The following is a 144,179-nucleotide window of genomic DNA, read 5'->3' on the forward strand; positions in this document are numbered from 1 at the left end:
GGATGGCTCTGGCTCAGTCCTTCCTAAAGCTGTAGTAAGATTTGGCCAAGGCTTGCCTGGGGCTGGAGGGCCACTCACTGTCTGGGCAGTTAATGCTGGTGTGGCTGCAGGGGTGACAGCTTCTCATCATGCGGCCTCTCCACCTCACAGGACAGCTGAAGTGTCCTTACAGCATGGCAGCTGGGGCCCCACAGCAAGTGATTCAAGAGAGCCAAGAGGAAATCCCAGTGCCTCCAAAGTCACCTGTGTCATTTCACTGGTTGGCCTCACTCAGACTGGGAGGGACGACCAGGACCATGACTGCCGCTGGGCAAGCTCACTGGGGCCAACATGAGGCTGCTGACCATACCTGTTACACTTGGGGAAGCACTAGCTTCTCCCCCAGCTCACACCCCCAATGCGTGGGGGGCTGCGCAGGTTTTTGAGATTCACTGTTGTTGGTGGCATGGGGTCTCCTTCAGGGCAATGGGCTGCTCTCATTGGCCAGTCCTGGAAAGGCCTTGTTCATCCCCTGCTGCAGAAGCCCATTGGATGAATGCACCACTACTCACAGACCCGCCAACATATGGGGCTATTTGAACAGCACGGTGGCCAGTGAATGCCACTGTCTTTCCAAGGAGTTGAGGCAACTTGCTCTCCCACCACCATCTCCATTCCTCTACATCCCATCAGTGCTAGGTTTTGTTCAATTGCTATTTTTTACCCCTTTGGTGGGTGTGAAATGGATCTCATTGTTTTCATGTGAATTTCCAAGGTTACTAATAAAACTTATTAGCCGTTTAGATTTCCTTTGTGTGAAGTGCCACTCTTCTACTACGCTGTTTCTTCCTTGATCATTGGTGAACTTTATATATTTTGGATATTAATCCTTTGCAGTAACATGTGTTACAAATAAAAAGAAATTCTAATGATGGGTAAAATTACCAGATGCTGGGGGGGGATGCAAATGGCTGATTAACTCTCCTCCTATGAGCATTCAAGCCCTAAATAATGATTACTTGACCTCACTCAGTAGCCACAGTCTTGAAGCAGACTTTTCTTTATGAAAAATTAGTATTGGAATGAGGTGCCACTTCTACTGTATAGCCAAGAACAGTCCCTTCGAGGATATTGCTTCATCGCAGAGAAGGATATAAAGACCCTCTAAGTCATGAAAATTTAAGGCAAACAGGAAATCCTTGCCAGTGAAAGTTTGTGTGTAGGTGTAGGTGTAGGTATGTAAAATGGGTATATGTTTATTGCTTAACAACGTTTGCCTTTCCCCTTTATGTGCAATGGGGAGATCCCTTGTTGGGATGTGCCAAGGTGATCCCATGCAGGCGGAGCGAACCAGGCTCCATGCGGAAGACTTATTCCAGGACCTGAGGAGACTGGGGCTGGGTTCTTCTCCAGGGTTGTCCACCTGGCACTGTGCTAAGCATTAGGGGGACAAGGCTGAGCATGTGAGTGTGATCTAAAAGAGAAGTGTCCTCAGAGCTCAGGGGGATGCTGCTGGAGTGATGGGAAGAAAAGAGCTGAATCAATAGTAGTATTGTAGTAAACATGAACAAATTTCCTGCCATCAGAATGTGCAGGACCACCTGTAACCTCACGTGGCAGAGACCCGAGCCATGGCATTAGTGGACTAGCCACGCTTCCTAGTTTTCTCTTTCTGGCTTCTTGCAGCAGGACCTATCTTCTTTGAACTAAGTCCCTAGTGTTCCTGCCAGAGTAGGGTGGTTGGGGGAGGCTTTGGGGAATAAGGGGACTTCCCATCACTGAGGGCAGTTGGGTGCTCATGTAATAAACTGAGTAAATAAAAGTGAGGTGATTGTGTTTGTACTCCAAGCTAGTAATGTGGATCATTCCAGATAAACTATTGACATGGATTTCTACCAAGTGAGTCATTTCCCTTATGGCTTTTCTCTAAATTTCATAAATGTATTCCCACAACACTTGCAATTAAGCCCAATGTTTCTGGGAATATAAGAAGCAAAGCACATAGTCTATCTGAGAAAAATGGATCCAGAGGGTAATAATGAGAGCTTTGAGAACAGGAAATCTGCAAAAAAAAAAAAAAGGAAAATTATGATTTCATAGATTCAGTCATTTCAACAGAAATCAGTAGTCAGTGGCTAAACAATTTTCAGAGTTAAATTAATGTTTTCTACCCTGAAGGATTATTCATAATAGTTATATGATTATGAATATATACTTATAAAGCATAAACATTGCTGAGAAAATTCTGACATTGGTAAGATCTGTCCTTTGTTTTAGTAAAATTACTTTATTTTCCTATTGCATCATTAATGTATTTCTTATATAGTTCTATCACCTTTATCATCTTTAGCCCCCACTGTTTCAGAAAAAAAATAAAACTTCATGTTTACAAATTGACATTTATTGATAAGAGATGAGTATTTGTTTAAAGTGTTCTGTAATTTGTTTTCTTATGTTGCTTCAATTTATAAAATGCACTGTTTTTAAATAACTTCAAGATACATGGAAAATAAAGCATCATTAAAGAATAGTATATTTGAATAATTATTTAATATTAAAGATACATTTGCTTGTTTTTTTTTTAACAGAGATTAAAGGCTCCTATATACTAAGTTTAAAAAACAAAAACAAAAAACAGTGTTTCCCTGGAGATTTGTTTTGAGACTTCACAGCTTTGCCGGTTTCCAAGCGTAGAGGATGTTATAAGTGATTCCCCAAAAAAGTGATTTAGTGAAGTTCTTACAACCCTCCCAAGTTGATCCTAACAAGCGTCCTCCTGCCCAGTGTAGCTTGCACCAATAGAACATGACCAAGCTCGATTCAGAAACTAAGGAAAGCTTTAATCTTTGATCGGAGAATGGAGAGGTGTGAGCTCAGACTAGAGTCCACGCTCTGCGAACAGGCTGTGAGCGGGATTGCGTTCTAGGGCTCCACAACGGGGAGGGAAGTGGGCGGAGTTCTCTCCAGGCAGGCACAGCTGTGCTGCTCAGGCTCCAGCTTGCAGTGCCTTGCAGGGCGCTTGCGCGGCGTCTCTGCGCACGGCTCGCTGCCGCCATCTTGAATTGAAGGTGTTAGAGCTGAGGTGTCGGGCACCGCGGTTTTGCAAACTCTGACGTGAAGTGCCAGTTGCAAGGCCTCTGCGAGCGTCACCTTACGAGCAAGCACAAAGAAAAAAAAAAGGTTAGACTTTATTTTATTACAGGTTCTATTTTTAGTTCCTAGAAATTGTTAATGGGCTTTCGCCCTGACAATGTCTAAAAGGGAGTGCTTCCCCAGTAGGGAAAGGGGTTGGATTACCGGAGGAGATGGTGTTAATAAAATTGGGTTTGGTCTGCAAAACTACCAAGCAACCCCTGTTCATCATGGTCTAGTTTTGAACAGAGGAACCACATTTTCTGGAGTAGAGGTTTTCATCCCCCACTGACCAAATGTTCTCGGTTGCCCATTTCATACACTCTGCCTTGTCTTGAACAAACATTAGTCAGGCTTTTCTCCTTTCTACAAGTTTCTGAATTTTAACTTCCCCCAAGTCTAAGCAAGAGCTGAAAGAGTGGTTCATGCCCCTTGTCAGCTCGTCCTGGGAACCAATAGGACCAATTATTTGTTCTGAGAAAATATCCAGGCTGATTTCCATACATGTTCGCCCATCCCTTATCTGTGATACATCCTTCCATGGGCCTAGAGAGCTGGGGCAGATGGAGAATTGCTTGGATTCCTCTCCATATTAGCACTGGAGTAAAAACTCATTTAACAGTGAAAACTTGTGGAAAAGCCTTAGCCAAAACTTATTTATTTTTATTGTGGTCTTCCCCATCATGGATAAAAAGATAAACAAGCTATCTCTTCCTATTTATCTTCATAAACAGAGGCATTGAAGATTAACAAAAACAACCACCATAACAAAATAGTTTGTATCAAGTCTGAATTTATTAACTTGCGAGGAAAGAGAGAGTCATATCACTCTGGAGAGAGTTCAGCGATTCACTCTGCAGCGTAGGTGCTTGATATAGGACCAAAACAAACTGGTACTTTAAAATATGATAGGCTTCTCACGACATTGTTTGATTGGTTACTAAAAAAAATCTAAACATTTCTCTTTTGACTGATCATTTTTCATCATGACATTATTTGGGTGGGTATTAAACTGGGGCTCAGCTGGGTGGGTATTCTTAACAAGTTCTGGAATGGTTTAAGAATCATGCAGGTATATAGACATGTGAAGATTTAAGTAGGGAATTCCTTTACAGAAGTCAATGATATGTTTCTGAGATATTAATCTCTAATATAGTAGGTGAAAAATGTAATGGTATCACATTTGTGTCAAATAATGGTAGAATGTATGTTAGGAAAGTGTTATATTGTTAAAGCCCAAGAATACCAGATTTCTCATTGTCAGCCTTCTGCATTCACATGAAATCTTAAAGGAAGTGTGTATTTAGCATAACATAGACCAATGAACAGAAGTCTAACAAACTGGGTTAATGTCTTAAAATGTTCCTAGGCCTTAAACTCAAACCATAGTTTTAACATTTAATTAGTTTGCTAAGGCTGCCATAACAAAGTACACTAACTGGGTGGCTTAAGTAACAGATATTTACTCTTTCAAGATGGTAGAAGCTAGAAGTACAAAATCAAGGTGTTGGCAATGTTGGTTCCTTCCGAGGGATGTGAAGTACTGGGGAAATATAATTAAAAACAAAATCCTCACCTATCCAAGAAAATAGCCCCATATAGGTAAGTAGACAAAGAAAATACTTTTATTATTGAATAAGCATTAAAGCAGAATGGGATGCTCTAACAGGCAATCCCCTAAGAGATTGCAAAGACAGAAAAAACTCTCATCCTTTTATATAATCAAGCAGATACAACCCATTACCTACATGTTCTCAAGATGAACAATAATAAGTCCTGAGGTAAGAGTACTTGACAGCACCATTTTTCACACATAGCTTATTCTAGACTCATCTGGTAAGTAGGGTGATCACCTTTGTTATCTAACTGGCTTTATGAAGAGAAAAAGCAAACTTCTCATCTTTTTTGTAACAGGAGACAGTTTTGCAATTCAGAAAAATTACCCATAGAGGTTAAGCTCCTACCATCCCACAAAAACTGGGAAGTTGGAGTGCTGTCATTTTAGATGATTAGATTTCAAAGAGATGGCTCCCAGCTCCTTAAAAAAGACATTCCTGGGTCATAGAGCTGACAAAAAGCTCATTTAGTTTCTAAAAATATTTACATACATTTCAAAGAGGCAGTGAAAGAACTTATACTTGCAAGTTTTCTAAAGTAAATGATCTGAGAAAAGGGAGGTGGAGGAAAAGTATCCTTATTTATGAGGCAGAATTAAAATCTTATTTTTAATTTTTATTTGTTCTTACAGAGGGAACAGTCTGTTCCAGGCCTCTCTCCCTGACTTGTAGATGACCATCTTCGTTCTGTTTCTTCACATCATCTTCCTTTATGCTTCTCTGTTTCTGTGTCCAAATTCCTGCTTTTTATAAGGACACCAGTCAGGTTGGATTAGGGCTCACCCTAATGAACTCATTTTAACTTGATTTCTTTTGTAAAGACCCCATCTTTATTTTTTTTCTTTTTTTGTAATTCTTTTTTTTTTTTACATCTTTATTGGAGTTTGACTGCTTTACAGTGGTGTGTTAGTTTCTGCTTTATAACAAAGTGAATCAGTTATACATATACATATGTTCCCATATCTCTTCCCTCTTGCGTCTCCCTCCCTCCCACCCTCCCTATCCCACCCCTCTAGGTGGTCACAAAGCACAGAGCTGATCTCCCTGTGCTATGCGGCTGCTTCCCACTAGCTATCTACCTTACGTTTGGTAGTGTATATATGTCCATGCGTCTCTTGCTTTGCCACAGCTTACCCTTCCCCCTCCCCATATCCTCAAGTCCATTCTCTAGTAGGTCTGTGCCTTTATTCCTGTCCTACCCTTAGGTTCTTCATGACATTTTTTTTCATAAATTCCATATATATGTGTTAGCATACGGTATTTGTCTTTATCTTTCTGACTTACTTCATCCTGTATGACAGACTCTGGGTATATCCACCTCATTACAAATAGCTCAATTTCGTTTGTTTTTATGGCTGAGTAATATTCCATTGTATATATGTGCCACATCTTCTTTATCCATTCATCTGATGATGGACACTTAGGTTGTTTCCATCTCCGGGCTATTGTAAATAGAGCTGCAATGAACATTTTGGTACATGACTCTTTTTGAATTATGGTTTTCTCAGGGTATATGCCCAGTAGTGGGATTGCTGGGTCATATGGTAGTTCTATTTGTAGTTTTTTAAGGAACCTCCATACTGTTCTCCATAGTTGCTGTACCAATTCACATTCCCACCAGCAGTGCAAGAGTGTTCCTTTTCTCCACACCCTCTCCAGCATTTATTGTTTCTAGATTTTTTGATGATGGCCATTCTGACTGGTGTGAGATGATATCTCATTGTAGTTTTGATTTGCATTTCTCTAATGATTAATGATGTTGAGCATCCTTTCATGTGTTTGTTGGCAGTCTGCATATCTTCTTTGGAGAAATGTCTATTTAGGTCTTCTGCCCATTTTTGGATTGGGTTGTTTGTTTTTTTGTTATTGAGCTGCATGAGCTGCTTATAAATTTTGGAGATTAATCCTTTGTCAGTTGCTTCATTTGCAAATATTTTCTCCCATTCTGAGGGTTGTCTTTTGGTTTTGTTTATGGTTTCCTTTGCTGTGCAAAAGCTTTGAAGTTTCATTAGGTCCCATTTGTTTATTTTTGTTTTTATTTCCATTACTCTAGGAGGTGGGTCAAAAAGGATCTTGCTGTGATTTATGTCATAGAGTGTTCTGCCTATGTTTTCCTCTAAGAGTTTGATAGTTTCTGGCCTTACATTTAGGTCTTTAATCCATTTTGAGCTTATTTTTGTGTATGGTGTTAGGGAGTGATCTCATCTCATACTGTTACATGTACCTGTCCAGTTTTCCCAGCACCACCCATCTTTAAGTAAGGCCACACTCTGAGTTTCTAAGGTTTAGGACTACGGTGGGGGGGGGGGTGGGGGGGGGATGGGGCAGAGTTCAACCCATAACAGCATCATACTACCACCTGCAAAGATAAGAGACTGAAGAAATAATCATTACAAAAAGAGACAGAAGACACAGATTGCTGGCTGGAAGTCTGATCCAGCAGGAAAAAGGTTAATTCTGTAGCCCACTTTCTCAGCCATAGGAGGTATAGAAAGGCAGAAAGAGTGAGAAGGAAACAATATCATTGTTCTTTACAAGGGAGTTGTCACTTTTCACACTCCTGCTGCATGAAAAGAGGAAGGAAAAAAGATGTTCTTGATCTTTTAGTTCATTATAATTTTATCAATTAGTAAAAGTATCTTAATTAGAGATAAAAATTCAGAATTTGCATCTAAAGCCTGAAAAGATCTGCAGTTCTTTCTGTGGATTGTCTCAAAATTGCAGGCAAACATTTAATTGGTGAAATGTAATTAAGAAGCAATGCCCTTCCCCCAGGGGCCTATGGAAACTCAGGGTTACTGCCCTGAGGCAGGTAACCACTTGTTAAGAACTAGTATATTGTAATCCTCTAAGAATAGGATTTTTACTCATTACAAGAGTATAAATCTTCTTGTTTGATAAAACAGATATAAGAAAATTTGTCTACTCTTTATCAGCCACAAACCAAGAGTTCTGTATTTTTGTACTGATATATTTGTAGAGAAACTTGAGAAACATTATTGAAATTTGCTATCCTATCTGCCAGTCTCTGGTGATGAAAAGAGCACCAGATGGAATATTTTAAATCTTCTAGAAGTGCAGTTATATCAACTGAATTTTGAGCTAAGCCACAAATCACAGACCATTTGTATTAGATGCAGGGAGTGAGAATGGAGAACAGCCAGGTCTCCAATTCTTATGGCCAGTTCTTACAAGAACCATGGCAAATTGTCACATCAGTTCCCTTCATGTGAAACCTAGGGTTTTCAATAGCTAGTGCCTTTATGTTTGTCCAAAACCTTGAACAGAGAAATTCCCACTCAAGACCTTAGAGGAATGTCAAAATCATGGATCAAGTAAAGTTATGAATGCAGGGGTAAGCCAAAGTAAACATAAGTCAGAACAAGGGTCAGGATGGATAATGCATAAATTAGATGAGACAGAAGGATATACAAGCACTAAGTACAAGTGATGAGCTATGAAAACCACAGATTAAGAGAAAAAATTAGCAGATCAAGAACAAACCAAAAAACATTCACAATAGTTCCTAAAAGGTAATTTCAATCTAAGTTCAAATGGAAAGAAATGCATGTACTTAAGGTGTGTATTTTTTATTAAAAAAAAATTCAATATTTCCCAGTTGTTACGTAGTATACGGCTGAATTAATTTAAAGAATCTGGAGTAGAACATTAAATAAAATATTTTATTTTAGATTAAATTAAATGCATTAAAAGTATATACTAATTTTATCATTGAAAAATACTTTTGAATCAAAATTAATTAACTGTGAGTTCTCAGATATCTCACATAAAGAAGAGAATTAACAATATCAATATACACAGTGTACAATTTGATATGTTATTGTATAAAATGTAAATATTATACTAAAGCAAACTGCTTGCTCTGTTTCAGATTCTTTATTCCAGTATATACCCCAGGTATAAAATGGTACAATATATGAGAAAAACACAAATTCAGAAAAAAGTAATTAACAGTCAAGGCAAGACAAAGTTCATTACATGATTAATTTTAACAAAATGGTGGATCAGCAGAACTCAACAATCTGATACATGTATTATACAAAAATATGTTGAGTAATATGTTACCTAATGTTAGTTGTTCCAAGCATGTAATTGAAAAAAAAAAACCTCCATATGAAGAATAATTAGCTGTTTAAAAGAGTAAGTTAGATCTTAATTTACTTGATGAGTATCTGTGATTCATTATTAGCTAGAAAAGCATGTCGGAGGGCAGTTTTATTAAACATAAATGTTCTGACTTTGTAATGTGTGTATGTAAATACATATATACATACATGTGTATGTACATACATATTATATAATACGTACATATAAGCATGCAATTTATTTCTGATTTGCTATATAAACTTAACTTTTCAAATTAAAAATTTATTTAACTTCTAAATAAATCTAATATGTAGAAAGATGAAATATGTTCTAGTTTTAAATTGATGAGATGGTGATTTTTGTTGGCCTTCACGTCCCTGCAGAGAATTTTTTTAATGGTCTCTGAGGAAGGATAATGATGCAGTATCCCTGAGTGAGTATCTCAAGAGAGCACAAGATTATAGTTTTTAAATGATAATGTGTTTGAATTAAAGTTTGGCCCAATAATGAGTTTACACCATTTCATTCTTTGTCCTTGCTTAAATCTCTTTTTTGAAAAGGAGGTATAAGACTGTTAACAGCTGATATTGTCAGAGCAAATAATGGTAATATAGACATCTTTTCTGAGGGATTTTGACAGAATGTGTACCATGGAAACAATCTCTCGGCAACAAAATCCAAATTGGGAAATAATCCCCAGGTCTACTTACCCTTTTTACTTTTACTTTTGTGATTTTCTTTAAGCTATTTTAATTTCCCCCATTAAAGAAACTCCAGGGATAAAAATCTATGACTACATTAATGCTGCATTCTATTTGAATGAGAAAATCAAACTGCAGAATCATGGCTTTGAATGTTCCCTTAGAAATAATCAAGAGTAGCACATTCATTTGAGTTATGAGGAAACAAGCTCCAGGATGCCAGTGTGCATTTCCCAAGGCCAAGTAGCTAACGACTGGCAGAGCCTCCAGGGAAATACAACTCTCCCTATTCCTTTTCAGGGACTATTGTACTTAAACTGTAACAAATACAGAATATAAATTGAAGGAATCATCCATATAATTAGGAATGAAGTATATTTTACACAACATATATTATTTTTTTAAAAAAGGCTTGAGTATAAAATACTTCCTTTATGAAATTTTCCCATTAATATTATGTTTAAAATTCATATTGATTAGAACTGATACTTAATAATTTTTAATGTATATTAAATTGAGTTTTAAATATTACACTATATATGTTATTTCTTGTAAAACACAGCAGAATAATTATGTATAAGAAAATCATTAGGTTGTCCTCAATTGTAAAAGAAACTTTTTTCAAATTAGACCAAGAAAATTTGAGTAATGATTTATGAACAGTCATTGGAAGAATAAGTGTTCCCTCTATAGATAGATATATCATTAACCTAAATATATTTTGTTATTTGATTTTAATTTGTGTTATTCATTTATTTTTTATATAGCATGTATTTTCTTACTTGAGCGCCTGCCATCTGTTCAAACAAACAAAAAGTTTGCAGAATCCTCTTTTAGCTTGTGCAATTCTTAACAATTAATTTCAGAATTGCTTCTGGCACCTTGCTTCTGTAAAGAAAAAGAAAAAAAAAGCATGTTTTTGTTAGTTTAAAACCAGAATGTTTCTAATAAGTCTATAATGGCTCTGTCTTTGGAAAGTTATATATTCTATGGAGCACTATTTCTCTACATAAGTGTGTCTGTGTATTTTTATTTAGCTGTCCTCTCAGCAATATTTAATAAGGACATTCTATGAGCTCATTTTGAAGTGGACATTAGTGAAGTAATTGTGAGCAAAGCACACAGGCTCTGCTGAACCTTGTGGAGTCTCTATTTAATGGGATAGACAGTAATCAAGCAAATAATCACAAAATATACAAATACATGTAAAATACCATAGCTCTGATGAAACAGTACATGTAACATTGAATAAATATAAAATAAATGAATAACTTTGAAATGGTGTAAGAGGAGGAGTTGATTGTTTCAGATAGACCAGAGAAATCTTCTCTGGAGATGTGATTTAAGTTAAATTGGAAGGAAGAGTACAATTTTGCAAAGTGGAATGATGTATGAGGCAAAGTTAACAGTGTCCCAAGCAATGGAGACAACAACTGAAAGTGTCTTTGAACAGAAGCATGTCACATTTGCAGAAATGTAAAAAAGGACAAAATAGCTGGTATTCAGAGAGAAGGGGGGGTGTATCTGAGGCAAAACTGGAGAGGCATATAGGAGCCAGACCTTCTGTGTCATGTTAAAGAGTTTGAGAGCAATGGGAATGCACTGATTTTTGTTTTTAGTTTTAATTATAAGGATACGGAGGGACATAAATAAGATTCAAGCGTTGTAAAACTGTTCCTGAGTACAGAATAAATAAAATGGTTTGAAAGAGGCCATGATACTTGGAGGCAAATTAAAAGGCTGTTGCTGAAATCTTGGAATGATCTGGCAGCATCTTGGAGAAACAAGGTAGTTTTGCATGTGGAAAGAAGTAGACACATTTAAACAGTGTATAGGAGAAGAAAAATTACCAGAAATGTGAGGATGGATTAGATAAGGAAGACTGCAGGAGAGTGTTATATTGTGGTTTCTGGCTTGTATTACTGGGTGGAATCAGTTGTCATTTACTAAGATAGGGAATGCTGGAAGATAATCATTTTTGAGCATAGAAAGATCATGACTTCATTTTGATCTTGTTGAGTTTAACTTGCCTTTGAGTCAGCCAGGGAGTGATTCAAGAAGGCATGTGGACTGTAGGTCTACAACTAAGAGTATTTTGTGATAAAGAGTTTTATATATGGAAGCAGACCTGGCTAGAAGTAATTTTTTTTTTGCGGTACGTGGGCCTCTCACTGTTGTGGCCTCTCCCGTTGCGGAGCACAGGCTCTGGACGTGCAGGCTCAGCAGCCACGGCTCACGGGCCTAGCCGCTCCGCGGCATGTGGGATCTTCCTGGACCAGGGCTCGAACCCGTGTCCCCTGCATCGGCAGGTGGACTCTCAACCACTGCACCACCAGGGAAGCTCTAGAAGTAATTTTTTTAAAGTAATTTTGGCAGACAATGTAGATCAGTTATTAAAATTGTGTTCATCCCAACCCAGTTAAATGCAATCATACCCTAAAATCCACTCTCAAATATGACTGTTACGCAAATGAGTAATATCTCCTCTATTTTTAAATTAGTGCTGATCTTTAAACTACTATTTAGGAACATATTTAAATTTCAAGTAAAAATTACAATCTAATAGACACAAAACAAATAGTGGTATCTGAATGGAATACTCCTATATACTTACAGATTCAAGTATAGCCCAAAATAAAGTCCCTCACCCAAGACAATGTCATTGGCTTGATTTGCTTTACTAGTGAAGATTTAGGCTTCAGAAGCACCAAAGACATTTTAAGTACTCCAAGTAGATTACTGAAGGCACTTATGCTGAAACCCTAGATTTCTGAGACTGTGTAAATAGTGCAATTTAGAATATTCCTTATTTTATTTTTTTAACATCTTTATTGGGGTATAATTGCTTTACAATGGTGTGTTAGTTTCTGCTTTATAACAAAGTGAATCAGTTATACATATACATGTGTTCCCATATCTCTTCCCTCTTGCGTCTCCCTCCCTCCCACCCTCCCCATCCCACCCCTCCAGGCGGTCACAAAACACCGAGCCAATACCCCTGTGCCATGCGGCTGCTTCCCACTACCTACCCACCTTACGTTTGTTAGTGTATATATGTCCATGACTCTCTCTCGCCCTGTCACAGCTCACCCTTCCCCCTCCCCATATCCTCAAGTCCGCTCTCCAGTAGGTCTGCGTCTTTATTCCTGTCTTACCCCTAGGTTCTTCATGACATTTTTTTTTTCTTAAATTCCATATATATGTGTTAGCATACGGTATTTGTCTTTTTCTTTCTGACTTACTTCACTCTGTATGACAGACTCTAGGTCTATCCACCTCATTACAAATAGCTCAATTTCGTTTGTTTTTATGGCTGAGTAATATTCCATTGTATATATGTGCCACATCTTCTTTATCCATTCATCTGTTGATAGACACTTAGGTTGTTTCCATCTCCGGGCTATTGTAAATAGAGCTGCAATGAACATTTTGGTACATGACTCTTTTTGAATTATGGTTTTCTCAGGGTATATGCCCAGTAGTGGGATTGCTGGGTCATATGGTAGTTCTATTTGTAGTTTTTTAAGGAACCTCCATACTGTTCTCCATAGTGGCTGAACCAATTCACATTCCCACCAGCAGTGCAAGAGTGTTCCCTTTTCTCCACACCCTCTCCAGCATTTATTGTTTCTAGATTTTTTGATGATGGCCATTCTGACTGGTGTGAGATGATATCTCATTGTAGTTTTGATTTGCATTTCTCTAATGATTAATGATGTTGAGCATCCTTTCATGTGTTTGTTGGCAGTCTGCATATCTTCTTTGGAGAAATGTCTATTTAGGTCTTCTGCCCATTTTTGGATTGGGTTGTTTGTTTTTTTGTTATTGAGCTGCATGAGCTGCTTATAAATTTTGGAGATTAATCCTTTGTCAGTTGCTTCATTTGCAAATATTTTCTCCCATTCTGAGGGTTGTCTTTTGGTTTTGTTTATGGTTTCCTTTGCTGTGCAAAAGCTTTGAAGTTTCATTAGGTCCCATTTGTTTATTTTTGTTTTTATTTCCATTACTCTAGGAGGTGGGTCAGAAAGGATCTTGCTGTGATTTATGTCATAGAGTGTTCTGCCTATGTTTTCCTCTAAGAGTTTGATAGTTTCTGGCCTTACATTTAGGTCTTTAATCCATTTTGAGCTTATTTTTGTGTATGGTGTTAGGGAGTGATCTCATCTCATACTGTTACATGTACCTGTCCAGTTTTCCCAGCACCACTTATTGAAGAGGCTGTCCTTTCTCCTCTGTACATTCCTGCCACCTTTATCAAAGATAAGGTGTCCATATGTGTGTGGGTTTATCTCTGGACTTTCTATCCTGTTCCATTGATCTGTCTTTCTTTTTTTGTGCCAGTACCATACTGTCTTGATTACTGTAGCTTTGTAGTATAGTCTGAAGTCAGGGAGCCTGATTCCTCCAGCTCCTTTTTTCGTTTTCAAGATTGCTTTGGCTATTCGGTGTCTTGTGTTTCCATACAAATTGCGAAATTTTTTGTTCTACTTCTGTGAAAAATGCCAGTGGTAGTTTGATAGGGATTGCATTGAATCTATAGATTGCTTTGGGTAGTAGAGTCATTTTCACAATGTTGATTCTTCCAATCCAAGAACATGGTATATCTCTCCATCTATTTGTATCATCTTTAATTTCTTTCATCAGTGTCTTATAATTTTCTGCATACAGGTCTTTTGTCTCCTTAGGTAGGTTTATTCCTAGATATTTTATTTTTTTTGTTGCAGTGGTAAATGGGAGTGTTTTCTTGATTTCACTTTCACATTTTTCATCATTAGTATATAGGAATGCCAGAGATTTCTGTGCATTAATTTTGTATCCTGCTACTTTACCAAATTCATTGATTAGCTCTAGTAGTTTACTGGTGGCATCTTTAGGATTCTCTATGTATAGTTTCATGTCATCTGCAAACAGTGACAGCTTTACTTCTTCTTTTCTGATTTGGATTCCTTTTATTTCCTTTTCTTCTCTGATTGCTGTGGCTAAAACTTCCAAAACTATGTTGAATAAGAGTGGTGAGAATGGGCAACCTTGTCTTGTTCCTGATTTTAGTGGAAATGCTTTCAGTTTTTCACCATTGAGGATGACGTTTGCTGTGGGCTTGTCATATATGGCCTTTATTATGTTGAGGAAAGTTCCCTCTATGCCTAGTTTCTGGAGGGTTTTTATCATAAATGGTGTTGAATTTTGTCAAAAGCTTTCTCTGCATCTATTGAGATGATCATATGGTTTTTCTCCTTCAATTTGTTAATATGGTTTATCACATTGATAGATTTGCGTATATTGAAGAATCCTGCATTCCTGGAAGAAACCTCACTTGATCATGGTGTATGATCCTTTTAATGTGCTGTTGGATTCTGTTTGCTAGTATTTTGTTGAGGATTTTTGCATCTATGTTCATCAGTGATATTGGCCTGTAGTTTTCTTTCTTTGTGACATCCTTGTCTGGTTTTGGTATCAAGGTGATGGTGGCCTCGTAGAAGGAATTTGGGAGTGTTCCTCCCTCTGCTATATTTTGGAAGAGTTTGAGAAGGATAGGTGTTAGCTCTTCTCTAAATGTTTGATAGAATTCACCTGTGAAGCCATCTGGTCCTGGGCTTTTGTTTGTTGGAAGATTTTTAATCACAGTTTCAATTTCAGTGCTTGTGATTGGTCTGTTCATATTTTCTATTTCTTCCTGATTCAGTCTTGGCAGGTTGTGCATTTCTAAGAATTTGTCCATTTCTTCCAGATTGTCCATTTTATTGGCATAGAGTTGCTTGTAGTAATGTCTTATGATCTTTTGTATTTCTGTAGTGTCAGTTGTTACTTCTCCTTTTTCATTTCTAATTCTATTGATTTGAGTCTTCTCCCTTTTTTTCTTGATGAGTCTGGCTAGTGGTTTATGTATTTTGTTTATTTTCTCAAAGAACCAGCTTTTAGTTTTATTGATCTTTGCTATTGTTTCCTTCATTTCTTTTTCATTTATTTCTGATCTGATTTTTATGATTTCTTTCCTTCTGCTAGCTTTGGGGTTTTTTTGTTCTTCTTCCTCTAATTGCTTGAGGTGCAAGGTTAGGTTGTTTATTCGAGATGTTTCCTGCTTCTTAAGGTGGGCTTGTATTGCTATAAACTTCCCCTTTAGAACTGCTTTTGCTGCATCCCATAGGATTTGGGTCGTTGTGTCTCCATTGTCATTTGTTTCTAGGTATTTTTTGATTTCCTCTTTGATTTCTTCAGTGATCACTTCGTTATTAAGTAGTGTATTGTTTAGTCTCCATGTGTTTGTATTTTTTACAGATCTTTTCCTATAATTGATATCTAGTCTCATGGCGTTGTGGTCAGAAAAGATACTTGATACAATTTCAATTTTCTTAAATTTACCAAGGCTTGATTTGTGACCCAAGATATGATCTATCCTGGAGAATGTTCCATGAGCACTTGAGAAAAATGTGTATTCTGTTGTTTTTGGATGGAGTGTCCTATAAATATCAATTAAGTCCATCTTGTTTAATGTATCATTTAAAGCTTGTGTTTCCTTATTTATTTTCATTTTGGATGATCTGTCCATGGGTGAAAGTGGGGTGTTTAAGTCCCCTACTATGAATGTGTTACTGTCGATTTCCCCTTTTATGGCTGTTAGTATTTGCCTTCTGTATTGAGGTGCTCCTATGTTGGGTGCATAAATATTTACAATTGTTATATCTTCTTCTTGGATCGATCCCTTGATCATTATGTAGTGTCTTTGTCTCTTTTAATAGTCCTTATTTTAAAGTCTATTTTGTCTGATATGAGAATTGCTACTCCAGCTTTCTTTTGGTTTCCATTTGCATGGAATATCTTTTTCCATCCCCTTACTTTCAGTCTGTATGTGTCTCTAGGTCTGAAGTGGGTCTCTTGTAGACAGCATATATAAGGGTCTTGTTTTTGTATCCATTCAGCCAATCTGTGTCTTTTGGTGGGAGCATTTAGTCCATTTACATTTAAGGTAATTATCGATATGTATGTTCCTATTCCCATTTTCTGAATTGTTTTGGGTTCGTTATTATAGGTCTTTTCCTTCTCTTGTGTTTCTTGCCTAGAGAAGATCCTTTAGCATTTGTTGTAAAGCTGGTTTGGTGGTGCTGAACTCTCTCAGCTTTTGCTTGTCTGTAAAGGTTTTAATTTCTCCATCAAATCTGAATGAGATCCTTGCTGGGTAGAGTAGTCTTGGTTGCAGGTTTTTCTCCTTCATCACTTTCAGTATGTCCTGCCACTCCCTTCTGGCTTGTAGGGTTTCTGCTGAGAGATCAGCTGTTAACCTTATGGGGATTCCCTTGTGTGTTATTTGTTGTTTTTCCCTTGCTGCTTTTAATATGCTTTCTTTATATTTAATTTTTGACAGTTTGATTAATATGTGTCTTGACGTATTTCTCCTTGGATTTATCCTGTATGGGACTCTCTGTGCTTCCTGAACTTGATTAACATTTCCTTTCCCATATTAGGGAAGTTTTCAACTATAATCTCTTCAAATATTTTCTCAGTCCCTTTCTTTTTCTCTTCTTCTTCTGGAACCCCTATAATTCGAATGTTGGTGCGTTTAATGTTGTCCCAGAGGTCTCTGAGACTGTCCTCAGTTCTTTTCATCCTTTTTTCTTTATTCTGCTCTGCAGTAGTTATTTCCACTATTTTATCTTCCAGGTCACTTATCTGTTCTTCTGCCTCAGTTATTCTGCTATTGATCCCATCTAGAGTACTTTTAATTTCATTTATTGTGTTGTTCATCGTTGCTTGTTTCATCTTTATTTCTTCTAGGTCCTTGTTAACTGTTTCTTGCATTTTGTCCATTCTATTTCCAAGATTTCGGATCATCCTTACTATAATTATTCTGAATTCTTTTTCAGGTAGACTGCCTATTTCCTCTTCATTTGTTAGGTCTGGTGCATTTTTATCTTGCTCCTTTATCTGCTTTGTGTTTTTCTGTCTTCTCATTTTGCTTATCTTGCTGTGTTTGGGGTCTCCTTTTTGCAGGCTGCAGGTTCGTAGTTCCCGCTGTTTTTGATGTCTGTCTCCAGTGGCTAAGGTTGGTTCAGTGGGTTGTGTAGCCTTCCTGGTGGAGGGGACTACTGCCTGTGTTCTGGTGGATGAGGCTGGATCTTGTGTTTCTGGTGGGCAGTTCCACGTCTGGTGGTGTGTTTTGGGGTGTCTGTGGCCTTATTATGATTTTAGGCAGCCTCTCTGCTAATGGGTGGGGTTGTGTTCCTGTTTTGCTAGTTGTTTGGCATAGGTTGTCCAGCACTGTAGCTTGCTGGTCGTTGAGTGAAGCTGGGTGCTGGTGTTAAGATGGAGGTCTCTGGGAGATTTTCGCCGTTTGATATTATGTGGAGCTGGGAGGTCTCTTGTTGACCAGTGTCCTGAAGTTGGCTCTCCTACCTCAGAGGCAGAGCCCTGACTCCTGGCTGAAGCACCAAGATCCTTTCATCCACATGGCTCAGAATAAAAGGGAGAGAATTAGTAGAAGTATGAGGAAAGAAAGAAGGAAAGGAGGGAAGGAAGGAATAAAGAAAGAAAGAAAGAAGCAAAGAAGGCAAGAAGGAAAGAAAGGAGGGAGGGAGGAAGGAAGGAAGGAGGGAAAGAAGGAAAAAAGACAGAAAGAAAGAAGATACAGTACAAATAAAAGTATAATAAAGTTATTGAATTAAAAAATACTTATTTAGGAAAAAAAAGGGACAGATAGAACCTTAGGACAAATGTTGGAAGCAAAGCTATACAGACAAAATCTTACACAGAAGCATACACATACACCCTCACAAAAAGAGGTAAAGGGGGAAAAATCATAAATCTTGTTCTCAGAGATCCCCTCCTCAATTTGGGATGATTCGTTGTCTAAAGGAGGGAAGGAAGGGAGGAAAGAAAGAAAGAAAGAAAGAACGAAGGTAAAGTATACTAAAGTTATTAAAATTAATTATTAAGAAAAAAAATTTTTAAAAAACCATGGACGGATAGAACCCTAGGACAAATGGTGGAAGCAAGACTATGCAGACAAGATCTCACACAGAAGCATACACATACACATTCACAAAAAGAGGAAAAGGGGAAAAAAAATCATAGATCTTGCTCCTAAAGTCCACCTCCTCAATTTGGGATCATTCCTTGTCTATTCAGGTATTCCACAGATGCAGGGTACATCAAGTTGATTGTGGAGCTTTAATCCGCTGCTTCTGACGCTGCTGGGAGAGATTTCCCTTTCTCTTCTTTGTTCTCACAGCTCACAGGGGCTCAGCTTTGGATTTGGCCCTGCCTCTGCGTGTAGGTCGCTGGAGGGCGTCTGTTTTTTGTTCAGACAGGACGGGGTTAAAGGAGCCGCTGATTCGGGGGGCTCTGGCGCACTCAGGCCGGGGGGCGGAGGGAGGGGCACGGAGTGCGGGGCGGGCCTGCGGCGGCAGAGGCCGGCGTGACTTTGCACCAGCCTGAGGCCCGCTGTGCGTTCTCCCGGGGAAGTTGTCCCTGGATCCCGGGAACCTGGCAGTGGCGGGCTGCACAGGCTCCACGGAAGAGGGGTGTGGAGAGTGACCTGTGCTCGCACACAGGCCCCTTGGTGGCGGCAGCAGCAGCCTTAGCGTCTCCCGCCCGTCTCTGGGGTCCGCGCTTTTAGCTGCGGCTCGCGCCCGTCTCTGGGATCCGCGCCTTTAGTCGCGGCTCGCGCCCGTCTCTGGGGTTCGCGCCCGTCTCTGGGGTTCGCGCTTTTAGCCGCGGCTCGCGCCCGTCTCTGGAGTTCCTTTAAGCAGCGCTCTTAAACCCCTCTCCTCGCGCACCAGGAGACAAAGAGGGAAGAAAAAGTCTCTTGCCTCTTCGGCAGGTGCAGACTTTTCCCCGGACTCCCTCCCGGCTAGACGTGGTGCACTAACCCCTTCAGGCTATGTTCAAGCCGCCAACCCCAGTCCTCTCCCTGCGCTCTGTCCAAAACGGAAACCCGAGCCTCAGCTCGCAGCCCCGCCCGCCCGGGCGGTGAGCAGACAAGCCTCTCGGGCTGGTGAGTGCCGGTCCGCACCGATCCTCTGTGCGGGAATCTCCCCGCTTTGCCCTCCGCACCCGTTGCTGTGCACTCCTCCGCGGCTTCGAAGCTCCCCCCTCCGCCACCCGCAGTCTCCGCCCGCGAAGGGGCTTCCTAGTGTGTGGAAACTTTTCCTCCTTCACAGCTCCCTCCCACTGGTGCAGGTGCCGTCCCTATTCTTTTGTCTCTGTTTTTTCTTTTTTTCTTTTGCCCTACCTAGGTACGTGGGGAGTTTCTTGCCTTTTGGGAGGTCTGAGGTCTTCTGCCAGCCTTCAGTAGGTGTTCTGTAGGAGTTGTTCCACGTGTAGATGTATTTCTGGTGTATCTGTGGGGAGGAAGGTGATCTCTGCGCCTTACTCTTCCGCCATCTTCCCAATTCTCCGGAATATTCCTTATTTATCATGCTGTGGGAATTGTCTGATATTTAAGCTTATGATGAGGGCTTCAAATTGTATCTCTTAATTAAGACTTCATTAGTGTATAAAGTATCATTTGTTCCTTTAATGAAACATATAGTAAGAGAATAGTATGTGAAAAGCACTGGGCATACTTTGAACTGTAAGATAAGAGTTCTTACCTTTGAGCCACTTAGTGTATCAGAGTGAGACCATGATAAAACTAAAACGCCAGAGAGTGTTACAGAAGGAGAACAAAACTCAGAGTCAAGTAGTAACCCAGAAGAAAGAGTAGTCAATTCTACCTGGGGTCATTTCTACTCTACTGGGGGTTAGAGTCTTAAAAGGGTAAAAGGGAGTAAGTGCTCTTATTCTGGATAGAATTAATTTAAGTACAATTGATAGCAGAGATGTACTCTCTTAGATACCTATGTCACACCTTCTCTCTCTCCTTTAAGAAGAAAGGAAAGGACTTCCTTTCCTTTCATTTAAGACTTCCTTTTCTTGCCTTGTTCTAAGATAAGTTTAGCTCTTTTCCACTGAGAAAATGGAAGAATTGAGAAGAAAATTTCTCCCTGTGTCTACCACCAAATCTATCAAATCTGTCTGAATCTGTTCTTTGTCTTCTTCCTATCACAGTGGATCACTGTTTTGATTCTTTCCTAAGGCAAAAATATCCACTTGTGCTTTTTATCCCTTCCCTTCTTTACCATCACTTCAGAAATTATCCCTGCTTTCTACTTCCTCTACCAGCATGTTTTCTTTCTGTTGAATCATTTTCATCAACATATACCTGGCTTTAATATCTCCCAACTTCAAGACTCTCCTTTGACTCTGAACTCCTTCCAATTAGCATAAACTTTGTTGGCTTGTCACTTAGAGGAAATTATTTAAATTTGAATTTTTAAATCCTCTGGTCTAGTCCTCCCTTTCTTCTTCAAAAACACTTCAGTCATGATTCATTTCCCATGACTCCATTGACATAGCTCTTCTTGGAATCACAAATAGACCCTGGATGCTAAATCCAGTGGACAGTTTGAAAACATCTTTCTCAACCATGAGCAGCATTTGACAAACTGATCTTTTTCTAGATAATCTTATTCAGTCTCTAAACTTTTAAAATGTTCTATACATTGATGAGTGCAAATTCATATCCCCAGCCCAGAGTCTACTCCTTAACTCCATATAAGTATGTCCTAAGTTCTTGTACTTAGATGCCTAAAAAGTACTTCAAACTTAATGTGTAAAAAATGAAACTCTTGGTAATTTCCCATTAAACCAACACCTTCTACAGTACTCCAATCTAATGAAAATAGACCCTTTTTCTTCTGCTTGCCCAGACTGAATGAATCTGGGGAATCATCCTTGAGTCTTCTCATCATATTTCATACCAACCCGTCAATAATACTGATTGTTCCACTGAAATGTGTACCTTGTCTGACCACTTCTCACCACCTCCACTGCAGCCATCCTTGACTATGACACCAAATTTGATCCTTTTAAAATATTTCACATCATATTGCTCAAAATTCTCCAGTGTTTCCCAATCCTACTCAGACTAAAATCTAAATTCCATATAATGGTCCTCTTCTAGGACCATTACCTGAGCCACTGCTATGCCTATAACATTATCTCTTACCTCTTTCCCTCTTTCTCAATTTCATTTTGACACATTGGATTTCTTGCTCCAGAGATCATGCCAAGCAAATTCCTGTCTTGATGACTTTGTGTTTTTTTCTCTCTGCCTGGGAAATATTCCTCTGGGATTTTCGAGCACTTTTTTCTCCCATTTTTGCCTAGTATCTATCTGCTCAAATATTACCACATCAGGAAACGTTTTACTAATACCCTTATATAAAATAATAAACACTAAAAAATACTCGTCTTGCTTAACCTACTTTATTTTCTTCATAGACTTAATCAGCTCTCTGTTATATTGTTTAATGTCTATATATTTGTTTCTGTCTATTCTTCACTAAAATAGAAGTTGCATCCACTAGAATATGACTACAGTGAACTTTTCTGTTTTTATTCACAGCTGTATTAATGATGCAGAAATCTGAGGGTAGCACATATTAATCCCACACTCTTTTCTAAATAAACAATTGATTGATTGAATAAACAAATGAATAAATGAAAGGAATAATGTGAATACATTTCAGAGGTTACAGAAAACCCAAGTGTGTCTAGAAATATGCAAACATTAAAATACGATTTCAGAATATAATTAGAATTTGTTTGTGTAGGAAAAAATTAACATAGCTGATCATTGTTTTTCCAGATAAACAATTAATAACTATTTTTCTATGTTCATTTATAAAACCTTAGAACTCAATTTTTTTCAGGGTTTCCTGATATGAATAGTTTTGAGTGTCTATCATGTGTTTGACATCACAGTACGTAACTGATATACAAAAATAAATGAAAACTAGATATCATTGACTAGGGAGAACAACCATCATACAGTTTCTACATAGGAAAATAAGTGCTATGATTGGAGAGAGTAGTTTTAAAGTATACTTAGCAGAGTCTTTTCACATGGTCTTTATTGTAGGCTTTGAAGATTTAGCCATTAGATAAACTGTTTACTTAAAGCACCAGCTGGGCAGGTACACCAGTTAAAAAAATAAACTTATTAAAGTTTTTGATGCCTATAAAGACCTCCAAGAAGTTTTAAGACTGCCTCAATTGTCTTGTTTCTTCAAGTGGCACAGATCGCAAGTCTTTAAACACATTTTTCTAAGGATAGGTCTACATCTTTAATTTTATCACCATACACTCAGTACAAGAGCCTTTTGCTTAATGCTTATGACCCATATTTACCTAACAACTGTGAAGAGCACCACTGAAGGCTGATGGATAGAGACATCTGCCAATGCAGATCTAAAATTTTGCTGGATCATTTCAATCTACACGTGGTGGACCATAAAAAGTTAAATGTGAAAGCACTCATTCTATTTCCTACTTTCCCTGACTCCAGTGTCTTCTTTGATTTTGCTCAGCAGCTAGAATTGGGACACTTTAGAGTGACCTAACCAGGAGTTTCATTTGCAAGTGAGTAATTTTGTTTCCTGAGGTTCTGATCATCCTTTTGGTATTTTGCCAAGGATCATGTTTTTTTAAATCCAAATATATTGAACGGATTCCTAAGAATACACAATGTTCCTACTGTGCAAAAATTGGTAAAGTAACCATCCTCCAAAATAAAGGGATCACACTACATAATGGAAAGCTATTTTGCATTGATATTATTATTACATGAAGTGAGATAGAATGACAAGAAGAGAGTCACAATAAGTGACAGAAGCAAAATCTTCAGAGAGAAAAAAGTGTGAAAAAGAAAGAACAAAGGACATAGAGAATTTATAAATTTTCTCAATAAGTAAAATGAAAGTTTAATGAAATTAATCCTTTTTACACATTGGATCATTTCAGAGAAATCTCTTGCTTACAGAGTACATTGAAACAGGTAAAAGTCAATAGAGGGCAAGAAGGCAATTTGAATGAAGATAGCTCAGAAAGAAGTAAGAAATTTCTAAAAATCCATCCCAAAGTAGAGAGTTTTACAAACTACCTAGTGAATACCTTGACACAAAATTGAATACACTTTTGCTATGATAGGTGTTTTTTTATTTATGTGAAATATATAGTATTTAATGTAATGACTTAATAAATTTAAATATACATTTAATCATAAACTAAGTTCTTTGTGCCACATTCTGTATTGGGTAAATAATACAGTATGTTTTGATTGACTTAAAATGAGGACATATGTCAGATGACGTAAGCTGAGTAAATAACTTTGTATTATTTTCCTTATTGTCCATAGTTGTCATGGAATAAACCCTTTATGATGAATAACAACTTAGTTTAGTTTTGTACAATTTTTCAGCCCTGGAATTGTTGATTAATTAAATTAATATGCTTTTTTCATATTTTTCTGTAATTGTAAGTATTTTTAAATAATTATTTTATGTTCACAGATTGTCAGGGAGCCATCTGGAAAGATCAAAGTGGAGTTTTATTGTAAGATTGATTCAAGTGTTTTATTGTAAACTTGATCCAAGATTACAGTGTTAGTTGATATATCATATAGTTCTACGAATTCAGAAGAAGAAAATAAGAATTTCAGATGATAATATTAAGAGAAATATTACAGGTTCCCACATTCACTTCTGAGGAGGGTAATTGCCTTAAATGATATTATGAAAAATGTTTATGGGCTTATGCAAAAAGGCTAATTTTACATGAGATTGGAAATGATTCTGCTGAGTTGACCTATGCAGTAACTTCTGCATGCTTTGAGGAAGACTTTTCTTTCAGCAGACTTGAAGAATTCTTTTGTCTTCTTAAATGAATACACTGGAACTTTTACTTCAATAAATAGCCATAAAAATCATGTGAACCTCAAAGAGTTATACTTTGGCCCTCATTCTTTCACTCTGAAATGTAATGGGCCAATCATTTGACCATTCTCTTCCATCCCAATTCTTTCCTATGTCTTCAACCTCTCCAGTTTTACTTACTTTTACTCTTGTTCTCTAAGTGTTTACTCTTCTCTAAGATGTTAAAGTGGAATTCTATCAGAGATACAGTGATATGATTAATGCTGTGATATCAGTCCCAAATACAAATTGACAAATGGTCAAAATTATTGCCCTAGACCCTGTAGCATGAGTCTGGAATCTCTTGGATGGAAACCTTACGCTAAACCTGAAGTAGTAAAATTACAAAGAAAAATTAATAGCAATGATTTTTCTGGAGACATATTTGGGGTGCTTTGTCTAGAGGGAAAAACTTCAGTGGGACCAGTAGAAGAGACTGAGAGGTATCGCTGAAGTTTGCAAGACACAGAAGTCTGGGGTTTGTTCAGAGAATAGCTATTATTTTGTCTACTGATTCACTAAAATAATTTATCTTTCTTCCTTTGACTATATATAGATGACGGTTGCCCACTTCCCTTACATGTGGCTGTATGTTTACATTCTGGGCAAAGGAGTTAGATACAATACTTCCAAGCCTTCCCCCAAAGACCCTCCTCTCTTTCTCTCTCTCTCTCTGTCTCTCTCTCTCTCTCTCTCTCTCCTGTCTGGCCAAATACAAAGGCTGATAGAATTGCAAAATGGAAGAGCCTAGTTTATTTCTTGAATGGCTGTATGGAAAATCACCCTCAGTATAACCACTTTGAACTAATGGATGAGCATAAAACAAACGTCACTCATATTAAGCCGTTGGGACATGAAGGCTGTTTCTTCCTTATTGGTTAATAGAAGTAATTTTTGCCTAAGAAATTTGGAGGGCTTAAGATTTATACCGATGAGATACTTTGAAAGAGCTGTATTGAGGAAGCACACTGCTACATCTGGAAAACAAATATTTGTAGACAAAGTTCCAAGTATATGTGCATGTTTGTTTAGAAGTACCAGATGTGGACCACACAGAGAAAGAACTGAGCTATCTTATAGCAGCCTTTTTACCTCCCCTTCTTAATTTTTTGTGATCCAAACCTGGAAAGGTCAGGAATATTAGCTACCCAGTGAGGAAGGAAATATCAAGAGATATGATGGAACTAAACTCCAAAACAAAGAATCCACAGAACATTCCAAAAACCTATAGACACCATGTTTTCAACATTTAATAACTGTTGGCAATTTTTTGTAAGCTAGAAATGTATCTCTTTATCTTATAAAAAGTCTGAGCTAGTATTTTGGCTCTGCTTCATCTATTTCTTTCACCACTATCCCTAGTAATTTACCTTTATACATATATTTCCAACTTTCCTGCATTAAAGGCAGTGGAAGAGGCAAAGAGCACCACTACAGTGGTTGAACACATGAATCCTGCTCACATTCAGTATCAGTGATATGGCCACACTTGCTGCAAGGGACACTGAGGTATGATATTTATTGTGCATGACCATTTGCTAATCAAAAAGTATTACCACTTTGGAGAAAGACAGTAATAGATATTAGATAAAACCCAGCAATTTCTACCGTATTTTACTAAATTAATTTTAAAGAAGCAATTGCATTTGTATTATATCCCATGGGGCACCTTTCTTTAATATACTAGTAACATGTACCAAAAAAAAAAAGAAAACCTGAAAAGAAACCAACTAACTAAATAAAATAAGACCCCTCTTTTATCAGTTCCCCAATTTTTAGATGGAATCTTCTGCCTTTGTCTTTTTTTCTTAATCTCTCATCCTTTAGTTCACAGTAACATGGTTCTGCTGACACTATTTTACTGATACCACACTCATAAAAACAAAGTAAAACAAAATCTCTTGTTTCCAGCTCTTGTTCCTTATAATCTTCCTGTGTTATAGCTGTCGTGTATAGCTGTCAAGGTGACAAAGATAAAATGAACATAAGCCAGCCACTTGTTGCCTGGTTGGTGTGTGTGTGTGTGTGCATGCATATGTGAGTATGTGACGAGTAGGATACTAACACTGGATTTCCAGATGGAATTTACTAAGTATGGGGCATTTCATATAAATGGCATGAGGATTCCAGTGCTGCTAAGGATAATATTTAGTAAATGTCTGAAAATCTAAAATGGCTCCTATTCTATATTTGGAGGACAGCAAATAGATAAGCTAAATTCAATTTTTCTTCCAAATACATGACTTATTTGGTACTGTTAATTACACCCTTTTCTAATGAGAAGACTTGAGTTAAATTATTTACTAATCATCTTTTTTTGGTCATGGTAAAGTTATGTTGTAACAGAGAGATACAACAATAATTTAGTTACTTAAAAAGGATAGAAATTTCTTTCTCTTTCGTGTTACAAATCAAGGTCAGTGTTACAGTCAGCTGATAGCTGTGCTCCACACAGGCATGGCTCTGTTCTCTATGATCTCCAGCTTACGAATTCAGGCTTATATTTGAGGCTTGTGTATCTTCCTATTATAAACTATAATATTTAACTTATTCAAGAACTTTTTCCATCTTTAGACTCATTATTTATCCTTAAGGGAGCAGATTTTTGGGTTGACTAAAATAAGCAGTTTAGAAGCTATGATAGCCCTCTGGTAAACTACTCCTGGATTATTATATAGTGGTTACATCTGCAGGATTTAGAGGCCGACTTACTGGGGAATATTTTCAACTTTGTTATTTATTAACTGTGAGAAGAACTTAAGCGAATTATCTAATCTGTGTCTATTTACTTATATCAGAAATGCGTGTTTGGGATTGACATATATACACTCATATGTATAAAATAGATAACTAATAAGAATTTGCTGTGTAAAAAAATAAAATTCAAAAAAAAAGAAATGCATGTAATAACAGTCCTACCTCAATAATGGATTGAATCAATTAATAGATTTAAAAAGCTGAGAATAGTAGCAAAGCCATAGTCAATATTCAATAAGTAATATTGAATACTGTCAACTAAAATAATAAGCACTTTTAAGTAGGGTAAGGAATAAGGTAAGGTGTTGTCTCTTTTGTTTACTATTTTATCTCCAGTGCCCAAAAAGCCTGGTATGGAGTAAGCACTAAAATGTTTCTTGGGTTAATAAATTTTAAGGTATTTCACTAAAATATCTTCCATCATTTATATTTGTTAACACAAAGAATTCAAAACTCAAAATATGGTTTAATGTAATTGATATATTCATCCCAGATATTTTCATTCATGTAACCAACAAATATATGTAAACTAATTCCAGAGTGTTGGCATGTGCTATGTGCCAAGGATAAGTGAATAAGTAGGATTTGATCTGTGTTATCCTGGAGCTGCCACACTGGCGCAGTAGACGGCCGTAGAAAAATAAAAGTAAGAAATGTAGCTAGTGCATTTAAAGCTTATATTAAAGGGATTTAATTTGTTAAATTTTTAAAAACAAAGGGAAATGTATACATCTCACCTGGGATATTAATTGGGTTAACTTTTGAACTTCATGAATGTCCCTTACTTTACTGTCAGTTACTATATTTTAAGACAGTCTATTATCAAGAAATAGGAATTATTTATTTTAGACATATAAGATCATTCACATATTTTCTGCTGAAATAGTGCTAAGATGAATAAAGTACAATAACCCACTAAATAATCAAAAAGAATATTTTCTGAGAATTTATTAACTTCAGACTGTAGGAATCCAGTAATCTTTACATTTTTGCAAGTATATTAATATCAAGAAGTTATTGCTTTAACACTAAGATCTAATACTTCCAAGTGATCTTTTTGATTTTGGTGTAGTATTTTTTTTGGAGTATGGAATAATTGCATAATCATAGTTTGACCTTTAGAGTGTTTTATAATAATAGACTTCTATACATGTAGGTTAACCAAAACTATGATTAGTTGGAATGTTATTACCGCTAATGTAGAAGTTTGTAATGCCATCCCAGACATATAGAATTGGATATAAATTAAATTGACAAATTTCTTATCAAAACTGAAATCATAGAATTAATATGGCTTGACTATTCTGGTAATATTGTCTTTCAAAAATAATTTGAAATCACTTGCTCTTCAGATTATCATTTGATTTATAACTGATATGACAGTTTCTTATAAAGTCTCTGAAGCAAATCACAGTCCCGTAATATCATGTTCAGGTTGATAGGAGATACTGTCTGCCTTGGGTTATAAGAATGCTCACCAGGGTTGGGGCCTTTGGAAAGAGTTGACACAGTTATTCAGCTTGTTCAGAATCCCCTTAGGAGATTCGTAGGAGACAGGTTTAGGCCAATTGACTGAGTGATCTGCTGACTGAACAGCTACTAGGTATGTATTAAACAAGTTTTAGTACAAAGCACTATGCTAGAGTGTTCTTCCAGGTGTTAGGGGAGAATTGTTATGGAATCCCCAGGGGTGGAATGAGTGTGACTGTCTCTTCTAATTGCACTGAGCATGTTTATAGGAGTAGCTCCTGGCTGAGTCTGCTCAATGTTTGTGGGAAATGATAGGGATATAGTGCTTATACCTCTAGATATTCGGGTTCCTTTTGAAAAACCTGTTTTAACTTCTGCTAATTAATTTCAGTTGTGCTTTTTAGCTCTAGGTTTCCAGGGCTGTCAACATTACTTATTTAGCCAGTGATGATACTATAAAATCTTTTGAAAGCAATGCAGGGAAGTGCACAAAACCATATATTCTGGAGCCAGAGTGTCTTTTGTTTGAATCCTCAGTCTTCTTCCTTTTAGCTATGTGATTCTGGTAAAATATCTCTCTGTGCTTTGGTTTCCACAAGTGAGGAATAGGGACAATAATAATACAAATCTTATAGTAATTTTGAGAGGAATAAGTGCATACAGAGACATAAAGCACTTAGCAAAATGCCTGGCACATAAGCTCATTCGGAAAGCATTAGTTTTATGTGTGTTAGATGGGACTTACACTAAGATCTCATAATAGACCTTTTTTATTGTCTCTCCAGATAAATTTTCCAAGCTTCTCTGATCTGCTGTGTTGACCTGCTCTGTGCTGCAGGATGCTAAAATCTAACAGTGTGTGACTACATCACTGGGCTTCCTGTCTTTTAGCTTCCTATAGCATTTAGCCAATGGAAAACACCAGAAGTAGCTAAGAAGAGAGAGATGTCAAAATATTGATGCCCCTCTCCCCTTGCTTTGAGTGTGGTATTAGACAGATTTCTCGATACAGATCCTGATTAGGAACCTTATTCCAAATTTTGTTCCTGTCACATTGCTTTAATCCATATTGTTTTTGGAATTGGGGGAAAGTCTTATTGTCATTGGTCACTGGGTGCTTCACTCTCTCTTGTTGGTTCTCTTAACTCTGTTCTCTCATATATAATCCCTTTCTTCAGTTAAACACATGGAACATGTTGGATGTGACATCTTTCTTTTTTGATAAATTAAATATAAGATGAGGACAAAAATATGTCATTAAATACTTCTCTGAAGCTCACTAAGAGATTCCTGAAATGTCTTTGCTCTCCAGTCACCAAGCACCTACTCTTCATCTAATTATATGTGCTTAACGTTACAGGGAAGCAGAGGGATAACATGAGACGTCAGATTTATGAAGGATCTTGTTCATGGAAAATTGACATTTTAACTTGCCTCCTCAATGTGCCGGGTAGGAAATGATTCTTCCTTAGTGCTTTCACTATTTTTTTCTGTATAATAAGCCACCCTAATACTTAGTGCTATAAAACAAAAGCACTTTCATTTAGGTCACCATTCAGTGGGTTGGCAGTTTGGACTAGGCTCAGGTGTGTGGTCCTTCTCATATTGGCCTGGATATTATTTTCTGGACTTGATCACGATTCTGGGGCATTTGCTGGAATAGCTAGATGCTCTCTTCATATGAGTGTGATCTCTTATCCTCCAGAAGGCTAGCCAGGCTTGTTCAAGTGAGGGAGGAATAGGTCTCAGGGAATGGGCAGAGCTGCAAGTCCTTCCTCTTGAGGTATAAGCTTGGAACTTGTACAAATCACTTCTCCCACATTCTATTAGATTAAAACAAGTTGAAATACCAGTCCAGATTCAAGGTATTGGGAAATAGATTACTATTGTGGTCTGAGGAGTTGTAAAGAGAATCTATGTCCATTTTTTCAGTCTACCATAGTCCTACCTCCCAAAGTCAGGTGAAGTGTTACTCCAAGAGAATCAAGCATAATTCACATAAGCAGATCAAGGATATCTGTTAAAAATAAAATCTGACTTTTTCTTCTTAATTAGATGCTTTCTAAGCTCCTGAATAGGTGATTTGCTCTAGTGGTGTCAAAGCAGAATAGAGAAAATGGACCAGAATACCTTTTAGGGAAAATCCAACATGTATCTCCTGATTTTGAATGGTGAGCAAAATTCTGGAGGCTCTTTCCACTACTGCTTATATTCTTAAAACTATTATACTGAAATAGCTCATGATGGTGGGGTGAGAACAAAGTAGGAATAACTGCCTGTGGAAAAGATGGAAGCTGTCTCTCAATTTCTCAATCCTGCCCCCTTCCCCACTTTCTCCATGACCCTTAAGAGTATCTTAGAACTTTTGAAATTCCATATGAAGGACTACAGAAAGCACAGAGAATTTTCCTGAAGTAAAATGACTAATGATCCCTAGAAAACAAGAAAATTTAAATCTGGGAGTGGGAAGACAGCTGGTCAAGTCAGTAAATAGTACTATACAGAATTGCCTAATGGCAAGGAGGTGACTTTTTTACAGATACTGTTAGAATTTGATGGTAAAAATTTTTATGTTGTCTTGAGTTTTTTAATTCCATTAGGTGTGCTATCAAAATTTTAATATTTAAAGTTGTGTTATTAGCACAAAAATTTGACCATCATTGTCCTAGTGGGAATATACTTTCGTATCAGACATTAAGCTACAGAGGTTCAAACCCTATTGTCATTTGTGCTCAATTAATTTCTAGCATAATGCCTGGGTCTAAAACACATGTACACAACAAAGCAATTAAATGTTGTGTCCATGCAAAAGTCTACAGCTTAGTATAGAACAGGTTTTAGTGTAATGACCTTAACAGTAATTTTTGTAATGTTTATGTTTGTAAGCATTTGTTTTTATTTTCCCTTGAAACTACCTATGAGATGCTAATCAGAATATAATAAAATGCATGTTCTGTGGTGTGTGTGTGTATATATATATATATATATTTGTATGTTTACACTTGATTCTTTTCCCGTTTGAAATTTTATACTTGCTCCAAGGAAGTAAATTTCTAAGAATTTTTATCCAGATTTTGATTCCAGAATTTATTTTGCCCCTTTGTACTTGACAGTCATAATATACTCATATGCATATTCCTATTCATTATAAACAGTTTCAGAGCTGAAGATTTCTCCTTTGGCAATGTATATTACTGAGTAAGCTAATGATGATGGACACTTGACAAATCCTAAAATGGAAATGGTAAAAAACATAATTTAAGATAAGCAAGATAAACCAGGGGAAGATTTATGGCCTTTCTTCTTATTTACTGTCTCCCTGGCCACTTATTTTTCTCCTGTCAATATGCATTGATAGGCTTGTATTAGTAAAGAACATTTGTCTAGAAAGTTGATGAATGCTATAAGAGAACATGAAAACTTTCATATGAGCATATTATTGCTTAAATCATTGTCATCTTGGTTCTCAGTAGATTAGAACTTAACTCATTTTTCTATGATTGATTTTATTTTATTTGGGATTTAATTTTAAGTTAAAATTTAATGAGGTAATTTCCTTTCCCTCATAATTGAAGAATAAGGATAAACTTTCTCCCCTTTTTCTCAGAACAGTATTCTCCTTTTGGAAAAATTCTGAAAATGCAACTACCTTTTGAGGTTTGAACATATTTTTTAGCTTGGGGCTTTTCTTTTTGTTCACTTATATTTCACTGCCTTTCCCTCATATGAATCTGTAAAAAGAGATTTTCCCTCAAAGATGAGTAGAATTTCCTCTTAATCTTAAATTCACATCCTTGATCCCAATTCACAAAGGTGTTTTTACCGCATATGCAGAAATTTATCAACAATAGATGCCCAAAATTGTTAAGTACACATTTGTTTTTCTTCTGAAATATTCCTTTATTCATAGGCTTCTGTTGCCTGGTGGCATGCATATTTATTCTTAAAAGGAAGGTGAATATAATATTTAGAGAATAAATAGAACATTTTTTGTTAAGCTGCTGAAAATAACAAATCATGCTAATTAATTAATTTGTCATATATGAACTAACAGCAAGCAGTTTAACTCTACTAGTTTCAACTGAATTAAAGTCAGTTTTTAAATAAAAATTTTTAGGAATTCAGATCACTCTTCCATTTAACATCGATTTGCATTTAAATATCTTTTAACATTGTTTCTAAATTATTTGTTATTCAGTGAGCAAAACTGATGGTTATTGCGTTAAAGTTTTAATGAATAAAGGTTGAGAATATTTAATATAATTTCATGATAATATGTATGAGAGTAGATTATTAATGAAAAATGCAGAAAATGATCTGTCATTATAGCTGGAAGGTTAAGGAATTAATTTTACAGACCATGAAATGGAAGTAACTTCCCCACTATTTTATTAACCAATGCTTAGGTAAGTATAATCAACTCCCCTGTTCAGAGCATGTCTCTTCTCTTATTTAGTGACACTAGATCGACATTTCCATCAGTTCATTAGGTTAATATAATTCAATAAATAATACCCAAGTAAGAACCAGATCACATTACATGATTATTTCTTGATAAGATGCCTTATTTCATTAAGCAAATACATCAACAATTATGAAAGTGCAACAAGTGTGAATCTGTTAACTCTATTTTTTATAAGTTATGTAGTTTATTAGCATGATGGCATCAATACAGGAAAACAAAGGGCTATTTAGAATAAGCTTCACAGATAGTTTTTCTCTATTGTTTGGCTAGTTGTAATTTAAGGTATGTGTTTTTCCTATAAATGTTAAAATCGAGTATAAAAACACACTCAGATAACATATGAACTATCCTCTACATTTTCAAAATATTTCATTATGTAGATGCCAACAATGACTAGGAGTCAGTAAATGAACCTGTTTAGCACAGTATTATTTTAGTTTTACCCTTGGCAGTGTTTCGAATTTTTCATCATTGAAAAGTTGTCTCAGCACTTCAGAAATATTTGGATTTAGACAAATTTAAAATCATGCTGGGGAATGGGTGTGTGGGGCAGAGGGGAGGGCCATCAAAATGCTACCTTGGCTTACCTGTGATTTGATTTAATTGAATACACATGGCAGAAAAATAAATAAATAAATACATATATTTTATTCAGTGACCAGAGAAAGAGGTAATGGGACTACTGTCACCATTGCCCATTTCCCTTCTTTCATCCTTGTTAGAGATGCCCAAGTTCCAGATTGTCCTCCTTACAATTAATATGGCTAATGACAGGTATAATGTACAATAACCCTTCTTGGAATTAGATTTAATTGCTACTAGGCCCCATCTTCATTGCTTGCTCCACAGACTAACTCAAAGAGGTCTTTCAAAAGTTTTAAAGTATCATGTGGAAATTCAGAATGTAAGGTCTCACTTCTGACCTCAAATCCCTGCTCTTTCATTGTGCTTTCTCTGCCCAATCCTGTGCAAGGAAACAGGGCAAGCTTCCCACTGTTACCCACCTTCAAGGTATGAATACCTATTGTTGTCAGTTTTAACGGAAGATTCAAAATAAACTCAACTCTATTTTAGCTTTTAAAGAAAAGTAGACATATTTAATTCTATACATATTTCCATATTACTTATTTTTCAAGGCAAAGTAATAATATACATAATTCTATGGGAATTTCTCCAGTCACAGGTAATTTTCCCACCTAAGGAAAAATAACCAACAGAAATATTGTTCATTTTGTTGCATCTTAGTTTTGCTGTCAGTGATATTATTTGGACACTATCCTAACATTTTATTATGTTTAAATAATAAAAAATATGTATTGACTCTGATTCTTTTCTATAATTTAGAGATTATTATATATGTTGTTATTTAACAGTAAGCATTTCAATGATGAAAGTTTCCATTGCTCTATCCAGCCTATGCTTGATGTTCATGCCATTAAAGAATGGTAATGAAGCACTCAGTCCTTGGCTCACTCCAAGAACACAATAAATCTTCGTTGTATGTGCTCCCCTGAACAGCTTGTTTTATACTATAGCAGAGTATACATTTTTAATACTTTGTTTTAATATATTGTAGTTCTGTTAGACTTTGCTATTTATTATTAGATGGCTTCAGTTTCAGATATTATTATTATCTAAAACTTCTGTAATCAGATGCCTCACTGTGTTGTGGGTAGAACTTTTCAAAACCTTTGAAAGACCACTTAGAATATATATGTATATATATAAATATATATATATATATGCACGCATACATATAATGGAATATTATTCAGCCATGAAAGGAATGAAATCTTGCCATTTGCAACAAATGGATGGACCTAGAGGGTATTAAGCTAAGTCCGCGGTCCCCAACCTTTTTGGCACCAGGGACCAGTTTTGTGGAAGAAAATTTTTCCACAGACCAGTGGTGGGGTCGGGGGCGGGGGGTGTTCTAATGCAAGTGATGGGGAGAGATAGGGAGCGGCAGACGAAGCTTCCCTCGCTCGCCTGCCACTCACCTCCTGCTCTGCAGCCAGATTCCTAACAGGCCGCAGACTGGTACCAGTCCACGGCCCGTGGGTTGGGGACCCACGGGCTAAGTGAAAGGTCAGACAGAGAAAGACAAATACTGTATAATTTCACTTTTATCTGGAATCTAAGAAAACAAACGAATAAATATAACTTAACAGAAACGGATCACAGATACAGAGAACAAAGAGGTCATTGCCGGAGGGGAGGGGTTTGGAGTGGGGAGGAAAGACATAGTTGAGGGAGATTGAGGTACAAATTTCCAGTTGCAAAATAAATGAGTCATGAGTATGAAATCTACAGTGTGGGGAGTATAGTCAATAGTTATGTAATATCTTTGTACGGGGATAGATGGTAACTAGACTTATCAAGGTGATCATTCTGAAATATTAATCACTATGTTGTGTTATAGGAACTAACATAGTGTTGCAGGTCAATTTATACTTCAAAACCAAATAAACAAATAAACTCATAGAAAAAGAGATCAGATTGTAGTTATCAGAGGTGGGAGGTAGGGGGATGGGGAATAGGATGAAGGTAGTCAAAAGGTGCACACTTCCAGTTATAAGATAAAAAAGTACTCGTGATGTACAACATAAATATAATGAACACTGCTGTACATTATTCATGAAAGTTAAGAGAGTAAATTTTGAGTCCTCATCACAAGGAAAAAAAATTTTCTATTTCTTTAATTCTGTATATGAGACGACAGATGTTCACTAAATTTATTCTGGTAATCATTTCATGATGTGTGTAAGTCACATCATTATTCTATACATGTTAAACTCATATAGTGCTATATATCAATTATATCTCAATAAAATTGGAAGAAAAATATAATGGACTACAATATTAGACACAAATAAGCAGTGCCATCACTAGGTAGATATGTAGACCAAATTATTTTCAATGCGATGGGGAGAAGGATCAGGGAAAGCAAGCTGACATGACATGTGGGAATCAGGACGTAACTCTGAAGGAGAGATGCAGGGAAAGCCCAGGTTGATCAGGGGAGGAGGTACCTGGATACAGTTGGCGTACAGGGTAATTAATGTCTCAGTTGAGTGGTTTAGTGACTGAAGGAAAGATTTCTTCAAGGAGTGAAATTGGTTCCTACATTTTTGGGCTTCTAAATTTCTAGAGAGAAAATTTAGACAATTGACACAGAGTTTGGAGTTAAACTAGCAATAAGGACACACAGAAAACCAAGCCAGAAATAGCAGGGAAACCATAAACCATAGCATATATCATTTTGGTTATATTGAAATAAATTATAGTGAAAACACAAGCCACATATTTGTGAAAGATACTTGTAATATACATCACTTAAAAATTATTGCTATCAAAATTATATAATTATGTGTTTAGAAACAATAAGAAAATAAAAATATCTGAAAGAAAACTATTCCAGACATGAATTGGCAATTTGTGAAATTAACTGAGTGACGCATACACATAAGAAAAAAATGCTTAATTTCACTAGTAAATTCTTCAAGAAAATCTAGAGGAAATAATTTATAAGTAAAATATCTTGAATTTTAAATGCTGACAATAATATGGTGATTTTTATGCATGTTATTAACCCTAAGTTAGCTAACAATATCCCATCAAACAATAGCAACAAAGACTGCAAATCAGATAATGTTGGTGCATTGCTATTTTGAATGTATAGATTTAAATAATGGGTGTTTCTATTTCATATAAATTATCATCAAATAATATTCTTTAAAAATAAGCACATATTATTACTGAAATTTATTTAAACATATTTAAGTAAGAAAATGTTTTCTTAGATTTGGTCAGTTACCTTCACCCTTACTCTACTATCCAAGTACTAGAAAATTGTGGGCTGAGAACAGTTTAATGATTAGATAATTGTAAAAATAATTAAAACAGCAGAGGCAAAAGATATTTATTTTATTCCTCCTTTGTGTTGGCTTCTGTTTTGATTCTCACATTTGGAACTGATGACCTGAAATCTAGTAACTCTCACTACTATATTCTTTGAGAAGCAAAGATCATTGAGTGTAATTTTAGTTCAGTGTGAAGCTTAAAAAAAAAAACTGGAAAAATTATTCATGCTTTTTTTGTAATTTTGAAAAGGCCTTTTCAAATAGTAACTTGATGATTAACCAAAATTCAGTAAACAATATTTTGATTTAAAATCTAGGCTATAATCAATATCATATTGAAGGCATGCACACTTATAAATTTGAGTATAATTATTTTTGTTTACATTTGTTTTTTAATCTCCTATGTATTCATAATATTTTACCAAATTAATTATTATATCTAAATATTGCACATTCCATTCCCCATTTGTAAAATATTTGCTGCTTTTCAACAAGGTATGAGGCACTAACCTAGACACATGGGATATTTTAGTTAATATAGCATATGAAAAGATTATAATATCTGAAAATTGTCAACCAGAGGTACCAGTCATTGCTGGAGGAAGTTATCAAGAGGATGTGACTGCTGGTTAACCTGCACACTGGACCCGGGCAATTGGAGGCTCCACACCCACTCTCCGCCCTTGGGAAGCACCTTCTGCCCACCATTCCCACACCAAGGAGTTGTTTTAAAGACACAGCCTTGAGAGAGTAAGGTATGTTGAGACCATCTGGATTGAATACGTGACTGGACCCAGGTAAGGCTTCTATATAAACCTTTAAGATTTTGGTGGGAGATTGCAGAGATCTACTTGTCTTAAGGCCACAAAGGCAGGTCTCACATGTAAGATTCCTTGGTTATTAAAACTGCCACATATTAATCTGGAGTAGCCTGCCTCTTCTCTCCTTGTCCTATGTGTACAGGGTCCAGTTTAAGAACCAAAAAGAATTCTAGTAGAAGTGGGCAGACAACAATTAGATGACCAACAAATTATGTATAATGTTGGATGGTGATATTTGCTGAGAAAATATTTATTTTAAAATAAATGTGGAAAAGAGAAATGAGTTTGGAGGATTGCAGTTTTAAATAGATTGTTTAATATAGTCCTCATCTAGAAAGTTAGATTGTTTAATATAGTCCTCATCTAGAAAGTGGCATCTGACCCAAGACTTACAGAAAGTTACACAGTTAATTTCATGGATATCTGGGGAAAGATTGTTCCAAAGAGAGTGATCAGTCAGTTCAAAGGGAAAAATGTTAGCATCTTTAAGGAACAAGAAACCCAGAATAACTGAAGTGACATGAGTTAAGGATATAGAGGCAAATAAGATCAAAGAGATAATATGATCGAGATCTAGTAGATCATTTGGGAGGACTGACTCTAATTTTGAAGAACAGTTGATAAGTTTTGAGTCAAGAAATGAGATGCTCACCCTTATCTAATTAAAATAAACAAAAGAAAAAAGAAATGCAACCCGCTCTGTATTTGGTGTTCAAATAGATGGTAGGGGCAAAGGCCAGTAAGAAAGAACATTTAGAAGCATATTGCAGTTATCCAGGTAATACTTTTAGGCCAGGATTGTAGCAGGAGACGTGATGAAAAGTCATTGTATATCAGATAAATTTGAAGGTACAGTCAACACGATTTTCGAAAATATTGGATATGAATGAGAGGAATGAAGGATGACTGTAAGGTTTTTGGCCTGGGCAAGTAAAAGATCGATTTGTCATCAACCTACATAAAACAGGTGGAGAATAGGATAAATTTTGGGTGAAAATTAAAAGTTAAAATCTGGACATATCCCACTTAATTAGACATGCAAGTGGAAATTTAGAATAGTTGTATATATGTTTGGATTTTAAGAAAGGGGTACAGATGGGAGGTCTAAATTTCAAAATTTTCAGTTTATGTCTGTAATTATTGCTATATCTATTATCAAGATACAGATATAGATATGTATAGTAACTGAAAGAATAAGTAAGATCATCAAGGGCCAGGATTTAAATAGAGAAAAAAACAGATTAGAGCCTGGATTACTCCAAAATACGGAGTTAGGAAGAAGAAGAGGAACCAGTAAAGAAAACTGAGTAAAATAAAAGAAAAAACAGAAGAATGAAGAATCCTGGAAGCCACTTGTGCTTTTGCCAGGATAAAAGGAATAATCAACTGAGGTCAGTTCAACCACTGGCTAAGGTAAGATGTTGTTACTTTTTTTGTTGTATTTGTTGGCTTGTTTTTGTTGTTAATGCTCTTTAGTTTTCTTTACTAAGTTTGATTTTTAAGTCATTGGAATCTATTTCATATGTCTGAGAGCAGGATTGAAAGTAATAACATTCAGGTTGTGTGTTAAAGTTCTAATAATGTAGGTAGCTTCCTCTCAATGAAAAATATTCAGATATGAATATAGACAGATATTATATTTTCTGAAAATTATTGAACATGCAAAATAAAACAATGATTGTTTTAATTATATTTGGAACAGTGGTTACTCAAATGGCTTTAATTTAATTCTATCTCAAGTGTAAGCAGTCAAAGCTAATTAAGTTATTTTGTTTGAAAAGTAAGCACACATTACGTATTAATTTTCCTCAGATATTACCAACTCCACAGTCAAAGAGAATCAAGTGATTGAAACTAATATTATTGAGTGTATTGTGTGCATTTAGTGAAATAAAATTAACCAAACCCAATAGGGTAAATATTTTCAAGTCTATTTTTCTGGAGAAGTTAGGTAATTTTTTTACTTGCCAGTAAGGAAATAATAAAATCTCATCTGACTCCTAAATACATTTTTCCACTGAAGGAATTTCAAGCATTACTGGAAAATTATGGGAAGTATCAGTATTACACAGATCTGGTAATTTATTTGATCAAATCTGACCCTCCAGTTTATGGCAGAAACAATCTGTACCTATTAAGTATGAAATCTGTTAACTCTGCCCTTATGAACACTCCAGTAGTACATCATTGATTTCCAGATGAAGGAAAGGAATAACTCTGAAATTAAATTCAATATTGAATTGCCAATAAATGGTAGTTAAATTAACAATTCTTCATAATCGAGCTTAAAAACTTAATATGCCTTATCTGGTATCAATATGATTTTCTCATAGCAATTATAGGTCTACAACTGAAGCTTGGTTTGTTGTGGTGCTCTTAGTATTTATGGCATGGTGAACTCAGGCAGGCGATGCAACTACCAATTCCCCCATTTCTGATTTGACATAATCTCTTCTTTTATAAATAGTTGTTACTCATATGGTAATTATGGGCCTTCTTAGAATGTGTTTACTTATTGTCACTTATCCCCCTGGTGATTATAGAATAAATGATTATAAGGGGCATTAATAGGCATCTAACTCATTTTTTCTTACTACCTTAAGCCACTCTATATAATCCTCCTCAAATATTTGTCTGATTTATGCAGGAAGATTTCTAGCAATGGAGAAACTAATTACTTATTAAGGTTAAAAACTAATACTTTCTTAACTAAAACTAAAAATTTTCTGTTTTCTGGGCAATTCCAATGATAAGAAATTTTCGATTATTTTTTAAATACCCAGTATGTTTTTGTTTTCTTAGCATTAAATTAAACCTTTAATATGTGTTAGCTACTGGTGGTAAAATTATTGAAATAGTCTTGGTCTTTAAATATTTTACAACATAGTAACAGAATACATAAGTGCCTATTTATAAGTTAATAAGTCGTTGCTATTTTAAAAGGCTTGCTAACAGACTAGTCAAAGCCAAATTTCTATATAAATTCCACCTAGAAATTACCCTGGGCAAGATATTTGTTCCTCAAAGGAACAATAATACAGGAGAAAAAGAGGATAATTCATGACATAGAAAATGGATATCATGTAATCTCCTTGTGAAGTTTCTGTCTTTCAGTTTAGGTTTTATTCTCCAGACTAATCCAGGGCAAGTTTTCTACATTGCAGTCTTTCAAAATTTGCAAATGATTACTATGCACAATTATCCCTCTCTATTCTTATTTCCTATGTCTTAGGTGGTCCATATTCTGTTTTCTGGACAGTCCCAATCATTAATAAAACTTTACATTCCTTATCTCCAGTCTACCTGTCACTAGTTTTTTCAAGATTTCTTCAAATACAATGGCTTCCAACATCCTCAACAAAATTATCAATAAAAAAAAACTCCACTAATTTGTTAATGCACATTTTAAATGTTACCCAAATTATATTTCATCAATTATCTAATCATAAAGAGAAAAGTTGGAACTATCATTTCTCATTCTGAAACTATACTATTGATGAAGGAAGAGTGGTTTAGATTTTTTTCCTCATCTACACATCACTGACACATAGTTCCTTTACTCTCAATAAATTTTACTGGTTGATCCCATAGGAAAGAATTGTACAAAAAAATTGTTCACAAGTATATTTATAATATTTTTGTATTGTAAATGTGTCTCACATCCTTATTGATGGGTAGACATCAGTGATTGAATAAACACTTGTCCTTATTCAAGTGGTTGCAGGAGAAGATCACAACTTGTACCAAAGCTCACTATAGTCCTACCACATTCTATTTCCAAATTACATGCAATAATTTAGCTGCTTTTTCCCCTGAGTAAATCATGTTTTACCTTTAAAGATGTTTAAAAAATGTTATAAGTGAGATTAGAACTGCTTCTAGGAATTAAATAAAGTGAAATTTATTTTTATAAATACTATTTTATTTCACAAAAATATAAAAATATAAATATACATTTATAAAAATATGAATGAATTAACAGAAAGACATTCTTCAACTAAATAAATATGGCAGTAATAGTCATTCCTATTTCTTTAGAGATATATTTTTTCATATTAATTTACAAAGCAGTTGCACAAAGTTTCATTTAATAGTAAAGGTGACTGTCAGTCAGTTAAGAAAACATTATTTATAAAGTTCTTATATCTAAGCCAAGGCACAAAAAGCCTTTTATGTACTTTTTATCGGTTATTGATGTGATATACTTTCCTTCAGAGATTGTTAGTCAAAGAGGGTGAACTGGTTATTATTACTTTTTAAAATCTATGTCATTCGTGTTCATTCACAGAAACTTACTGATTAAGCAAACTTTTACTAAGACAACACCTAAGTATTGTTTGTAATTTTGATTTTTAAAAAATTTTCCTCCAAGGAAGAGAATGCAGGCCACTCCATCTAGTAACAAAGAGAGTACTTCCACTGATGTCCGTGAAGTCATACCATACTCTTAATCTCGGTCACTATCATCACCCCCATACATATCAGCAAGTTTTTTAAAACGAGGCCCCCAGTCGCTGAGGTAACCATAATCTTGGTTACAATCTACTGTGGGAGATTCCAAAGAACTGAGTGAATCTGCTATGGAATCATTCCCTTCATAGGCGTACGTTGCCAGTGAATCATAAGGAGGTGCACTTGGGTCTGAGTCATTTTCTTTTAATCTTCGATGGATAAAATCTTGCACATCAATATTTTCCCACAGAGGTACAGTCCTCCTTATCTGAAAAATTGTTTCAGGCATTACATCCCTTCTAAATTTACTATCTTCTCTTGCTTCTGGATTCCTTAATGTGCCAATGTCAAAAGCTTGGGTATCTTCTTCCCCGCCACCTTCATCATTGTAGGTCACAATGTTGTCCCGGACATCGTCTTTTGAAATTATCAAAGGTTCCTTTTTTCTTTGCCTCTTCAATGCAGCAAACAGCACAACTAAAACTATTAACAAAGACAAAAAAAAAAAACAAATACAACAACAACAAGAAGAAAAAACCAAAGAGAGAAAATTGTGAGATTCCATGATTCGGGTTTAAATTAATATAGCGCACTTTTGTATTTGTGACCTTGGTGTGGTGTAAGAAGTGTTAAGTTCATTTGAATATAAAGAGTAACTATCCTACACAAATACAGGATGATTTGGGCCAGTGACTGGATGTACTATATTGATAAAGAAACAGATACTGCAATGCCATTTATTTACTTTCAAGACTCAATCTCCTATGGGGCTCTGGCACTGAAAATCTTCAATTATGGCGAATGCATTTAGCCAACTATAAGTATGTAATACCTCATTCTTCCCCAATGCATGTTTGTTTCAAAATACTAAAATTCTAAAGCTACAATCATTATTATCCCAAGAGAAATTCAGTACCAATTTAATATTATCTTAAGGACTCAAGGGAATACAGGCAAAGTGTTGCTCACATATATGCATATGTCATGTGTATATATATGTATAATACGTTATGTGAATATATATCATACATATGTACACACACACACACACACACATATATATGCTACTAATCTCATCTATTCCCATATGTCACATCTGTTTAGTTAATTTCTTTTATTTACCTGGTTTTGAAAGCCTGCTTAAAATCTGAAATATAACTCTGTAAGCTACAATATAAAATTAAAAACTCAAACTCATCCTTACCTTGTTCTCATCTTACAGATATTACCCTATTTCTGAGGACTTCCTTGATACATAGTTGCATTCAAACTTTGGGGCTGAAATGTTAATTGTGCTCCCTGTAAATGCTGTATTATTATTTACATGCTTATGTTATCAAGTTAACTATGAACTTCCCCACATATGACATACTTCCTTATTTCTTGTTATACTACTGGAATTTAAATTATTATGCATGTATTTGACAATGAACATTTGAAATATAAATATATTTTGAAATTAAAAATTACATTTTAAAACATAAGAAAGATCACATGATTTCCAACAAAATACGTTTCCGTAGAAAATGAACCAAGTACATAATTTTATACATAAGAAAGTTAAGAATTAAAGAATATTTTCCAAAAGCATACTTATACATTTCTGGGGAGAAATAAAAACCAGGTTTTCCTTACTTTATGGAAGTTAAATGTTTTGTCAGTACTACTGAAGTCTCACTGAAAAATAAGAACATGTTGCCTCAGAAACCTACCATTCATTTTCTCAGTCTTTGTTTTGAGATTACACAAACTCATTTCCATTGAGACTGCACTTCACCATGGCCCTTGAGGCCTCTGTAACTACGCTTAAGGCCCATACAATGCTATTGTCATATTGGCCAATACATTTTCCTCAGCTCTTACTAACTGGTAATAAGAAAACAAAAGATTCATTAGAAGTATCTTCACTAACCTCTGCAGATCAGGCTTTGGGTGCCGAGCTATATTCAGAATCATGTTGAAGACATTTTAAAAAACTTTTCATTAATAATGAGACATATCTATACTGTCTTCTGTGAAAGGATGATCATAAATTAAGTCCAACATAGACCTGAAATCCACAAATCTAGTGAATCATGCAGTAGAAAAACAGGGTTCTTTCTAAGTTTAATACTGAATGAATTAATTTATAAATTCTCTATGCATAGAAGAACAACCATATAGTCAAATAGTTTTAAGGGTTTCTTAACTAATATAATGTTTACGAACTTTCACAAATGGTCCTCAGAATCTGCTCTGAGGGTTTTCTGCTTTGTCAGGCCAGAATTATCTGCTTCTTTTCCCTTGACTGAGGTTTTTAATCTGGTGTATGTGAACGAAATTCAAAGAGACTAAGGTAAGGAGTAGAAAAAAATGCTATATTCTGTAATATAGAAAGTTATATTTTCACTGTAACTTGAATTTAACATTTTTTTCTATTATGGATATCAGCATAAACTGTAGTGATAGTAACAGTATGTGTGACTTTTAAACCAATAGAAATCACAGATACTTTATATTGTATTATAGTTAGGATATATTACAAATAATCATTAGACTTGTTCTAGAACAAAGCACATACGACAATAATTAAACACGTTTTGCTTTTATGTATTTTGTTTAATTTGGATAAATGTATTTCCTTTTGTGTTACATGTCTTATTTTTATAAATTTAAATTATTATTCTAAATAGGTCCATAGCTTCATCTTCACTATGAAAGGTGTCCAAGGAACCAAAAAGATTAAAAAGCCCTGCCCTAGGTTTTAACCCGCTACTTTGCCTTGTAACATAGATAATAAACTATGAATTACATTTCTTCAAACTGTATAGCAGGATAGGTCTAAAATATTGTTGTCCATGCTATATCACCATTTTGCAAAAAGCAGACTCTTCTAACCTCAGAGATATAGAAACTATGTCCAGCCATTAGTATAAAGACGTGAAATAACAGCAAGTATGCTTAAAGAACTTCTATAATGAAACCTTATGAGTTAGAACCCATTTTAACTAAAATAATAGAAAATCATTCCACCTTTAGGCAATAAATTGAGAAGGTAAAATACAGGAATTGTGTGCCTTCTATATTCCCTGGGGCAGAAAGATGGCAGACTTTTCAGAATAAAAGAAGCCTTCTAGGATTTCTGCGTAGAGAAAAATATTATCCAATTTAGTTGGATAATGTTATAATATCTAAACCTATCTTTTTGGGTGGATTATGTTCCCTCATGTATGCATGCATGTCTTTATGTGTTAGTATGTGTTATATTAATATTGAAATTAAAAAATCAAATTTGAAATATACATATTTCCATCTTGTCCTAAATTAGGAAAGTAGAACTATTTGAGCAAATAAAGCAATATGATATCAGTAGCACTTAGCTAGAAGCGTAAGCCAACATTTAATCTCCATGAGGATACAAAAATATTTTATGGAGGAGTTGAACTTTCTAGCAGCAGGTGGAGATGTGGACTGCTGCTGCTGCTGATGGTAGTAGTGTGTTAAGTTCTAAACCATCCTACGAAAATGTTTTTCTGAATAGTTGGATCATCATAACTGAGACAAATGTTTTCCCCTCACTTTCATCAGTTCCCCACTGAAGTCCTGCAAGAATATCTGGCCAAAGGGATTTTATCCAGATAGCCTGAGAGGATTTGCAGTGAAAAGGAGCCAGCACATATGAGCATTGGGACATAAATTTGGCTAGCTCTCCTGCCCTAAGCATTCATTTTGGATGAATATTTGATGGAAACAAGTTTTGGGGGAATGTGTTACAGTGGAACAACTGTTTAATTGAATTAAATCATTGTCCTGTTAGGGCATGCTCAAAGAAAGCATTTGCACTTGGAAGCATGACTTTATTTAGAAAATATTGCTGGAGTAGGTATGACCACAATGCCATAGTGATATTTTAAGAAATGAGCTTAAAATTTAATTTGGTGTGTTGTGCCTACATTTAACAAATTTTATGAAAAAAAAAGTTTATCTTACTGTGACAAGTTAAATGCACTGGCCAATTCCATTTATGGTATACATAACTTAGTATTTGTTAGGAATATTATTTGTAAAGTAGTCTTTTGTTTTGAGGATAATGCTTAGAAAGGTGGATTCTGAAATAGAATAATCTGGGTTTTAATGCTAGTTAAAACACTTTCTGAATGAGTGACTGTGTAAGTTATCTAACCTTTCTGTAGAAGAATAAAAGCATTTACCTTATAGAGTTGATATGAAAATTAAATCAATTATTAAATGAAGTGTCCTTAGAAATGGGACGATCTTAGTTAACACTAAACACTATAAATATAAAACATATTTTAAAATATACGTATATATCACTAGCTATTATATCCTTGTTTTCAGTCTCTTTAAAGCTAGAACTATCCACAGTCAAAAACTCAATTGTTTTTCAATTGGAAGAACAATTTTAATACCAAGTTAAAATTTTCAGCCTTTAGCTCCAAAGAAGAGTGCTTTTCAGTGTGCAATCACTGGGTAATGAGGGAGAGAATTCCTTGAGTTGAATGAGCATATCTCAGGGGCATATCTTTCAGGGGCATAGTTTACCAAGTAGTATGACGACACAGAGAAGGATAGCGATGAGAGCTCCTGTGCTCAGGCCAGCAGAGAGGACCAAGGCCTCGGCATTGCAGGACTGCATGTTACCTTGATTATCACAGGCACACACACGAATGGTGAGTGTGCCAGTGCTGCTTTGGATTGGATAATCATTGTCAAAGATTAAAATTGGCAGCAGATACGTGCTCATTTTGTTGCGGCTATACCCATCTTTTCGAGTCATGATTCCTGCTGTATTATCTGAAAAAACAAAAAGTCAGACCAGTTTTAAAATTTTGCCTCTTAAGGTTTCATAATATTTGTCTTCAAAAATGTTCTGTACCTTTATTATCTACAATGGTGAAGTTTGGATTGAGGGGAAATTCTGGCACTGGTTCAAAGAAGAATTTGTGGCCTCGGGGAGGATCATCTTTGTCCATGACACTGACAGTCTGAATCAACTAAAACCAAAGAAAAATTAATTAAATAGAGCACACAAAGCAACTCTTGTTATTACAAGACATTTTAAATCAGTGTTTGAGCTTTAAATATATCACTGAAATTAAATACTGAAATTAAACAAAAAATTCCATTTTCAGAAAATTTTGCCAAGATTTTTTTTGTAGTTCTGGCTAATGTAACTTATTTAATGAAGAATGAAAAATGCCCATCAAGTATCAGTTTGCAGAGCACCTCTATGGATCATTATCTGATTCCTGGCCACTATAGTATCCAAGAAAAGAAAAGAAAAATTTGATCACGCCAGTCTTTTGTCTTTTAACATTGTTAATATATACTACCAGCCCATTTTATTATGAATTGGTTACCAATATGTTGCCTCCACGAGATAATGATTGTTTCAAAGGCAAAGGACATAACAGAGGTGTTTTTTTTAAAAAAACAAAAGTGCTTAGCACAACCACTCCTGGAGATTAAGGAAACTATAAATATAGTTTTGGGAATATGAGCAATATGCCATATAATATGAGAAAGGAGAAGATTTTAAAGCTGTGGGGCACCATAATTACAATCATACTGCATACTTTATTCAAATTGTTTGCTCTTCTTTTTAATGGTATTTGCAAAATTTAGAAGAATATACAAATAAATTCTTCTAAAGTTTTGTAAAATCATTGTTGAATTTGAGAAATTATAGCACCTCTCCGCTGTGCTCCCTGTAGGTCAGAGGTGTACCATAGTGTGAAGATGGAGCAGCAAATGACAGGTTGGGCAGAAAAATTCCATTGAGCATTTTATTGTGGATAAAACACAGAGCTACACATCAGGGTGCCTGTTTTCCAGTCCTGGGTCTGCCGTCTGTGTGATTTATAATTACAGTCATTTAATTACCATTACTTTCAAACTTCTCTTCTACAAAAACAAATAGTGGCACCACTTCCAGGTATAATAGTCTAACATTCTGTGATGAAGAATTATTAGAATTTCACAGTAGTTTAATGTATCCATTGTTTTGGTTATTGTGTATCTTCTATGGCCATACCAACCTGCATACTCACTAGTTAATACTTTTTCCTCTTTGATATTAACTATAATTTTGTTCATTTTATTGACAGAGACACATGTAACCTTATATTTCTTTATACAATACTTCTGAAAGTGCATAATTATTAATATAAACTTGATATGATTTTTCTCCTTACAAGATTGGCACATGACATAGAAAAATTTATATAAGATCTAATATTCTTGCTCAAACTTCTGTTCCAGAATAGCAATAATGTAACAAATATTTAGTAATATTTTAATCATAAACATCATTGATCCTTTCATTGTATGACTCTGAGTTCTTGAAATGATTAGATGAGCCATTGTTTAAACATATTTTAAGAGAGAATATATATCAGTAGCTTGACATCTATATTATGTTTTATTTTTAACCTTGTTAAATTTAACAGGAAAATTGTTTTCCGATTATATGAACAATGACATAGACATGTTAATAGCAGTAGTATATATTAAAAGAATTTTAATTAGTTAATATCAATTATACTTTATCATTATCAAATATTAATTTTGTAATATATAAATAACTCACATGAAACAATAAAAAACATGCTAATAGATAAATAAGTAAAGAATATCTACAGGCTATTATCAGTTGACTTTGTGTGCCTTCAAATTATATGTTTAAGACCTAATCCCCAGTACCTGTGTTGTGACTTTATTTGGAATAAGCTCTTTGCAGGTGTAATCAAGTTAAGATGACGTCATACCGAATTAGGGTGGACCCTAATCCAGTGAATGGAGTTCTCACAAAAAGAGGGAAATATGGACACAAATAGAGATACAGAAATAATATCATATAACAATGGAGACAGAGATTGGAGTAATTTGGGTCCACAAACCAAGGAACGCTAAGAATCACCAGCAAACACAGAGGCTAGGAAGTGGCAAGGAAGGATCCTCCCCTAAAGCCTTCTGAGAGAGCATGAACCTGCTGACACATTGATTCTGGACTTCTAGCCTCCAGAACCGTGTCAAAGAATACATTTCTGTTGTTTCAAGCTATCTAGTTTGTGTAAATTTGTCATGGTAGTCTTGGGAAACTAACATAGCTATAAAATGTTTAGCCTCAATAATTTTGGAGGAATTCACGTTAAAATTATTAATGAGGGCTTCCCTGGTGGCGCAGTGGTTGAGAGTCTGTCTGCTGATGCAGGGGACACGGGTTCGTGCCCCGGTCCGGGAAGATCCCACATGCCGTGGAGCGGCTGGGCCCGTGAGCCATGGCCGCTGGGCCTGCGCGTCCGGAGCCTGTGCTCCACAACGGGAGAGGCCACAACAGTGAGAAGCCCACGTACCGCCAAAAAAAAAAAAAAAAATTATTATGAGATTTTACATATTGGTAGATAGTATTTAAAATTTAGTGTTGCCCAATAAATGAGCAATTATACACATTTGGTGGAAGTTATTACTAGGTATATAACATATTCTGAGCACTATTTGGAAGCATTGATGAGTATTTATAGATAAAATTTATTTCTTCTTTGAGGATTTCATCAAAGAAAAATGATTCCAGGTAGTATACAACTATACATGTATTATAATGTTCACTGTAGTGCTGTCTGCTAGAGTAACATTTTGTTGGTAAACCAAATTTCCATTAATAAATGGGTATTTGAATAAGCTAACTAATGTGTAGCTATGCTCTGAAAAGTAAGCAGCAAATTAAAAATAATCGAACTGAGAATATGCCCATTACTTGTTACGAAGTGAAAAAAGGAAAACAATTTTTTTTTTTTTTTTTTTTGCGGTATGTGGGCCTCTCACTGCTGTGGCCTCTCCCGTTGCGGAGCACAGGTTCCGGATGCGTAGGCTCAGCGGCCATGGCTCACGGGCCTAGCCACTCCGCGGCATGTGGGATCTTCCCGGACCGGGGCAGGAATCCTTGTCCCCTGCATTGGCAGGCAGACTCTCAACCACTGCGCCACCAGGGAAGCCCAGGAAAACAATTTTTAATCCAAATAACTGTGTAATGATTCTTTGCTGGTGAAAAGAAAATAAAAACTTCATTTGTATTTCTGTGTATGTAAGTGGAATGTGGTATGTACCTCTTTCTTAGTCTGCTTGAGCTGCCATAACAAAACACCATATACTGAATGGCTTAAATAGCAGAAATTTATTTTCTCACAATTCTGGAGGTTGGAAGACCGAGATCAGTGTATCAGCATAGTGGGCTTCTAGTGAGAGGTCTCTTCCTGGCTTTCAGACAGCTTCCTTCTTGCTACATCTTCACATAGCCTTTCCTTTGATCGTGTGTATGACAATAGAGGGTGATCTCTCTGGTGTCTCTTCTTTAACGGACACTAATACTGTCAGATCAGAGCCCCACTTTATGACCTCATTTAACCTTAATTCCTTCCTTATAGACCCCCATCTTCAGATGATACAGCCACACTGGGGGATAGGGCTTCAACATATGAATTCTGAGGGGGCAGAAATATTCAGTTCATTATAATCTCTACTGGAATAGAAGAAAGACTATATTTCACTTTATTTTCTATATTAAAAGAACATGATAGAATTATATATGATTCTTACCATCTACCTACTTTTTCCTCAAGGAAATATCTAAATAACTCGTTAAAATTTCTTTCAATAACATTTATGTAGTTTGTATTTGTAAAATACAGTATTTGTATTTGTAAAATACTGTAGTAGTGTAAAAAATGAACATATTCTGCATTTTCTTAAAATTACTTTAGAGATACCTGAAATATTACTTTATATGAGGACTTTTTAACTCTTGTACACTCTTTTTTATCTCACTAATATTAAAGTCAAAAAATCAGAAACAAAATATAACTTGTCTCAAACCAAAATGTCCTGATTGAGCAACTCAAAGTAGCAAAATGTAATCAACAAGACAATTATTATGATTTCCTTTATATTAACACAATTTTATTTTCATACTTCATGTTTTATTTAATAATGTATGTTCATTCTATTTATGATTATAGCTCAGTATCAGTATGATTATGAATCCAGGTAGGAAATTTTTATATATGTGATATTCATTATGTACCTAGTCTATAAATTAAAGCATATATTATAATTTTTCCTATTATATCATAGATTATAAAATATTTAAAAAATCATCTTTTTAAGATTATTGTGATTTTTTTGGTAAGGAGAGATAAACAAGTGACGAGGAAGACTGACAATAGTTTGCATGAAAAAAAATGTGCAAGTAAATTAATGTAGTGTCATCTGCCTTTGTGAAGAGAAAATTTTTTTTTAAGTTTATAATAACTTACCTGCCCAGGTTTTGCATTTTCACAGACAAATGTTTCATAGTACATGGCAAGCTCTGGAGCATGGTCATTTATATCCAGAATTCTGATGAAAACAGGAATGCGGCTACTTTGTTTTGAGTTATCTGCAATGAGAACATGTGTAAGATTTCAGTCTCATTTACAGAGTAGTAGTGATATTGCTTGCCCCGTTTGTAACTTAGCAACAGATCATTTCTGGGGTGTTCACTTCTTGATTGAATTGCTGATGGATATCTCAGCTTTCTTACACGGTTCAGATGAAGAGCATGACAGAAAGAGGAGAATATAATTGAGAGTGAATATTATTTGTAAGAGATAATTTTCTTAGACTGATTAATTATTTTTATAAGGTTAGATTATATTTTTATCCTACAGTGAGATGTAAAAGAAAATCAAGTTTAAAATAAAATGAATATTTGATAATCATTAAAATAATTTAAAAATCCAACACATTCTAAATCATTTCTCTCAGCTCTTGCTGAGAGAATTAATTCAGCAAGAGTGGAAATTCATTCCACTCAAGTAAAAGAGTCTAGTTAATGCTATTATTTTACTATTTTGGTGAAAAATAATGTGTTCAGGTGGATGTATTTCCAACTTACTTATCTCTGTGGCTGTAATGGTGATGTTATGCCAAGGGGTTGACTCCCGGTCAAGAGGCTTCAAAGTGAAAATAGAACCATTTTCTGAGTGAATACTGAAAATCCGGTCCATATCCGAATGCCGATCAACAGAGTATCTAGCAGAAAAGAGACTCATAATTCCAGGCATTGTTTTAAAATTATTAATTCATCTACCATTTCTTAAAATTATAGGCAGTTCACATGATGGTCTGATAAATATGACAAGTAAAATACCGATAATTTTCTTGAATTTTTATTTAATGTAATTGTCATTTAGATAATTTGATGTAGTTGGCTGTTTTCATTATTACTATTCTATGATATGTGTACTTCAGAGTCCTTAGTTATACTCATGAATCCTTGTGGCAGCTTTTAAGTGAGTTTTTAATTGTCACTTGATTAATTTATCCTATCATAGACCTATTGCAGTGCTTGAGACATATTAAAGTCATATTAAAGTTGATAGAGTCAATTGCATTGGATAAATTGAAATTATGTTGAAAATAACACATAAAAACATATGTCCACAGAGTCCTTAATAAGTGAATATGCAGAGGCTGTTGTAAAATACATGGCTCTTGAATGGTTCTCTATTCAAAGATCATTTCAGCTGAAGCAAAGGTCTTCCTCCAATCTCTCCCTTTAGCCTTTTCCAAATAAAAACTGAAATGACAAAGAACCACAGATGTACTAGCTACCATTTTTGCATGTTTGAGATTTCTGCTGCTGAGTGTTTAATTGAGCCATGTAGGAATCTAATTGTGTCTCAAACATTAATGTTCATATGAGTCACATGGGGATCTTGGTAAAAACAGATTCTGATTCAGTAAGTCTAGTGTGGGAACTGTTATTCTGCATTCCTAAAAACTCTTAGGTGAATCCCATGTTGTAAAGTCCATAGATAAGGCTTTGTATAGCAAGGTTAAGACCATGGGATAAACTGGTTAGAATAAGGACAGCCAAAGGAGCAACAATGACAAGAGAACTAACACACTAATCAGCATCTGGTGGCATCCTCATTTTTCTAGGTTTCTATTAAAGACACTTAGCAAATGAACTCCCTTTTAATCTGGTGAATTAGGGAATTAACAACTCCCATTATAAATCCATAATATATCCACTATCAGGCACTGACTTTCACAAAAAATAGACATTTAGGTTTCTAAACATTGTGAAACATTGGCAATTTTTAAAATATTGGATAAAAGTACATTTATCTAAATTCGATGATTTCTTTGGGTTATTTTAATAAAGAACATGTGACTTAGTCCATTATTATAAGGACTGTGCTTAACTTAAGGGATCCGTTAGTAAACTCAGATTTCAAAAATTTTAACAACGTAATATAGTATATGATGGTGCTTACCTAATTTACTTTCTGCTAAATTTTGTAAAATTATTGTTTCAAACTCAAAAATACTGCTTCAAAGTGAGTATTTGGGCATGTGGAAAATATACATATTACATGTATATATATATTAGATTTCATCTCAAAGATAAAATAGCTAAAATCTTAGCATAGTTGGTCTCAGATTTCTTCCTGTACCTCACTCCCAAAATAAGAAACCAGGACATTCACCTTGTTATCCTTTGGAAGTGTTGTGCAGTGTACAATAGAGCTACGTGGAAATGGTAGTATTCCCTTATTTTTGCAATAATTATGATTGTAATTTTTCTACATGGTTGCTATAAAAAGAATTTGGGGATTTAGAAAAAAAAACTCATGTGACATATGGTCGCTGCCCAAGATTAACTATCCTTCTGGGGTGGGAAATCCTAAGTAAATAGAGAAAAATTTTAAACCTAAATATAAAAATAATTATATAAAAATGCATAGTAGTGTATATATTTCCTAGAAGCAAAAGTTATGTTGAGTTTTTACTAAGCATTCATTGTCAGACAAGGATCTGAGAAAGTTCTTATTTTTTAAAATACTCATTGATGTACTAAGATCAAGAATAAAAGTCATATGAAATTTTCTTTTTAATTTTTATTGCTTAAATAGTGCTAAGACAAAAGATAATAGAGTGTTTCCTATGTCTACGTTTCAATCCTCCTACAATTTAGTTCCTAATGTGGCCTGAGAAACATTGGAACATTTAAATATTAAACATTGGAACATTTAAAAATGGGTTTTTTTTCCTGAAGTACTTACACCAAATTCTGCTTATGAATACAAACAATCCTAAAAGGAACACAAAGAAAGCAAATAAAAGAGCATAACCACATAACCACATCTATGTGTTGAATGAATCTCAATTCATAATATTCACCTGTATATATTTATCTCCATTATTGGAAAGGTCAGTCGTTAACCATTATCTGCTTATCGCTGAATAGATCTTGGATTCCTTCCTATCACTTGCATCAAAGATCAGAAGTAAATTAAAAATCGCTTTTTACCCATTTCTACATGCCCTAGAGATTAGCATGGAGATTTCTATGATTGAGGAATAGTTAACAATTCTAACATTATACAAATCTAGCTTTGGCTCACTTTGAGCTTATGTGGGATCAAAATAGGTCTGTGTTTCTGGCTGCCCTACTCTTAGGTTCAACCTTGAAAAGCACTGTTTTCAAGTTAATAATTCATGAAGGAGAGTCACTTTGATGATTTTTAAATAGTTCACTTTAACATTAACACTGCAAACTTCCAGATCTGTATTTATAAATTTGCCCCACTTCAAATGATGTCTTGCAGTTTTTCAAAGCCCAGAGATAATTTTCATTTATTTATCAGCCAGTGCTCTATTTTCAACACAGAATAGGATGTTCTGGTTTACCTATTAATAATAAGTACACTGGATTACAACAAATGACCAAAAAGAGCCTGTTGAACACATAACGCGAGACAAAACTGTCTCTATATCCCAGCAGATGGCTTATTAAAACAATACTTTATTGATCTCATTATATTGAATTTATAGCAATAAGTTTTAAAAAAGATCATTGACATAATTTTTTGAATGAATATGTTTTGCAGAAACAGGAGCCAATCACATAGGCAGCAAAAATAACAAGATAAAAAGATCACAAGTGAGCTGACACTGTGGAAGCTGAACTCTGGTTCTAGTTTGTTTGTTTTTTAAGCTCTACAATTAAGAATTAAACACATAGCAGATCCCTATATTTTCACCTACTACAAAAAAACATGTAAATTAAATTACACCAGAACAAATCAGTAATATGTAGGAATACATCAAAGATAGTATTCCTTTTCCTTTCCTGAATTCCAGGTACATCTTCCACTAAGTCAATATAATTAGGCTATGAGTTTGCTCATTCCTTTCCAGGTACTGCTTTCCAGAAATGTGTTTTCTAGCTACAAACTATGAAACCTTCCTTGAGAATGGCTATACTGCTTCAACAAATAGTTCAAACCTTTATTTTTTTCCAAATATTATTGACATGATTTTAAAATTACTATTATTTTACTCTAATAAAATCAAGCAAATATTAAAGAAGTACTGGTATATATGAAGGCACTTATTCCAGTTTATGGTGGAATCATGTACATTTTATGGTGACATAACTAAATTTCTCACCAGCAAGCTTGTTTTGTATTTACTTCTCTATTTGACTGTGGTAGAACTGATTTCTTCTAAAATTCGTTGAACCTTTAAATATGTTGAGCATAAAATTGGTGTGAAATGAGACAACATGTTCTTTCAGAACCTGTAAAGCTATAATCAACCCTATAACTTAGGAAATCCATGATTACTAATGAGGTGAAGTGGAGCTGACAACAGCTGCTAATTGTAACCATCATCTTATGTTGCAAGTGGCAGATGTATTTCAGAAAATATGTTTGTTGAACAGATTTACTGGTGGGTGAGAATTACTTCCCAAACTGTCCCTGGAAAATGTTCCATGATGTTTATCATAGCCTATTTCTGCTCTGGGGATCAGTCATCCTTCTAAATGCTATCAGAGCAAATGAAAGAGTTAAATATTATAATGTTGTCTCCTTGTTGAATTATTGCTGTTTTTTCACACTATAATTGAATATCTAAAGCTTTTTTTTTGCATACATTTTTATGCTAACAGGAGTCAGTCTAATGTTATATTTTCAGGCATGGCCTTATATTTTGTCAGACTTGACAGTATAATTTTAGGAACATAATTTCAGATTCATTTGTTCTCCAAATATTTTTCTTCCCTTTGTCATAATTCTTGAGATTTTACAGGTAAAACTACTGCTCATTGTTTTTTCAAGACTTGAGTACCCTATAAAAAGTAAATATTTTTGGAAGAGCTATGGACTTAAAAAGGTATTAGCCACTTCTATATACCATAAAACAAGGTTGCAAGTTTTACTATCAGTCTCTGCTCAAGAAATTTTTCTCCTAAAATTGTATCATGAGGAAATTGTCAGATATATATCTCCAGACAATCTAAATTTTCATCAGTGATGCATTACCTACATGATAGTATGTTATCTATACAATAGAAGTTTATCAAGAACTGTAATGACATTAGCAAATATTCACAATTAGTAAAATACATAAACCCATATATATTATATAAGCTCTACTTAATTAAAAAAATAGGAGATTGATAAACTGTTTAAAAGATGAAGTACTTGATGGAAGTAGAATAAATAGCACTGGAGTATCTACTGAGGGGAGAATTATAGATGTCTTATTTGCTACAAAATTACCTATGCAATCCATTTTTTTCTAAAATGAATGGCTACAATTATATTATCAAAAACATGTTCAAAATGATATTTTGAATGTCCTCTTCAAATATAAAATGACAGGGGCTGGATTTACCACACACACACACACACACACACACACACACCCTGCCAAAACCCACTAAAATCCAAATAAAAAATATATATGAAACAATTATTTTTGAAGCATTGGATACCAGGAGACAGAGAGGGTAATTCCTGAGAAAAGAGGAAGAAATAAGGTGATCCTCAAAACTGGCTGCTGCCTGGGAGGGTTTCTAAACAATAATGCAGGAAGTGGGAGCCCAGATGGAGCCTGTCAATCCCTTGAATTCAGGAGATAATGCTGAGAGTCCAGGGAGACCAAGGTGGGTAGAATTTGCTGGGCAGAGGACTTCATAGGATAGAGCTTCACAGAGAGAGAGCCACAGGAATATTAAGAGGATCCTGCTCAACTCTTCAGCTGAGTGCTAATCAGAGCATGCATGAGAGCAGATAAAATGAAACCATAGATGTAACCAATTATAAGGGCCAGAGGGAGCACAATTGAACTGGCATGTGTCTGGAAATAATTCCCATCAGCCAAAGTAGAAAACTCATAACTCATGGGGCTTTGGTAGAATTTCAGAACTGTCTTACTTGATTTATGGGGCAAAATTAGATCTAGACAAAGGGCTGCTAAAGCAAGGGCCAAAAGGTTTAAGCTGTTTCAAGTAACTTAGCCACACATCTGAACACAGATCAATAGTATTTATAGAAATGAAAAGCTATCACACAGTTAACACAGCATAAACACAATACTTGTCAGGCAATCAAAAATCACAGGTAAGCAAAAATGGGAAATGTGACTGCAAAGAAAAATCTGTCAATTGAAACTAACCCAGAAATGACACGGTTGACAGAATTAGCTGACAGTGGTATTTAAAAAGTTATTTAAAATGCATTCTCTATATTTAACTAGAGGAAAGGTTAAGGAAATAATATAGGTAGATAGATAGATATAGATATATATCTTCCATAGAACTTCTAGAGGAGAAACTACAGTCTGTGAGTTGAAAATTATACTCTGATGGAATTAAAGCAGGTTAGATATTGCAGGAAAAAAAAATAGTAAACTTGAAGGTGAATGGGAAATATTTTAAATAATTAAGGTGGGGGGATTAAAAATTAGAGCACCAGTGAGCTGTGTTGCACTTTCAAGACACCTAACAATTAAATGATCTAAAAGAGAGGAGGGTAGGGTAAAATTATTGAAGAAAGAGTGGTTGAAAAGTTTTCCAAGTTTGAGAAAACTCATAAACTCACAGATCCAAAAAGCTTAATAAACTTCAAGTACAAAATATATGAAGCATGTTATAGAAAATCACATTGTAATCAAATTGCTTAAAACCAGTGACAAAATTTAAATGGGAACAACTAAGTTACAAAGAGAAAAAATAAACATAAAGGCAGTGAAAAATCTTTACTATAGAGCTAGGTAAAAAAAAAAAAAAAACTACCCTCAATCTAAAATTCTATACCCAGCAAAAAAAAAAAAAAAAAACAAAGAAATGAAAGAGTGATAACATAAAAAAAGGAAATAAAAAGGAATGCAAAATAAAATACAGTATTAATCCAAAGAAAGCAGAAAATAAGAAAGATGAAACAAAGATTGAGCAATAAGAAAACAAATAGCAAGATGATAAATTAGACCTAATAGTATCAATAGTCACATTAAATATACATGGTCTAAACATCACAATTAAAAGGAACAGAATGTTACATTGTGCAATAAAGCAAAACACAGCTATATGATTCTATAAGGAACATATTTTAAATACAAAAGCAGAAATTGACTAATAGCATCATACTTAATAATGAAAAACTAATTTCTTCCTAAGGCAAGGAGGAAGGAAAGGACTTCTCTTCTTATCACTTCTATTTAGCATTGTCCTGGACATTCTTGCCAGTGCAATAAAGCAACAAAAAATATAAAATATGTTCTTGATATATAGACATAAAACCACAAAACATGGCTGAAAAAACCCTCCATGAGTGGAGAAATGCACATTGTATATGGATTAATATATTCAATATCATTAAGTTATTATCAATTCTGCCAACATTGATCAATGGACTCAACACAATCCCAATGAAAATTTCAGGAGACTCTTTTATAGCACTTGATATATGAAAATGTAAAGGGCCTAGAATTACCAAGCAACTTCAGGTAGAAAAAAAAAAAAGTTAAATGATGAATACTACCTAATTTACAGACTTTTTAAATAAAGCTATACAACAGTATGCCATTTTTGTAAACATAGATAAATATATAATTGGAATAGAAGAGACAGTCCAGAGTTAGTTTCATACTTATATAAACAATTGAGTTTTGACAAATGTACAAAGTTTATTCAGTGAAAAGTATAGTCTTTTCAACCAATGGTGCAGGAAACATATAGGAAACTAACCATATACAAAAAAGAAAAAAAACCTTTGATCCATAACTCACACCATATAAAAATTAACTTAAAATGAATCATAGATATAAATATGACTAAAAGCAATAAATCTCCTACATGAAAAAAAACAGAATGAGAATTTTGAGATTAGGCAGATGCTTCCTATATAAGACACTAAAAGCTTCATCCATAAATTTAAAAGTTAATAAACTGGATTTTACTAAAATTGAGAATTTTTGCTTTTTGAAAGTCACTTTAAGGAAATGGATATACAATCCACTGACTTGGGGAGAATATATTTGCAAATCATATATCTGATAAAGGACTTGTATCCAGTGTGTGTGTGTTTGTGTGTGTTTGTGTGTGTTTGTGTGTGTGTGTGTGTGTGTGTCTTCAAATCAATAACAAAGACATAACCCAGTAAAATTTAGGCAAATTTTGAATAGACACTTCATCAAAAAACATATATTGGTGACATATAAACATATGAAAAAAATTCTCAACATCATTAGCCATAAAGGTAATGGAGATATTATTATACATCTATTAGAATGGCTAAAATTAAAATAGTTGACAGTACCAAGGGTTGGTGAGGATGTAGAGAAATTGGAACCATCACACATGCTGATAGGAATTTAAAATTGTATAACCATTTTAAAAGTTAGACATATAACCACCACATGTTCCAGTCATAACCCTCCTAGATATTTACTCTAGAAAAGTGAATGCATGTAACTATACAAATACTGATACACAAGTATTTGTATGTGTACTTATATACAAATGTGTGTAAATGTATTATAATATCCAAGTATTTGAAACAACTCAAAATATCAATGAATAAGTACAGATAAGCAATGAACAGATAAGCAAATTGTGGTATTTCCACACTTTGGAATACTATTCAGCAATTAGAAAATTAAACTATTAATGTACACAACAATACGGAAAATCTCAAGATAGTTATGCTAAATGAAAGAAGTTGGACAGAAGAGAATAAATACTGTATGATTTCATTTGTATAAAGTCAAGAAAATCCAATCAAATTTAATCTATATTGCCATAAAGTAGTTCATTGTTTGCCTGGGAACAGGGTTTGGTTCCAGGATGTTTGGGAGGGAAGTATTACAAAGGGGAATTAGGAAACTTTGGGGGACGATTTTGGGGATGTTTTAATAGGTGTACTAACATGCTTCACCCACCAGTGGGCTGGTACTTGCCCTGGGACCAGCCTCATCAGCCAGTGGGCAGGCACAAGCCCCAGGACCCCCTGGGCCCCATCCCTACCCCACAGAAGGCTGGCACCAACTCTGGGGCCCCTGGTCCCTGAAACCAGAGACTCCAAGACCCAGCTCTGCCACTAGTGCCCAGAACTAGCCACAGTACCCAACATCACCCACTTGTGGGCAGACACCAGTCCAGGGATCCCCTGGGACCTCGCCCTGTCCAACAACAGGCTGACATGAAATTCAGGATCCCTGGCCCCACAATCACCCCAGTCACCAGCTCTGCCCACCTGTGGGCCAGTAATAGCCCCAGGATATCTGGGGCCCCAGAGCCAGCTACCATGTCACCCTGCCCCTTGAGACCCAGCAGCCTGCAGCCTCCACACAAGGCAGAGCCTGGTAACCAACTAGACCTGGGGCCAGCCACTCCTACCAGACCATCTGCAATACTCAATCTGCCTCAACAGAAGAACCATGCAGGCCACATGAGGGCACCCCTAGAGGATATAGCTCTGGTGACTAGAGGGGAGTGCACTGCTGGAGCACATGGGATATCTACTACAAAAGGTCACTTCCAGGGTCAGGAAATGTAACCAACCTACCAAATACATAGAAATAAAAACAGCAGATTAGGCAAAATGAGGTGACAGAGCAATATGTTCCAAATGAAGGAACAAGATAATACCCCACAAGAAGGAGTAAGTGAAGTGGAGAGAAACAATCAACACAATAAAGAGTTCAAGGTAATGATCATAAAAATGTTCAAAGAACTTGGGAGAAGATTGGATGAACAAAGTGACAAGTTAGAAGATTTTAACAAAGAGTTAAGAAAATATAAAGAAGAACCAAAATACATGTGGAATACAATAACTGAAATAAAAAATAGACCAGAATGAATCAACAGATTAGATGATACAGTAGAACACATCAGCAAGCTGGAAGAAGACAGAGTAGTGGAAATCACTGAAGCTGAACAACAAAAAGAAAAAAAATAATAAAAATAAAGGAGGACAACTTAAGAGACCTCTAGTACAACATTAAGCATACTAAGATTCACATTTTGAGGTCCAGAAGGAGAAGAGAGAGAAAGGGGCAGAGAACATATTTGAAGACATTACAGCAGAAAACTTCCCTAACCTGAGAAAGGGAACAGGCATTCAGGCCAAGAAGCAGAGTCCAAAACAGGATCAACCCAAAGAGGACCACACCAAGATACATTATAACTAAATTACAAAAATTAAAGATAAAGAGAGAATATTAAAAGCAGCAAGGAAAAAGCCACAAATTATGTACAAGGGAATTCCCATGAGGCTATCAGTCAGCTTTTCAGCAGTTACTATACAGGCCAGAAGGGAGTGACACAGTATATTTAAAGTGATGAAAAGGGTAAAACCTACAAGCAATAATACTCTCCCGGGCAAGGTTTCATTCAGATTTGATGGAGATATCAAAAGTTTTACAGACAAGCCAAATCTAAAGAGTTCAGCACCACCAAACCAAATTTAAAGAAAAAGGATTTCTCTGAGTAGAAAAGAAAAGCAGAACTAGAAATAGAAAATTACAAAAGGAAAAATCTCTTTTGTAAAGATAAGTATACAGTAAAGGTGGTAAATCAACGATGTATGAAGCTAGTAGGAAGGTTAAAAGACCAAAGCGGTAAAATCATCTATATATATATAATAAATAACTAAGGGATACACAAAACAAAAAGATGTAAAATATGATGTCAAAACAGTAAATGTGGAGTGGGGCTGGGGAGTAAAAAATGCAGGGTTGTTAAAGTTTGAGTTTAAGAGATCTGAAACTTAAAATAATCATATATATATGGATGGCTATATATAAACCTCATGGTAACAACCTCACGGTAACTCTCAACAAACAAAAGTTCAGGACCAGATGTCTTCACAGATGAATTCTATCGAACATTTATAGAAGAGTTATTACCTATCCTTCTCAAATTATTCCAAAAATTTAAAGAAGAATGAATAATTGCGAACTCATACCAAGAGGCCAGCATCATCCTGATACCACTCAAGCATCTATAGCGGATACATACATGCAAATGGAAAGGAATCCAAGCAAAACACTAAAGGCAGCCATCAAATCAAAAGGGAGAAGAGAAAACGAAGAAGATAGGAACAAAAAAGAACTATAAAACCACCCCTAAACAATGAACAAAATGGCAGTAGGTACTTACCTCTCAGCAATTACTTTAAATGTAAATGGACTAAGTGAAAAAAACATAACGACCCAAAACCTTTGGGATACAGCAAAAACAGATCTAAGAGGGAGGTTTATAGCAAGAAAAGCCTATCTCAGGAAACAAGAAAAACCTCAAAGAAACAACCTAACTTTACATCTAAAGGAACTAGGAAAAGAAGAAAAAATAAAATCCAAAGTTAGTAGAAGGAAAGCAGTTATAAAGATAAGAGCAGAAATAAATGAAATAGAGACCAAAAAAAAAAAAAAAAAAAAAACCACAATAGGAAAGATCAATAAAACTAGGAGCTGGTTCTTGGTAAAGATAAACAAAATTGATAAACTTTTAGCCAGACACTTTAAGAAGAAAGAGAGAGGGCCCAAATTAACAAAATCAGAAATGAAAAAAGAGAAGTTACAACCTACATCACAGAAATACAAAGGATCATAAGAGATTATTATGAACAATTATACACCAAGAAAATGGACAACCTAGAAGAAATGGACAAATTCTTAGAAATGTGCAACCTCCCAAGATTGAACCAGGAAGAAATAGAAAATTATTATTTTATTACCAGTAATAAAATTGAATCAGTAATTTAAAAAAAAATCCCAACAAACAAAAATCCAGGACCAGATATTTTCTCAGATGAATGCTACCAAACATTTATAGAAGAGTTAACACCAACCTCTCAAACTATATTCCAAAAAATTAAAAGGATAAGAGGTCAGCATCATCCTGATACCAAAACCAGATGAAGATAACACAAAAAAATTACAAGCCTATACCACTGATGAACAAAGATGCAAGAATCCATAACAAAATGATAGCAAAATGAATTCAACAATACATTAAAAGGTTCATACCCCATGATCAAATGGGGTTTATCCCAGGGAAGAAAGGATGGTTCAGTATTTGCAAATCAATGTGATATACCACATTAACAAATTGAAGAATAAAAATCATATGATCTTTCAATAGATGCAGAAAAAGCTTTTGACAAAATTCAACATTCATTTATATAAGAAAAAAACTCTCCACAAAGTGGGTGTAGATGGACTATACCTCAACATAAAGAAGGCCATATATTACAAGCCCACAGCTAAAATCATACTCAGTGTTGAAAAGCTGAAAGAGTTTCTCTAAAATCAGTAACAAGACCTGGATACACACTTTCACCACTTTTATTCAACATAGTTTTGGAAGTCCTAGCCACAGCAGTCAGACAAGAAAAAGAAATAAAAGTCATCCAGATTAGAAAGGAAGAATAAAAACTGTCACTGTTTGCAGATGACATGATACTACACTTAGAAAATCCTAAAGATGCCACCAAAAAAATACTAGAACTCATCAATAATTTGGTAAAGTTGGAAGATACAAAATTATTGATAATATACAGAAATCTGTTGTATTTCTAGACACTAAAAATGAACTATCAGAAAGAGAAATTAAGAAGACAATACCATTTACAATCACATCAAAAAGAATAAAATACGTAGGAATAAATCTAAAGAGGTTAAGGACCTGTACTTGCTAAACTATGCAACACTGATGAAAGAAATTGAAGAATACACAAACAGATGGAAAGATATACCATGTTCATGGATTATAAGAATCAGTTCTGTGTATAATGTATATAAAATATCCATATTCCCTAAGGCAACCTACAGAATCAATACAATCTCTATCAAAATACCAAAGTGATTTCTCACAGAGCTAGAAGAAATATTCTAAAATTTGTATGAAACATGAAAGACCCTGAATAGCCAAAACAATCTTGAGAAAGAAGAACAAAGCTGGAGGTATCATGAGCTCTGATTTCAAACTATACTACAAAGCTACAGCAATCAAAACAGTATGGTACTCGTACAAAAACAGGCACATAAATCATTGAAACAGAATAGAGAGCCCAGAAGTGAACCTGCACTTACATGGGCAATCTACCACAAAGGAGGCAAAAATATACAATGGAGAAAAGATAGTCTCTTCAATGAGTGGTTGTGGGAAAACTGGATGGATACATTTAGAAGAATCAAACTGGACTACTTTTACACACCATGCATAAAAATAAATTCAAAATGGATTAAAGACTTAAATGTAAGAACTGCAACCATAAAAGTTCTAAAAGAAAACATGGGCAATAAGCTCTTTGACATTGGTCTTAGTAATATTTTTTGGATATATCTACTCAAGCAAGGGAAACAAAAGCAAAAATAAATAAATGGGACTTAATCAAACTAAAAAGTTTTTGACCAGTGAAAGAAACAATCAACAAAATGAAATGGCTGCCTACTGAATGGAAGAAGATATCTGCAAATGATAGATCCAGTAAGTGGTTAATAGCCAAAATAGATCCAATAAGTGGTTAATAGCCAAAATATACAAAAACCAAACAACCTGTTTAAAAGATGGGCAGAGGTTCTGAATAGACGTGTTTTCAAAGACATGTAGATGGTGAACAGGCACATGAAAAGATGCTCAACATCACTCATCATCAGGGAAATGCAAATCAAAACCACAGTGAGATATCACCTCGCAACTGTCATAATGCTATTGTCAAAAAACAACAAACAACAAAGGTTGACAGGATGTGTACAAAAGGGAACTCTCATGCACTGTTGGTGGGAATATAAATTGGCGCAGCCAATGTGGGAAACAGTGTGGAGATTCATCAAAACTATTAAAACCAAACTACCATATGATCCAGCAGTTCCACCTGGATATTTATCCAAAGAAAAAGAAAACACTCATTAGAAAAGATATATGCACCCCTACGTTTATTGCAGCATTGTTTACAATATCCAAGATATGGAAGCAACCTAAGTTCCCAGTGGTAAATGAATGGATAAAGAAGATGTGGTATATATGCATATATACACAATGGAATATTACTTAGCCATCAAAAGAATGAAATTATGCCATTTGTGACAGCATGGATGGATCTAGAGTAAATAAAATAAGTCAGACAGAGAAAGACACATACTGTATGATTTTGCTTGTATGTGAAATGTAAAAAGCAAAACAAATGATCAAACATAACAAAACAGAAACAGTTATAGATACAGAGAACAGATAATTTCCAGAGAGGAAGGTATAGGGGAGGAAAGAAGTAGGTGAGGGAGATTAAGAGGTACAAACTTCTACTTAGCAAATAAATGAGCCATAGGTATGAAATGTATAGTGTGGGGAATATAGTTAATAACTATGTAATACCTTTGTAAGGTGGCAGATGGTAGCTAGACTTATCGTGGTGATCATTTTGAAATGTATAGACATTTTGAATTACTGTGTTGCTCAACGGGAAAAAACATAGTGTTGTAAGAAAATTATACTTCAAAAACAAACTCATAAAGATCATATTTGTGGTTACCAGAGGTGGGGCTAGGTGGAGGGAGAATTGGATGAAGGCAGCCAAAAGGTACAAATTTTCAGTTATATGTAAGTACTAGTGATATTGATATAATACACAACATGATAAATATAATTAACACTGCTGTATGTTATATATAGGTGTTGTTAAAGAGAAAATCCTAAGTGTTCTCTTCAGAAGGAAAAAAAAATTCTGTTTCTTTAACTTTGTATCTATATGAGATGATAGATGCTCACTAAACTTATTGCGTTAATCATTTCATGATGTATGCACATCAAATCGTTATGCTGTACACCTTAAACTTTTACAGTGCTATATGTCAATTATATCTCAATAAAGCTGGAAGGAAAAAAAAGAAATTGCCTATTGTGGGAAATGGAAAAAATGATGAAAAACTAGACCAAATTCTCAGGGACAAAAGCCATATTTTGCTTTTTGTATAATTTTGTCCTTGAGGCTTTGCTTTGTACCACTGAGGTCGGTCAAAGCAGTTTATGAATGTGAAACAATATTAATTATCTCTAATTAATAATTTGGTCAGTAAGAAAGCAAAATATATCTGCTAAAGATATATTGGCTGTGCATTCAGATCATCAGTAGTTTAAACCTCAGTCTGCTAATTATTTGTTCAGTGTCCTTAGTAAAGTTCCTTGAACTCTTTGCATCTCAATTTATGGTTTTTAAAATGTAGGTGTACTTGTCAATTCCAAACTGCCAATCTATCCCTCCTCCTCCCCCTTCCCCCCTGTTTAACCATAAGTTCGTTCTCTAAGGCTGTGAGCCTGACTACTGTATTTAAAATTAGATAATCAATAAGGACCTACTGTACAGCACAGGAAACTTGGCTGAGTGTTCTGTAATAACCAAAATGGGAAAAGAATTTGAAAAAATAATAGATACATAAATATGTCTAACTGAATCACTTTGCTGTGCAACTGAAACTAACACATTGTTAATCAACTTTGCTCCAATATAAAATAAAACTTTTAAAAAATGTAGGTGATAACAGTTATACTCACCTTATAATGTTGTGATGAGGTTTAAATGATCTAATAAATGTAAAGCTCTTTGGATAGTCTCCAGCTCATAGCAAGGGCTCAATAAATGATAACAATTATTTTATAGAGGAAAGGATAGGCAAAATATTTGTCTCATGTCATGAATCTGGTGCCACAATTGAAGTAGAAAAGACATTGACTACTATTTTTTGAAAATTGCAAAATCTATCAAGAACAGATACTTACTGAGCATTTATAGCTATTGGTATGGACATTCCCTTATCCATTTTTAATATAAGTGGTTATTTATTTCTACTGCAATATTGCAAAGAACACACACAAAAAATGCACATATAAGAGTTGCCAAAACCAATCGGCCACACTCAATTTCAGTAAAAAATAAACAAACATTTTGGATATAAAAGTGCTGGAACATATGTGTAGACCACTGGAAAACTAGATTACTTATTCATTTCATTTTAGGAGTTTTGTTTTATATAATATGAAAATTTTAAATTAATCCATTTCATGTATGCTGATACAAAAGTGTCAGTAAAATAATCTTTTATGCATTGGTATCATTATGTCATGTTTTTAAATTAATAACAATACACAAAATATATAATTTAAACCTGAACATTTATTTAAAAGAGAAAGTTAAGTCAATTCTATTCTAATTAACCTAAAACTAACCAAATATTTCAAGCTAAACTCTGAGTACTAACTACAGATTAAAATTTCACAAACTTTCTTTATTTTAAAAATATATTAATTGACCAACAAATTAAATATAAATTAGGGCATATTTAGTTCAACAAACGTTGCTTTGTAAATTAACATGAATAGTTATTACATCTTAAACTAAATTTAATACTTATAAACTCAGTATTGTGCTCACTGATTTTCTGTGTGATGGTATGACATGAATTCCAGGAAATCTGGGCATTCCCAATAAATATTTAACCATTTATTTTCCTTAATTAAAAATTAAATTTGATCAAAAAATTTATTGAAATATAGTTTATTTACTACAATATTGTGTTAGTTTTAGGTATACAGCAAAATGATTCAGTTATATATACATATAAATATATATATATATTTTTTTACATTCCCTTCCATTACAGGTTATTACAAGATATTTAGTACAGTTCCATATGCTATACAGTCGGTCCTTGTTGGATAAAAAATTAAATTTTAAACAAAGCATAATTTTAGGTATTTTACTAGCTACACATTAACAGACAATATATTATTTGTCTGTCTCTTTTGTCTTCATCAACATACCTACCCATCTTCATCCACCCATCCTATTCATCCATTTATGTCACAACTATATTTATATTCTCCTTAAGCATAGTTTCTGGCATATTTGAAAACTTTTAAATGGTTAATACAATATTCAAATTTTGGGAAAGTATTACACTATTCTGCAGTATACTATACCAATTTTTAATAGTTTTACTGTTCTCAAATATCACTCATTTTACCAATTCTCTGTTTTATTAATGGAATATAATTGATATTTTGCTTCTCAAGAATTTTGATGTAAAATGTGCCTAGGGACTATTTTCAAAAGACGTTTTTCATCAGTTTTCAAGGTATCTCTTAAGCTTTTCTAGAAGAACTTCTTTTCAAATGTATTTGTTTAGATATCTTATTATTTGAACTATGATTTATCAAAGAAGGGCAATGAGACAAGAATTACATCAATAACTAAGGGATTAGAATCATGGACACTGGAGCCAGACAGCCTGAACCTCAAACCCAGCTTTGCCAGTGACTAATTATTTGGCAAGTTATTTAAATATTCAGTACCTTAGTCTTATCATTTACAAAAGATATAATAACAGGAGCTACCTTGTAATATGTGATAAGAGTCAAATGAACTAATATATCCAGAGCACTTAGAAGACTGCCCAGCTAAAAGTCTGTGCTATGGAAGTGTTTGGTTGTATTACTGTACTTGATCATACATGGTACATTTTTTTTTCACACAGCTTATAAATAGTGAGGTTACATTTTTCTTCAAACTTAAGTTTTCTCAAAATACTTACTTTATTAAATTGTTCATGGCATCTGGGTCATATGCTGTAACCTGTCCAATGATGCTGCCTTCCTTTACATCTTCATCTACTTCTATCAAGTAAAAAATTTTACTGAACACAGGAGGCTCATCCGTATCTTCCACAGATATTTTGACCACAGCTGTGTCTTTGAAAGGTCCCAGGTACAGGAATCGTGGATCAGGGTGAGTGTTACTTGCATCCACTTTTAAAGTGTACAGCATTTTGTTTTCATAATCTAAATTCTGAAGTTAAATAAAATAAGAAAAATTAGTATAATATAGCAGACATAAAAATGGAAGACAATTTCAAAATTTAATAACCACCTCTCTTAATAGTCCCAGTAATTCTGGTTAAATAACTTTCCCAATTATTGCTTCATGGGTATAACAAATAAATTAGGAAATTTTTTTTGCCTTACACATTTATAAGGAGTAATTCAATATAATAGTATACACATTAAGATTGATTCACACTTAGTAATGCATTTTACATTTTGGTAGTCATAGGTAAATGAAGTATTATCTAGTAAATACATAGGCTATTTATTACTATATTATTATTATTAAAGTTATAAAAATTTTAAATCAGCAGAAACATAAAATTGAGATTTAACAAACCATTCACATAAGTTGCTTCCTTAAGTCCTACAGTTCTAAAACTGTTTTAAAAAGAAAAAAAATTATTAATCTGACCACTGTGGAAAAAAAGATGTGAATGAAAGCAGGGAAATTAGGGTGATATAAAGTAATCAGTATTTAGCTTGATTATTCTGTGTAACACTTTATAATGTTCTCCTCCACTGCTTTAAAAATCAAGCATCTTCAGGCTTCATCTATTTTAATAAACCATCACACTTAACAATTTAAATATTTTAAACAGTGAATGAAATAATACCATGGAGAAATATAAAACAAAGACTTTTGAGAGTATCTAAAACTTGTTTGACTGTTGTCTACTATAAGCACAAGCTGTTGAGGTTTTATATCAGTTTTTAAGTGTCAATGATAAAGATGCTTAACTTATTTGAAGTGAAATCGCAACTATTCCCACTTATATGAAGGATAGAAGCATGTAAAGGATGGGAAAAATAAATTCTAGGCTTTTCTTCCTTGAAAACAAAAATAAACTATAAAGCACTCAATGAGGAAATGAAGACAGCAAGAAGAAACCTGTTTGACAGTTATAATCCCTTCCTGTGTATCCTTGTCAGTGATGACATCAAACACGTCTGCTCCGTCTCCTTCAGCAATGCTGTATTCCATCTCAGCATTTTCCCCCACATCAGGGTCATTGGCTTTTATCCTTCCAAGATGAGTTCCAAGAGGTACAGACTCAGGAGAATAAAATTGATACGTACCTGAAAATTAAATCAAAGCTGTTTCATCTTTAGATAACAAAAATCTTTCATTTCCTCTGCCTTTTTTACTTAAATAAATTAATTTCAAATTCGAGTTTTTCATCATATTGAATTGTAAGCCATCAAAAATTATAGATTTATTAAGTTAGAAAAACAATTTATAAAGGCAGAGTACTCTCATTTTGTAAATGAGAAATATATGTTCCAGAAAAATTAAGTGAATGTCTCAAGGTTATTTAGATAATAGATGGTAGTCCTGATATTAGAATCCAGAACTTTTGACTTAAGAGGGCAAGGACAACAATTATTTACTGCTTATCTGAAGCATTCAACATTGTCATTACACATCTTTACTTATACTAAATGATTTAGAACATGCATTATTCTTATATTCTAACTCAGGGATAGAAAAAAAGAAATCCACACACAGCAAGTTCGTTCTTTCTTTCTTTTTTTGCTTGTTAATGTCTTTAAGTGGGATATGAATGTTTCTGTCTCCTGCAGTTTCAGCCATTACATTGTCCTGTTCATGAAAACATTTTAGTTTGTGAGAATTTATTTAAGAGATAATAGGAAAATATCACAAAAAATGTTAATGAAAGTTAGAAATGTTTTTAAACATTTTAATGTATGTTGAAATCTATATAAGGCCAAAGGCCCTCTATGTTAGTTTATTTAATTCTAACATTAGTCCTTATAGAATGAAGGCAGGTGTATTATCCTCAGATAAGGCTCAAGGAAATCATCCTTTAAAGCTGGGAAAAGCAGAAGGCAAAACTAAGTCTCCCTGACTTCAAAGTCTGTTCTCTTTCCAATTTGCTTGGTGGTTAAGAAGAGGGACTTCTAAATCCAACTGCCCTGGATTTGAATTTTCATCACTAGGCAAGTTAGTTAAATTCTCTAACCCTTAATTTACACATCTATAAAATAGAGATGATGATAGCTATTAACTCATAGGTTTGTTATGAAGATTCCATGAAATGACGTCTTTAACATGCTTAGCCCAGTTCTTAGTTCAAGAACATTTTTACTATTACTATTAGAGTTCCAAACCTTCTGCTGAGATTATAATAGATCATAAAATTATAGAGTGGCAAGTCATTTGAGAATTCATCACATCATACTTTTTCAGTTTATGTTTAAGGAACCTGAATGCAAAGTTTAGATTTATGTTAATTAGTCTTATTATTTATATTCTCAGCAAAGTTTATTTTTTAATATTTGTCATTTGTACATGTCCACCATCTAGAGCTGTATCATCAAGTACTTCAAATTTGATTAGCTTGAAAAAAATGCTTTACTGTATTGGAATCAATGTTATAAATTGAAATTTCAGGGCCCTTAACAGAACATTTCAAGATAGGACTTCTTATAATTTTATTTGCTGCAACATAGAAATATTTTCAGCAGAGAATTAGTCTGTTTTTGTAGGACCTCATGGCTTGCAAAGAATCCATGGTTTAACATAGAAATCGTGACAACTGAAAGGCTATTAACTGATTTAATCATCACAGGTAGGTAGGTAACAGATACCAGAAAACTCTAACATATCTCAGGTGCCATCACAACCAAGTTATTTCATGAGATTATGGGCCAATAAGAAAGAAAAATGTGGCTAATTAAACTAACTTGCATTGATTTTAATATAGTATCTGATTTCAGAGATGTTAAAACATCAACAAACCTGTGTTTTAGAATTGATTAAATAAGGGATTATAATTCTTACATACAAACAAGAGAACTGAGGCAAGACAAGTGATAGACAGGGATTTGCAGCCTGGTGGTCAAACTTGAGAGTCCACACTCATAACCAGGAAATAGATGAGAAAAAGAACTAGATGATCATAGGAAATGTTGGGAAAGGTAGTCCGGAAAATTTTATAACTCTTCAAAAGGTAGAAGAAGATAATTAAAGTTGCCAAAAAGAACCTCATTTCCTTGTTTTCTCCATTACCTACTCAATGATGAAATGATCCTAGTCACTGTTAATAAATTTGTGGGAAATTGTGATATTCTGTGGGAGGAGGGGTTGTGGATTCATCTTTATCCATAAACTAGTAGTGAAACTACTAGTAAAAGTATTAAACTGTTCATAGTGTGTTTGAGAAACTTTCCACATGGTATCACTGAAACCTCTCTTACTCTGGGGAAATCGAGGAGGATTGTTGTTGACGTCTGTCAGAGTGATGTTCACTGTGGTGGTTCCAGAAAGGCCTCCCATCTGGCCACCCATGTCTTTGGCTTGTATAACCACTTGGTACTGCTCTCTATTTTCTCTGCTCATGTCTGGTAATGCAGTTTTTATTATGCCTTTTGGAAAAAATAGACAAATATTTTGCAGTTCAATCATTGTGTTTTAAAATTAAGCCATGCAAGATCCATTTTACAGACATTAATCAGAACAAACAGATGATAAGATGTCAGTGTACCTAGATAAGTCTTTCAATCCATACGTAACCAATTTAACATAATTCACGGAACAGAAAAAAATTCTTCCATGGGCTGTTGTTCAGGAAAAAATTTTTGCTAGATCAATTTAATTATCCTTTTGGCTAGAAAAGCTAACTTTAGTCAGAAGTCTTTAGATGAATAAGCTTAATTTTGATGATTGTCACATTGTTTTTGGTTTTGAGTATTTCCTAAGACATGTAATGTGTTGAATCCCTGTGAAATTTTGTATTTAATGTAATAAATTTAAACTCAATAAATACTAGTCTAGGGCTTCCCTGGTGGCGCAGTGGTTGAGAGTCCGCCTGCCGATGCAGGGGACACGGGTTCGTGCCCCGGTCCAGGAAGATCCCACATGCCGCGGAGCGGCTGAGCCAGTGAGCCATGGCCGCTGAGCCTGTGCGTCCGGAGCCTGTGCTCCGCAACGGGAGAGGCCACGACAGTGAGAGGCCCGTGTACGGTAAAAAACAAACAAACAAAAAAAAAACACAAAAAACTCTAGGTGATTTAAATAAATACTAGTCTAAAGGGCTAAGGATTCAAATCTTTTTAAATAATAGGAATTCTGCTTCTGTATCCATGGAATAACTATCAATATAAGGAATAAATAAAAACATGATACTTAATAGCTTTTTAAATATAGAAAATCTATAAATGTGCATCCAGATGTATTGCATAATGAGAAAGAGACCAAGTATTAGATGTTGTTACCTGATTCTGGGTCCACTGAAAAATATGGCTGTCCTTGCAATATGCTGTAGACCACTTTGGCACTATTTCCATAGTTGGCGTCATCTGCATCTGTTGCAGTAACTTGTATAACAGATGTACCTACATGAATCCCCACCCAAACACAGACACTTAAGTACTTAGAAATTTGAAGCTATCTTTATGAAACCATATTACTGGGAATGTGGTGTGTTAAACCATGGTACATGTTTCAAGAAATTTGTTTAAATTATGCTGCTAAAAATCACTTATCTTTCATTTTTTTTAATTTAAATATTCCTTAATAATATTGTTACTATTATTGAGCTATCTAAAAAAGTCAAAAGCAAAATTTATCATAAAGATGAATATGCACTAATTGGTTGAAAATACTGTGACAGAAAACAATTTTTCACTGAATACAGTGCACATACAATTTTCAATTAATACATTTATTGCTAACTGGGAATGTGAATTCAAAGATAAATCCAACATTGAAAGCACTCCTGCTGCTTTTTATTCTGATAAATTAACTAAATAATGTAAATTGAAAATAAAGAGGCCCTGTTTTTATCAAGACACAAAAGGTAAAATTGCCAAAATTTTTGGTATGCAAGATATATATGATTATTGTATCTGTGCCTCTCATTGTAATGTAGTTAACATAGTCATATATAATTATACCTATTGATATGCTGTGTATTATTTGCTACACATATGTAGATCAGCAGATAGACCCCTCCAGAGTTAAGAAAGTGTATAATTGTCTCACATGCAATATGTAATTTACCAATACTCTCAGTTTAATTTTATTTTATAAAAATTAAATTATTTTCTCTTAACTTTGTCACATATAATTATGTTTTAAAAGATAAAAGAGCTTTAAAGGAGCTAGTTTTAGGAGCTAAAAGTAATGTAATATATTGATGGACCTTTCTTATATTTTCTAGAACTCTATAAAGATTCAAGGCATGATTCTAAAACTAGCATTAACTAAAGCCTACCATGTATTCCTTGAGCAAAATGAGTTTGTAGGACATTTTCTAGTATATTACACACAATTTTTCAAAATGTTGACTCTGATACTTACATAGATTTAAAAATTCTTTAGAAAAAGTGAGTTTCACGTTGGCTCTGTAACCTACTTTAATATCCAGCATACATTACACACGCATAGCTTGTCTAATTGAGTTGTAGTGAATGTTTATCAAAATTTGCATATATTTGCTTATGCAGATTCTAGAAATTAATATATTGAACATTAAGATTAAACTAACAGCTTTATTTTCCATCAGTATATTTGAATATATGAATTTAGGAAGTATTTTTATGTTTTCTCAAAATTAATTAGTGTAAGATGAGAACTTGAGCTCTTCCTCTTGAAGCCTCTGTTTCCTCAGCTGCAATGAAATTGATATGTCCTGTGAGAGGACACAGTACAATTTACTCAGTCAGTCCCAGGTGTACTGTTTTATCATTTAAAAAACATCCACTCGTGTCCCAGTTAGACCAAAGCAGAAATCATAAAGAGATTTCCATTCCACAATAATGTTCAAATGTTCAACTAGAGTGGTTTTCAGATTTATATTTATTTTTATATAACCTTATGTGAACATAGATTAATAATTGCTTTCATACTTGAAGGTTATTTGAAATATGAATTATTAAGCATAACCAAGATGCTAAATGCAAGTAGTTAATTCATTGATTTCATGACATTTCTTTTGCTACCAGACTCATTTTTCTTTGGCTGTGGCTATCATTTCATAATGGGCACAGGTAAAAACACACCTTTATCCTTTTTTGACACTTTTAATAATATGTTTGTTGTTAAATTTGTTTTGATCATTTGCTCTTTATCATGGGTATATGATCTTCAAACCTACCTGAAAATACTTGGCCTAAAAATAATAAATTAAAGAATGGAAATCAATCCTATAATGTGGCTAAAATGCTACAAATACCCATATAAAATACTGTTCCCCCTCTCAGAATCATGGTAATAATTAGAATGTTGTTAAACACTAATAAACACTGGTAGCATATCACTGATACGTTATTTATAATAGCAAAATGAGAAAAAGAAAAATATGTAGTGTGTTGAACACTAGGGAATGGCTAGATTTTTCCTTAAATATAAGGACATTTTACAGTTCATACTATTTAGTAATTAGATAGAAAATGGTTTATATGTTTTGTACTAATTTTATAAATATTTGCTTATAAAGACAATAAAAGGAAATACACCACTTTGATTTTTATATCCCTCTAAATTTTCTGAGCTATATATGCTTCATTTATTCTCAAATAATTTAAAAGAAGTATTTACTTTTTTTTTTTTTTTTTTTTGCGGTACGCGGGCCTCTCACTGTTGTGGCCTGTCCCGTGGCGGAGCACAGGCCCGTGAGCGCAGGCTCAGCGGCCATGGCTCATGGGCCTAGCTGCTCCGCAGCATGTGGGATCTTCCCGGACTGGGGCACGAACCCATGTCCCCTGCATCGGCAGGCGGACTCTCAACCACTGCGCCACCAGCGAAACCCAGTATTTACTTTTTTATTAAACAAATATTAAGTAAAATATAGTGAAGCCTGAATGACAAATTTATGTCATTTGTTATATGTAGGTTTTGTGTGATGTAAACTCTCCAAAGGAAAGGGCTATGTCTGCTTTTGTTCAACATTTTATCTCTAAAGCCCAGTAGAGTTTCTAGTTCAAAGTCATAACAAGATCTAACATTTACAAATTGCTTAACGTAGACTAGGCAGAGTTCTCAGAAGTTGATTTGTATTATTATTTTATCCTCATGATAAACATGGGATGCAGGCCTTGGAGCATATAGAGGTTGCTCATGATTACACAGCTAGTAGGTGATAGGATGGGATTCGATCTAGCCAGTATGAAGAAGCTTCATTCTAAATACTGTATTAAATGGCCTGTCTAGACATATGATTAGACACATATTTGAATCTACAGGCAGTGTACCTCTAAGAAAGGGCCTAGTTTAGGACATGAAGCATTCAATGGTGAGTTACTTGTGTGAGCTGTGAAAAACTACAGATAGATTCCTTGTTGGGCAGACAGTGTGGGAGGGGAACTGGATCAGTTTTTGAGAGACCTACCCAGTCAATGAGAAACCTCCAAAATTGCACAATAGGAATTTGCCTTGAGGGAGATGAATGCATGCAAATATAGAAAAATAATAGATAATCTTTAATCAAAGTATAATGACCACAAAAAATGGAAAACATAAAATGTAGGAATCTGCTAACAAATACCTAATTCAAAGTGTATCTCATTTTCTTTCACTATATATCCTCATGTATTATCCAGATCAAGTGTTCTGATCAGAATATGCTAATGTGTTTCAGATTTAAAGAGTTCACTGGAGTCATTTGATTTTAACTACCAATAAAAGGGATGGGGAGGAATATGTCTGAACCAAAATGAAATATGGCGTATTTGATAGAAAGAAGCAGAGGCAGAGGGAAAAAGCAAGGAGAGGATTTGGTGAGACAGAAAAAGAAAAGACAAATATATTAAGACAAAAATAATCACGTAGTGGGGGGACAGTATAAAGGAGAACATTGGACTACAATGTTGGAAAGAAGGATAAAATGGGAATAAAGAATTTTTATATTTTATTCCATTAGACTTCATTTACCCTCAAAGTTAATAATAGTTTTTCAAGTGTTTGATTTAAATTAAAATCACTAATATAATGAAAATAAGGTTAGAATTCAATAATTGTACATTACTTCATTTAGAGAGGAGGCATTCTTTATTATGTGATTATGCACAGGCTTTAGCTGTTAATATATGGGTTACACATAGCCTGACAAAGTTCCTAAGTATCACCCTTTACATTTCTCTGTAAATGGTTATGTGTATAGGTAAAAGCAGAGAAAATCACATCTATAAAACTATAATACGTTTATTTTCCTTTAAATCAGGTAGGAGAGTTACAAAAGAACAATACATTTCAGGATATAAATACATATACTTTTTATTTAGACATATATTTTATGTGTATACATATTTAATATCAATCACTCAGTAAAGATGGATATGTTTGTTTTTCTTTAAGAAATTATTTGACTTACCCATGTATTAATTACAATAATGTCAAAGTTATATACTTATAACTGATTTTGAAATAATATTCAACTAAATGTCAATTTTTCAAAATCAGTTACATGTTTGGGATATTATAGTAAGTTTACATCACTTATTTTTTTAGAAATATGATTTAAGAATCAGCTCTTATCTCATTAACAAATCTAAACCTTTCATATAATTATAGCTAAATGTAGTTACATATACAGATAAAAACATTGCATAATAACAAATGGCATTTAAAATTATGGGCAGGCTTAAAAAATGAAATAATTATTTTCAGTTTTCAGGATAAACCATTGCTGGATGGAACATATCTAAAATAATATTAAAAAGACTTGGGATATTGTTGTTATGCTACCAGGTTATTTGATCTTAATTCAGTTCCTTAATCTTTCTGAATCCAGGGTTCCTAATTAACAGAATGGGGATTTAAAGTTCTATTTCTCATGCCTACCACATCAAGTTGTTTCAATGATCAAATGAGATGATCAAAAGAAATTTATCAAATACAAGCATTAATTGTTTTTATGCAAAATAATGCAAACAAAACTGTCTAAAACTGCTGACACTATTTGATATTCCTTTCATTTCAGGCCAAAATACATTAAACTTGACTGCCATTTGAATAGCATTTGAGTAAAGGTAAAGACGTTTGTTGAAATGCAATGGAACAGTTGTTCTCAGTAATCATTTTAGATGTCAGCTACAAAATAGCAGGAAACATTAAGTAACATACAACCGAAAATAATTAGAAGTGAGATAGCTAACACTAAATAGTAGTTTCAGTTATAGTTCTTATCTTGAAAGAGATCACATCTAACTGTATGTCCATAATAACTACCTTAGCAAAAAATAAAATAAAATAAAAAACAGTTTACATGGATTAACATATACCTACCGACTCCAGACATTTCAGGAACACTGGCAGTGTACAAGTCTTTTGTGAATTTTGGTTCATTGTCATTGATATCGTGGATTTTAATTATAAATTCAGATTCAGGCTCCACCTGCCGCCCAGTCTTTCTGTCTATAGCCTTGGCACGAAGAACGTACAGGGACTTTTCTTCTCTGTCTAATTTCTTTGCCGCATGAATATCTCCTGTGTTTTCATCTATTACGAACAGACTGCCAGCCCCATCTCCTGTTAATATGTATTTTAAATTTCCATCTCCTTTATCTTGGTCAGTGTGAAGCTTCAGAGAGGTAGAAAAGAAGAGTTCTATAAATATATGAATTGTTATTACAGAAAAAATAATTTTGGCAAATATTAATTTATCTCTACATGACATCACTGAAACAATGATTGCAATGGTTATCTTAATTTTCACTGTGGAGAGATTAAACATTTTAGTTTGATCATTCTCAAAATTTTTAAACATTTATATGAGACTACATTTGAAATAAAATAAAAAGTATATATATATATTTTTTTCAAAACACAGTATTTCCGAGACATTTTTGAATAGAATGCTACCAAGATTTAAATGTCTAGTACATTAACAAAAAAAATCCATTGGTCTAATAAATCTTAAGTGTAAAATATTAATATACTCGATTACATCAAAAATCACTAAACTCAAAGAGGTGATGTGAGAAATTTCTGACCTTATTATGATGATAAGTTTAGGATATATACCATAATTTTAAATGATTTTACCTCCCTTCAGTATAATATCACTTGCAGATGCACAGGCTCTGTCATCAGAGACCAACCAGAGACAGAATATTAATCTCATAGATTATTCTCTACATGACTTTGGGAGAGTACTCTTTCAACCAGGATGTTCTCACTTTTGGAAGTTGATGTATTTTATAGACATTTGAAATTTCAAGTGATATAAAACACACAGGGCTTTTCCATTGGTCATATAAATAATTTGATGAAAATATTAGGATTTTTTTCATAAATTATCTTCCTTCTATTCATTCCCATCTTAAAAGTAAACTTCTTAGTATAGAAGATTTTTCACTGAGTATTTAAAACAGACAAACGGATTGTGTATTTACAGAAATTTTGAGTTGGAAAAAATCCTAATGTTTTTGCAAACCTAACACTGTTCTGAAACTTGAATCTTTACTAGCCTATGCCTGCTCTGTTTTCTTCCATCATATACTTCACAATTCCCCATACATTCTTACTCCATCTATTTCTTTAGTGTCCCATTCCATCTTTGAACAATTTGACTATTTGAATCTATTTTTTATGGTAGCCAAAATTACAGACTTGAGATTCATACTTTACTCCTCCTTTACCCAATGTTAAAATAACCATATGCAGCCTTTTCTTCTCTGAAATATCTCCCCCACCCATCCATCTGTCTCCATCTCTATGGCTACCACCCAGGTTTTGTTCATCATATCTTATCTGTACCACTGCAACAATCTTCTAATTGATGCCTACCTCCCTCTTCTACTCCAAACAATTTTCCATACTAAAGAAGCTGATTTTTCTATATCACAAATCAAGTCATATTACTTCTTAGCTTAAAAATCTTCAACCAGGTACAGTGCATAAGAACCATGAATCTAAAGTCTTATAAACCAGGCTTGGTCTCATGCAAATTTCTGTTATATTGGGCAAAGAGTGTGTGTGTGTGTGTGTGTGTGTGTGTGTGTGTGTGTGTGTGTGTGTGTGTGTGTGTGTGTGTGTGTGTGTGTGTGTGTGTGTTTAATCTAAGCCACTTCTATTAAAAGGGGATAATATTCTTTTTTAAAAGAATCGTTACTTTTATTGTTATTCTATTTCCTTGGACTCTATAGCCTTATTTATGCATTATCCATAATCTTGTTCTCATCTCCAGATGTGTTTTCTGTCACCTTTATCCACTTTGCTATACACTCTGTACATACCAATTGTTTTGTTTTGCTTGTTTTGTTTTTTTCATTTCTCAGAAGGCCTGTTCTAGCTTTCATACCTGATGTTTGCAGATGTTTCTCTCACCCTTTAACACCCTTTCTCTTCTCTGTATTTTCCCCTAACTAAATATTTATCAAATCTCATTAAAAAATTTTTTTCTTAAGGATGCTTTCCCTAACCCTCTCGACTAGAATAAATATTCCTGCTCTGTAATTATAAAGCACATTTCACTTTCCTATCATGATACCCCATTTGGTAAAATTGTTTGTTGTGCCCACTAAACTGTAAAATCCAAAAGAGAAAGATTGATATATATATAAAAAATTTCTATGGCCTCAACAGATATTTCTTAAAAACCAAATATTTTCTTTTTTTAACAATATGTTTTTACATGTATAAAGCAGGTTTAGTTGTCAGTGATTATTAGAAAAATCAGATTATAAATAACATAAAACTTGCCTTTTTTTTACTAAAATTACATCTTAGAAATCTCTGTATGTAAATAAAATTATTTTAATGATTGCATTTTTCAAATAGTTTTTTCAAGCTACTTTATAATAAATATTTTTGTACATTTATCTTTGTATTGCTAGTACTTTTATTCTAAGAGGAGAAAAAGAAGATACTTTTAATGGAAGGAAATAATTAGGAAAATATGAAAAAGATAGATGTATAGATAGATAATTTATATGTATTAGAAGCTTTATTTAATTTGGCAAAAAATGTTGAGACAACTAAAATGTTCACCTTATTAATGTTAGAATGTGTACAATGCTATTATAGTCATTAAAATTATGGTCTACATATATACTGTTGGATGTAAATCATTTAAATGAGATATTATGTTAAAATACAATGTCTAGAGTATAATTTCAACTTTTTATACCTTTATTTTTCATAAAAATACTCTTAACGTATACATAATATTGCAAGCAATTGTATAGTTTTAAAATGTTTCCCTTTGTTTTTAAGTTGTACATGTTTTATACATTTTTATGAATAAATTTGTATTAATTTCTCCATAAAATAAAGGAAAACTAAATAAAACTAGTCTGGAGAGATATAGGAAATAAACTACATGATGTCTCCCACAATGTGTAGTCTAGTGTTCTCACATTTATACACAGAAAAAGAAACATGAGAGATTAGTCAGTTATCAATATTGTCAAATATATTGTCAGACTGAAACAAAGATAATCCAGGGATAATGCTGCAATTTACTGAAAATTGTGGAATATTAAGTGCGGTGGGGCAAAGATTGTGTATTGTCAGGAGTCCCTATCCCATGCTTATATTATGGAAATTATTAATAAGTAGCCAAAATAAAAGGCAGGAACACATTTATACTGTTAGAGAATTTCTGTGGAAATTTGCATATGTATACACAAATGAAAATTAGTTTAAAATTTTCTATATCCCTCCCCACTATCTTTCCATATATTTAACATAACACTATAATAAATATTGTTATATCTTTATTTTCTGCATTTAATAAAGATTTAACATTCTATTGTGATGATTAAAATGTGCAGGAAACTGAATCTGTGTCTATCACACTAAATTATATATGATTCTACATGTTGGATTCAAACACCTGTGGAAACAATTTACTTCTCAGAGATTTTCTACTCATTCAAAATATGTTGAAGTCTACAAAAGTATTTAGTCAAACATAATAATAATCCTAGTAATTATACTTTCCTCTGAATGGTTTTATATTCAATATTTAAAATTTCAAGGAAAATTCAGTATTATAATATGGTGCTTGGACTGAGGATTATGTCCAAAGGGAAATTAAAATATTTATGGAATTACAAGACTTTCAGAATAAGTATGTTGTCTGAATATATTAAATTTTAGTTACTAAATCTTTGCAACAAACAGTAATATTATTTTAGTCATTCATATATTGAAATCATTGTAATTTAGATTTATTATTCTATTTCTACCTGTTTTAAACCCTGTCCCAATATTTCATATATATTCCTTATTCTGTTAATTTAAAATGCCATTTTAAAAGTACTATTTTACACAAAGTCAAACACATTTTAAAGCATTGTCTTTAATTCACAATTTCATTTTAAGAACAAAAGCTCCCAATAGTTATTTCCTGGTGCAATATAACAAAAATGAAAACTACTAGCTTAAAATACTGAATTTCTCTATTATGTACATTATTAATTTTGAATTATACATTTAGAATTGATAGTAAAACCTATTATACAATAACTTAAATATAAACAAAATTCTTAAAAAATAAACCCAAAATTCAACATTTTGTAGTATCATAAGAAAATAGAAATCTTGAAAATATTGTTTATCTATTATAGAACAAAGCCCACATAAAATCCCTTAAGAAATAAGAGTACCAAAAAGTAATTATTTTCTTCAGACATCAATAAACCAAATAGTCTTCGTTTCCTGGTCATAACTTAGTTGCCTCTTCTGAACTTGAATAAATACACTGAAAGCAAAATAAATCATGGATAAATATTTTAAATGCTAACTATTATTTTCCAACATTACATTTTTAGTCTTGCTCTGCTACAATTTTTTTGTTTTTAGAAATTTTGAAAAAGTAAATATGTACATGCAAAATAGGCTAAGAATTTAAACTGTGATGGTTAATTTTATATGTCAATTTAACTGGGCCACAGAATGTCCAAATATTTGGTGAAATGTTATTCTGAATGTGTCTATGGGGATACTTCTGGAAGAGATTCACAACTCAATCTGTAGACTGTGTAAAGTAGATTGTCCTTTCCTAAAGTGGGTGGGCCTCATCTAATCCTTTAAAGGCCAGAATACAAAAAGACTGAAAATGGGAGAATTCACTCTTTCTGCCTGCTGTCTGTGATTCAGACTGGAAGTTACACCACTGAGTCTCCGGTTCTCAAGCATTTGGACTTGGACTTGAATTATTCCATCAGCATTCTGGGTGTCCAGCTTGCCAACTGCAGATCTTAAGACTTTCCAGGCTCCATAATCATGGGAGCCAATTCTTTACATATATATGTTTATATAATAATATAATATAAATGTGTATTGGTATATAATAATGTAATGGATATGTATTTATATATTTTTTCCAGAGAAACAGAATTAATTTTGTGTGTATTTATAATATATATACATAATGTATATATAAATATAAATATATATATATATATATTACAATTTATAAAAATAAAATCTGTATTAGTCTGGGTTTTCCAGAGAAAGAAAACCAATAGTCTTTAGGGAGATTGGAATGTTAGAGTAGCTTTGTCGTTTAAGATCTAGTCACCCACACTGAGAGGGTCCAGAAGACATCTTTCACCACTATGGTGAGAAACAAATAGTGAGAGAGCCCAGGCATCCTTGAAGAGCTTTGTGATCACTCTTTTCTGTAGGCCAGATCTTATAGTGGGAACTGCTATCAATGAATTGGGAAACCTATATGCAATGGGAGTAATTGGATCCCAGAGTGACGGAGGCTAAGTTCAGCACTCACCTGCCAAAAGATAGGTGGCAGGATTATCATAATGGACAGCAGAGTCAAAGCAGCAGTCAGAATAGTCTGACTCGCACAGACGTATGGCATTGGCTAATTGATTACAGTGTTCCTAGAAGTAGATAGGAAGGCTACTAAATCCGTACTTAACCCGTAAAAGCAGAAAAGTTCAAGGTCAAGAGAGCAAAACACCAACATAAATCATAAAAAGAGTCAATCAGTTCCCAGGCCTGAGCCAGTTTACAGACTCAGAATCTCTTGAATAAAGAGGATGCCAAGTCTTCTTGAAGTACCCACCAAAAATTTGTACTCTTAGTCTTTTTCCCAGCCTTCCCTAAAAAACCTATGCCTTTTACCAGGATAACTGCAGTGAGGAAAATAAAATAATTGGACATTTTGGTATTACTGGACACTGACTCTGAACTAATATTGATTCCAGGAGATCTAAAATATCAGTGTGATCTGCCTACCCAAGTAGAGGCATATGAAAGTCAGGTGACGGATGGAGTTTTACCTGAGGTTCATCTCATACTGGGCTCAGAGGGTCCCTAAACCCATCCTGTGGTAAATAATAAATTGTCACTTCTGGCCCATCCTACAACCAAAAAAGAGGCACAATGGCTAGTGGGCCTCTTTGGACTTTGGAGGCAGCATATTCCTCATTTGGGTGTTTCATCCCTATCCATTTACCAAGTCACCTGAAAAGCTTCTGGCTTTAAGTTGGACTCAGAACTTGAGAAGTCTCTGCAACAAGTCTGGACTGGTATGCGAGCTACTCTATCACTTTGACCGTATAATCCAACAGATCCAGAGGTGCTTAAAGTGTCAGTGGCAGATAGAGATGCTGGTTGGAGCCTGTGACAGGCCCCTATAGGTGAATTGCAGTGCAGACTCTCCTAATTTTGGAGCAAAGCCCTGATATCCTCTGTGGATAACTAATCTCCTTTTGAGAAAAACCTCTTGGCCTACAAACTGATTGCTTAACCGTGGGTACCAAGTTACCATGCAATCTGAGATGCTCATCATGAACTGCATGTTATCTGACCTATCAAGCCATAAAGTTGAGTGTGCACAACAGCATTCCATCATCAAATGGAACTGGTACATATGTGATCAGGCCTGGACATGCCCTGAAAACGCAAGTTACAGGAAGTAATGGCCCAAATGCCCATGGTCCCCACTCCTGCTACACTGCCCTCTCTCCCCAGTCTGCACCTGTAGCCTCATGAGGGGTTTCTTCTTCAGGTGATGGAAGAAGAAAAGTCTTGGGTCTGGTTTAAAAAGAGTTCTGCATGATTTTCAGGCATCACTCAAAACTGGACTACAATACTACAGTCCCTTTCTGGGACATCCTTGAAGGACAGTGCTGAAGAGAAATCCTCTCAGTGGACAGAACTTTAAGCAGTGCATGTGTATATACGTGTGTGTGTACATAAATATGTTAACATATATATAACCTATTCAACATGTTATATGTGTTCTGTTTCTCTGAAGAACTCAGAGTAAAGTTTGCAAAATCAAAGTAAATTCATCTCTAATCAATCTTCCTTTAAAAATTAGAAATAAGGGTCTTTTGCTTATTTTAATTTTTGTTTAAAGTGTTTTTAATTGCAAAAGTATGCCATATTGCCCAACTCTTATTATGAACAATCAATACACATCCTTAAAATTATATTTGGAATTTTCTAACATCTTGCTCAATTTTTAATGAAGAAAGCCATAGAGCTGTTGCTGACAGTTGCTAAAAATAACCATTAATAACAATTACAATATATTTCTGATGTTTTAGTAATGTTAAAATGCATTTCCAATATATTTGGAAATATATTCTGTGTCAGTCTTAACAGTATATTTTTTGTGTTTGTTTCAGATAAAATAATTTATTATCTTTAAGTTTACTTATATTAGGTATGGGCTTCATGACTGTTATATTAATATCGAGTTTTATGATAAATAAAACCTAAATAGAAGGCCACTGATATGCAATATATTTACACCATAAACATTTCCAGTTTGGGCTAACCTGGGTTAACTGGGCTTACCCTCTCATAGTAAGCAACTACAAATCTGGACAAAATATATGAAGCCAATATTTTCGAGAACTGAACAGCAGAGGGCAAGCAACAAGATGAACTATAAATTCACTCTAGCCTAGCATCCTGCCTGCGAAGAGTTTTACTGCAGGGAAGTGGAGCCTATACAGAGATTAGTGATTCTGCTGGGCATATATCCAATTTCAGTGAATTTCAATCAAAATACTTAGAAAAAATGTAAATCTGGGCACATCATTGTCAAATCGATGAAAACTATGATTTAGAGAAAATATTCATATTAATTTTTTGTGATTTCCTCTTTGATTATCTAGAAGTGTACTATTAATTTTCCAAAATTTTAATGTTTTCTAGTTATTTTTTGATCAGTTTTAAATCTGATTCTATTGTGAACAAAGAGATCTTTAAAGCATCCAAGGAATAAACATATATTCAGGGAAAAAATATAACAATAAAGACAGCTGAATTCACATTAGAAGTAATAAAACCCAGAATTGTTCAGTAAAATAACCTTCAAAAATGAAGAAATAATAACATTTTGAGAAAAAGAATGGCGAGAGAATACACTGTAATAGGACTTTCATTTCAAAAAATACTAAATGAATATCTTTAGGCTGCATAGAAATATTCCTAGATTGAATCCTTGACATAAAGAAAGAAATGAGGAGCCATGGAAAGGGCAAAACAGTTGCTAAATATGAGACGTTAAAAATATTTCTTAAAGACAATTGACTTTAAATCTAGGATAATATCAATATATTATGAGGTTTATACAACACAGTAAAAGTAAATTATATAGCAATTATCGCCAGGTGTGTAAAAGGTAAATGGATTGTACTTTTTGCAAAGTTATAACATTTTGCAATATGGCATCATATTCCAGTTGGACTTAAGTAAATTAAGGATGGATATTTATCTTTATAATCCTTCCATAATCCTTAGCACAACTGGTAAATATTACAAGAAGATAAAGCTGAAAAGATCATAGTAAAAGTAAAATGCAATACTAATTAGGGGAGAAAGAAAGATGGGGAAATTGAAACACTGTTCCATAAAGAAAGGCAAGAAATAAAAAAAAGAATAAGTAGAACAAATGTAATACAAGTAAATAGTCCAGTACATATTAATGGACTAAAACCTCAAGTAATAAAGAGATTTTGAGAATACACTAAAAAATAATTAACTACATGTAGATTACAAGAGCCATGATTTAAATATAGCCAAGAACACAAATACATCTGAAGTAAAGAAATAAAAAACATAGGAAATAATAATTGTAAGGAAGCATATGGGGCTATATTAATATCAGACAAAATAAACTTTGAGAAATTATAAAGAGGAATGTTTTATAAAGATAAAAGGGGCATTATCTCAGAAAGATATAACAATTATTGATATTATTGTGGATGGAACAATGATAAATTTTAAAATACATGAAGCACATTTCATAAAACTAAAGTAGTAGACAAATCCAAATCACAGTTGAATTTTATTATGGAGATGATTAGCTGTTATTTCTTATAAGAAACTAATACATTAGATATATAACTGAAATTATGAGATTTTAGAATAGACCACAGTGAGTCATTATACTATCCACATGTAATTAAAACAGCAAATTAACAATTTAGGTACAAAAAGCAGATAGGTTCACTTAATATTGTATGTGCATATTAATAATGTTTTTAGAATATTTTTTGATTTACAGGAAAAATACAAAGATACTACAGTTAGTTCCCACACACCTCACACCCAGTTTCTCTCTTATTAATCTCTTACATTATTATAGCATATTTCCTACAATTAATGAGCCAATATTGACAAATATTATTATTAACTAAAGTCTGTATTTTATTTGGAGTCCTTTACTTTTAGCCTAATATCTTTTATCTGTTCCACATTACGTTTAGTCCTCGTATTCCTTAGGCTTCTCTATACTGTGATGGTTTCTCAGACTCTCTGTGTTTTTTATTACCTCCATAGTTTTTAGGTGTGCATGTCATGTATTTAGTAGTATGTCCTTCTAATAGGATTTATCTGATTTTCTTTCTCAAGATTATACTAGGATTATGTGTTTGGGGAAGAAAGACCACAGGGGTCAAGTGCCATTTCATTACATCATATCAAGGGTATTTATTTTCAACATGATGTATTATGATTGATGCTAACTTAGTTGATTTAGTGTTTGCCCAGTGTCTCCACTGTAAAGTTACTCTGTTTTCTCCCTTCCCTTAGTATATTCTTGTAAGGAAGTCACTATGTTCTACCAACATTTAAGGAGTGAGGAGTTATGCTTCACCTCCTTGAAGGAGGAGTATCTTCCTAAATTACTTGGATTTGCTCTACGTGGAAGATTTGTTTATTCTCTTCCATTTACTTATTTATGATTATGTATTAATATCAGTATGGTCTCTTTGGATTTTTATTTTATTGCTCCAATGTTTGCATCTTTGCCCTTTGGGAACCCTCACAGTCAGTTCTTGTGTCCTTTTGACACACCCTCATCTTCACTGTGTGTTTCTGTGTGTGTGCATTTTCTCAATTTCTAGCAATACAAGATATTCCAGGACCATCTTGTGTATTTCCTTTCCAAGTCCTAGAATCAGCCATTTATTCAGTAAGCCTTGGTTCGTTTTACTAAAGAATGGAATTAGAAACCAAGATCTGCATGCTAGGTTGCTACTAGGAATTTCTACTGGAGTATTGCTTTTAGAACTGCTCAGCAGTTCATTGATAGAACAATGAAATTATATGTGGGTGTATACTAAGCCTTGGTTCCTTTTACTGAAGAATGGCATTAGAAACCAAGGTCTGGATGCTAGGTTGCTACTAGGAATTTCTACGGGAGTACTGCTTTTAGAACTGCTCAGCAGTTCATTGATAGAACAATGAAATTATATGTGGGTGTATACTAATCCAGGTATATGCATATATCTATATGAAAGTAGCTGTATCAATATAAAGTTCATTCTATATTTATGCTTGGATATTTTAATATACTAATTTTAATAACTATAGAACAAAAAGACAAATACTAGTAAAGTTATAAAATATTTGCACAATGCTATTAACCAAATCAATCCCAATAATATTTCTATAGCACAAAAACTAACATCTGCACAACACATATTTTTTTCAGTTACACATGAAACATTCACCACAATGTGCTCTGTGCTAAATTGGGCTGGGATTGACCAAAATTCTGGCCCACAGCCTGTTTACATACGATCTGTATTACATCTTTCCTCTCCCTTCCCCAAAATATATACTTAACAGTTTATATCATATATGGAGTCAATGCAAACTCTATCAGAATTCCAGGAAGTATTTTTAATAATACATTGACAACCTAAAATTAAAATTAACATGAAAATACAAATGGCCTAGAGTAGCCTAGACAATCTCGAAGAAAAACAAAGTAAGAGAACTTATATTCTATATTCCAAAACTTATTGTATGCCTACAATAATGAAGCCAGTGAGGTATTAGAAACACAAACAAGGACAAACAGAAAATCTAGAAATAAACTCACAGGTATACAGTCACTTGAGTTTAGAAAAAAGTGCCAATGCAATTTCATTTTGAAAGAATTCTTAGTAAATCCTGCTGAAGCAACTTGATATCAGTATTTTAAAAATGAAGAAACTTCAACCATACCTCACATCATCCACAAAAATTAATTTGAGATGTATTACCGACTTAAATGTGATAGCAGGAACAAAACATTTTGGAAAAAAAATGACTTCATGATACAAAGGTAGGCAAATATTTCTTATACAAAACCAGTAAGCACTAACAATAAAGAAAATGAAACAATATTTTTGATTTAATAAAAATTAAAATATACTCATCAAACGACAAGGAATTTTGATGTTATATGGTTTGGTGCATACACATTAAGTGCTGTTTTGCCTCTTTGGAGAACAGACCTTTTTATCATTATGTATTGTACCTATTTATTCCTGATAAGTGTTTTTGATCTGATATTGGCTGTGACTGAAATTAATGTAGATCCTTCAACATACGACTACTCCTAGCTTGGAATATCTTTATCTCTTCACTTTTAATCTTCCTGTATCTTTATATTTAAAGTGAGTCCATTTAGACAACTTCTAGTGAAGTTTTGCATTATTTATCCATTCTCTATCATTGGTGTATTTAAACCATTCACACTTAAAGGCTTTATTGATGTAGTTGGTTTAATATCTACCATATTTGTAATTATTTTTATTCATCACCCTGATTCTTTGTTTCTTTTCTTATTTGTTTAATCTTTTTCTGCCTTTTCTGGTTTTATTAAACATTTTCTAGATTACATTTTCTCTCTACTCTTGGCAAATAAATTATAATTCTTTAAAAAAAGAGACATAAAAGAAATTTAAATTCATATTACTAAGTGAAAGAAGCTAGTCTGAAAAGACTATACACTGTATGATTTAAATATATTATATATTCTGGAAAAGGCAAAACTTAAGAGATAGAAATATATCAGTGGTGCCAGGGCCTTGGGGGGAGTAAGGGAAAGATGAACAGAGGGAGCACATGGGATTTTTAGGGCCCACTACACTGTATGACACAGTAATGGTGGATCCAAGACATTATCCACTTTTCAAAACCCATAGGACTGTATGACACAGAGTAAACTCTAATGTAAACTATGAACTTTAATTACAATGTTACAATATTTGTTACATCAATTTTAACGAATGTATGGCATTATTGCATGTTGTTAATAATAGGGGAAGCTATATGGAGAGGGAACTCTTCTTTTGGATCCATTTTTTGGTAAATATAAAACTGCTTTAAAAAATAAAGGCTGTTAATTAAAAACAAAACAAAAAATGCAAAATCACAAAAAAGTCAGTGTAAAGAGAGTGAAAATCAAGCCATAGACTGGAATAAAATATTCGCAGAGTACACATATTAGGACAGGCCTCATCTCTATAAATATGAAAATATGACAAATCAGTAAACCAAAGAAAAAGAATCCAACCAATACAAGATGGGTAAAAGAACAACAGGCATTTCATAGAAGTAGATACTTGAATAGTCAATAAACATAAAAACGTTCTCAACAATGCTATTCTTCATCAAAATGCTTCAACCTTGAAAGCTCAATGGGTAATACTACACATCTTCCAGAATACCTGAAATTGAAAACTAAATTGACAAAGATAGGCTGTGCAAAACACTGTCCAGTTTGAAGGGTAACTTATTTTACAGATCTGATACACTATTTTGCAGTTTTTAATAAACTCAATTATATACTACTTATCCAAAGACCAACTATAAGCACTCCTTAGTATGCACCCATATAGGACAATGCACACTTAAACACCTGTATAAAAATTTTATATTGTATTATTCATATTAATTTTTATTGTATCAAATTTTTCATATAAATTTTATGCAAAATAATCTGACAATTAATAGACTTGATAAACAAATTATGTATATCCATACAGTTAAACACTACTCAGCATCAAAAAACAAAATGCTGGGGCTTCCCTGGTGGCGCAGTGGTTGAGAGTCCGCCTGCCGATGCAGGGGACACGGGTTCGTGCCCCGGTCCAGGAAGATCCCACATGCCGCGGAGCAGCTGGGCACGTGAGCCATGGCCACTGAACCTGCGCGTCCGGAGCCTGTGCTCCGCAACGGGAGAGGCCACAACAGTGAGAGGCCCGCGTACGGCAAAAAAAAAAAAAAAAAAAAAAAAATGCTGATGCATTCAGCAACATGTATGCATTTCAAATACAGTACAGTGACTAAAAAAAATCAAACATACAAATGAACATCCTGTATGATTTTATTTATATAAAGGTCAAAAACAAGCAAAACTTAGAGGATAATCAATCACAATATCAGTATATCGATTGGAAAGGTCAGAATGGCACTTTCAGAAATGATGGAGACTCTATACCTTGTTCTGAGAAGTGGTCACAAATGTGTGTGTATGTGTGTGTGTGAGTACATGCAAACATATATGACATCATCAAGCTCTTAAGAATAGTTGAATAGTTTATTGTTGTATGTAAATTATGACTTACAGTCACTATAAAATGATGTTCTTTGAACAATATTAAAAACAGATGACAGCTCAGAAAGGCAATAGAATGCTAGGGCAGTGCCCTAGTTAGATTTATAGAGCTAGCTATTTGGGTTAATGAAATGAAAGGACATGTTGGGGCTCAGCCAATCACTGATGGGTTGAGAGATAACAAATTCTCCTAGTACCCTGCAAAATATCTTATGTGTCCAGAAGTTCATTCAATATCAACAGAAAAGGAATTGCTTGAAAATGGCTGTGGCTAAAGTTCCTAAGAAATAGGACATGACATAGCTCATAACACATGACCTCTACTGGTAGCCCTAAGGATTACAAATATGTGTTAGCCAGGCCTGACACCAATTCTCATTTCAGTTTTGCTAATCACGTAGTAGATGTACATCAAAAAATACATGGAGAGGTTTAGAACGGCAGTTTTCTGTCAATGTGGCCTACATGGGTATAATTCTTCTATTCAAGTTACACATTTTTTTACATTGTTATTGCCATACTGAAAGAATCAGGGAAACAAATTTTTTGAACATATCACAACACTTATTACACGTAGAGAACTGCTCTATTCAATAGACAATAAAAACACTTGTTATTAAAAATGTGTGGCTAAAAAGACTGGTTTGTCTTAATCATTTAAATGAATATGTCCTAAGTTTGAGTATGAGAGGAAGTAATGTGAGATCCTCCCTGGAATTGTTTATAGAATCTAGAGGTAGGAATTGAGGAGTGGAGGAATGCAATTATGAAACACTCCATCTTTCCATCTAAGAACATTTTTCTTCCATTATTCCTTCTCCAGTGATGCCAGACCCATTTAAAAATGTTGTATATCTAAAGAATGCCTAAGGCTTGATTTAGATGTCATTAAATTTACTGTGCATATTTCTAAAGGTATTTAGGGATGAGTCATAATATCAATCCTTGTGGCCTAATTATGCCTACCTATAAAATGTGGTTCCATTACCAAGCAGCAGGGCTTGTCCTATTCAGATCCCTCATCTGCCTAGAGATAAGGGTGGGAGAAGTCAAGTATTAATAAGGCTGCTTTTAGTACCAGCTGTATGTGCACATAAGCCTGCTAAGCTTAAAAGTCATTCTTGGGTGGAAAAAAAAGTAATAAATAGAAATGGGAGACATAACAAATGAAAAAGATACTCATAAAAGAATTTAAATACTAGGGAGGGTGCAACTATGCAATTTCCAAATGAGCATCTCAGCACAAGAGAGTAATACTCTTAGTTATTCCCCTCATATCTAATGATGACCAATGGCAAGTAAAGGGAGAAACCACAGGACTTGTTATCCCCACAGAATATTGAACTCCTGCTCATTATTCCATGGCAACAACATATGTGGTGGCTTGATAAGCACCAGCCCCATTGTTTCAAATATACTGTGGGTATGTTAGGAGCTTGTCTGGAGATTCTCAGTAGGATTGAAATAATATTCCTAGAATGTTGTCAAGATGATGAAAAAGTCTTTACACAAATAAAGGCATTAGAAAAGCTATTTTCCAGGAGACTGAGAATGGCTGGAAATCGGTCTTACAAGAAAACAAAGCTCTAATTATGTGGATTAATTTAATAATAACTTTAGCAGAGCTGTCAACAATGGTGACAGAGGGCTTATTCATTACAAGCATAGGGAATCAGATATAATCCCTGATGGCTTTAAAGGTCAGTAACTGTGTGTCTTAGAGAGCCAAGCAAAGGAAGTTCAATTGTATGAATACCATATTAAACTTAAACGAATAGTGGATCATTGCAAAAAAATGTGGCTTTTATCATTGTTTTCTAATGGTCTGAATATCATAAATTAAAAAATTACAACAATTCAATTCATTGGGTTTGAATAAATAGAGGAGCAAAACTGTGTCATCACTACTGGGTATATATAGATGGACTGTGTAACACACTAGCACTTGGACTCCAGTGTCCTAAACCTTTTCCTATTATCACTGGAATATGTTATGTTCACAAACCAAGTGAAACCCAGAAGTCACAGTATAATGTTCTTCGGTTACCATCTCAGTCAGTCAAAAAGTATGATACATAGGGATATTACTACATTAACCTCTCTGACAAAGCTATACAATGAACAAATGCTTTGAAAATTGATTTATAGAATTAAATTAAAACCAGATTTCTGTAAATGATAATTCATCAGGATGAGAAAATATTTTATGATCTGAATTGAAGTTGTCACTTGAGGAAAGCCCTCTGAAAACTGTCCAGAAGAGGAAGTAAAGTTGGCCTTATGAAAATTAAACATTCAGTAAATGCTTACATCAGCACATAAAAAGTTCACATGATTTTGGTCACTGAAGGAATAAGAGTAATTGCACTGACAAAAGAAGACTAAAACAACTCTGAAGACATATCATCATGTACAGCAAGTTTTGCAAAGGAAATTCTTATTAGTGTATGACTAAAAAGTCCAGTTCATTGTCATCACGTTAGTAAGATTAAACTTTGTAGAAAATATAACACAAAATATAAGACAGAAAATGAAAATGTGTCTATGAAGCATACAGTATGGAATACTGACTGAGGACAGAGGATAAACTAGGAAATAGTTCACCTATAAAATGTTTTCTTTGCATTACTGAAGAGACATTCCTTAGGTTGAAAGAAGACAGGTGAACATGATCTAATCTCATTGCAAACATGCTAAGAATAGATGTCCTAAAAAAAAACTAATGGTATTTAGTAGGAGGAAAATACTTACCTTCAAAATGCTTTAGTAGACTATACCTTGTTTAGGGTTGCCTTTGGTAATTAAATCAAGAATCTGTGATTAATGAGGCATGCTGTCTGGAAAATATCATGTAAGTTATATGAGTATAAAATGGAGATGCTTCATAACCTAAATACACCATGTTTTATAAAGCAAGTGACTGCCCTTCTTACTTAGACCTATTCTTTAGATGTGGGCTTGAGATGCACCAAGTAGGGATCTGGGAAGCCACACTAAATACCCTGCACCTCTCCCTCCTTCCTATTTTTCCATAGATTGTATGTGTCCTTGAAACCATTAGTAAAGCTTACTGCTGGGCAGTAATCTCTGATTTATGTGAGTCTGATCTGACAATTCTCTATCATTTGTCTTAGCTCGGAAGGAAAGGACAATCATTTTTCATTTCTTAATCAGTGACATCACAATGCTGTTCTCACAGATTCCACTTTTATTGATTCAAATGTGCCTACGAAACTTCCATCTTCAACACATAGGTCCAGTAAAAAAAAAAACCCACAAGAAAACAATTCTCCTTAGGAATTTTGCTGTGCTAAAACTAACGTTCATGGAATTAATCCAAAATGTTTCCATTCCTTAAGGAACAAACAGTTTAAGAAAAAATAGTCAAAGTTGAACAGTGAGGCTGTTTTCAAAACAGTAAAGGAAACTAAAATAAATATGTAATTAGGAAGCATGTTATATAATTAATATTCTATGTGGTATCAGCATAAAACAGACTGCCTGCAGTGGGTTCTTCACACCAACTTCAGTGTAACCTCAGTGTTTATAGAAGCTACACATTTCCTCATTTTCATTGGAAAACAAAGTTCATACTTAGTAATATATCATTCTTCCTTAAAAAAGCTAATGAGACAGTAATTGACATACACATACATTACATAACTTTGATTAAATTATTACAGAGTGAATTGGACTATCATTCTGTTAAATTTTTCTCTGTTATACTTCAAGAATATTTTTTAAAATAAAACTTATGCACCTAGTGCACTGCAAGTGTGCTCATAAAGCATTTTCTCCTAGACTTTTCCATGGATACTGCCTTAAAGAATTTATTATTACACAATAAGAAGAGCCCTGGGCTTCCCTGGTGGCGCAGTGGTTGAGAGCCCGCCTGCCGATGCAGGGGACATGGGTTCGTGCCCCGGTCCGGGAAGATCCCACATGCCGCAGAACGGCTGGGCCCGTGAGCCATGGCCGCTGAGCCTGCGCGTCCGGAGCCTGTGCTCCGCAACGGGAGAGGCCACAACAGTGAGAGGCCCGCGTACGGCAAAAAAAAAAAAAAAAAAAAAAAGAAGAGCCCTTATCCCTGTCTTCTATTTATACTTTGTCTCTAAGTAGTTCACCTATTCAGATGTCTACATACAAATTTTTTGTGAATGATACCACATGTGACATCTCCATGCTAATTTTTCCACTGTCTTTTCAAATCTAACATTTAAATGCCTGCCTTTCATACACATCAGTTTGTCAAATAAGCCATTTAAAACTTTATATAGTCCCAAAAGAATTCTCTGAATCATCCACTGCTCATCCCCTCACCTTGCCTTTTCCAGTAGACTCCATTGTGGCCAGTAGTGCTACCCATTGTTCAACTGATCACATCAAAAGTATTTCCTCTCTTTTTCTCATCCCCTTTATCCAGTCTATCTGCAAGTAGTCCTATCATCACACTTTTTCTGTTAACATCTTAGTTCCAGCCACCACTGTTGATGGCCTATAAGTAATCAGTGGACTCCTAATCAGTCTCCCTGAATCTGTCACTTTTAGAAACCATGTTCCACACAACAACCAGACTGATTCTTTCCAAAATAGGATCAATTTATGTAAAAGTCGCTTGGTTAAAACACATCCATGGCTTTTTATCTTTTCATTGTGCTAAATCACACACATACACACACACACACACATACATGCACACACAAAGGCGAAAGGTTACCATGGCTTCCAAGAACCCACATGGCCTTGACTCCTTTTACCTCTCCAAATTTATCTAGGCATTATTTTCCTCCTTGCTCACTAAACTATAACCGTATTAGCTTGCTTTATTCACCATGGATCTCTATATAATTGAGCACAACCCCTTCAATTGAGAGTGACAGATGAATTACTGTGTCCAAGGTCATGCTAGCATTTTATTACAGAAACGTATTTAAACCAAGATTTCCTGACTCCTCATCATTGTTCACGCCTTTTTATAAATATGTAAATTCCAATTAACAACAACACTTTCCACAGCTTCCTTCATTTCTGATTAATTATCAATGAACATTAATTCTCTACCTAACTAGATTTCTAGAAATTTAGAGCGTTTTCTTTTTGGTAACTACCCAATTTTTCCTATTCTTGAAAAACTAAATCACCGCTCTTTGCATCTTAAAAACCCACCTCCTGGGGCTTCCCTGGTGGCGCAGTGGTTGGGAGTCCGCCTGCCGATGCAGGGGACGCGGGTTCGTGCCCCGGTCCGGGAGGATCCCATGTGCCGCGGAGCGGCTGGGCCCGTGAGCCATGGCCGCTGAGCCTGCGCGTCCGGAGCCTGTGCTCCGCAACGGGAGAGGCCACAGCAGTGAGAGGCCCGCGTACCGCAAAAACAAAAAACAAAAAACAAACAAACAAACAAAACCCAGCTCCTGAGGTGAAGGTAGAAAAATACAATGATAATTTAGAAAAAAATGACAGTTTTCAAATTATAATAACTTTGACAAAGCTTCATAAAATCAAATGCTGACTGTTACGTATGTCATCATAAACTTCATTTAAATAACAACTTAAAATGGGCTGTTAGAATATTATCATAAGCTGTTAAACAGTCACTGTAAACTAAAACCAAACATCACTAGTCTATCATTCCACAATTATTCTGTTCCTTTTTAGCTGTTGGCTCTCTCTCTACACACATTAGCTTCCACTATCTGGAATGTCTTCTCCCCACTTCCCTGAAGCGTTAACTTCTGACTGTTCTTCAAGGCTCAGGTTAAATGTTACACTATTGAGAAGCCCATAGTTATACCCTGTATTCGTTTTCTGTTGCTGCTGTAACAATTTACCACAATCTTAATGGCCTAGAGTGACACAAATTAACTATCTTCCAGTCCTTACAGTTTTCTAGGTCAGAAGTCTGACAGGTCTAACTAGGCTAAAATCAAGATTTCATCAGGGGTGCTTTCCTTTCTGGAAGCTCTAAGGGAGAATCCACTTTCTTGCCTTTTTAAGTTTCTAAGGACTGCCTGATTCCTTGGCTCGTAAACCCCTTCCTCCACCTTCAAAACCAGCAATAGCAAGTCAAATGATTTTCATATGGTATCTCTCTGAACTTTCTTTTGTGGTTACATCTCTCTCTCTCTCTCTTTGTCTCTCCCTCTCCCTCTGGCCATCAGAGGGATTAGCTGATTAGCAACGTCCATTTTCTTTTGCCATATAATGTACCAAAGTCACAGATTCTGGGTATTAGAATATAGGCATATTTGGGACCATCATTCTGCTTATCATATATTTTCAGGTACAGTTTCTTACACTAATTGTTCTACAGTTAGCAGATATACTAGTTATATACCATACACTAAGCTAAACTGAGCATCAGTATAATGTAGTGGTTTAAAGTATGTTTCTTAGAGGCAGACTGACTGGATCCAAATCCTAGGGCTGCAAATTGATATTATGTGACCTGAACAAGTGATTTAACCTTTTTGTATCTCCATAAAATCATCCTAACAATAGCAGTCATTGTTAGAATTGAGGAATAAATTCGTTAAAATATATAAAAAACTTAGAAAAATTCCTAGACCATGGTTAGTGCTCAGTGAACATTAGACATAATCATTAGCATAATTCAATGAAGTTGTCCTTCCATGTGCTTTTTTCACTTATCTGAAGACATTTAATTACGTTTCTATCCTTAGTACTTAGCTTTTAATATTTCCTTAAAATATTATAGTGGGATTAATTGAATAATTTCTGTACATCTGATTTTTATATTTCATTAACTTGTTCCTTCAAAATATCCATTTATTTAGTTAAATTTTAATATTGCATTATTTATATTTAGTGGATTTTTTTAATATCACATATCAAATACTAAATAAACGTCTCTTTGAAATTTATAATCAGGTTTGGTGCTGGCAAATTTGATGCACAACAATAGGCATGCTGCAGATTCCATGCTATACAATTTTATGCTTTCTTTAAATTAATGAATACATTCTGGCACTTCTCTTATTTTAAACAAATTACCATTATTTTATATGTGAATTCTATTTAAAGCTTACCTCAAAGTCATTGAGACTTCTAATTTAAAAAGACAGATCAAGGAAACATTTAGTTTTCTGTTCTTTCTCACAAGCCAAATGAAATATGAAAAAAATACTCAAGTGAATGAATTTAGAATAATGTTGAGGACAAAGACGAATACAGTAATTAATTCTAGCCAATTCCTGGAGTGGAGCAAATGGGTGGGAGGATTTACTAATACGTGATTCTGAGAAAAGAGACACAAAACTTACAGAGCAACAACGAAGAATACTCTAGAGAGCAATGGAGAAGTTTGTTTTGTTTATTTTTTACATACTAAATCCTGAGATTAACAGAAAAGGAAAGTGAAAATGAGAAGAAAGATGAACATTGAAGAAGTTAATCCAAGAATGGTTTAAGCAATTGCATCACTGGTTGATTGAGTTTTGTTACCCTTTTTCCCTAACCAACATGGGGGAAAGAGGCAGTTTACCTTCAGATTGAAACAGGAGATCTAAACAAGAGATTGAAACAAGGCTCTCTAAAAAATCAGAAATCTTTCTTACACTAGTCTCCCTTGTTTATTTAAGGAAAGAATGTCCTCCTTGTTTGCCTGCGTGATTCCCATATGTGCCTCCTGAGATAAAGTCTGTTATTCTGTAGCGATCTCTCATATGCACAAAGGGAAAGGTCACCTACACATTATGGAATAGGGGGTATAATAATAGACATAGATATGAACAGACAAAAATGCTTATGATTGGTTTGAAGAAAACTGGTGACTTGAAGGTAAGTAAATTAAAATTAAAAAACTGCACCCAGAAGATAGTGCATCAGTACAGTGAAGACAAATTTACTTTAAAAAAATTCTAAATTGTATGTTTTTTATCTCCAGGAAGAACATAATTCACCCTAGTAAAATATTTCACTCTAAAAGAAGGGCAGTTAGAAATCCAGAAGGAATCTATGTAATAAGAACCTATGCAAAAATATTAATAAGAGTGACTGGTCAAAAGTAAGGATAAAAATAACATGGTGTCAAAAATTAAGATAGATCAATGACCTAAGTTTAAGAGCTAAAAAATATAAAACTCTTAGAAGAAAACATAAAGGTAAATCTCTATGACCTTGGATTTGGCAGTGGATTCCTACATATGACACCAAACTTACAAGCAACAAAAGAAGACTTAGATAAATTGGATGTCATAGAAATAACAAAAACAAACAAACAAAAACTTGTGCATCAAAAGACACTATCAGGAAAGTAAAAAAGTAACCTACATAATGGGAGGAAATATTTTCAAAACACATATCTGATAAGTGTCCAGTATCTAGAATACATAAAGAATTCTTACAACTTAACACCAAAAGACAATACAATTAAAAAATGGTTAAAGGACTTGAATAGTTTTTTCCCAAAGATGATACACAAAAGATCAATAAAACATGAAAAGGTTTTTGTAACATCAATAAGTGAAAAATATAATTATCATATGCCCCAGCATTTTCACTCCTAATTGTATACCCTCCAAAATTAAAAACATGTATTGAAACAAATACTTGTACCTGAATGTTCATAGCAGCACTATTCACAATAGCAAAAAAGTGGAACCAGAGATCCATTACTGGATGAATGGATAAACAAAATGTGGTGTATTCATATAATGAATATTACTCAACTATAAAAAGAAACAAAGGACAGATATGTGCTACAGTGTGTATGAACATTAGAAATATTATACTAAGTTAAAGAAGCTAGAAATAAAAGATGATATTTTATAGATTCCATTTATATGAAATATCCAAAATAGGTAAATACTTAAAGATAGAAAAAAGGTTAGTAGTTGACAGGGCTGGAGGTAGGGGGACTGGGTATGATTGCTTAGTGAATATAGGGTTTATATGAGGGGTGATAAAATGTTTTGGAACTAGGAGTGATGGTTGCACACTGAAAATGTATGAAATGCCATTGAATTATATACTTCAAAATGATTAATTTTATATTAGTAATATTTCCTTAAAAGTTTAAAAAATTCCAAAAAGTTTAAAAAAAGTTTTAAAAAATAAAGTGATGAAACATAAGAATTTGGATCCTTTTGCTTTTGAATTTCTTTCTCTCCTGTTATCATGAAGTTTTACAACACTACATAAAGAGAAGGCATCCTAGATGCTTCCAATGAGGAGATCACCAGCCCAGGAATATTCTTATGAACAGCTTTGGACATTAAAAGACAAAGGAGTGATCAATGCTACTCATGTTCATGTTGAAGTAATTTTGAAAATTCTATACTCAGTAAAGTTATTAGTTAAACATGAGAATAAAATCAAGACAGTTCATTCATGGACACAGTTTACCTTCCATATGCCATTATCAAACAACTGAAGAGTTTAGACATCACATTAGACTTTCCAATTAATCATATTGTTATGGCACTGGAGGTTTCCTGTTGAGAATGGTATTCATACATTTTGTCAACATAAAAAAGACTAATCAGCTACCACAAAAAAATAAATTCTCTGTAAAGTATCAATAGTTCAATTAAGAGACAAACTAAAGAGTAGCATGATTTTAATGACTAGTAGATATTGAGGAGAAAATTCATATGATCTTGAAGCTTTGCGTATTTTCATTTGTCATTTAAGTGACACTAATTTTCAAACATACATTATAGCTCCCAGTTGTAAACTGGTGTATCATTTGGCATATTCTGACCTTTTGAAATTTTAGATAGAACTGCACTAACCTCTTTTAATGTCCTACTAAAATGCAGAGTCCTCTCCATCTAGCTGAACATCCCATTTATAATATTTTTAAGTAAATAAAATGAAAAAAAAATTAATTGACAATTTCTATCCAAGCCAATCAATGAACCAACCAACATAACTACTAATGGATCCGTACATAATTTTAATTTTGTTGTAGGAGATTTTATTTATTACATGAAAGCCCTAGCACAGTGTCACCTTGACCACTATACAGAAATTTAGCACTATGTGTTCATTATCTTAGAGCCTTTTCTGCTGTCAAATGCATGGTGTTATTACTTTTATTGACCTTTCATCAAAGCAGTTAGCCTCCTGTTGCCAGTAGTCTCCTTACCTCTGTCCTCTTCTGTTGTACTACCCACCAATAGGAGCAAAAAGCCCTAGACTTTCTCATTTTACTATATTTTGTGTTGGGTTTGATTTTGCTCTAAAGATCTCACTCTCTAATCTGTTTAACAATTTTTTTCTAAATAAGAATTATTTTCTTAATATAAATAACCTTCCTAAAAACTAAGACATTACATTTTCCTACAAAAAAAATCTATTCTCTTTCAACAAGTTAATCTGCAGTGATTTCATGAGGATATAAAAGTTAAAAAACTACCCATGTTACTATTATTTGCAAATATAGTTACTATGATACATGTGAGTACTGAATAATAATTGATCAGAACTCACTAAATCATATTAGAATTGATCATTTAGAACTGGTAATTATATAATCTTCAATCTACAGCATTTAGACTTTTTTCCTTTTAAAGGAATAGTGCTTCTTTTGTCTAGAGGAAAATGTAGAGCATAAAACAGTACCCAAATAATTTACATTCCTTTGTAGGATAGCAGCTAATCGAGCTTCTGGCTCCAGTCCACTTTGGGGTGCTCCCTGCTAGACTACTTTTAAATCTATTTTGGATAAGCCATTTAGGTCTTAGACTCCCTCAAAATATATAGAGAAAATAAGGCTAAGTACAAAGAATGTCAGTTCTATCTTTCCTTGTTTGTGGTGACAGCAACTGTTCATTGCTGACATTTGAGCCCAACAAGAGCATTGCAGATTAATACTTTATAGCTTGCTACAGAGATGTGAAATGAGTACCAAGTCAATCATCAATCAATCAATAGCCACCATTAGCCTTCTTCTAAAAGTTCCTGGAATAGAAAAACCCAGGAGCTTTTACTTCATTATTGTAGATATTATTCTAGAGTGATGGACACAAATGCAAGTTGACCTTAACCATTTATCATATGAACATTAGTGCAGATTGGTAATTATTCCTTTTTAAAATAATACAGTATTTCACTGGACATTGTGAAGTGTTCCCCAGAGATCACTGGAATATATGTATATGTATATATATATATATGTATATATATATATATGTATATATATATATATAAAATCAGGCACTTTTTTAGGCGTTAGGAATATAACAATGAAATACATGAGTGAAAATGCCTGCTGAATGGAGTTTACATTCTATAGAGAGAAATGGTGAAACAGTGAAAGGTACTCACACTATCTTTTTGAAATTACACCCAGCCGTTTAAACCTCTATTTGTTATTTCTTATAGTCTTCTTTTACTTTTTCATTAGATGCAAATTATAGACCCTACTGTGTACCAGCAACTATGCAATACATTGTATCTGCAGAGGTAAAAAACATAAACATTAATTTAATGGATTTACATTTTAGTGGAATGCAAAACATCCAAACAAAGGAAATATAAAATGGTGTTATTAAAGTATATATAGAAATATGTTCAGAGAAGAGGAAACCCAGGGAAGATTTGAGGGTAACTTTTCTGGAATTGGTGATATATGAGGTAAATTTTGAAAGATGAATAGGTGTTATATCCAGTTGATGGGAAACAAAAGAGGTGAGAGATGGTTCAGGACACTTAAAAAAGAACAAACCATTTATAAAATGCTGGAGGTATAAGAAGCATAATCCAATCTAAAGACAATAATAATTTTGGTATGATTAGGCAGTCTAACCTTTGGTAGAGGAAGAGCCTAGTATTTAAAGAGAATGATGGGGCCAAGTCTGGACAGGATCTCATGCCAGGCAAAGTTGAATTTAAGTGTTAGTACTTTTCCTTACTATGAAAGCAATATGTGACAATGATAAAGAATTAAGATATCCTACAAACTGTATATAAAGATCCCATCTGTCTTACCTCATTGACCTGAAATACAGTCTAATATATCAGAGGTATAAATATGCAATATTAACTGGTGTTGTCTGTCCTCCTAAAATTTGGTGTCCTGTACTTTTGTTTTTGTTTTTCTTTTTTTTTTTACTAAATAATTTTCCTCGGAGAGCTTCTCATATCATTTTAAGTAGTTTCCTATACTCATTTTTCTCTGTGAAGGTATTGTTCATTCTTATTTAAGCAATTTTCAGTGAATGGATGTTTAAATCGTTTTTGTTGTTGTTGGTTATAATATAGAGTGATATATTGAATAATAAATACTCACATACATATAGCTTCAAATATTTCTGAGCTTGTATCTAATGGGTACACTTCTGGTGGGAGAGTCACAGTATCAACTATTAACTATTATTTTATCTTTTGTCATTTTTGGATACTTGTAGCTAAAATACACTTCAAAATCCCTTGCCAAGTCTCAAACTTTTTCATTTTTACAAGGCTCATTGGAAAAGAACTACATTTAATAATTGTTTGGATATTATTTTTGTTATTGTGAGTGAAGTAGAGAATCTGTTCTTATGTAAATTGGCCAGAAAAAGATTTTCGGAATGATTATCATTTTAAATTCTGGAAATAACATTGTGATAAATTAGAGCATGGAAGTAAGCAAAAGCAGAGATTCCAATTAAGTGGGTTGTTAAAATAAATTTAGCTTTTTCCCTTGGGTGTATGCTCCTGATCCCCATGACACTGAGCTATAAGATTTTTGTAAACATTCATTGTAAACCTTAGATGTCATATAGCATAGTGCCTAGAACTAACAATACATAGTTGTAGCATTTAATTATACTGTATTAATACTTTAAAATTCAAAATTTCCTTTGCCTGATATATATGCTTATTATTTCTTTTAATTCCCTTTTTCTTGTTTTATTGCTAACTGACCTCAACAATTCTATATTTTTATTTTTCTTCTACTGATGGGTGGGTTAAAAATTTATATATATATATATATATATCTTTTTCAAGGTAAGTCATGGGTCTAAAACTTTCTTCATAACAAAACCAATTTTAAGTTCTTGAGCATTTTTAATGACACTTTGAATTTTTAAATTAAAATGAATGTTTAAAATATAGTAGTAAATCCTGAATTCTAATATTTTGAGAGATGTCAGGTTTTTGTTTTTATGGAAATGTCACAAAATTAAATAGTCATTGACTTTTTCTTTATACATATAATTGAAATTATATAGTTACTGACCTTAAATTACTCTTCTGTGTAATCAGTTAAACTTTTTCAAGTAGCTAGGTGAGTGACCATAAGGCACATTATTTTACTGTAAATAATCTTTATAGATTTATTTATAGTTTTTCTAACAAATTACCTAACCTTAGAAATATATGAGAAAAAGCAAACTCACTATATCAATATATATACATATACATGATGTACGTGGCTCCACATGTCATATAAATAATCTTCCCAACATTGTGTTGCTTGGATATTTATGACCAAGCTTCACTTTTCAAGTTATGTCATATTTACTTGGCTAGTTAGCTAAAATAAACATAGAAAATAACTAAGTCATTACAATCCAGAGAAGTATGACAGAATAATTGAGTATACCTTGAAGGTTTTTCATTAGTAATCTTCATTTCTCTGCCTTCACTGAATTTTTCCATATATTTACATAGACTACATCTTATTTATTTGAGAACAAACTCACTTTGCAAATTTGACCTTGTCTTGTATACTAGTATACATATAAATAAGATGATATTTCTCATAAATGTTGCAAGTCCTACAGTAATTCAGATGTCTACTGTGAATACAGTAAGAACAGTCCTGGGATCTTCACATATAATTCAAATTGAATACCAACATAAACTTTCATTTCCTCTAACTTTTCTGATCCATAGTGAGGAAAAGAACATTAGCAGTAAAAAGTTCAAAAAGGCTTCTGACACAGAAGAGGCCATTCTTATCACAATTCACACATTTCAGCTACCTTTTATTCTATGAAATTCCTTGTAACATAAATGCCAACTCTGCTTCTTTTCAGCTTTATGCAAAGCTAAAAAAGGGAGCTTCTATTTCTAGCTTAGACCAAAAGTCAGAAAAGACAATGTGTACTGTATGATTCCAGCATTGTTCACCATAAAAATGGTCAAGATGAAGCACATATTACAAGGAGTGAAATGACATGAGAGAAAATTAGGATTCATTTATCAGTCATATTATATCTCATAGAATAGAAATGAAGGTTATAGCCTTCAACACTTCATTTTAAAAAGTCAATTTTTATACTCTGGGGAGTGCTAACTTCGGTAGTGTATTATCACTCTCACTATTTTATTCCAACTTTAGAGAAATAACTGTTTAGTAGGAACAACTTTAAATAGTATTATCCATTATGATCTCAATGCACAAAATTCATTAAATATAAAAACCTGCAAGTCAAAAAGAAGGGAGTTTAGAGTGAATCATTATCATGCATCATAATATTTGTATATGTTGCTAAAATCAACTACATGGTTGAAATGTACTTTAACAACAGTATTTGTCTTAGAATATTTGCTTGCAAAGTTTAATCTCCTTACAAAGAAAGCTGTTCTTATTGCTCTGATGTGTGTGTGTGCATATGCCTGCACTGTACTAGGGGCATTGAATTTGAAAAGGACTTTGTTTTTATTCACAGCATGCATACAACTGCATACACACACACACAGATACAACTGTGTGATAAGAACATTTAAAAACCCTATAAAATATACAGTGACATCACAGAGAAAACAACAACTGCTAACTGGCAGATGGATAAATGAATCATAAAGAGTGATATTAAATGTAGACCTTTTAAATTGAACAAGATTTAATAGTCAGAGAATTGATTGGAGAGGATAAATAAACTGTGAAGAGATGGGGGTTAAAGGGCACTTTAAACATAGTGTGATTATGCTGTGAATAATAGTGAATATTCAACTGTTAACAGTTTTAAAAGAATTGTAATCTCGTTCAGATTTGACGGAGAAATCAAAGCTATAAAGACAAGCAAAAGCTAAAAGAATTCAGCCCCAACAAACGAGCTGTACAACAAATGCTAAAGCAACTTTTCTAGGTAGTATACACAAGAGAAGGAAAAGATCTACAAAAATAAACCCAAAACAATTAAGAAAATGGTAATAGGAACATACATATTGATAATTACCTTAAATGTGAATGGATTAAATGTTCCAACCAAAAGACACAGGCTCACTAAATGGATACAAAACCAAGACCCATATATATGCTGTCTACAATAGACCCACTTCAGACCTAGGGAGGCACACAGACTGAAAGTGAGGGGATGGAAAAAAATATCCCATGCAAATGGAAATCAAAAGAAAGCTGGAGTAGCAATACTCATATCAGATAAAACAGACTTTAAATAAAGAATGTTACAAGGGACAAGGAAGAACACTACATAATTATCAAGGGATCGATCCAAGAAGAAGATATAACAATTATAAATACATATACACCCAACATAGGAACACCTCAATACATAAGGCAAATGCTAACAGCTATAAAAGAGAAAATCAACAGTAACACAATAACAGTGGGGTACTTTAACACCTCACTTACACCAATGGACAGATCATCCAGACAGAAAATTAATAAACACAAGCTTTAAATGACACAATAGACCAGATAGATTGAATTGATATTTATAGGACATTCCATCCAAAAACAGCAGATTACACTTTGTTCACAAGTGCACATGGAATATTCTCCAGGATAGATCACATCTTGGGTCACAAATTAAGCCTCTGTAAATTTAAGAAAACTGAAATGATATCAAGCATCTTTTCCGACCACAGTCCTATGAGATTAGGAATCAATTACAGGGAAAAAAATGTAAAAAACACAAACACATGGAGGCTAAATAATACATTACTAAATAATCAAGACATCACTGAAGAAATCAAAGAGGAAATCAAAAAATACCTAGAGACAAATGACAATGAAAACATGATGATACAAAACCTATGGGATGCAGCAAAAGCAGTTCTAGTAGGGAAGTTTATAGCAATACAATCCTACCTCAAGAAACAAGAAACATCTCAAATAAACAATCTAACCTTACACCTAAAGGAACTAGAGAAAGAAGAACAAACAAAACCCAAAGTTAGTAGAAGGAAAGAAATCATAAAGATCAGAGCAGAAATAACTGAAATAGAAACAAACAATAGCAAAGATCAATAAAACTAAAAGCTGGTTCTTTGAGAAGATAAAAAAGATTGATAAACAATTAGGCAGACTCATCAAGAAAAAGAGGAAGAGGACTCAAATCAATAAAATTAGAAATGAAAAATGAAAAGTTACAGTGGACACTGCAGAAATACAAAGTATCATAAGAGACTACTACAAGCAACTCTATGCCAATAAATTGGACAACCTAGAAGAAATGGACAAATTCTTAGAAAGGTATAACTTTCCAAGACTGAACCAGGAAGAAAGAAAATATGAACAGACAAATCACAAGTAATGAAATTGAAACTGTGATTAAAAATCTTCCAACAAACAAAAGTCCAGAACCTGATGGCTTCACAGGTGAATTCTATCAAACATTTAGAGAAGAGCTAACACCCATCCTTCTTAAACTCTTCCAAAAAATTGCAGGGGAAGGAAAACTCCCAAACTCATTCCACGAGGCCACCATCACCCTGATACCAAAACCAGACATAGATATTACAAAAAAAGAAAATTACAGACCAATATCACTGAAAAACATAGATGCAAAAATTCTGAACAAAATACTAACAGAATCCAACATAAAAGGATCATACACCATGATCAAGTGGGATTTATCCCAGGGATGCAAGGATTCTTCAACATATGCAAATCAATCAATGTGATACACCATATTAACAAATTGAAGAATAAAAACCATATGATCATCTTAATAGATGCAGAAAAAGCCTTTGAAAAAAATTAGCACCCACTTATGATAAAAACTCTCCAGAAAGTGGGCGTAGAGGGACCATACCTCAACATAATAAAGGCCATATAGGACAAACCCACAGCAAACATCATTCTCAGTGGTGAAAAACTGAAAGCATTCCTCTAAGATCAGGAATAAGACAAAGATGACCGCTCTCGCCACTATTTTTCAACATAGTTTTGGAAATCCTAGCCACGGCAATCAGAGAAGAAAAAGAAATGAAATGAGTACAAATTGGAAAAGAAGTAAAACTGTCATTGTTTGCAGATGACATGATACTATACATACATAATCCTAAAGATGCCACCAGAAAACTACTAGAGCTAATCAGTGAATTTGGTAAAGTTTCAGGATACAAAATTAATGCACAGAAATCTCTTGCATTCCTATACACTAACAACAAAATATCAGAAAGAGAAATTAAGGAAACAATCCCATTCACTACTGCAACAAAAAGAATAAAATACCTAGGAATAAAACTACCTAAGGAGGTAAAAGACCTGTACTCAGAAAACTATAAGACACTGATGAAAGAAATCAAAGGTAACACAACAGATGGAGGGATATACCATGTTTTTGGATTGGAAGACTCATTACTGTCAAAGTGACTATACTATCCAAAGCAATCTACAGGTTAAATGCAACCCCTATCAAATTACCAGTAGCATTTTTTACAGAGGTAGGACAAAAACTCTTAAAATTTGTATGAGACACAAAAGACCGCAAATAGCCAAAGCAAAATTGAGGGAAAAAAACAGAGCTGGAAGAATCAGACTCCCTGACTTCAGACTATAGTACAAAGCTACAGTAATCAAGACAATATGGTGCTGGCACAAACACAGAAATATAGATCAATGGAACAGGATAGGAAGTCCAGAGATAAACCCATGCACCTATTGTCAACTAATCTATGACAAAGGAGGCAAGGATATACAATGGAGAAAATACAGTCTCTTCAGTAAGTGGTGCTGGGAAAACTGGACAGCTACATGTAAAAAATGAAACTAGAACACTCCCTAACACTGTATACAAATATAAACTCAAAATGAATTAAAGACCTAAATGTAAGACCGGACACTGTAAAACTCTTAGAGGAAAACATAGGAAGAACACTCTTTGTCATAAATCACAGTAAGATCCTTTTTGACCCACCTCCTAGAGAAATGGAAATAAAAACAGAAATAAACAAATGGGACCTAATGAAACTTAAAAGCTTTTGCACAGAAAAGGAAGCCATTAAAAAGACGAAAAGACAGCCCTCAGAATGGGAGAAAATATTTGCAAATGAAGCAACTGACAAAGGGTTAATCTCCAAAATATACAAGCAGCTCATGCAGCTCAATATCAAAAAACAAACAACCCAATCCGAAAATGGGCCAAAGACCTAAATAGACGTTTCTCCAAAGAAGATATACAGATTGCCAACAAACACATGAAAGGATGCTCAACATCACGAATCATTAGAGAAAGGCAAATCAAAACTACAATGAGGTATCACCTCACACCAGTCAGAATGGCCATCGTCAGAAAATCTAGAAACAATAAATGCTAGAGAGGGTGTGGAGAAAAGAGAACTCTCTTGCACTGTTAGTGGGAATGTAAGTTGATACAGCCACCATGGAGAACAGTATGGAGACTTCTTAAAAAACTAAAAATATTACTACCATATGACCCAGCAATCCCACTACTGGGCATATACCCTGAGAAGACCATAATTCAAAAAGAGTCATGTCACACAATGTTCATTGCAGCTCTGTTTACAATAGCTAGAACATGGAAGCAACCTATGTGTCCATCAACAGATGAATGGATAAAGAAGATGTGTTACATATATACAATGGAATATTACTCAGCCATAAAAAGAAATGAAATTGAGTTATTTGTAGTTTGGTGGATGGACCTAGAGTCTGCCATACAGAGTGAAGTAAGTCAGAAAGGGAAAAACAAATACCGTATGCTAATACATATATATGGAATCTTAAAAAAAAAAAAAGTTTCTGAGGTACCTAGTGGCAGAACAGGAATAAAGACACAGACGTAGAGAATGGTCTTGAGGACATGGGGAGGGGGAAGGGTAAGCTGGGATGAAGTGAGAGAGTAGCTTTGACATATATACACTACCAAATGTAAAACAGATGGCTAGTGGGAAGCAGCTACATAGCACAGGGCGATCAACTCGTTGCTTTGTGACCACCCAGAGGGGTGGGATAGGGAGGGTGGGACGGAGATGCAAGAGGGAGGGGATATGGAGATATATGTATACATATAGCTGATTCACTTTGTTATACAGCAGAAGCTAACACAACATTGTAAAGCAATTATACTACAATAAAGATGTTAAAAAAATTTTTAAGTTAAAAAAAGTTTATATTTTTATCATTGAAGTGATACCTAATAATGAGATGGGGCTTTAAAATTAGTTACTCGATGTGCTTTCCATATTAGTTCTCTACTATGACTTCAGTTAATGGCCTAAGAAGTTGGAAAACCTAAGTTACTAAGTTCAGTGTAGCCTGTGGAAAGTCCTGCTAGGTATCTGATTACATAATTATATCACTTGCTTTTGTACTTTAGCTTGCAGTCACCTTTATAGCCTCTATTTTTGTTTGTATTCTTTATTTCAAAGTTTCCTTGAAGACTAGCAGTGCAAATCATATTAACTATTGATATACATTTGAGACTGAGTTTAAATTCATCACAAACATATAACTGTAAAACAATATCCAATTTCACCTCCTTCCATGACCAAGGCTTTTCAAGTAATTCTAACAACAAAACCAACAGCAAGAAGTTTCACTGATTTGAGTGTGTGTCTCTAGCGTAATATATCTTCAGAAACGTGTCAATAAATATTTCTTTGTATGGACTTTCATTTTTGTACTGTGATTTCATTCTCTGCTTTAATATCATGAATGAATTTAAGGTTAAAACAGTGTTTATAATGCATCTTTACTTTTTAAATCTCATTACAAATTAACAAAGTAACATGTATTGCTTATAATATTTAATGTGGCTCAATTTTACCAACTTATTTTGCATAATATATTTTAAGACAGTTTTTCCCTCTTCTGCTCCATTTTGTTAAAATCGTCTTGATGTTAAAGAAAGGCCATCTTTAATGAGCAAAATAATGATTTTTGTACTTATGAAAATTAATACGTATAACATCACGATATGTGATATTTCTTTCCTTTTGCAAAACTCCATTAAAGCAGTTTAATGAGTTTGGAAGACATCCGCCTGTTCATTTTCAGTTCTATCTTGTGCTTAATCAGTGCAGTGATTATAATAGTGATGATAACATCACACTCTTGTGTTCAAAAACCTAGATTACTTTCAACATTGAATTGAGTGCTAATAAATGCCAGACACTGAACTAGGGGGAATAATCTATATTTTCAAAGAATAAGCCAGTCTGAATGGATATAATGGAAGTATTTTTATGAAATGCTCTTTATGTTTATTTTATATAACCCCATTATGTACATAGTAGAAGAGTAGATAGTTCAAAAGAAGCAGGCTAACTAGTGACACCTGACTTCTGCCCTCATGCTCTCACTGATGTACTGGTAGATTGAGTGGTGGTGTTCAAAACTGCCCTGGAAAGAAGGGACATCTATCATTGTTCTCAGTGGGCATTTGAGATAGGAATGGACAAGCAGAAATGTGACTCTAAAATAGGCTTGCTGGTCCAGACAAGAAGTGAATAGAAAACATTTACAAATGGCCACAGCAAATTTCCATTTGAAGGTCTGAGTTCTTTGTCAGGAAGAAAACAGTGCACCATCATGTTTCTTAACATGCCAGAGAACCTTAAAATACCAAGGATCGTATTGTTTAGAGTAACATATCACAGTAAGGAACTAATTCTCACTACCACTTATGATATAAAACACTCTGAAAGTCCTACCTGATATAATAAACCATGAAACAGAAATAATAAGTATACCTTTGGGGAAAAAATAGAGCTTATTTTGACTTAGCACATTTGAAACATTTTTAAATCTTACAATATTGTAATAAGCCTTACTGGTTCATGAAATGTGCATAGTCACATCATGATGTGATTTCTCAAAAGCAGTCTTGACGTTTAGGTTTTTATCCTCACAGGTAATTTCACTGGACAAATAAATCCACTGAGAATAATTATGGAAGCATGACCCAAATAAAGGATATACAGACAGACAAAACTGCTTGATGACACGAAACACCAATCAAAAGAGGTGGTGTTGCAAAGCCTATGACCTTGAGTTAAATTTTTGTGGCCTAATATCATTACCAGACTTTTCCTCTAAGGGTACTTTCCTGATACAGTTAGGAACATATAATTAGAGCCCAAGCAGGAAGAAGCAGTATTACTGGGCTGAGGAGACACTGATTGGAGTTTGGGTTTGCCAGGGTAGATAGAAACTGGAGAGCACAATCTTAGGGAGGAGAGGGTCACAGAGAATGGAACCCTCAGGTCTCTGTTAACATCTCCAAGTTGATATCTAAACTTCACATGCACAATATCCAACTCCAAGAAACTTAGTAGAAAATGTCAGCAAGAAGGCTAAGGAGTTGTGAATTTCATCATCAGGAAACAGAAATTAGAGTTCAATCTTGCCGAGTTATTGTGGGTTTGCAACTACTCCTATAGAGCTCAGAAAGAGACAAGTCCTAGAAGTAATGACAAAACTGAAATGGTTCAGCCACAATATAAAATCTGTATAAATAAAAAGAGTGATAAAACAAAATGGGTGAGATGTTGATAATTGGTAAATCTTGCTGAATGCTGTATAGTTCTTTGTACAATTTGAATGCCCCTCAGAATGTTTGAAATTAATTCTAAATATAGTTAAAAGAAATACATGGGGATATTGATTATGATGGCATTTAATCTTTAGATTATTTTTTAATCTTCTAATCCCTAAGCATATTGTATTTCTCCATTTTGGTCTCCTTTAATGTTTCTAGCATTCATAGTTCAACTAGAATTCATTGAGAGTTCCAGCTTGTTCATATCACATTCACTTGGGATTTTCTGGCATTTTACTCTTGGTCATTCTGGTGTTTGAGTGGTTTAAATCTACATGTCCATGCTGTTTATTAATTTTGTAGAACTGGCCACAAAAATAAAATGATCGTACATTTTAAAATTTGGTGCAGAAAGATCTGCTGGTCTAAGAAGGCCAGTGAATACCAAGCAGGATTAATAAAACACATTTGGTATCAAAGTAAGATACTTGCTAAGACAAACTATTGAGAACTTTAAAAGCAACCAGAGACAAATACTAATTATATACAGAGCAACAATGGTAAGAATAATGACTGACTTATTAAAAGTACTAGAATCCACAATGCAATGTAACAAAAATTTAAAGTGCTGAAAGGAAAAAGTAAATAAAAACTGTCAAATCAGTATATATTTCTATAACCAATTGAAATATTTTTCAAAATTAAAAGTCAAATAGTTATATTTTCAGATTAAAAAGAGGTAAGAAAATTTGCTTCCAGCAAATTCACACTACAAGTGATGCTAAAGGAAGTCTTCAGTTTGAAGGGAAATGATAGCATACAGAAATTAAGATCTACATGAAAGAATGAAAAGCATGACTGGAAGTGGTAATCATGTAATATAACATATTTTTTTTTAATTTTTTGCTTTTAAATAAATAATAAAATGCCTAAATAATAAACATTAGCAATGTATGATGCACTTTATAATATATACAGAAGGAAAATATATGACAAAAATAGAATGAAGTCCTACAGGCAAGAGAAATTATATTGTTGAAAGATTACTGTAATAATTGTAAACATGTTATAAACAATTATAAAATATATAATATTAATTCACTTCACAGTATAATAGGTTAAGGATGAATTATAAAGGACATAAATTCAGATATTGAAAAATATGCAATTAACAAAAAAGATGGTAGGAAAGCAGAAACAAAGGTATGAAAAGAAATGGGACAAAAGAAAATAAGAAAATGGCAGACTCGAATCCAAGTATATCAATAATTGCATTTTATATGAATGGACTTAACATTCCAGTTAAATGTTAAATATTATCAGACTGGATAAAAAAGCGTAAACCAACTCTGAGCTGTTTATAAGAGCTGCATTTTTACTATAATTACACAGAAAGACTGAAAACAAAAGCATGGAAAAAGATAAACAACAAAAACACAAACATAAGTGAGTTGGCATGGATAAATTTGGATCAGGCAAAGTAAACTTCAGGCAAGTAGTATTATCAGAGATAAAGGTGATGTTTCATAATAATGAAACATCAATTAATCAGAAACATAAAAGATAATTGGCCATACACCTAATACTTGCATAGAAATAAATGAAAAAATCGACAAACGTAAGAAGATAACTTTTTAAATGGAACTGTTTAATATTCTTCTAACAGTAAGAATTGGACAAAGGAGATACACAAATTGTAATGACAGAGAACTGAAAAATACCGTCATCATCTTTACCTAAGATTGCAGAATACTATACTCTGTAACTAAGCAATGCACAATTTTTTCAAGTATTAAGACACATTTACCAAAATAGTTTTTAAAATGAAGTTTTTTTCTAAAACCAATAACACACAATAGCAACAAATCTTGATTGTATTCATAGAGGAAAAATAGAATATACACTGGGGGAGAATGTAATTTTAATTTCAAAAAACCTTTTGTTGTTAGAAAGTACTGAGGGAGTTGAAACTTCACAAAATAACAAACATATCACTTCCCACTGTAGGAGAAGAAGGCCTCTTTCCCCTTAGATTTGCCAAGTTACTTATTCATTAACCTTGAACCCTTGTTTTTGCCTCTAATTTTTAGTTTATAGTTCTAACTATGATTATTTATAGCAATCACATCACTAGGAAATTCTGGCTGAGAAACAGAATATTTACTGAGGAAATTCCACTAATTATAAATTTAATAGCATATCTAGAGTGACCACAATTACTTTATAATTTAAATCAGTGTAAAGAAGGCTAGACAATTTTTAGAATAACTTTCTAACACCTTTCCCATGAACACCACCATCATAGCTATAAGACCCTTAACGTGAGTTATTAGGATTTATTGTGGACAAATTACAAAACGTTTGCACGAGGAAAGTTTGAATATTTGTGATTATCTGGTAAAAATGTCTGTGTTCACTGGAACAGGGAAATATGGCAGTTCCTAAATTAATGAATAAACAAACATTATTAATTTAGAGAATGATTCCAGTTTAGGTGAAAGTTTAGGTATTAGGAATTCAGTCCATTGGATAAGAAAAACAATGTGTCATCTTTCCCCTAAATTGAGACTTCTATTGGGTCTTTCTCCTAGCAGGCCAGCAATAATAGCATTTAGCTTATTATAGATAGAGAATTTCCTATCTACAATAAGCTATTTCTATCTCTTTCGAATATAAGGACCAGTTCATCTTATTGACTCCTATTTTTAGGACTCAGCGTAGTGTCCCACATTGTAGGTGTTCAGTTTTTCAAGCTAATTGAACAGTAATGCACAGGGTTAACATCCATATTAAAATACAGTGATAAATTTACAAATAAATATCCAACATACAAATATCCTATGTTGTTGAAAGAGAAGTCGTATAAATTTTCTGAAATGCAGTTGACTAATATACATCCAGAACTTTAAACTCATTCATATCTTTGATTCTGCGAAATTCACTTTCAATAATTTATCCTAAATAAAGATAATTTTTTTGAATTTTTGAATTCTATTTTATTTTTTTATACAGCAGGTTCTTATTAGTTATCCATTTTATACATATTAGTGTATATATGTCAACCCCAGTCTCCCAATTCATCCTAAAGATAGTTTAAAACACACTAAAAATTATCAGATACAAAATTTTTATCACAGAGAGATGTGTGTGTGTGTATGTGTGTGTGCGTGTGCACACGCATGTATAAAACCAGACAGTCTAAATAGAACATTTGGAAATTTTTTAAATGATTATGATTATGTATACGACATAATATGACATGGCTAATATTGACATTTTAACAATATCCAAAAATAACATCGAATGAGAAAGGCAAAATAAAATATTCATAAACAATAGAAGATCAAGAATGTTTAGAAAATACAACTAGTAAATAAGTAGAAATATGTAAACAATTTACCTTGTCTTGGTGGTATGCTTATAGTTATCTTTGATTTTTTTAATTAATTTTTAATTTTCTAGACCTGTTTTTTTGTAGGTAGCACAAATTCCTTTTATTATAATGATAATAATGATAATTGCTACTACTACTAATAATGATGCTTGTGCTTAAATACTTTCCCCTATCGCTCTCCCTGTACCCTCCTGAAGAATCTACTACTTCTATTTCTTTCTTTTTTCTTTTATTTTCTTCCTTTTTTAACACTGATGAGTATGTAAGGGTGCATTTGATCCTCTGAAAGTTTGGAAGTAGAGGAAGAGAATGTTGGAGTATTAGAAACAGTTCAAAAGCAGCGAAATCGGTAGAAGATATCAGGAAACGTCACACATATAATTGGGAATCATACTAATAAACATTTTCTACCACATTCTAATATTTTTTGAATGTTTTTTTACTTATATTCCAGAAAAAATATGCTCACTAATATATTTTAAATGAAAATTTTCCTAGAAGTAGTTATAATTCCTAATTCCATCAGAACTTATTTAACTTTTAATTCTAAATACTTGTGGTAGTTATTTTGGAGTGAAATGATTCTAAACTATGTGCTGTTTTGAGGTCCTAGAGCAAAATGGGAGGGGCTTGGTTACAATTAGGGCCCTCAAGTATAACAGTAATATAGAAAGGGAATCAACTTTGGTGTAACGTGTCAGGAACAGGAAATATATTTCTTTTAATTTTGCTCTTTCTGTGCTTTATAGTGTCGATCTCTCAGGACCCAGATTAATAAATACTCAGTAAAGATCTATTGAGATATCAACTGAATATTAATTTTGAGTAAATATGTCAAATATTTTGAGAAAATAAGAAAAAAACCTTAAATCTAACACTGATTCAAATCCCAAATGTCACAGATTCTAGGAGATAAATTACTAGACCAAGATAATTAAAATTGTGCCATAAATAAGGTTTTGATAGATGATTTCATAACTTTGACAGGAAATTCTAGCTGGGGAGAATGAAGATGGGCTTAATGTAGGAGGATATACTTGATGTAGGACTTAAAGCAGAGAAGAGATGAGATTATGGAAAAGGATGTTAGATACTCTGTGGAAAAGTGCCTGTGAACATGATCAGATAGAGGTCAAGTATTTGGAAAAGGAAAGCTTTCACTGTTTTAGGAGCCAAGGCTACTTAATTATAGGAATATAGAACATAGGCAGGAATACACAATGATACTGAACTCTGAAATCTACCTAAGTAAATTTAGGTTATTTTTCTATATACATTTTGTCCAAGAGATTGATATCATTCAAGAAACAGTGTATAATATATTTTTGAGAATTAAAAACTAAATAAAGTCAAGTGAAAAGACTATATTTAGTGTGCTGATGCAATGGTGCAGAGATGTGGTATTACAGTACTGGCAGCGAGGGGATTGGCAGTAAGAATGAAATGATAGCACTCTATTGTAAAAGTAGATTTTGTAGAATTCAGTATGAAATAAGCTTTTGTAGACTGTCCTGAGCACCTAGCCTTAATGCTTAATATTTTTCTCATATGTTCTTAGTTTTAAACAATGAAACTGTAAAGAGCGTTTTGGGGTACAGTGTGCCCATAAATCAGAAGCAGCTGGTACATGTACTGCACCATAGGTAATGACATTCTAAAACCTTTATAAAGATCATTTATTTAGATTCTGAAAAACACTATAATGTGCTATAAAAACTTATTAAATATCCTTCAGGAAATTTCAGACTTTATTTCTATCTCTGTACAAATCATACTGCCATACTCTAAAAGCCTAAGAGAAAATCGCTTATCCAAGAACATCATTTTATATATGCTTGGGGAAAATATCCATATTTAGTGCACACATCAACATATGAAAGTTCAAGAGAGAGAGTCATCCCACCATTTGATAATCAAATATAAACCAGATTCCTAACGATTTGGCAACTGGTGTTTCTGTTTCCCATCATTTTAGTTAACACCTACACCAGTACTATCCAGTTGTAACCAAGAGTTTCATGAATGTTAGAATTCTCTTCCAGTTCAGAATTCTATGATTATACTTTGGATAATTTCAGCTATGGAATAGTAAACGTTTTGGAATTAAAACTATGAAAAAATGAGAGCTAATTCTGTAAAAAAGATACCTTATTGAATTTAGATGGTGACTATTTATAGGCAGTTCAACAATTGCACTTAGCAAATCAAGTACAAATACATACCTCTGGGACTTCCCTCGTGGTCCAGTGGTTAAGATTCTGTGCTTCCAAAGCAGGGGGGGCGCGGGTTTGATCCCTGGTCAGGGAACTAAGATCCCACGTGACGCGTGAAGTGGCCAAATAATTTTTTAAAAATACATATCTTTTAACTAAAATGTATTGGTCAATTAAGTTGATATTTCAGAATTATTGTATGAATACTGTTTCCTTTAGAATTAATAAATACTATCTCTGTAAATTTATCTCTTCATGTAATAAATATGTTTTAACAACCAGATATTAAAATACTTAAATCTGCTCAGTTCTCAATAATTATAGACATGTGAGCAATCGATTATTAATCCATGATAGCTATGGATTTTTCAAGATCTAGATCTAATGTGTAAAAAAATCAATTGCATATGAAGTTTCTCTAACAGAATAGTAGGAGACTTTGCTATGCTTCTTGTTAAATTTAATTCTTCTCTTGAGCAGTATTACTATTCTGCCCAAGTAATTCAGTCACATGTGTCTGTTCAAATTACTGTGAAACTACATGGCAATTGTTATTACTTTGTAATCTTCCTGAGTAAGAACCAAAGGTGTCCCTTATTATAGAAAACAGAATTAGTAAACTTCAGTTTGCATTATTGTGAAAACAAAAAATTGCTCTTCATTTCAACACTTCTGACTTTTCTCTCTTATATTGCAAACATCTGAAATGACATAAAATATTCTACAGTATTTCCTTATAAAAAATCCTGATAATTCATCCTCTTGGTCCTTTGGTACACCCTGACACTGAAAGCAAATTGATCATCCCAGATTTGTGCTCCACCCACGGTGAATTTGTACAAGAGAGTTTAACACAGATTCACATCCCATGCTGTGTGTAAAAACATCTCAGCATGTTTGGGTGTTTCATAGTAGTGGTCTGACTTCATCCCATTAGACTAACATTTGTGTAGATGTGTGCGTGTGTGTACGCATGTATATTTGTGTTTCTCTCTGGCCATATGTAATCCCACCACCTTGGATTTATCCACGTGCAATTTTTAATTTTTTACTAGCACTTCCTACCTACAGACCCAGCTCCCTCCACAATCCTAGAAAATATCAGAAATTTGGAGTTAAGAAATCTTAATGACATTTTAATTTAACTTTTTTGATAAATTATTCATCAGCAGAGACCAATACGTTTTGTTAACTTTTGGTATATTGCAATTGCATTTTGCTTTGCTTCATATAACACAGTTATTATTTACCCATAACTTTAAATTTCAAAGAAAGTTTTTTTTAATCACTTAGGTGCACACGCATAATATTAAATCATATCTAGCTGATTAATAAGGAATTAAGTCCACAAATTAGTTTTTTTATTTTGAGGCTTACTATGGTTACTGACCTAAACTAACTACCTGAATAAATCACATTCCCCACACTAACCTACCGAAAGAATTTACATGATGCCTTCTGCACATCGCCATTTGTCAAATATTTTAAAATAATGATTAGTGATGTGGAAAGCTGCTGTAAAAAATAACTATCACTTTCAGCTTCTAGACTTACATAAAAATTCTTACCTTGCCTACATATTGTGTGTCTGTACCTGTGTACTCTTCCAACAAGAAGAATTGATTCCACATCCAGCCACGCTTGGTGCGATGTAGCGTTTTACCATCATCTTGTGTCAGACCCACTATCCTTTCACTTGGTAAATCACTGTTAGCTTTTTCTTGAAATGGGATAGCATCAATTGTATGAAACATATAGGTCCAGATGAATAGTGGTAGGCAGTGATAAGTCCTCATTATCTGCGGCTTCAGCAGGAAATCAAATTCAGTGTACTGTCTGTTTCCCCTGAAAAGTAGCGTGAGAAAAATGGTTTATTAGATTGTGTTTCATTTTCACATAACTTGTAAACTATAAAACTTTTCTGAATGTTATTTAAATGTTATAAATAATATATCATTAATACATTATTTTTCCATGTTACATCAGTGAACTGTCATTAAAAACTCATATCATACAGATAAGTAGGGAGACATATATAATACAAATAAATTAAATAGGAATTTAACAGCTGACTTTACTACCACTGTATTACAGCATGTAAATGTGAATATATTAGTAATTTAAATATTCATTATTTTGAAAAGATAAGTTCCAAAATACACCAAAGATCATATCAAGTGTTCCTAAAGTCCTCAAGACTAATAAAAGTAGAATATTTATTAATATATACATATATATGAATAAGAACACTGTTTTCTGTTAACAATCTACCAACTTTTGCAAGCTGTTCTCCACCTCTTCCTCTTCTTCTCCTCCTCCTTATTCTTCTCTAATATGTTGAGATGTTGCCTCAGGGCAAATTAAATGATACCAAATATACTTTGGATTGTGTCTAGCATTACCTAGCACTGTACCACGTTGATCCTTTACAATCAATAACATTTTTTCCCAAAAATCAGTTGAGTAAGTCACTCAAATTTATTTGAGACTGAGGAGAACATGCTCTCCTCATGTTCAGGAACATTTTACCTTATAATTAAAAACAACATCACATATATTTCCTAAAATAATAAAAATAACAGAGCACACAAAATTGGTATTGCAAAATTAGATATGAGGTCTTACCTATGGGATAATTGATCCAGAATTTTGAAATAAACAATGCTTTTCTATTGAGATAGTAAGTTGATTCTTCTTGAAGTAAAAATAATTCATTGGGTATTTCAAATTTAATTTTATTTATTAGTAAATTTGTTTAATTAGTAAGGGATTTAATCTAGAAGATGTGAGATATTGCTGCTGATGTTAATGATTTGATAAGCAATAAAAACCCATCTCCAACTAGTGTAGGCAAAAAAAAAAAGAATTCATTGGATTATAATATCAAGTTGTGGAAAGGAAAGAATGAAAGGAGTATAGAAGCAACTGGGCATTTCCTGCTTATGAAAACTAGAATTAGGGGCTTGAGTACTTGAGCTCTCTCTCTCTCTCTCTCTTTTCTCTCTGGCTTTGACCTAAGCCTTCTCAACCTGATGAAATATACAAATACATGAAGTTCAGATTTAACATCATCCAATCCAGAAAGCAACTGATAGTCTTTTCTGTCTTGAGTTTAAAAAATTCTGGAAATGGACTCTAATTTACATGGCTAAGGCCAGATGTCCAATGCTGGACCATATATCTGTGGATTCAGTTGCAGTTATCAAGTCATAAAGGTCAAATATAAGCATCTAGCTTGGCTTTATCCCTTATTATCTGAGACTTTTGGATATTTACTCACATCATTATGTTTCAACTACTTCTTGTATAAAAAGAGAATAATCAATACCTGATTCACAAGGTATTGTTATTAATTTTACTTGAACTTTTATCACAAAGTCATAGTTATTTGTAACACAAAGATTTATTTAATTTTTACAGCAGCATATACCTGTGAGAAAACTGAGGTGTGAGGAATTTAAGTAATTTGACAAAGATCATACAGATAGTAAGTGTTGGAGCTAGTTTTTAGATCCACAGCTTTAAACAATATTTTTTACATAAGATAATACATGTAGCTTATAGTACATTAGCATAGTGCTAGCATACAAATTCTCAACATGTTAGTGTTTTCATTAGCAACATCATCATCGCCATTATCAGCCATGTTTGCTTCCAATATCGTCATATATATGTATTAATCTATCACCAACATAACAGAGTAAATAATGGATGCTTGCTATTGGTACAGAGCTATTAGCTTGTCCAGCTATATGTACCCTAGTTTCCATACCTATTATTAAAAAAAATGTTCTTACTTAACAAAATACACATATGTGGCCACAAATCTCTCATTCGGAATGAGAGAAATCAAAGTCACATTATTGTCTTTTACTCTGAAATCTTGGGCAATGATAATTATTTTTGATGGGAGAAATTTTCACATATTGAGGTATGAGGAAGTCATTCTGGCTTATACATTGTTTAACTTGAACTTTATGCTAATTAAAAGAGTGTATCCATGGCTTATTGAGCATGCATTGTACATCTGCTTTAACCATTTAAGAAAAGAGTGCATTTAAAAACCAAAATGGAGTAATTGTGGTTCAGTCATCCAAACTGGAGATGCGTGGCCATTGAGGACATGGTTTTAGACACTTTCCTGCGTCACTGAGAACTTGAATTTCCTAAACTGTATCAGACTCAAGGACACCACCCGCATTCTCTAAACAACATCTCCTAGCAGCTGCAACATTATGATCTCAAGGTCTCTCCTTGAAATTATGCAACCATTTTGGACCCCAACCAATCCTTGATTAACAAGGATTGTTGTTCTTGATAGCTCCAATTCTAATTCTTGACAAACAGCTTATGTAATTTTTTAATGTATAAAGGTTTTTGCCCTTGTAAGCCTCCTTCATTTCATAGTCTGGCGGAACACAATTCAAGTTCTTGAATCTATGTCTTTCGGGCTAAAGTCCTCAGCTTGGCCCAAATAAAACTCTTTTTATTCTTATTATAGATTGTTTATTGATTTTTCCATCAACATCCTTATTTTAGATTGTTTATTGATTATTTCCGTCAACTTTATGTGGCTATTACCAATCCTGTAAACTACTGGAAACTGGTAAATTTAACCACAACCTGTAAAACTCTGAAATAAATGTCAGAACACTACAATGTCAAATAATGCTTACAAAAGTGTAATGGAAAAGTAATATCTAATGCCCAGTAGATTAGAATATGCCTGCATTTTATTGATCAGGGATGGTGCAGTAGAAAATGAGCAGCCAGAGAATCTCAAGAATAACTGTTAATTCACTTTGATGAAATACAACAAATTCCTTAGTTGACTACACTGGGTAACCTGGTTTCTTTCCACTGGGAAATTTCCTTTGGCCATCGTCCTTGCTGATGACACTTGCAAGAGAAATTGAAGAGCATTCTTCATTTCCTGTGGCCTGTTCTATGATGTCCACTTTGGGTAGAATGTAAGCCTTTAAGCGAAAAGTTTAGCTGTATATTAGATGGAGCCAGAGACTTAGGCAGAGACCAGGATCCCATAGGCCACTATAAGCTATAGTAAGAAATTTGTTTTCGTTTCCAGTGCAAGCAGTTGGAAGACTTTAACATGCCATGTTTAGAAAAGATCAATCTGGCTACAGATCAGAAAATAGGTTAGAGGATAGGAAAGGCTTTGGTTAAGGGGGAGACAGTTAAAGTCATCACTGTAGGGCAGAAAGAGATGATGATGGCTCATAGAGAAGTTTGAAGTGGACACTGTTATTCTACTCAGGTTTCCTTTGATTCTTTAATATGGGCAACACACACACAGACACACACACACACACACACACACACACACACACACACACACACACACTGCATGCATTACAATTTTTGTATGCTTTGCTTCTAATGGCCTGCACCTGCAACTCTTTGAAGGCCTTCCCTTGGCTACTGGAGCCACTTTGCTCACAGGCACAGAGAGCCTAAATGCCTGCAAGTTTACAGTTGTCTCCCTTGGAATCCCTGAGCCATTGTCTAACAGGTACAGAAGTATTAAAACCAACATGTTATTTGCATCCCAGAGCTCCCCTAAAGAATCATGCTGGGCTTCCCTGGTGACACAGTGATTGAGAATCCGCCTGCCAATGCAGGGGACATGGATTTGATCCCTGGTCCGGGAAGATCCCACATGCCGCAGAGCAACTAAGCCCGTGTACCACAACTACTGAGCCTGCACTCTAGAGCCCACGAGCCACAACTGCTGAGGGCGTGTGCCACAAATACTGAAGCCTGAACACCTAAAGCCCATGCTCCTCAACAAGAGAAGCCACCACAATGAGAAGCCCGTGCACGGCAACGAAGAGTAGCCCCTGCTCTCCACAACTAGAGAAAGCCTACGTGCAGCAACGAAGACTCAATGCAGCCAAAAATAAAATAAATAAATAAATTTATTAAAAAAAAGAAAAAAAGAATCATGCTGAGGCTGGAACTGACTGAAATTATACTCTCACTTGGATTCTTCTTCCTGTCTTGCTTTCGCACTCTCTCCCTCACTTCCTGACCTAGAAGCAATCTGTTAACCTATCACTGGCACCCAAATCCTTGCCTCAAGGTCTGTTTCTGAGGAACCAGACCTAAGACCAGAGTAAGATCTTCATAGTCAATATTCAGAAAAGGAAATACTACTTTCTCATGTATTGATTATAAAGGATTAAATAAAGGAGAAATAAAATATAACTCCTAGATTATTAGTTTGTGAACTAGGTAGATGATTATTTTTTATTTTATTTATTTTTTTTGCGGTACGCGGGCCTCTCACTGCTGTGGCCTCTCCCGTTGCGGAGCACAGGCTCCGGACGCGCAGGCCCAGCGGCCATGGCTCACGGGCCCAGCCGCTCCGCGGCATGTGGGATCTTCCTGGACCGGGGCACGAACCCGTGTCCCCTGCATCGGCAGGCGGACTCCCGACCACTGTGCCACCAGGGAAGCCTGATTGAGTTATTTTTGAGTGTCATTTATATCAGGGGAAAAGAAAATCTATTAGAAAAATAAAGAATCATTTTTCTTCTTGTTTTTGGTCAAAATGAAGTCATTTTTATACTGCTACTACTAACATTTCAGATAATTAACAATAGGAAGCACAGTGATCCACTGGTCTACTCATTTTATGTAATTTAATTTATATATTTATGGCAACCTTTTAAAATAGATCCTTTTATAATCCTTCATATCCCTCATATTATTATAAGGAAACTGAGGCACAGAGAGGTTAAATGACTGCACAAGTTCATATAAATAGCAACAGAAAGATTGAAAATTAAATCTAGGCACTCCCTTGCACTTGGGCTCTACTACTCTAGAAATAGCTTACTAACATCTGTGATGCTGGCAACCAACATTTATTCTAACTTGCCTTCTGTGTTGTAGGCACTGTGCTAAGTCTTTTTTCAGACACCGTTTCTTTAACACTCCTTGTAACAATTTTATAAGGAACGTATGACCATATTAGAAAGAGGGGTAAACTGGGGTTGAAGTAACTTGCTAAAATCACAGAATGGCAGGCACCTGTGGGAAAGTGGAAGGCATCCAGGATTTGAATTCTGTCAGACTGATGTCAGTGCTCCTGATATTAATTGTACTGCTGTTAAGTAATATTCCTCCATATTCACCCACCTGGAAGCCGCCTTCAGGAGCTTTATGTGCTTGCCCAGATAAAGTTTTTTGCCTTACTTATACTCTGACCTTGAACAATCTTACCTGGCTCATCCATAGTCAACTCCTCATTATTTTCAGTTTCTATATCATATTTTGCTTTCTTGCAAAGTCTTCCATAACAACATTTTCAAAAAGAGCTTACCCAACTTCAGTCTCTACTGATTTCTTTCATACCATCCATTTATTTCCTTCATATAATTTACAGTGATTTTAATTATACCTTTCATTTAGTGGATTATGTTTGTTGACTGTTTCCTTTAGTTATAATGTAACTTGTATGGTGGTGAGATATTTTGTAAATCACTGTGTCCTACATGAAACAATTATTGACATGCCATAGGTAATTAAAAATGTATTTGTAAAATTAATTGGTTAGTTGATTCATGCCTAAAATGGATAATCCTAATTTGAGCCTGGGATCACATATGAGATTGACAGTATTCAATTGCAAAAGCAAGCTGTTAAGAGATATGGAAAGAGTTTAACTGGGAGGAAATGTGCCTTTTAAAAGAGTTCTGGTGTTTTTTCTAACAAATGAAATACAGTCTGCAGTGAAGTAAGAGTAATAATCATAAAAGTTCGCATAACATGGGATTAAGTATGAACTTCACAAAGTGATTGGTATAAATTATACAGTGTTTTAACAGTGAAGCCCTTTTATTAAATACCTTCATTTTCCTCATAATTCTAGGCATAATTCTTTCACCTTTAGGAAAAATTAGTGTATCCCTCCCGGGCCAATTTAACACCTATACATTCCTCAGCTCTTAGACAAAAGTGCACATTATAAAGGCTTTTTGTTGCATTTGTTTTTAAAGTTAGCAAGCTCTTATCCCATAGGGTTTATTAAAAATTCTTCATATCCTTTATTAATTCAATAGCAACAAGCTGATTACTAATTTTTTCTATGGTTAATTATCTCTATCAGCCTTAAATGCTCTGCATTTTAATCACATTTTTTGTTGATAAATAAATACCATCGGATGCATTATGAAGTGTAATATTTTAAGTTTGGTTTAATTTTGATTTTGTAATCAGGGAATTCACTTGAATCTTGTTAACTTTAAAAACTGAAAATTATTTTATTATAATTCCCTTGTTCTCTTAATTATATTTCAATTGCATTTGTGAAAAATGGCTGTTGGCTATTTGTGAACCAAGAAAAAATGTAAATTACTGTAATTAAATAGGATATTCAGCATATAAAATCCACATCCAAAATTGAATTATATCATTATTTCTTATCACTATAGTTTAAACTCAGATAAAGTATTTTCATTATCCCAATCATGTTTTTCAGGCAAAGTTTCTCAGATAAAATGTACATACAAAACATGTGTATGTGATTGATTTTAATATATTATCACTTTAAGATTTGTAGTCAACAAAGTACTTCCACATACATTAACGTATTTATCAAAAAAAAAATAACTTCTGGGCTATAGGCATATTTTCTGAATCCTTTTCCAGATGAGATATATAAGGTTTGGAGAGATAAGAAAGCTATTTGTGATTACGCAGTTATTTTGTGGATTTGACAAAAGGCATACATATGTTGTTTGATCTTTCCAACACACTATTGTATTTTTTTATACTGTTTGGTGAGATAAGTCTGAAATTTCAGCTAGTTAAATGACACATATACAAAGAATCAATTCTGTGAATATGAACAGACACCAAAATTACAAGTCTTTTAAGTCTTGTAATCAAGGAACTATTTAGGGATGTATGTTTTAACATATCTATTTTTCATAGTAATTGATAATTCTTACATTTATTATATAAATATATGTGTATATATATGAAATTGATCATTTTTTGTTATATTTATTTAATTTATATATAAGTTTGCTAAAATAATTTACTGATATTTTTGGAAGAATTTCATGTCCAATTATTATCACATTATAATTTGGGATTCTATCTTTATCTAACTAAATGTGATAAAACTATTTCAAGAAAAACAGACATTAATGGAATAAATATGAGCTGCCAGCTTTCTATAAGCATCCTTAATAGTTTCCACCACTAAACTAAACTTCAAAAATTTAGCTTAAGGTCTTCTCTAGAAATCTGAGAGTGTAAACCGGTGTCAGCAGAGAAGCTCTACAACAGGTTTTGCCAATATCCTACCAAAATAACAATAATAACATTATACATAACAGAATATAAATATATACATATAAGATTATAGAATATAAAGACATGTAAACAACTTATTGCCAGCAACTGAGAAAAATAAACACTGTAAGAAAAGTGGAGCTAGATTAAACAATAAATAATGGTGGATGATTCTCTATGATTTATGGAAAACATATCACTTTCAAACAAAAGGAGTTAGGCAAAGCAGGTTTTTTCCCAGTATCAGTCCCCTGAATGGGAATCAAGGGGTCAAAACTTCCCTAAGACCCTCTATTACAAAGATGCCCCCTTTGTAGTTGGCCAAGATACTACTATATCTATTCAATTAAGGCACCCCCTATAATACAACAGGACAAAGAAAAAATGGGACACATTAGGGGGTATTATTTTGGACATATTTTAATTTGGAGATATACCTTATAAGTGAATCATCTTAGGGTCAGCGATGGAAAAACTATTAGGAGAGAGCTATGTTCACAATTTCTTTAAGAAGGTTGGCTATCAAGGCATTATTGATGTAGGGAACAAGTGGAATTTGATATTATCACAAATGCGGATATTTTTAGTCTGTGTGTTCTGAAACTCTGGAAACTGGACAAAAAGTTTTTCAAGTTGGTGTGGCAAAATGACATAATATGCAGCATGAAATTGGGCTATAATAAAACTAGGGGGACTGCACACCATTTTATTAGCGTAAGCACATGCAGTTACACTTTCATCTGAGGGAAAAAACAAAGCACAACAGAGAGTCTATGAAGATGTAGGAAATCAGATAAAGAGAAGGCTTTCCACAGGAAAAAATAATTAAGCTAGTACAGAAGTTAAAGTTTCCCAGTCTCAACACTTCTCGTAGTCTGTGAGCCACTTGTTTTTCTCTTCCTGCACCTTAAATTTCTGCTCTTACTTTTTAAATTCACCAATAAAGAGTGAGAAACCCTAGGCCCCCACTCTCGACCCCAGTAAAAATAGAACCCCAGACGCATGCACTAGTTATCGCGCTCTCTCTCTCTCTGTCTCTCTCTCCAGCTCCTCCTCCCCAAGACCTACATGTGTGCTCCTAGGTGTGCCATGTGCTTTCCAGGAGTTGTGAGTAATAAACCTTTGGGTTTTTTTCCCCAGAGTTTTCTGATGGTTATTGCTGAGGGTGTTTTGCAATGATAAGAAACACAAGGACTTGTCTAGCCACGACATTGCTTATCAGTAGGCTCAGACTAGCACAAAATGTAGATCAATGGGTAAACAAATTGTGGTATACCTATATAATATTATTCAGTGATAAAAAGAAATGAGCTATCAAGTCACACACACACAAAAACGAGGAAACTAAAATGCATAGTGCTAAGTGAAAAACTAAAATGCATATTTCAAGTTCGATAAAGCTAGATAATGATTCAAACACTATGACAATCTTGAAAAGGCAAAAGTATAGAGACAATAGAAAGGTCAGTGGTTGCAGTGGTTTGAGAGGAAGATAGTAGGGATGAATAGGTGAACAAAGATGAACTTTAAAGCAGTGAATTCTGTATGATACTGGTTATATGACATTATACATTTGCCAAAACCCATACAGTGTTACAGCACAGAATAAACTTTAATATATGCACATTAAAAGAAAAAATCATTTAGGAATTGGGGACTGGAGAGGTGAGGTCCAAGAAGGAATGCAGACTACTTACAAGATAATCTAACTTTAAAATTGTATGACACAACCTGAGTGAAATGAGGAGGAGGGAAAGGTACTGCCCTAAATAACTCTGGAAATGAGTCAAGTCTCTAAGACTAAATGGAAAGAAATTACATGTATGTACTGCATTCTAGTTAATAAAGTTGTTTCTTCTGAGGATATAGGTTAACAATTATGCTGTTCTACATTTATACTGAAATTGAATAAGTAAATGGATGACAGATATTGGGAGTTACATTTCTTGCTGCTGTTGTGAGAATTTACAGATAAGCAAGGGGAGGAAGACAGCCTGATCCATGTGGTAATGGATTAGAGTTGGAGAAGTCAATGAAAACTCATGTACTTTAATATAATTACAGATGGCTATATATTGAAATATTTATAGATATGTGTATACGTACAAGGTAGTCTACACACATATGTATTCCTTGCTCTGTTAGCTGAGATGAGCTAGCAGCAATACCATCCAGTACCAGTGAACTCACCTAGCATCCAGATCTTTGTTTCTAATACCATTTTCTAATTAAAGGAACCAGGGCTCCTTGGAGAAATGTCTGATTCTAGGACTAGAGCAGGAAATATACAAGATGAGGCAGTAGCATCTTATAGTGCCAGAAGCAGTGAAGCAGTGTTTAACACACACACACACACACACATACACACACACCCCTAAAACACTACACCATCCCTTTAACCCTGACCACACTCTCCATTAAGTCCTTCCCAATCATTCAGTATGTCATCTGTTTCCTGAAAATATCCTGACAGAAACACTGGGGAAAATGTAAAAATGAACTAAATGTCTAAGACTAGGAAAAAGGTAAATAAATCATGCAATTTGTATGTAATATGAGGACATATCATGAAGTCAACAAAAAAATCCACGTAGTAATTCTTTCACCAGATATATATAAAGTGCCTACTCTTTTTCTAGACATTTTTCTAGTTGAACAGAATAGCAGTTTCTTTAAGGAGTTTATATTCTAGGAATGTGTTGTACATTTATAACAAGAGAGTGTTTATGCCACATTCCTGAATAGGTTACTGACATTATAAGTCATTTATTGAATAATACTTAATCTATCAGGAAAATGAAAGAAAAATTTATATTTCAAATTTTTAATCAGTGGAGAAAGGTGTAAATGGATTTTCTACCTGTGGTTTCATGTCAGCTTTCAGTGTCAAAAATGAGCATCAGAGCCTGTCAGATGCAAGTTAATGAATGTCCCACATGCATCAGCCTACACTGTTTCTCATTTAACAGAGAGCACATAGTGCTAAAAATTGTCCATATTTAAAACTGTATTTGATTTGACATAGCTTTTTTCCTGAGTTAGCTCTAGAAAGCAATAGTTCAGACCAAACTGTTGGCCAGCTTATGTCTTAGGGTGGAGCAGGAGAGCATGGGAACAAGTGGGTGGGTTGTAGGATGTGCTTGGCAGTACCGAGGAGAGGAGGGTAAATTAAATAGCTATGAAAGGGCAAATTACAAAACAAATATGCAAGCATTTATAATAATTACCACAGTACAGATGACAAGTTAATATTATTATCAAAAATCAAGAGAGTATTATGGATTTTAAACAAGAATTTTAACTTTTTTGTTTCATGAATCTTTCTGTCAGTCTGATGACAGAATAATATTTTTAATGCATGAATTAAGATATATAGTATTAAAAAGGAAATCAATTTTATTAAAATATAGCTATCAAATTATTTTTAGAAACTGGTTGTTATAAAATAATACCTATGCTTCTTAAATAATGCAATAAATAACAAGACCTAGTAGCAGATCTGATTAGTTCCAAAACTTCTGTAGATGGATACCCATAAACATAATTTGGGGATATGTTAAACTTCAATTAGAGATTAGTACAGATATTAATGTAATGTTTCTCAGTTTAAATTTATGGACTCCATGTTTCAAAATAAAAGGGACTTAAAATTTGAAAAAAAAATGTATTTACGTTGACATTGTAGATGTAGGCAGAAGAGTGGAATGAACAGTAAATACGGAGAGAGGGATAGGGGTTAATATCCTGAGTGTGTCACTGTTTTAATGAGCTTAGGTGAGTTTATTAACTAGACTTTATTTTCATCATATCTAGAATGGGAATCATAAGCTTACCTTAACAGGAGATATAATAATTAAATAAAATCATGTGTATAAAAAGAATTTGAAATATAGTACATCCATGACACATAATTAAAGTCTTCCTTTCCTTCAAAGTAACCTATTGATTAGGTCGTTATATAATTATATTCTATTACTGTGCAATAAAACATTATGCATTTGCCTAGAAAACTATAATGAGATTTGAGAGGGTTGTAACTATTACATTAACCATTTTACAGGCATAAGCACATCCCTGGTTTACCCTAAGTGCTAATCTGGAATCTGTAGTAGTAGACTCTATTGTGTTCCATGCTGATCTCATTTACCATGTTAATCTACTTACCAGCCAGCTGCTCTGAGGTTTGCCTGCTAAGTGCCTATAGCCTCTCCCTTCTTCTGAGAATTTTTCTGGACTGATGAGAACCACTGAACTAGGGTGTTTTCTTCCACTTTCTCTCTCCTGATTCATTCCCTATTTACAGTTTCCTCCTGAGAAGCACGTTTTCAGTCAATCACCTGTACTCAAATCCAAGTCTCAGTCTGATTCTAGAGAATTACCTAAGATTATCTATATGGTCCGAATGAGCATTGGGTCTGTTAGAAGGGAGCCATTCACCTATTCTTCAAATATTTGTCTGGTGCCTACTATTGCCAGGCATATAGCACACTTCAGGTGCTTGGGATACAAACAAAACATGCAGAAAGAGAAACACTATACAATAAACACAATAAATATGAAAAACATATAGTAGAAAGTATTCAGTGCTATTGAAAAAAAAACTTAGAGCAATACGGTGGGATGTGAATATAGGGGCTGGGCAGGGGAAGGGAAGTGAAATCCCAGGTTGGTCTCATTGAGAAAGCATTGAGTAAATACTTGAAGAAAGGGGAGCCATCCAATTAGATATGTGGGGGATGTTCTTTCAGTCATAGTAAAAGCTAGATCAAGGGTCCTACAGCAATAGAGTGCCTGGTTTGTTTCAGTTGTGTCTATCTGATAGAAGTAAGTGAGGGAGAGAGTATAGGAGAAGCAGGACAGAGCAACTGAAGGAGTGGTGCGTGGAGAGGGTTCTTGTAGCCCAGAGAGGAAAGTGTATGAAGGAGGAGGTAGTGACATCAAACCAAGTGATCAAAACTATGGGGACTGGAAGTTGACCATTGGATTGAAACCATAACCTTCACTATGTAATTAATATATTGCAGTGCTTTTATGAACAAATATAGACTGTCTTTTACCATTCAAGTGGTCTCTAAATGTTCAAAAAATCAAATGGTCTAGCTTTTAATTCCTAGAAGATGCTACAATCTCTCTTAGTGACGAATACATTTGCAAATGTTCTAATATCTGTCATGATTTCATTTTTCTGTAGAGTCAGCCTTGAAAACTGTTCAAATATTAAGATTCGGATTCTTACAGGTCACTGTTTGAGGCATGACCTCTGGCTCTTTCAAGTCCTAGCTAGGTGACCCTGAACGTGTTATTTAATCATTGGTTCCCTGGTTGCCTTGATGTGCCTGTTGTATTGTTGCTTTTTTTAGTGTTTTGAGTTAAACTGCTTGATACACATAAACTAAATAGAATAATGCCTGACTATACTAGTTTGAATGGGTTAGTTAATACAGTGATAACATTATATTAAAACAATAATGTATATTTCTCACACACACAGCAAGTTTATCATAGGTCAGCTAGTGAAGGTCGTTCTACCTCATCTTTATCAGAATTTCAGGCTGAGGGAGACATGCTCCAATCTCTGCTTCTACCTTTGTCAAGGCAGGAAAAAAATAACTTTGGCATTTGGTCAATTCCATTAACTTTTCATTGACCAAATCAGGTTGCTTTGTCTAACTTCAAAGGTATTGGTGAAGTACCTTCCTACAAAACACTCAGAAATATTTGGCAAATAACAAGGATGATCATTATAATTAAAGGCCTAGCTACCAAATATAAGGCTGATTCTTCCTCCTGGAGAAAAATATACCAAAATACAACTCACAGGTCACATGCAGACTTGTCATGAAGTTCAAATTGAGGGATTGTACAAAGGGGATAGCGTGCAGTAGTCTGTACATCAAGTCCAGATGAAGTGTCACATGACCTGAGACCTATGAACTAAAATAGTATATCTATTCCCCACACATGCAACAAATAGGTTGAGACAGGGGCAATATAAACATAATGCTTTTCTTCTGAAATCCATGGCAATTTTGAAATCAGGTTTGCATATCCTACTATCCTGGCAGTGGAGAATTAGGCCATAATTAGACCTTATTCTTCAAGTCTGGTTCCTGAGAGGGTCTCCCTTGTCCACTGTTCTTTGTAGCTCTTCACCTTCTGGAATTCTTTCATATTCATTGATCTCTCTGACCACAGCTGAAGAAGGCCGTATGACTCCTTGACAGTTGAAAAAAAATTCTTAGCCAGTTTACTGGCTGTGGAAATTGATAGCCCAAAGATCATTTTAACAATGAGACCCAGGTTTTTTGGTCTGGGCTCGTGGTTTTTTGGCAGTACTACTCTTAAAAACTAAATCCTCTTTTTCTATTTGGCTCTTTTCAGTTTCATGTGTCAAGAGACACTCCATAGAATATTTTCTACTTATACATACTTAGATTTTCTATACTTATTTTCTTACCACTGCTCCACAGGTCTTGCTATATTAACTTGATTTTAGATTCCTTAGTCTTATTGGGCTTTACAGGACAAACCACAGCTTTAGTGTCTTTAACATGAGAAATTTTGTCCAAGTAAAAGGATTTATTGGGAACACTTAACTGGGTCCTGAATTATTTGCTGTAGGGTCAGACCACACAAGATGCCTGTTCACTTGCTCTCTGTACATTCCTTGCTAGACCAGTGCCTGCTTCACTTATACTCTACTCACATTACTGAACTTCATACATATTAGCTCCAGGCCCCAGCTAATGATTGTTCTAGCTTTAGATCATAACATCTCTACTATGATAGCTTATCAAAGGGGCAGTGAGGGGCATCCCTCTCTGCTGGTTTCCCTGGTAACCCATGAGCCAACCTGCCCTCAATTCCCCCTGTAACTGGCAATCTCCCCTTCCCACCCTGGAGCGAAGACTGCCACCAGGTCCTGCCCGCCTTCTGCAACATGTGGTGAGGTGTCCTCCAGGACCTTGCTTCAGACATGTAAGATCCCTCATCCATTAAACCATTGATGTCTCTGTTGCTGACTCCGGGCTCTTTCTTTGGTGTTGAAGCTGGGCATGTACAGGCCTTGTAGGCCTGCAGGGTGCAGCCCAACACTTGCTGATATAATCCATTCAGAAGTTTAAAAATAGAAGTGATGGCCATTCTCTTGATTTTCTTTTTGCTACAAAAGTTTTAATCAGCCATTTTCACACCAAATACTATTTCTTTTTTATGAGAAAGCATCAAAAAAGTTGCCTCTTCCTCTCGCCCTGCCGGTACCCCATTCATGCCATCTCCTTTTCCTTATATTCCTGCTAACAAACTGGCAATAGCTCTCTAAATTTATCTCTTTTTTATAGTACTTTGATGACACAGCCATAGTGACAAGTACACCCTACTGATAGTCTGTTTTTCCACATTTTCCCCTATAGCTACAAGCTCATTGGTCCCAGAATCTGCCTTCCAAGTTATCACAGGTGATAGTTTTACCAAATATTACACCCCTGTATGAAATGAATTTCCATCTTTTGAGATTCTGACAAGGCTTTCTTGACTGCTGGATGGCCAGGCCTTAAGTCAGTGCTACAAATTTTATGGATTTTGTTGTTGTTGTTGTTGTTAGGACAGCATATGACTTCTAGTAGATATTTATGCACCAGTCACATTGTTCCATGGTAACATAAAACTCTCAAATTCTCAGTGGCTTTGGAAACAAATGCTTATTCTTGCTCAGGGTATATAATCACTGTGGTTTTCCTGGGAGGCTGTGATAAATCTTATCACCAGGAACCCAAGGCAAGTTAAGTCCCATCTCTGTGCTCCCAGGATTGCCAAGAGAAGACAGAAGGAACATGGAGCACCTCATGCTGGCCCTTATGCTGTCCACACAGAAGAGACATACTAATTTGCACTCATATTTCAGTGTGCAAAGCACATCCCATGGTTATGTCTAAATTCAGATGTTGGGAAGAAGGATAAACAGTCTTATGATATATTTGGAAGAAAGAAATCCAGAAATATTCAGTCAACAGTTTGGATGATTGCTTAATTAGTATATGAGAGTACTTGTTATGTGTTGAATTGTGTCCCCCAAAAGATATATTGAACTCCTCACCCCTGGTACATATGAATGTGAGTTCATTTGGAAATAGGGTCTGGAAAGATGTAATCAGGTAAAGATGAAGTCATTCTTAATTAGTGTGGGCCTTAATCTGATATTACTGGATTATAAGAAGAAAGGAAACAAATGTAGAGTGAAGACAGCCATGTGAAGGCGGATGTACAGACTGGAGTTATGCTGCCACAAATTAACCTCCCAGAAGCTGGAAGAGTCTATGGAGAGAGTAGCGACCTGCCAACACCTTGATTTCAGACAGCTAGCCTCCATAACTGTAAGATAATAAATTTCAGTTGTTTTAAGCCACCCAGTTTACTGTACTTTGTTATAGCAGCCCTAGGAAACTAATACAGTGCTAATTAAATATTAGTATTTATTACCAATTTGTAATATTTTCTTGACTATACCTGGTAAAAGTAAGAGATTCTTTTTCATGCTTCAGCATCATTGACTACATAATATTTAGGTCAGGGAGTTAACATGAAGCATTTTTAAGACCACAAACTTGGAAATGTTTCAGAAAGCTGTGCTCTCTACTAGTTGTATAACTTTGGGCAAGACACTAACCTCTCTCTATTTCTCAGTTTCTTAATTTGTAAAACTTACAATAATAATAATATTCATGAGCTTCTTGCTAATTCTCATAAAAGGCTTACAAAAATGCTCAATTAAGGTTAGCTATCTTTAAATTACTTATGACTCTCTCTTTTCCAGACTATTATTCAAAATCAGAATAAGCTTTTTTTTAATCTTTATATTAAATCATCTTGCACAGAGCAGATTAGAAATATGCGTTGAGGGACTAAATAACTTAATAGACTTAAATACTTAATATTTAGTACATTGAATTACATAGTATATATCTTAATTTCTTTTAGAATTCAAGCTGAAAATATAATGTGATATGGAAGAAAACTGCATGAGGTACTCTGATATCATTAAAATATAAAATCATATATAAAGCATGAACATTTGCATTTAATGGTTTTTTATTAAAAATCTATTTTTACTTCAAAACATATATACTTGCTCCTTTTCTCAGTCTATACAAATGAAATACCAGCAAATTTTCATTTGTATTCTTGAAATTTATTGCAAAAAAAATCTCTATCAGATCAATAATAAAGATTTCTTGGCACTGATGCCAATTTAAATGTTACTATAGCAATCACCATGGTAATGCTTTCAATTAGGGTTCACAGTCACAGCACAATGTGAGTCTAGTATACCATTTGGCAATTTCATAATGGAGCTACAGATTATTTAATTTTACCAGTCAAATAAAATCTAAACTGGCCCCAAAAATGAAAAAAGCATCAACCATGAACTATTCTTAGTTTTAAATTTCAAATACTCTCTATCTAAACTTTACAAATAGTCTAGTGTAAGAATATATTAGCATGGTTTCCTCTGCAAATCACCTATTCAAACACAACACAGTTACAAAGAAATTGCTTCATATCTCATTAACAGATATTAAAAATCCAGTGTTTATTTCATCTGGAAAGTTCATCTGCAAATAAGCTCACATATGATAGATAAGTCATTATTATTAAATTTTATGGAGGGAAAGGAAATGGAGATGATAATAATGTCATTTATTATTGCTATATCTAGCATTTATGAAGCACATCTTACAGACCAAGCACTGTTCTAAGTTCCTTGCAGTTTTGGTTATCATCTGTTCTGCTCACAAACAGCCCATATATCCCTCTTCTAGCCCACTAGGATTGTGCTTCACTGCCATCTTGAAGTTCCCTATAGCTATTTAGCCAGTGAAGTTTGAGTGGATGTGATCTATGCTCTTTTGGGGAAGAAGATTTACAAACTGCTGAATAATCCTCCCACTATCTTTTTCCCTTTGCCATACCAAGTATCAAGTCTTCCCAAAGACCCAAAATGAAGACCACAAGAAGCTCCCTGATACCCCAACTAGGCTCCTATAATGAATATATAGGGGGAGAGGAAATTAAACTTTTTGTTTGTTTTAAGCTCCCTGAACACCCTAGTCCTTTAGGACTGATGTATCTACCTTAAATCACATAACAGTGTCAACATCCTCTTGATGAAGTGCTATATTGTTCCCATTTTATATACAAAAAAAAAAAAAAAGAAAGTTTTGAGTGCTTAAATAAATTGCCCAAGTTAAACATCCATTAGGTGATAAGGGAGAAAATAAAAATCAGCTCTGAGAGCTGACAGCTGGTACCTGGCCTGGCAACTAAGAGCTAGGTTATTGTTTCTTCTGATGAGCACAAACAATTTAACAGAATATCATCATTAGACGAGCTCCCTCTATGAGTGAACAAGGCAAAACTCATGGCCACTAGGCACCCCCAAAGTGACCAAATAGCTTCCTCTCTTACTATGTCTTTATCAAAGACAACTTCAAACTGTTTTTCCAGCTTCCATATAGAAATTAACATACCTGTACAGAATTGCCCCAGTTTCCTGATATTACCCAATCAAGTGCTGATTCGTGCTTTTAGAAGCACTTCCCAAATGCCCCAGCATATTCCCAAACTCTATAATAAACCTATCTGAACTCCCTCCAACCAAAATATCTCCAATTTCCCCATGATGGGCAGTATGCCTTGTTGCAGGAAGTTAATACACCTAACTTTGACTAAAACTTTTTTCTTGGTCATCTTTTGGGCATTGGGCTTTTTCAGTGGTAATACAACCAGTATGCTGTAATCTAAATAAAGCAGTGTGAATTTTGAGAATTAATAAGATTAGTTAACATAAATTAGTTCCTTTCTTAAAGTAATTCCATGATAGACAGTTTTTACTGAACAAAACAAGGGATATGATTTAAACAATATGTCAAAGAACTGTAGTAAAATTGGCACTGATATGACTTATTGGTGTGTGTGTGTGAGTGTGTGTGTCTGTGTGTGAACACACACTTATGAATTTATAAGGAAATTTGTTAAGGAATAGACTCAGTTCCCACCCCACTGCCCAACATCATGTGTAGAGGGTTGAATCAATTATACTCCCAGCTCATGGGCTGTAATAATTGTTGGGTCATACAAGGACCTTCTCTTGTTTCTTGATTTATTTTTATTTTATCCCCATCCGCCACTCTCAGGTCCCCAGTTTTCCTAAGGATATTTCAATAAATAAGTACCTGTGAATCAAAAGTGTTTTACAATAAAATTAATTATCTGCATCATGTACCCAGAGGTTAGTATAGAATTATGGTCTGATTTGGAGGAGGACTAATGGACCAAGAGATCAAAGGACTCAATACACTGTCTGTGCATTAAAAGATGGGAACACCTAAGTGTAGCAGACAGTTTCAAAAATTTGAACATGTTATCTTTCACTTTACACATATTGCACATAATTGGATCTCTTTTTTAAGGCACTGTAACATTAAAAATGCTTAAAATTTAGTTAGAAATACTGCACAGCCAACAAGATTAATAAAGGTTTGAAATGTCTCTATTAACCCACTGAATTCCAAAGGGAGAGTATTTACTATTTTCATTTTAAATTATCATGCTCTCACTATTAATCCTCATTAGGCTATCTCTTCTTTGCTATAAGAGGAAATCTAAGAAGTAAAAATGCATCATAATTAACCTTCTAAAATCAGGCCTTATTGAGGTTCCTTACACCTCTTGCTATGGATCCTTCTCTGTAGGAAACTCTTTTAAGTCTGCAGTAGGATAAGATCAGTTAATTTTAATTTTTTTCTCTATATATTTGCCAAGGGAACAGATGATTGCTGCTTAAATGGCATCATTAAGCATCAGAGATACAAAATACTAAATGTAATATATTAAAGCCAAAAAACCCTCAAATGTTTGCTTCTTAGGAAGATACCTATTACACATATAAATTCTAGAATATATGCTCTGGTTTCCTGAACATTAATAGTGATTCCCAGAATTCTTTAATTCATGTTTCCATTGCATAATATTATAACCATATACCCTGCCAAACACTTGACACAGATGTCTTTTCTAAAAGGATTCTGCTCATTAAGCATATAAGGGTCACCTGTGTCAACACTGCAACTCAGAACATCCAGTATGTTATTATCTCCTAATAATAACTTAGTCAACAACTATTTCTAGTTCATGATTTTGTCATCCTGATCTAACAAGACATCATCATCATCAGAACTAATGTAGGTAAATAGAGGGACTGAATAAAGACAAATGCAATGTGTACTGACATTTTATATAATTTTTATTAGTGAGATAATCTATCCTTTAACATTTCTACATATCTTACTGGTTTTGAACAGTTTAATTTTTCCTTAATTATAACCATCTCAGAAATTGATACTGTAACATTTCAATATATCTCTAACAGACAGTACTGGCATATGAATACCCATTATTTACAAACTTTATCTTGGATTTTCCAGAACACTGATGGAATATCAAGTATGGGTTTTGGCCATGCATTCACAAGTCATTTCTACAATACAGTGCTGAAATCAATAGACTGTGCTAGGCTGAGGAGAGAGATGCAGGTGAGAAAGATTGTTGTTCGATGAAAAAATACAGTACTCATCACAAAATGCCACTATGTGAACACAAACAATTAGAGGATTTGTATACAAAAAGTATAATCATTGTGCATTTTTGAGTCTGCCATCAATTCAGAAAGGGAATTCATTTGGCCAGGAGACTTAAAAACTATATGCTATTTACCTTATAATAATGCTTATCTAAGGTTTAGCTATTTATGAACTTTGAATTTTTCAGTGGTTGCATTAAAAAATCTGAGGATTTGGTTCTATCCATTTTGGGAGAAAGTTTATGTGTCATGATTGGCCACATAATTTTCTCCTGAGTAGTAGTTTTAAATCCAAGAGTAAATTAAGTCCAATGTGGAAATTACTCATGAAATAAAATTCTGTTTTCTTCAACCGACTGTTAAAAATGCTTTTGAGAGTATAAAACTTAGGATATGATAACTTTTATTTATGAAATTTTTGGTGAAATTGAGAGAAAATTAAGGAAGCAGAAAGTTACAAAGAACACATCATTCCTTAATCCACAGAGAGAAAAAACATGTTTTTACTCATTTAAATTAATCCCTGATAGTTTTTGAAAGGGTTGCATTAAGATCATTTGGAGTTTCAGTACCAGGGTGTTATCAAGTTCTTTCATTATTTTTTTTTTTTCTTTGTCTCCTCTTCTTCAACATGAGAAGCTTCAAGCTTAATAAATACAGGAACTCATTACCTCAAAACTGTTCGTGTCTTCTTTCTATTTCTTTTTTCTTTGATTTCTGACATACATATGTCAAAGTACTTTTCTTAAAATATTTTTCTGCCTAATATTTCTTTTATCATAATAGACACTTTTTAGGTATATTTCCTTGAGCCTCACAAATGAACATATATGAAAAATTAGTATGGGTCCCTTATAGAGAAATAAATTAGGGCTCAGAAGGATCAAATCACTCCTCTAGGACTGGAGTTAGAACATGACTAGGTTGGAATATGAAACCATATGATCTCATTTCAGAGCGCAGTCTGTAAATTCTCATTTACTTGCTAGACTAGTCTCTGGTGCTGCCACCTACATCAGGTTCAAGTTCCTTTGCTTACTTTGCAGAATTCCATTATCTAACCCATGCTACCATTTCAACCTTGGGATCCACTATTTCTTAACACATATGCTCTTTTCCAATTATGACATGCATGTGAGAGAGATCGTATTATCTTTGGTTTTCATAATAAGCTGAAAGACATTAATTCTAATTTTTATTCATTTTTTAAAAGAAACAGTTTAAGGCCCATTATCTTTCTCAAAATTATTTGAATCAATTCCTATGTTACAAGTGGAATATTTCATAAGCAGGGGTAACCAAAAAAAGGGAAGCCATTCAGACTGATTTGGGCTTTTGTTTATTTATAGGAAGAGCAAAAGAAATTTGGTTTTCACATATTATACATAGAAAATTTATCAGATATGTATCACCTTCACTGAACTACATATTAAAGATAAAAAAAGTTAAGTATTTTTATATCTACCCAAAATTAGAAGAGATAGTATAAAATATTTCTGACCCATGGGTAGTTATTAGTGACAAAATATTATTGACAAAGTTAATAGAATTATATTTTAGATTCTATAATTACAAGGTGTGATTTGTCCTCATGAAAGCGCTTTCTGTTCTCGGGGGCCCTATAAATCATGTAGATATAGGTTAAGTAATGGTCTTGTGATTTCTAATTGAAAAATCCAAGTGCTCATGTGTTATGCAGGTATATTAAGCTTCCTCTTTAATAATGTAAATTTTTTAAAATGTTGGCATCTCTGGGATAATGTTATCAGAGTAAATTATTTTATTTTTTGTTAATCTCTTCCTATAGTCTGAGAAAAATTGAGGATTCTGGGCTCCCAAGTAACAATTAGTGTCAAGGTATAACACCTGTTGGTTAGAGAGGAGCCCTCCAGCTTCATGGCAGCAAAGCTGAGAGCAAAGGATGGAGATATCCGAGAGTTAAGTCCTGGGAAACTGCCTGGACTATTTGGATTTAGCAGTGAAATACTGTATTGTAAATTTCTTTCCTGATGTCTTCTGTTCCCTAACATCATTTTTATTTTATCCTTCTGTAAACGGTGTTCAATGTTATTATTATTATTAATTGTCATTCTGTCCTAGAATTAGTAGGGCTCAGGGAAACAAGCAGGAAGCTATTAAGGTTGAGCATTGAGATCAATTGAGAAACTTGCAGAGGAATCCTAAGCAAGTAGTAACAGGTGAAATCAGAATTTTGGAAACACTCCTAGAAATTTTAACGAAATATTTGGAGGGGTGGACTCAGTGTGTTTTATCATGCAAACTGGAACTAGGATTAAATATTTGGTTATGAAAGGAAAGAACAAATTTGAAGACTGGAAAAATTAGGCTGGAAAAATCTGCTACTACAGTTGAGAATATAGATCTAGAGATACAGATATTGATAGAGTGTGAGAAACAGATATATGTGACATATATGCTCATACTTTATTTGGAGAAATCATATTTGAAAATCCTCATAAAATTAAGTAAATACTGATTTATTTTAAATAATATGTAGTTAAACTGTGTCAAAATACATCTTTAACTTTAAAATGAAGTGTTCAATAATTTAGCATTCAACTGGTAAAAAAAGTCCAGTTGTAGATTTGACTTATTTTTATTAGAAAAGTGATTTAGGTGATTAATTTTATGCAGTAATAATGAAATAAATATTGTCTCAAATATCATAAAATGCCAGTAGAAATGAAAGCATGTTAGGGCATTTCCTTGTATTTTCATATTACAATCTGGGCCAACCAAAAGAGGGAGCTGAAGTATTGTGCTAGGTAGCTTGATTTCATAAATGGATCG

General features: G+C 34.1%; 1 protein-coding gene across 1 annotated transcript; it reads right to left on the reverse strand.

The window, feature by feature from the left end:
- Positions 1-42,147: 42,147 nt before the first annotated feature.
- Positions 42,148-121,203, reverse strand: CDH9 (cadherin 9; the record flags this gene model as incomplete). Its single annotated transcript, XM_082650979.1, has 11 exons — positions 42,148-42,635; positions 46,695-46,946; positions 47,029-47,146; positions 51,464-51,585; positions 52,084-52,220; positions 69,075-69,328; positions 70,256-70,443; positions 72,586-72,753; positions 73,603-73,722; positions 78,614-78,908; positions 120,976-121,203. The coding sequence occupies 11 exons, from the start codon at positions 121,201-121,203 to the stop codon at positions 42,148-42,150; spliced, it is 2,370 nt and encodes a 789-aa protein (XP_082507105.1).
- Positions 121,204-144,179: the final 22,976 nt, after the last annotated feature.

Source organism: Grampus griseus (genome assembly GCF_964374135.1).
Source record: "Grampus griseus genome assembly, chromosome: 3".
NCBI classification, from domain to species: Eukaryota; Metazoa; Chordata; class Mammalia; order Artiodactyla; family Delphinidae; genus Grampus; species Grampus griseus.